This window comes from Sorex fumeus, unplaced genomic scaffold (genome assembly GCF_029834395.1).
Source record: "Sorex fumeus unplaced genomic scaffold, SorFum_2.1 ptg000107l, whole genome shotgun sequence".
Taxonomy (NCBI): Eukaryota; Metazoa; Chordata; class Mammalia; order Eulipotyphla; family Soricidae; genus Sorex; species Sorex fumeus.
In genome coordinates, this window is record NW_026606164.1 from 61978 (window position 1) to 177878 (window position 115901).

The 115901-nt window shown below is 66.7% G+C and overlaps 8 protein-coding genes across 11 annotated transcripts; 4 read left to right on the top strand and 4 right to left on the bottom strand.

The window, feature by feature from the left end:
- The first annotated feature begins 1379 nt into the window (after positions 1-1379).
- On the top strand, positions 1380-12555 carry ABCB8 (ATP binding cassette subfamily B member 8). The gene is made up of 16 exons (XM_056134805.1): positions 1380-1631; positions 4908-5202; positions 5325-5480; positions 5561-5655; positions 5740-5845; positions 6188-6349; positions 6454-6539; positions 6617-6714; positions 6797-6902; positions 9490-9523; positions 9610-9746; positions 9821-9915; positions 10000-10133; positions 10470-10617; positions 11040-11290; positions 11436-12555. Exons 1-16 carry the CDS (start codon positions 1537-1539, stop codon positions 11559-11561), a joined length of 2124 nt encoding a protein of 707 aa, XP_055990780.1. The 5' UTR covers positions 1380-1536; the 3' UTR covers positions 11562-12555.
- A 1332-nt stretch (positions 12556-13887) lies between these two features.
- Positions 13888-17103, top strand: ASIC3 (acid sensing ion channel subunit 3). The gene is made up of 11 exons (XM_056134812.1): positions 13888-14424; positions 14830-14980; positions 15134-15261; positions 15387-15579; positions 15678-15734; positions 15818-15965; positions 16305-16396; positions 16483-16562; positions 16663-16740; positions 16854-16912; positions 17025-17103. Exons 1-11 carry the CDS (start codon positions 13888-13890, stop codon positions 17101-17103), a joined length of 1602 nt encoding a protein of 533 aa, XP_055990787.1.
- Positions 17104-17879: 776 nt separating this feature from the next.
- CDK5 (cyclin dependent kinase 5) lies at positions 17880-21215 on the bottom strand. Its single transcript, XM_056134806.1, has 12 exons — positions 21049-21215; positions 20419-20507; positions 20253-20320; positions 20081-20141; positions 19929-19985; positions 19570-19665; positions 19409-19483; positions 19180-19276; positions 19018-19088; positions 18329-18388; positions 18162-18242; positions 17880-18075 (listed from the first exon to the last, which is right to left on the bottom strand). The coding sequence occupies exons 1-12, from the start codon at positions 21083-21085 to the stop codon at positions 17989-17991; spliced, it is 879 nt and encodes a 292-aa protein (XP_055990781.1). The 5' UTR covers positions 21086-21215; the 3' UTR covers positions 17880-17988.
- Positions 21216-22864: 1649 nt separating this feature from the next.
- SLC4A2 (solute carrier family 4 member 2) lies at positions 22865-40229 on the top strand. Of its 2 annotated transcripts, XM_056134808.1 has the most exons (23): positions 22865-23056; positions 24763-24876; positions 26201-26369; positions 26453-26712; positions 26802-26914; positions 27845-28077; positions 28167-28309; positions 30529-30709; positions 34711-34846; positions 34930-35095; positions 35182-35296; positions 35715-35899; positions 35996-36224; positions 36328-36552; positions 36641-36789; positions 36871-37065; positions 37336-37590; positions 37669-37758; positions 37848-38014; positions 39131-39384; positions 39458-39627; positions 39727-39900; positions 40000-40229. In XM_056134808.1, the coding sequence occupies exons 2-23, from the start codon at positions 24826-24828 to the stop codon at positions 40078-40080; spliced, it is 3741 nt and encodes a 1246-aa protein (XP_055990783.1). In that variant the 5' UTR covers positions 22865-23056; positions 24763-24825; the 3' UTR covers positions 40081-40229. The 2 variants fall into 2 exon arrangements, with proteins under 2 accessions (XP_055990783.1, XP_055990784.1); XM_056134809.1 differs by lacking the exons at positions 22865-23056; positions 24763-24876 and adding an exon at positions 25373-25486.
- Positions 40230-40331: 102 nt separating this feature from the next.
- Positions 40332-43760, bottom strand: FASTK (Fas activated serine/threonine kinase). The gene is given in 11 exon segments (XM_056134787.1): positions 40332-40539; positions 40627-40741; positions 40816-40954; positions 41025-41116; positions 41245-41261; positions 41263-41405; positions 41493-41706; positions 42077-42216; positions 42308-42502; positions 42781-43206; positions 43629-43760. Coding segments are annotated over 11 exon segments (1671 nt in total). The 5' UTR covers positions 43711-43760; the 3' UTR covers positions 40332-40431.
- A 525-nt stretch (positions 43761-44285) lies between these two features.
- On the bottom strand, positions 44286-46217 carry TMUB1 (transmembrane and ubiquitin like domain containing 1). The gene is made up of 3 exons (XM_056134810.1): positions 45903-46217; positions 44963-45377; positions 44286-44780 (listed from the first exon to the last, which is right to left on the bottom strand). Exons 2-3 carry the CDS (start codon positions 45343-45345, stop codon positions 44429-44431), a joined length of 735 nt encoding a protein of 244 aa, XP_055990785.1. The 5' UTR covers positions 45346-45377; positions 45903-46217; the 3' UTR covers positions 44286-44428.
- A 2914-nt stretch (positions 46218-49131) lies between these two features.
- AGAP3 (ArfGAP with GTPase domain, ankyrin repeat and PH domain 3) lies at positions 49132-85756 on the top strand. 3 transcript variants are annotated; one of them, XM_056134777.1, is made up of 16 exons: positions 49132-49447; positions 68036-68094; positions 68202-68289; positions 69414-69499; positions 69609-69750; positions 69966-70100; positions 70224-70351; positions 71370-71525; positions 74070-74162; positions 77562-77666; positions 80117-80285; positions 83845-83999; positions 84099-84189; positions 84533-84755; positions 85190-85445; positions 85530-85756. In XM_056134777.1, exons 1-16 carry the CDS (start codon positions 49147-49149, stop codon positions 85737-85739), a joined length of 2397 nt encoding a protein of 798 aa, XP_055990752.1. In that variant the 5' UTR covers positions 49132-49146; the 3' UTR covers positions 85740-85756. The 3 variants fall into 3 exon arrangements, with proteins under 3 accessions (XP_055990752.1, XP_055990754.1, XP_055990753.1); XM_056134779.1 differs by lacking the exons at positions 74070-74162; positions 77562-77666; positions 80117-80285; ... (3 more) ...; positions 85190-85445; positions 85530-85756 and adding an exon at positions 73158-73904; XM_056134778.1 differs by lacking the exons at positions 49132-49447; positions 74070-74162; positions 77562-77666; ... (4 more) ...; positions 85190-85445; positions 85530-85756 and adding exons at positions 66457-67312; positions 73158-73904.
- Positions 85757-87646: 1890 nt separating this feature from the next.
- On the bottom strand, positions 87647-108806 carry GBX1 (gastrulation brain homeobox 1). Its single transcript, XM_056134782.1, is given in 5 exon segments — positions 87647-88200; positions 107036-107038; positions 108046-108619; positions 108622-108758; positions 108761-108806. Coding segments are annotated over 5 exon segments (1314 nt in total).
- Between the last annotated feature and the right edge of the window lie 7095 nt (positions 108807-115901).

Genomic DNA, 115901 nt, shown 5'->3' on the forward strand with positions numbered 1-115901 from the left:
CCCCCCCAAAAAAAGTGATTTGGGTTGGCTAGAGCAGCCAAGGGGGTCCCCGTCCGTTCCAGGACGTGTACTGCCTAGCCCCTTGCGCCCTGGGCCATGGTCCTGGAAGTCCTGGTGTGGGGGACCCTGGGGTGGCAGTGGGGTGTGGGACCTGCAAGGCTTTCTCAGGGATGTGGGGATGAGCTGACGTCCCTGTCGACCTCTCAGCCACGAGGGGGAGGAGGAGGTGGCCCAGGCAGCTGGTCTGGCGGCTTGTCCAACGCCATTCTCGAGGCCCTGAGTCACCCCAAGACTCATCCTGAAGCCCATTCCTAGGGTGCCGACTCAGAGCCCCAGGTGTGGGGCCCCGGGGGGTGATGTGGTGACCAGAGCGCATGCGCGGGGAGAGGACCTGCTTGTCCCCGCCTGTTCCCAGAGAGCACAGAGGCACCCAGAGCTGCCACCCCATCGCCACCTGGTGGGTCTCTTCCTTCTTGCCAGGAGAATGCCCTGAGCCAAGTGACAAAACAGAACCTGCCCCTACCAGAGTGGGGGGTCCTGCGCCCCAGAATGGAACCCCACATTCAATGCCCTGGTCTTCACGACAGGTCTCCCTAATCTCACTCACCCTCCTGTTCCTCCACATTCTCATCAGGACACCCCCCACCCCCAAGCCCCGACCTCAAAGGCTGGCTGGCACCGTTTCCGGACCGGTTCCACCGGAAGCCTTTTGATTGACAGCCCCAGGTCACGTCGATTTATTTCCAAGGTCATTTTCCCCGCAGGCAGGCACTTGAAGGACGGGATGAGTGAGACAGTCACGGCCCCCAACAAGTGCCAGCCCGGCGGAGGAGGCAGCTTGTGCAAACAAACAATCACACGTGAGACACGCGGAAAGGAGGGGCGAGACCTGCGGGGAGGAGTGGGGGGCTGGAGCTGGGGCTGGCAGCCCCGAGCGCGGTGCCCCCTGAGCAGAGCTTCTCCTAGGGGGTGCGGGCAGTGTCCCGGGGGAAGGTGCCCCCGTTATCCGTGGTTGCATCCCCAGAGCCCGCTCCGGCCGGGGTGGGGACAGCTAAGGCGCGTTTTTTTTGCAAAACTCCGTCGCTTTTTGTCCCTGCTGCCTGGAACCAGAGGTCCACCCTCCCCCCCGCACCCCCACCGAGACGCCGGCACATCTCGAGTCCGCTAGCAGCGCCCGCAGGACGCGTCCCCCCAAGACAGCCCGTCCGAAAGGGCTTCACACACACACACCCCCCCCCCCGCCCAAACGTCATCAGCCCGCACCCCCAGGAGCCAAAGTGCAAAGCTGCACCCTGGGGCCTGGGGGCGGGCAGGCGGCGCGCGCCGTCCAATCACGGGCCGCCGGGCGGAGAAGGCCCGCCTCCCCGCGGCCCAATCACGGCGCGGCGGGAGATCGACGCGCGGCTCCGCCAATCCGCGCGGAGGCGCGAAGGGCCCGCCGGGAGCGGGGGCCGGGCCAACATGGCCGCCTGGGTGCGATCCGGGTGAGGCTGCCGTTGCCGGCCGCTCGCGCGCCGCCGCCGCCGCCGCCCCGTCATGCTGGTGCACTTCTTGCGGGTGGGGATTCGGGGGGGCTGCGCCCCAGGCCGGCCGCTGCACGCCCTCCGTCTCCAGACGTTCTCGGCCGTCAGGTAAAAGAGGGGGCGAAGGAGGTCCCGGGCGCAGGGGACTCCGGCCCGGCCCGGCCCGGCCCGGCCGGCGCGCGCGGGGCCCGCCGGGACCTGGAGTCCGGGCTCGCGCGGGGCCCGGTGGACGTGCCGGCGGCCGGCCGCGCTCGGGTGTCCCTCCCCGGGGCTCTGGTCTCAGCTCTTGACAGCCCCGTGCCAGGTGCGGCCGCAGGTGCCCGCGCCCGCGCCTGGGTCGTGCTCCCGCCAGGGGGCGCTGTGCCGCGCGCGCGGGCCGGGCCGCCCGTGACGTCACCAGTCGGGGGGCCGCCCCGCCCCGCCCCGCCCCGCCCGCGAGTCCCCGCTGAATTAAAAAGGGTCCCCACCCCGGGACACTTCCAGCGGCGAGAGTCAGCCCAGTAACTTGTACACACGTGTGTGTTTTCTTTTTTCTTTTTTTTGCTCTTTTTTTTTTTTTTTTTTTGCCTTTTTGGGTCCCACCCGGCGATGCTCAGGGGTTCCTCCTGGCTCTGCACTCAGGAATTACTCCTGGCCGTGCTTGGGGGACCCTATGGGATGCTGGGAATCGAATCGAATCCCCCCCACCCCCCGCTGTGCTATTGCTCCAGCCCCACGTGTGTGCTTTGGGGGGTCCCCAGAGAGGGACGGGGAAGGAGGTGAGAAGGACACGGATAGCATCCAGGAAAAGCCCGCCCCCCCCAGTATCGAAAGGGTCCCCCCCAGTATCAGTGTTTTCAGGAGCTGGGGGCTGCCCCCCACCCCCACGTCCAGGCGGGAGGAAGGTTCGCTGGGCCTGCCGGATGCGGCCCCCGGTGCCCTGGACCAGCCTCTGAGGGCTGGAGGGGAGGAAGCCGACCTCGCCCGCGGCCAGACTCTTGTTGAGATGCAGTTCGCAGTTCTCGGCGGTGGCCAGGCCCTCCAGACTGAGTGCAGGAGATGGCAGAGGCTGGAAAGTGGCCACGGTGAATTATTTAAAGGTTCAAAAACGGTCCCTGGGAAAGAGAGCCCTGGTATTAAGCCCAAGAGAACCCCGGGAGAAGGCATAGGCAAGTATTTATCTCTTCGTCAGTGCAGTGTTTTTTCCCGTCACAGCACAATAGATCGTGAAATGAGCTTCGTGCGTAGGGGCCGTCTCAGAGCGGATACAGGGGCCTGATGGGCTGCAGAGATAGTGCGGCCTGTAGGGTGTTGGCCTTCCTTGCACACGGCCAGCCCGGTTCCATCCCCAGCGAGGCCTAGAGTGCCCCGAGCCCCGCCAGAAGTGGTCCTTGAGCGCAGAGCCAGGAGTAGCCCTTAACACTGCGGGGTGTGGCCCAAAAACCCGAAAATAAATCAGAAGAATGAAAGTGGGCATAGGGACCAGAGAGGTAACGCAAGGCTGCCTGCGTTCCACGTGGCCGACCCTGGTCCCTGAGCACCACTAAGGGTGGCCCACTCCTGGCAGATAACAGTGAGGATGTGAATGGAATAGAGAAGCCGGAGGGGAGGGTGAGAACTCCCCATACAGAGGCTTGAAACTGCCCCCCTGAAACTCTTAGTAGCATGTAGCACTGTCCTCCCGTTGTTCGTCGAGTTGCTCGAGCGGGCCCAGTAACATCTCCATCGTGAGGCTTGTTATACTGTGTTTGGCAACATATCGAATACGTCACAGGGAGCTTGCCGGGCTCTGCCGTGCGGGCGAGATACTCTCGGTAGCTTTCCGGGCTCTCCGAGAGGGGCGGAGGAATCGAACTCGGGTCGTTGGCCATGTTGGCTGCGTGCAAGGCAAACGCCCTACCGCTGTGCTATCGCTCCAGCCCGAAATTCTTAGTATTCTTAAGTAAATAAAGTCAATAAGTGAAGTCAATGAAATAAAGTCAATTAAACAGGTAAAAATAAGCTGAAAGTAAGTATAGGGGCCGGAGAGAGAGTAAAGCAGATAAGGTGCTTGCCTGGCACGTAGCCAACCTGGGTTCGATCCCTGACAGCACCCCACCAGGCGTGGTCCCTGAGCACAGAGCCAGGAGTCAGCCCGGAGCACGGCCAGGACAGCTCTGAAGCCAATAGCAGTCTGTGAAGGCCGGGCGGGGAGAGGCGCCGAGGCTGCCCCTGCACTGTGGGTGCTGGAGGCCAGGTGGTCTGCTGTTGCAAGGGGCCTGGGGCACAGCCAGGAGTAGACCCCGAACACTGCTAGGTGTGGCCCCACTGACGAGCCGAAAGTAGGTTCAGTGGCGCTCAGGACGTCGGGAAAGTGTTGTTTGTGGAGCATCCCTGCCCGGGTAGCAACAGGCAACGGGAAAAGTCTCGTTTCCCGTTGCCTCGGGAATTCTGAGCCTGGGCACCCGCCGCCGCCGCGGGTCAGGTCGGAGCATCCTGCGTCTCTAATGATGCACTCAGCCAACAAACCGGCAGTTGCCGGATTTGCGTGTGTCCCGGAGCTCTGCTAAGTGCTGGGCTACCCGGACTTGCTGCCCTCCCGAGCACCCTGGGCCCTGCTGGGGAGGTGCTGCGGTCGCCAGGGGCGGGACTGCGGGAGGATGAGATTGCATTCATAGTGGGGACATTGAGGCACAGCAGAAAACCGGCCCTCGGGTGGGTGGCGCTTGGGCTTGGGAAGGCTGCTGAGGGGCGGGCGGGACACGTGTGCCCCCAGGAGGTGGGGGGTGTGGGACGAGGCCTGCTGCCTCCCAGGGAGCCCCTTGTGCCTCAGGCCCCCCCATCCCCACCAGCCCTGCTGTCTCCCGCCCGCTGTGCAGACCCCAGCCCGGGGCTCAGCGGGAACCGAGGCACTCACCTTGCAGCCTGGCCAGCCGGCCGGCCGGCACATCACAACCCTGGGCGCCACCAGGTGGCCCCAAAGGCCCCGATGGATGAATGAATGAATAATCTGAAATTCGGAGGGTGATGCCCAGAGGGCCAGAGAGGGCAGCACCAGCATGGGGCCCCCAAAGAGGCGCACTGGGGGACTGAAAAGAGTGAGTGCAGAGCCGGGCTCAGAGGACGTGGGCCAGGCCCAGCTTGGCGCCCAGTGCTCTCAGCTGCAGGGCGAGAGTGACAGGCCTTGGCGTCCCGTGGACACAAGGCCCAGACGCCTTGACCGTTGTCTCGGAGGCGGGATCATGCGCAGAGCAGAAGCAGGGTCGGTGCTCCCCCCTTGTAGGGGGTGGAGGGGAGGCCCTGTGTCCCCGGGGGGCAGGACGTGTGTTTCAGGCCCGCTGACAGGCAATGACTGGCCGCCAGCATGGGGTCTCCCCGCAGAGGGGGGGCCCGCCCAGGCTCAGCCCCGCGTGCTCTCTCCCACAGGTGCCCGGATGGCGGCCCCGGCTCCCACCTGCTCAAGGCCGCGGCCCACCTGCGCGCCCGGCTCCCTGCCCGCCCACCCTGCCGCAGCCCTGGGGCCTGGCGCTGGCTGGGGACGCTGCTGCTTGGCCCCGTGTTGCTGCCCGGGGCCCCGCGGCTCTACCTGGTGGCTCGCTGCGAGGCCGACGAGGCCCCCCGGGCCTCTCCCAGACCCCGCGTGGCCGAGCCCCGCTTCAACTGGAGGCTCTTCTGGCAGTTTCTGCGCCCCCACCTGGTCCTCCTGGGGGCGGCCGTCCTGGTGAGACCCCCCCCACCGCCCCTCCGGGTGGGGGAGCCGCGTGGGGCCGGGTCCCGCCTGGGAGGGGACCCGGGGCGGGGGGCGAGGGCCGGCGGGCTCCCCCTGAGCGGCGTCCCCTGCAGATGGCCCTGGGCGCGGCGCTCATCAACGTGCAGATCCCCCTGCTCCTGGGCCAGCTGGTGGAGATCGTGGCCAAGTACACACGGGAGCAGGCGGGCAGCTTCCGGGCCGAGTCCCGCAGCCTCAGCGCCCAGCTGCTCCTGCTCTATGGCCTCCAGGTAGGGGCGGGCCGGGGCTCGGGGACCCCCCTGCCCCCCGCCGCCGCCACCGCCGCCGCTGAGAGTCCGGCCTCCCCCAGGGCCTGCTGACCTTCGGCTACCTGGCCCTGCTGTCGCGCATGGGCGAGCGCATGGCCGTGGACATGCGGGGCAGTCTCTTCGGCAGCCTGCTACGGTACGGGGGCACCAGCGCGGAGACACGGGGGAGGGGGGGGGGGGAGGCCCCTCCCCCGGAGCTCACACCCGCCCTTACCCCCAGGCAGGACATTGCTTTCTTCGACGCTAAGAAGACCGGGCAGCTGGTGAGCCGCCTGGCCACTGACGTGCAGGAATTTAAATCCTCCTTTAAGCTGGTCATCTCCCAGGTCAGTGCCCACGCGCCCCACCTGCCCCCCAGGGGCCCAGGCGGTGGCCTCACCCTGGCCCCTGCCCTCCCGGGTGAGGGCGCGGTGTTCCGGCTGGGAGGTCCGCGGCGCGCCCAAGGTCAGGACGGGCTGTTTCTCCCCGGGCCGCGGCGGGCCGCCTGCCAGCAGCAGCACAGTGCCCGCCCGCCGCCCGCCTGCCCCCGGGCCTGGTGCTGCTGACCCTGTCCCCGGGCGCCCCCAGCCCCTGCCCGCGCTACCCGGGTGCGGCGTGGGCTGGCCCCTGGCCGGGACGGGGCACGGACGCCCCCACGCCCGCCTTCCCTCCCTCCCTCCCGTCCCCAGGGGCTGCGGAGCTGCACGCAGGTGCTGGGCTGCCTGGTGACCCTGTCCATGCTGTCCCCGCGCCTCACGCTGCTGCTGATGGTGGCCACGCCGGCCCTCATGGGCGCCGGCACGCTGATGGGCTCCGCGCTCCGCAAGCTGTCGCGCCAGAGTCAGGAGCAGGTAGGGGGGCCGCCCCCCCACCCCCGCGGCGCTGCCGCCCCTGCCCGCCCTCCCCGCCCGCCCGGCGTCCAGCCCCTCACTGCCCGCCCCCCACTGCCCCACAGATCGCCCGGGCCACGGGGGTGGCCGACGAGGCCCTGGGCAACGTGCGGACGGTGCGGGCCTTCGCCATGGAGCCGTGGGAAGAGGCGTGAGTGGGGCCATGCGGGCACCGAGCAGGGGGCGCCCCCGCCCTGCGCCCGGGCTGAGCCTGGCCTGTCTCCGCAGGCGCTATGGGGATGAGCTGGAGGCCGCCTGCTGCAAGGCCGAGGCCCTGGGCCGGGGCATCGCCTTGTTCCAAGGCCTCTCCAACGTCGCCTTCAACTGTGAGTGCCTGTGAGGGGCCGGGGGCTGCAGCGGGACCCCCACCGCCCCGGGGCCGCCCTCAGCCCCACCTGGTCCCCGCAGGCATGGTCCTGGGCACCCTCTTCGTCGGGGGCTCCCTCGTGGCTGGGCAGCAGCTCAGAGGAGGCGACCTCATGTCCTTCCTGGTGGCCTCCCAGACTGTGCAGAGGTGAGTGTGGCCCCAGACTGTGCAGGGGTGAGTGTGGCCCCAAACTGTGCAGGGGTGAGTGTGGCCCCAAACTGTGCAGGGGTGAGTGTGACCCCAGACTGTGCAGGGGTGAGTGTGGCCCAGACTGTGCAGGGGTGAGTGTGGCCCCAAACTGTGCAGGGGTGAGTGTGGCCCCAGACTGTGCAGGGGTGAGTGTGGCCCAGACTGTGCAGGGGTGAGAGTGGCCCAGACTGTGCAGGGGTGAGAGTGGCCCAGACTGTGCAGGGGTGAGAGTGGCCCAGACTGTGCAGGGGTGAGAGTGGCCCAGACTGTGCAGGGGTGAGTGTGGCCCAGACTGTGCAGGGGTGAGTGTGGCCCAGACTGTGCAGGGGTGAGAGTGGCCCAGACTGTGCAGGGGTGAGAGTGGCCCAGACTGTGCAGGGGTGAGAGTGGCCCAGACTGTGCAGGGGTGAGTGTGACCCCCAGACTGTGCAGGGTGAGTGTGGCCCAGACTGTGCAGGGGTGAGTGTGACCCCCAGACTGTGCAGGGGTGAGAGTGGCCCAGACTGTGCAGGGTGAGTGTGGCCCAGACTGTGCAGGGGTGAGTGTGACCCCCAGACTGTGCAGGGGTGAGTGTGACCCCAGACTGTGCAGGGGTGAGTGTGGCCCAGACTGTGCAGGGGTGAGTGTGACCCCAGACTGTGCAGGGGTGAGTGTGGCCCAGACTGTGCAGGGGTGAGAGTGGCCCAGACTGTGCAGGGTGAGTGTGGCCCAGACTGTGCAGGGGTGAGTGTGACCCCCAGACTGTGCAGGGGTGAGAGTGGCCCAGACTGTGCAGGGTGAGTGTGGCCCAGACTGTGCAGGGGTGAGTGTGACCCCCAGACTGTGCAGGGGTGAGTGTGACCCCAGACTGTGCAGGGGTGAGTGTGGCCCAGACTGTGCAGGGGTGAGAGTGGCCCAGACTGTGCAGGGTGAGTGTGACCCAGACTGTGCAGGGGTGAGTGTGACCCCCAGACTGTGCAGGGGTGAGAGTGGCCCAGACTGTGCAGGGTGAGTGTGGCCCAGACTGTGCAGGAGTGAGTGTGACCCCCAGACTGTGCAGGGGTGAGTGTGGCCCAGACTGTGCAGGGGTGAGTGTGGCCCAGACTGTGCAGGGGTGAGTGTGGCCCAGACTGTGCAGGGGTGAGTGTGGCCCAGACTGTGCAGGGGTGAGAGTGGCCCCAGACTGTGCAGGGGTGAGAGTGGCCCCAGACTGTGCAGGGGTGAGTGTGGCCCAGACTGTGCAGGGGTGAGAGTGGCCCAGACTGTGCAGGGGTGAGAGTGGCCCCAGACTGTGCAGGGGTGAGAGTGGCCCCAGACTGTGCAGGGGTGAGAGTGGCCCCAGACTGTGCAGGGGTGAGAGTGGCCCCAGACTGTGCAGGGGTGAGAGTGGCCCCAGACCGCATGTCCTTTGGAATGACACGGGGTGGGGTGACACTCGCTCATTGGCGCTGTCTCGGGTTTGGGTTTCTGGGTGCTGGCAGTGGACCTGAGGCCCCTCCCCAGGTAGGGTCACTGCTGCACGGCCTTTGTGATGGCAGCTGGGGACACTGGCGAATGACCACGTCTCGGGTCCCACACCCTTGCCACCTTCTGTCGGACCCTCTCCCACCTGTTGCTCCTGCCCCCCTCTTCCCCTCCTGATTCTGAGTCAGATACTTGGTGGACCCCGAGGACCTGTGTTTCTGGGCCACTCTGTGCCTCAGCTCCTCCATAGCTGGTGGGATGCCTGGGGGAGGCGGCCCCCAGCCCGGGCCTCTCCCTGGCCCCTCACTGCCCACCTGCTGGAGTTTTCCTGTCTGAGGTGGGCTGGGGCGGGCCCTCGCAGTCGCCAGGCCAACACTCGGGGGGGTGGCGTCTGTGGCAGTGCCCCAGCTCGGGGCAGAGGAGGCCTCCCACCCCCGGCCCCAGGGCTCGGCCGCCTCTGCCCCCCTCTGCAGGGGTCAGCTGCTCGCCCAGAAGGCCCTGCCCCCGCAGCAGCACCCAGGCCGGTGACTAAGCCACGGTGACTCACCTCCGCAGGGTGCCAGCCGGACCCACTGTCTAGACGGGCAGCAGCCCACGCCAGGGCTCTGGGCTTGGGGGAGGGGGGTCCCTGGGTCACCCTGGCCCCCAGCTTTCCCGGCCAGTTTCGTCCCCAGCCCGGGTCACCCGCGGGGCTGGGACGGGGCCTGGGACAGGCCCTCAGCTCTGCTCTTGGGGCATCTTGGGAGTCTGGCCCTCAGCTGGGGTCCGGGGGCCCCAGCCCGTCGTAGCCCTCGCGGTGCCTGCTTGGCGGCACTGCTCCCCTTTCCACGGCCCCCACACCCGCCCGTGGTGCCGCAGGAAGACCCCCAGGAGCAGAGGGTCCCCAAGGTGGGAGCCCCTTCCTCCCCCCCGCTGGACTCACCACCCCCACCCCCGAGCACCTGGGCCTGCTGCTGGCAGGACCTCGGCCATAGACCATGTCAGCACCCGCCCTGTGAGCGCTCTCCCCGTCAAGGTCATTCTAGACCCTTCCGGAGGGCAGACCCACCTGGGGTGAGCTCTGGGGTGCCCCGCCCGCGTCAGCCCCCCTCTCCCCACGCAGGTCCATGGCCAACCTCTCCGTCCTCTTCGGGCAGGTGAGCAAGCAGGGGCTGGGGAGGGAGGGGGGTCTGCAGGCCCCACCCCCACCCCCGCCCCTCACAGACTGTGCGCGCTCTTGCAGGTGGTCCGGGGGCTCAGTGCCGGCGCCCGCGTCTTTGAGTACATGACGCTGCAGCCTCTCATCCCCCTCTCAGGGGGCCACTGCGTCCCCCGGGGCCAGCTACAGGGTGCCATCTCCTTCCAGGACGTTTCCTTCAGGTGGGTCCTGCGGGGGGTGCGGGTGCGGGTGGGCGCGGGGGTGGCCCTCCCTGATGGAGCCTTGCCCCCCGCAGCTACCCCTGCCGGCCTGGCTTCCCGGTGCTCCAGGACTTCTCCCTCTCGCTGCCTCCGGGCAAGACGGTGGCCCTGGTGGGCCAGTCCGGGGGAGGTGAGTGCCTGCCCCGGGGGGCTGGCGGAGGGGCGCCCCCAGCACCTGGGAGTGTGTAACCCTCCCTGCCCGGCCTCTCCCCAGGGAAGAGCACGGTCGCCGCGCTGCTGGAGCGCTTCTACGACCCCACGGCCGGCCGGGTGATGCTGGACGGCTGGGACCTGCGTGTCCTCGACCCCTCCTGGCTGCGGGGCCAGGCTATTGGCTTCATCAGCCAGGTGCGGGGGCCCTGACATGCCCTCCCCACCCTGCTCCCGGCCCCTGACGGGTGCCTGTCCGTGCTGCTGGCGGAAGTGGTCGTAGGGTCCCGGTTGCCCTGGGGGACCCCTGGAGGTGCTGGGGGCTGCCCGAAGCCCACCCAAAGTCCCCCCTGCCTGCTGCTCAGGGGGTGCTGCTCGCGGGCGTCTGGGTCCTGTGTCGGGGAGACCAGCTCTGCCCGGGGCCGGCAGGCAGGGGCAGGAGCAATGTAGCCCCCTGTCTCTCAGGGGCCCTCTAGGGTGGGCCCCCGCCCCCGTGCCCCCGGGGCTCAGGCAGCCCGTGCCCCGCACCCCCAGGAGCCGGTCCTGTTCGGCACCACCATCATGGAGAACATCCGCTTTGGGAAGCCGGACGCCACGGACGAGGAGGTGTACGCGGCTGCCCGCGAGGCCAATGCCCACGAGTTCATCCTCAGCTTCCCGGATGGCTACAGCACTGTTGTGGGTGAGCGCGGCCCCTGCCCCTCGCTGGCCCCCAGGGGCCCGTCCAGGCCCTTCCCAACTCCTCACGTCTCCTCTTGCTGCGCTCGTTGGCGCGGGCCCGAAGCCCCGGCCGCCTCGGGGGTTGTGCCGCTCAGTGGTCTCAGCCTGATTGCAGGACCTTCGGCGTCACGAAGGGGCCGTGGCACCTGGCCCAGGCGCCATGCAGCTGCCCCAGGTCAGGCTTTGCACATGGCCCTCGGGCGCCGGGGTGGCCCTCTGCCCCTCAGGCCACCGCCCTGTCATCCACTCTGGCACCTGGGCTCCGCGTTCCGGTGCCGCTTCCCTGCCCCGTCAGACCCAAAGGCTCGGGGCGGCCCCACGGGCCCGGGCCCTCTGTGGTGACCCCGGGCACACTCTGTGGTCCCCCGCCCTCCATGCCCGCAGGTGAGCGGGGCGCCACGCTGTCTGGGGGCCAGAAGCAGCGCCTGGCCATTGCCCGCGCCCTCATCAAGCAGCCTGCGGTGCTGATCCTGGATGAGGCCACCAGCGCGCTGGACACCGAGTCGGAGCGGGTAGTGCAGGACGCCCTGGACCGCGCCAGCGCCGGCCGCACCGTGCTGGTCATCGCGCACCGGCTCAGCACCATCCGCGGGGCCCACCGCATCGTGGTCATGGCGCACGGCCGCGTCTGTGAGGTACGGGCGCATCTCCGAGAGACGCTCAGACGGGGGCGTCCAGGGTGGGCACGGCAGGACCCCGGGGGCCGTGGGGACGGGCTGCTGGGGCGGGGGCCTGGTCTCCGGGGTCCGGGTGACAAGCGCCTCCCACGTCCCCCCCCAGGTGGGCACCCACGAAGAGCTTCTGAAGAAGGGCGGGCTCTACGCGGACCTTGTCCGCAGACAGGCCCTGGACACCCCGCCCCCCGTCTCCCCCCACGACGCCGGGGACCCCCGCCCCGAGTCCTGAGCGCGGCTGGGGCTGAGCCTGAGGCTTCTCCCTGGACACGGAAGCCGGCCACCGCTGGCCAGGGGAGCCCCAGAGCCGCAGCGTGTGCCGACGGGGGGTCTGCAGGGGCACAGGCCTGAGTGTGGCCAGTGCTGACGAGGCCTTGAAGCCACTCCTGGACTCAGCTCCTGCGTGTTGGCCCCGTGGCCGCCCTGGCCCGTGCCAGACACCTGCCGCTCTGGGCTCTGCCAGGCCCACCCAGGTGGACACCTGAGTCGCAGCTAATCCGACTTGCGCAAGGAGGCCGTGGCCATCGCCCGCAGACGGAGCACCTGAGGCTGCATGCACCCAGAAGCGGGGGCCGGCCCTGAGGATCAGAGGCGCAATCTCAGAGGCTCCCTGAGGCGGTGTCCCTGGTCAGCACAGGCTTGCTCCAGCCAAGCCCTGCCCCGCGCCCTACCGCTTCTGTGCTCCCATGGCCCATCCCACTTGGGTTCTGATCCAGAACTTTTCCCCCCATCGACCACGTCCAGAACAAGGACTGTCTGCTGACTCCGATGTCAGCCGCGTGCCAGAACCGCAGCCTGGGGCACAGGCCCCAGAGCCAGGCCTGGGTTCAGGACCGGGTTCAGGACCGGGGTGCTCAGCTGCTCCAGAGACCAAGGGCCTGGGCTCCGTCATGGCCACCACTGCCAAAAGCCAAGCGCAGGGCCAGCTCTGGGCCTCGGCTGTTCACTGCACACCTCCCCCGGGGAAGCCGGCCTGGCCTGGCACCTGGGTGTGAGCCCAGCCCCTCCCCCAGGCTGCCTCCGGCAGCCCCATGCCCAGGAAAGCCACCACGAGCCACGAGCCAGGCCCGTCCATCCGGTGCTTGACCGCCTGGCACTGCGGCCCGTGACGGGCCCTGAGCCCGGCGGCACCTAATCTCCAAAGCTCCTTTGAGGAGTTTGAACAGGATGATCTGTGTCTGGTACTGAGCCCTTGCGGCTCTCACCTGGAAGCCAGGTGGGCGGCCCCAATAAACCACATCCGTCCAGCCTCGCTCCGGAATGCTACTTACAGAAGCCGCGGGCCCCTGGGCGCCTCTCACGCATTCACAGGGCCAAAACACTCTTGCTCGTTGTGTCGGCGGGAGCGAAGATGGGAGGGCCTGGGGCCCCAGGCGGATGCTGGCGCTCTGCCCTGCTCCTCGTCCCCCCGTGCTCCTTGGCCCCTTGGCCCTTGACCCCACGTGCCCTCAGGTGGGCTGCCCAGCCAGGAGGCCCCCTCTAAGGAGCACAGTGCTCTTGTTCAGGGCTCTCACTGGCGGTGCTCAGAGCTTACTCCAGGCTTGGTGCTCAGGGGTCACTCCTGGCGGTGTTGCGGGATCCCATAGGGTGCTGGGGATCGAATCTGCGTCGTCCACGTGTGAGGCCGGTGCCCTGCCTCCTGCACACTCCGGCCCTTCAAGGCCCGTGCCTTGTAGCCATCAGGGGTGCTAGAGCTGTGTCACCCCATGCCCACCTGCCACCACCCTGCGTCTGTTCCTGGCGTCTGTGTCTGCAGCCCTGACCGGGCCCCCACCCCATCCTGGGCCATATCCCATGTAATGGGGACAGGGCGGTTCCCGCTGCCAAGCACGGGGGTGACCCGAAAGGCCTCCTTGGGAAGGTCAGGTCCCAGCGCCCGTGACACCTGGGCACGGGCCCCGGGTCTGAAGGCCTGGCCAGGCTGTGGCGCCCAGGAAGAGGAGGCGGCCGCGGTCACTCCCCACCTCCTGCAGCCTGGTCCGGGGCCAGTTCTGCAGAGCCCTGATCCAGGAGCAGCCGGGGAAGAAGGGGCCGGCCAAGGGTCAGCTGCTGACCTCAGGGCCTGAAGCAGCCGCACAGGACCCCCGCTCCGCCCGGCTCCCTTGGCCCTCGCCCGGCCCTGCAGGGCTGCGGTTTCCTGCTGGCGCCTCTGCCTGCTCGCCCACGGCCCCCCTCACCGCACTAATGGCTCAGCCTGGGGCCCCAGGGACTCCCCCGCTGCCCCCCCCCACAGCTCTGGCCCCCCGGCCCCCAGGATGCTGAAACCCAATCCTCTGCGGCAGCAGCTCGGTTCACTCCGGGCAGCGCTGCCTCCAGCACAGACGTCCTGCAGGCCAGCAGGGAGCAGCTGCCGAGCCCCGGCCCGCTGCCCCCAGAGGGCCCGGCGGACCCCCACCCGTCGCCTCCCCTCCGGCCAGGCCAGTGCCATCCGCCTCCCGGTCCCGGCTCCTCTCCGCTTCTTGCGCGCGCGGTCACCCGGCCCGGAGACCCTCGTCCCGTCCCCCACGTCCTGCGGGTGCTGCGCGTGTCCGCCTCCCCGCCAGCTCCCCGGCCGTGGCATGAAGCCCCCCGCGGCCCTGGAGGAGGCGCGGCGGCGCCGGGCGTCGGACATCCGCGTGTTCGCCAGCAGCTGCACCCTGCACGGGCTGGCGCACGTCTTCGGGCCGGGGTCCGCGACGCCGCGCCGCGCGCTCTGGGCGGGGGCCGTGCTGCTGGCGCTGGGCGCCTTCCTCTTCCAGGTGGTGGGCCGCGTGCGCTACTACGGGGAGTTCCACCACAAGACGGCCCTGGACGAGCGCGAGAGCCACCGGCTGACCTTCCCCGCGGTGACCCTGTGCAACGTGAACGCGCTGCGCCGCTCCCGCCTCACGCCCAACGACCTGCACTGGGCCGGGCCCGCGCTGCTGGGCCTGCACGCCGCGCACCACGCCGCCTTCCTGCGCGCCCTGGGCCGCCCGCCCGCGCCCCCCGGCTTCATGCCCAGCCCCACCTTCGACGTGGGCCGCCTGTACGCGCGCGCCGGCCACGCCCTGGAGGACATGCTGCTGGACTGTCGCTTCCGCGGCCGCCCGTGCGGGCCCGAGAACTTCACGGCGGTGAGATCCCGGCCTGGCCACCCTGGGGGTCCCGCCTGCCCGGCGCACCCCCTGCGAACCCCAACCCTGCCTCCTGCTCAGCCCAGAGGCCACCGTCCTCCGGGGATCCCCTTGGCACCACCCAGGCCCACGACAGGGGCCCAGAACACACTCCCGGCCCCCACCCAGCCCAGCTCCGCTGTGGAGACCCCTCCCTGCCAGTGGGGGACTGTCATTCCCTCCGTCCCTCTGCCCCCATCTCCAGACGCTCCTGGAGAGGACAAGTGAAGGGGCCCCGGGCGCGTCCTACAGGTGGGTGGGGGGCACAGGGCGGTAAGTTCTGGGGCAAGCACACAGGACAGAGGCAGGGGCGCCCCACCCCGTGCTGCTGGGGGGAGCAGGCTGGCATCCCGTCCCCCCCCCCAGATCTTCACGCGGATGGGGCAGTGCTACACCTTCAACTCCGGCACCAACGGGGCCGAGCTGCTGACCACGCCCCAGAGCGGGGCAGGCAACGGGCTGGAGGTGATGCTGGACGTTCAGCAGGACGAGTACCTGCCCGTGTGGAAGGACACGGGTACGGCCCGGCCGCACAGGCCAGTCTCGGGCACTGGACGGAGACACCAAAGGCCGGGGAGGCCGGGGCGGGACCATCTTCAGAGGGGCCGCACTTAAGCGCGTGGCCGCCCAGGGATGGGTCTCGCCCTGACTCGGGGCCTGCCCCCCGCAGAGGAGACCCCGTTTGAGGTGGGGATCCGAGTGCAGATCCACAGCCAGGAGGAACCCCCGGTCATCGACCAGCTGGGCTTCGGGGCAGCCCCAGGCTACCAGACTTTTGTGTCTTGCCAGCAACAGCAAGTATCCTGGCCGGCAGGACACTGCTCTCAGCTCCTGGCCTGCCCCTACTGTCCCTGCCCCTGACCCCGCCACACCCCTACCATGCTCTGCAGGAGGGACTGAGACTCCTTAACCCACCTCTTCAGCTGAACTTCCTGCCTCCGCCCTGGGGCGACTGCAGCTCAGCCCCTCTGAACCCCGACTTGGAGCAGGACCCTCCCGACGCCCCCAGCCCCAGCCCGGGGCCCAGTCCACCCTATAGTCTGACGGGCTGTCGCCTGGCCTGCGAGGCCCGCTATGTGGCCCGGAAGTGCGGCTGCCGGATGATGCATATGCCGGGTCAGAGTCTGGGGGAACCGCACTGGGGGTGGGTGGGTGGGTGTGTGTATGGGTGTGGGGTTCCCTTGCCTGAAGTAGACTCCTGCACCCCACCCCAGGCAGCGCGCCCGTGTGCAGCCCCCAGCAGTACAAGGATTGTGCCAACCCCGCGCTGGGTAAGGGCCAAGCCCCGCCTCCCCCTCCCCCTCCCCCGTCCGCGGCGCGGCCGCCCCCTGACTCTGCGGCCGGTGACCCTCAGATGCCATGCTGCGCAAGGACGCGTGCGCCTGCCCCAACCCCTGCGCCGTCACGCGCTATGCCAAGGAGCTCTCCATGGTGCGGATCCCCAGCCGGGCCGCCGCGCGCTACCTGGCGCGGAAGTTCAACCGCAGCGAGGCCTACATCGCGTGAGCGGGGGCGCGGGTCGCGGGGGTGCGGGGCGCCGGGGGTCGCGGGGGCTCGTGGCGATCCTGGGCGCCAGGGGACGCGGGGCGCCGAGGGACGCGGGGCGCGGAGGGCTGGGACGGCCGCGCCGCGCAGACATCCTCTGTGCACCTCCTCTCGGCCGCGTTCTCAAGCGCGCACTGCTTCTCTCCGTCCCCACCCCCCACCCGTGTCTTCTGAAGCCCCCTTCCCTGCCGTGAGGTCCCCCGCTAGGGCTTTCCTTGAAAGGAGCCCAGGGAGCCACTGGCTTTCTCGTGGGAGGCCGCATGCAAGGGGACGGACGTTCCCTCCTCTTCCTCCAGGGAGAACGTGCTGGTGTTGGACATCTTCTTCGAGGCCCTCAACTATGAGACGGTGGAGCAGATGAAGGCCTACGAAGTGTCGGAGCTCCTGGGTGGGTGGGTGGGCGTGTACACCCAAGCCGCCCCCCCCCACCCTCCCCCGTGTGCGGGCGCGGGGGCTGAGCTGATGTCTCTGCAGGCGACATCGGGGGGCAGATGGGGCTGTTCATTGGGGCCAGCCTGCTCACCATCCTGGAGATCCTGGACTACCTCTGCGAGGTGGGTCCCCCCCCCCCCCCGCCCCCGGAGAAGGAAGGAAGGAGGCGCAGGGCCAGGCAGGGGGCCTGCACACACCACCTCCTCGCTGTCGCCCTCCCAGGTCTTCCTAGACAGGGTCTTGGGCTACTTCTGGAACCGAAACCGGAGGCGCTCCCAGAGGCACTCCAGCACCAACCTGGTGAGGGCACCTTCTTCCTCCCCTGCCAGCTGCCGCGTGGGCGCCGAGCCCGACTCCCGCCCAGCCCAGGAACCCCTCGTGGTGCCTCCTTCATCCGATTTCTCCTCCCGCAGCTTCAGGAAGGGGCGGGTGGCCCACGCACCCCCGCGGCCCAGCTCACCCTGGACCCCAGGTAAGGGTAAACGGCCCCCGCAGGGCGAGCGAGTCGGCAGTCCTGGTGGGCAGGGACGGGACGCTGGGGCGGCTGTGAGGAAGCCCGGCCAGCCCTGGTTGTGTCTCCCCAGGCCTCCCACCCCGCCCTGCGCCATCGCCAAGACGCTCTCGGCCTCCCACCGCACCTGCTACCTCGTCACGCGCCTCTAGGCTGCGGGGCTCGGCCCAGGCCCTTCCCCGACACCCGCACGCCGTCCTGCACATATCTTTGCCACCTTCACCCCAAATAAAGGTCCTGCATCTGCCTCGGGTGTTGGTCTGACAGTAGCAGAGAACAGTCGCACCCGGGGATGGCCCAGGCCGCCTCCACCCCAGGGCAGCCAGGAGCGAGGGTATGGGCAGGATGTGTGTGGGGCGGAGGGATGAGCTGAGCAGAGCCCTGCGTCATGGGAGGGGGCAGCAGGGGACGCCCCACAAACACGCCCGCCTGCCTTGGAGATGGCGACTCTCACACCTGGGACTCAGCGACAGCATCCCGTCTCCATGGAAACAGCAGAAGGACCGGAGGGCTCCTGGCTCTAGATGCTGGTGGGGGGGGGGGCATACCCCTGACCCCGCCTGCCCATGTGCCCTGCTCTCCTGTCCCCCAAATATAGGGAATGAGAAGTAGAGGCAGGAAGGGGGGCCCGGATCGCCCCCACCTTTGGGCTTCTCGATCCACGGTGCATGTGTGGGAACCAGGAGACCAGGCAGGCACACGGGGGCCCCAGGGGGGCTGTGCCGGGCCCGCCCGCTCCCCCACTTCCGGAGGAACCATCCTGGCCCTCAGCTGCCTGCGTGTGGAGCCGGAGTAGGGCTGCGGGGGTGGCAGACCCCAGGCCGTGCCCCCCACCCCCACCCCAGCCACTGCACACCTTAGCCAGCGTGGGAAAGGAGCCAATTTATGAAATTCAATAAAGTCCGTGGAGGGAGCGAAGGGCCTGCGTGCCGCCCCCCCACCCCCCGCCCACTGCCCAGCACAGCTGGGGCTCGCACCCTGCCCTCCTGGGGGCGGCCGAGAGACCAGGCCCCAGCCTGGCAGCCTGGGCCCCGCGCCTAGGGAGGGCAGAAGTCGGAGAAGTAGGGGTGCTGCAGGGCCTCCTCTGCGGAGATGCGCTGCACCGGGTTGCACTTGAGAAGGTTCTGGAAGGATGAAGAGGGGGGTGGGTCAGAGCCGCAGCCTCCTCCAGCCGCCCACCGTGGGCACCCGGGGCCCCCCGCCCGCTCACCTGCAGCAGGTCCCTGCCCGTGGCATTGAGCTTGGGGACGACGTTCACCAGCGACGCCGTGGCCGGGTACATGGGGTAGGGCTGTGGGGACGGAGGGTCAGACGGGGCCTGGGGGCTGCCAGGCCACGATCTGGGCGAGGCCGGGGGAGGGTCCCGGGGAGGCCCACCTTATAGTCGGGCAGCTTGGTCATGGCGGGCCACTGCTCCTCTGTAGGGGTGCCCAACAGTGTGTCCAGGGGGTCAAGGGTCACTCAGTGGAAGGGGCAAGCGGGGCTGGGACCAGACCGACGGCACGACAGGGAGGGCGTCTGCCCTGCGCACGAGCGACCCGGATCTGATCCCCGGCAGGAGGAGGGGTCCCTGGGTGCAGCCTGGTGTGGCCCCCAAGTCAAAATATAAAAGCAGGGTGGGGGGGCGTCTGCCTTGCACACAGGTGACCTGGGTTCGATTCCCAGCATCCCATAGGGTCCCGGAGCACTGCCAGGAGTGATTCCTGAGTGCAAAGCCAGGAGCAAGCCCTGAGCATCACTGGGTGTGACCCAGAAAGCAAAAAAAAAAAAAAAAAAAAGGGGGCAGGGTTGGGGGGAGGGTCTCTGCTGTCCTGCTGAGATTCCTCACTCCGTCCTCACCCTGACCCGTGGTCACCTCAGACCCACCTGCTCCCCAAGGGGGCTGGGGAAGGGCTTTACCGCCAGCATCAATGACCTTGACCGGAGCCCACCTAGGCCGAGACGGTCAGCGGCGTAAGTCTGAGGCAAGCTGCTCCGGCCCCCTCCCAGGGTCCTCCCGCTGTCCCCCAAGCGTCCACATCCTCTCCCCTAGCCCTGGCCAGGGCACCGCCAGCCGTGGAAGGATATCGGAAGATCCGCTTCAGCTGGTCATCCACGTCATTGCCCGGGAAGAGGGGCCGCCCTGCGTTGGCCAGCTCTGAGGGGACACAGGGGGGTGAGGGAGGACACAGGGGAGAGCCCCGCCTCCCCAGGGACCCCCACATGCCTGCGCCGCCCCAGCGGGTCACCTGCGAAGATGCAGCCGGCTGACCACATGTCAATGGACGTGGAGTACAGCTTAGCCCCGAAGAGTACATCCGGCGGGCGGTACCACAGTGTGACCACCTGCAGAACACGCCACCCCCCCCGCCCGGCAACGCCCCACTTAGAGGCTGGGGGGAGGCGCTCTGAGGAGGAGGAGCTGAAAGACGTCAGCTGGGGACCCCTCCCTCACACCCACAGCCCTGGCCTGCTCACCTCGGCGGAGTAACAGCGCACGGGGATGCCAAAGGCTCGCGCCAGGCCGAAGTCTGCCAGCTTCAGCTCCCCGTTCTAGGCAGAGATGACAGGGCATGGAGAAGGGCGAATGGAGACAGTGGGGGCAGCGCCCCCCGCCCTCCTCCCCCACAAAGCCGCACCCTGTTGATGAGCAGGTTCTGGGGCTTCAGGTCTCGGTGCAGTACGTTGCGGCTGTGGCAGAACCCCAGGCCCTTGAGCAGCTGGAAGAGGAAGGACTGGGGGGCCCGAGAGAGGGGCCACAGGGGTCACCTCTCCTCTGCCTGGATCAGGGGCCCCGTGGGCTGCTGCCCGGGCCCCCACCAGCCACGAGCAGGCGTGGAGAGTGTGTGTGTGTGGCGGGGGGGGGGGGGGGAGTCTCGAACCACTCCTCTCTGCACCCCCCCCCCACTGCAGTCACCCCGAGATCCCAGGGAGATCGTCGGGGTGGGGCCCGAGGCCTGACACTCCACCCACACCTCGGCGTCCCCGGGCCTCTCACCTTCACGATTTCTGGATCTAGGTCACCATTGCAGCTGTCAAAATACTTCTTCAGGTCCTAAGGGGGTGCGGGGGCGGGGGATGGAGTTGATGCCACCCGGGGTGGGCCCCCCCTGATTCCTTCCAGGCCACTGTCCTCCCCATCCTAGTCACCTGGTCGCAGAACTCAAACACCAGCGTCAGCTTCTTGTCGCTGTGCAGAACGTCATGGAGCCTGGAGAGAAGCAAAGGCCCGGCCAGGTGGGTACCGGGTGGGTGCTAGAGGGCCCCCTTCTCCCCACCCCCCCACCCCCTCCAGCCCCTCTGAACCCTGCCTCCTACACACCTGACGATGTTCTTGTGCTTGAGTTCTTTGAGGAGGCAGATCTCCCGGAGGGCGGAACTGGGCACCCCCTACACAGAGGCGGGCGGGCAGGCCTGGTCACACCACCCCAGCCCACCAGCCTTCGACCCCCCCCCCCCGCCCCCCGCAGCCCCCTGCCCCCACCTACTTCATCATCGTCGTCCAGCCGCACCCGCTTCAGAGCCACGATCTCATGCGTCTCCCGGTTTTTGGCTTTGAACACGGTTCCGTAGGTGCCTTGAGGAGGGGAAGCCAGGGCTGAGGAGCAGGGCGGGGTGCCCCTCCTCACCCCGGGGAGTCCCCCTGGGGATTTTCTGATGCCGAGGGGGAGCAGGGAGGGAAGGGATGCGAGGAGGCGCAGGGCAGCGGGGAGACGCTGCCGCCGCCCGGGTGGGGGCCGGGGTGAGAGGGGGCGCCCTGGCAGGGTCTGGGAAGCGTGAGCCGGGGGTCCGGGCGGGACATGGGGGCGCAGGGGGGCAGCAAGGAGGAACGCCGGGGCTGGACATCTGCAGCGAGGGCTGGGGACGCGGGGAGCGAATGCAGGAAGTGTGAGGTCCGGGGGTCCGCTGGGAGGCCGGGAAGGGGCGTCTGCGGGCAAAGCTAACGTGGCGGGGCGGGTGGTGTCTGCACGGGGGGCTACGCGAGGGCCGGGGTGCAGCCAGTGCTGAGTCGGGGTGCCTGTTGGGTTATTGCTGACGGTCGGGGAGCCAGGGCTGCAAGGGGTACTGAAGGGTCTGCAGAGGTAAGATCTTGCAGGACCATCTCGTGGTCCCATTACCTTCCCCAATCTTCTCCAGTTTTTCGTATTTCTGCATCGCGGCGGCCGCGGGGACCCCTGCGGGCCCTCGGTGCTAAGACTTTGGCCACGGCGTTGCAGAGGAGGCGGTACCCCAGTCCCCAGCCCTGCCCGCCCTCCTGGTCGCGCACGGGCTTCTGGGACTTGTAGTCCAAGGGCCGCCGCCCCTGCCGGGCGCGCCCGGAACTTCAGCCGACGGGACTACAAGCCCCAGGAGGCCGCGGCGCGGCTCTCCGCAGTGCTCGCATCCCGGGGCCCCGCGTCCACCGCGGAGGCGAGCCCGGGACTCCAAGTCCCAGGACGCACCGCGTGTCCGCCTTCCGGCCGTACCCGCCGCGGCGCCCCGGCTCCCAGGATGCTCCGCTCTTGTTGTTCTCGTCTGTGCTCGCCAGCCGAGTGTGCAAAGGGCCTCCCCGGCCACCCGTTCCCGAGGGCCGCAGGGGAGGGGTCGGGGTGGGTGGGGCGCCCCCGGGGTTTGATCTGGCGGCCCGCAGTACGTCGTCGGGCGCCTGGCCTGGCCAGTCGGGCTCTCCCCGCTGCCCTCTGGGCCGCCTGGTAACCCGATTAGGGAGGGGCTGGGGCGTCATCCCGGCCTGGCTGAGGATGGATGGACCACCCGGGCTAGCCGGCCGCAGGGGCGGGGGGAAGAGGGGCAGGTGTGCGCCCATCAGAGGCTATTTAACTGACCCCCCCCTCCCTCCCTCCCTCGGGGCCGCGATCGTCATCCGGGGTTGCCCCCTACACAAGCCGGCTGCGGCCCGGGGTCCCCGCCACCCCCGCCCCCCGCGTCGGGCACCGGAGCTCGGGACCCGCTGGAGCGAGCCCGGCCCGGGTGTGGCCGTGGGTCACCGCCCTCCGCAGACCCAGGCGCAGACGGGCAGCCCTCGCGGCAGCCTTGACCTCATCCCTCGGGGCCTTGATTATAGATTTTCCCGTGCTGCTCTCTAATTGTCTCCCGATTGCATTCTTGAGGGCTGCGTGAGCCCAGCACGGCCCGGACGGGGCTCCCCTCCCGCCTGCCCGCGACCGGGCCAGGGTGGGCGCTAAGCACGTGTCCATTAACTCTGGCCTGTCCCAACGAACAGTTGCCATGCCAGCCTGCCTGCCGCACGGCGCCCCCGACCCCCGCCCCAGACCAAAGCAGCAAAGGAGTCGATGATTTCCTCATCTGCGAGAACGTCCAGTGCAGCGGGGAAGCCGGCAGTCCGGACAGCACCGGGCAGGCCAAGCCTGCGGACGGGGCGGACTCCGTGTGGAGGAAGAGGGGCAGCGGGGGACACGACCCCCGGGCCGGCAGAGGCCACCCCGCCCGGCCCCCTGCTCCCCACCCCCACCCCGCCTACCTTCCGTTCGCAACGTCTAGGTCTGCGCTGGGGAAAGGCCATCCGACCTCCGGGCCCCAGGACCCCCCAAGGATGTCCCCCCGAGCACAGACAGGGTCTTTGGTGGAGGTGTCGGGGGCGGCGGGGGCGGAGTATGAACACGGGCGCACCTAGACTCCCACCGCGTCCGCCCGCCCGGCCGTTTCGGACGGGGCGTGGGTGACCGTTTGGCCGCGGGCGGGGATCCCCGGCGGGAGGCGGGCGCCCTGGGGCCGAGCGGCGCCTCCTGGGGCGCAGAGGCGGCGTCCCCGGGGGCCCGGGTCCCCCAGCGGGGCCGGCGGGCGCGGCGGCCGCGGGGGGCGGCCCGGCGGGCCCCGCGCCCGGCGCCCGTGCCGGGCCGTGCCGGGGCGCGCGCGCGCCCGCCCCCGGGTCTCGCCCCCGCGCCCGCCTCCCCACCCGCGCGGGGCCGCGCACGGTGCGCCGGGGGGCGCGCACGCAGGGGGCCGGCCTGCCCGCGGCGCGGGGGAAAGTTGAGTTGGGAGAAGTTGGGAGCGGCGGGGACGCGCCCCGAGGTGGGCACGGGGCACTCGGCGGGAGCGCGCGAGGGCGCCGGAGGACCCGGAGCGACCCCGAGACCCCCCCGGGGGCGCCGCGCCTCGAGCCAGCGGGTGAGCGGAGAGGTGGCGGCGGGCGGGGGAGGGCCGGGCGCCGCAGGGAGGAGGAAGGGAGGGGAAGGGAAGGGAAGGGGGGAACTCGGGACTCGGCGCGGGAGGGAGTGGAAGTGGAGGGAAGGGCGGAGACTGGGGCGCGGGGAAGCCGGGACTCGGGGCGCGGGATGCGGAGGCGAGCGGGGATCGCCCCGGGCGCCGCGGGCTCGGCGTGCCGCGCCCCCCGCCGCCGGGAGCGGGGTGGTCCCCGGGCGGCGCCGCGGGCCTGGCCGCTCGCGGCCCGCGCTGCCCGCCGGCACCCCGCCGGCCACCCCGGACCCCCACTTTCGGGCCCGGCCGCGCGCCCGGCCCGGGGGCTTTCCCGGGGCCTCCGCCCCCGACCTCGGGCTGGGAGGCGGAGCCGCCCGGCGGGGGTGTGTGTGGCGCCGGGTCAGATCAGGACAAGGGGGTCAGGCGGCGGAGGGAGCGGCCGGGTGGGGAGGGGGCCCGCCTGGCCCGCGGGCTCGGGGGCCGCTTGCCCCTGGGCCCCGCCGGCCCCACGAGTCGCTGTGGAATGTACGAGCTCGCTTGGGTGGTTAATAACCCAAGCGGGGGTCCAAGGTGCTAACGTGCTAATCCTTGGGGGGGATGCTAATCCTCCGGGCCGGTCGGGGCCGGTCCCCGGAATGTGCCCCCACCCGGGATTACGGGCCCCGATGTCCTGCACAGAAGCGGCTTTGTGCGCGGGGCGGCGGCGGGGGAGGGGCGGGGGAGGGGCGCAGGCCCCGGAGCGGCACCCGAGGGCACGGGGGCACCTGCCGGCGGCGCGCGCGCGCGCGGGGCCCCTCCACGCCCTTCCCCACCGGCTCCCTCCCCGCCCCCAACAGACGTGCCCTGGCCGAGGGCCTGCAGGGGGGGAGGTGAAGAGAGCGGTCAGCTGAGTTGAGTGCTGGCCAGGAATGTGTCACTCCGGGCTCCCCACCCGGGCCTGACCCCCAGGAACTGTGCCATTTGACCCGACACTGACCTGCCCGACCCCCGCCCCGTCAGCGAAAGCCTGCGACCCGGTCGTCTCCCCCTGCCCCCACCCCCACTCCTGGGGCTCGGTACATTGGTGCACTGGACCCCCGGGTCCCCCACCGGCTCCAGCCCGTGCCCCACGAGTCGCCCTGCCCCAGTCACCGTCAGGAGGCCTGGGCCGCGGCTGCTCACATTTTCCTGGCCCGCGGGGCTGCCCCTCGGGGCCGGGGCCCACCCTCCCGGCCCGCATGCGCCCCTCCCCCAGCAGAAATTGTGCCCCGCGGTGCCCGCCTGCCCCCTTCCTGCGCCCCGCCCCCCGGCCGCCGGCCGTCATCTGGGGGCACGGCCCGCCCTGCCCGGCCGCCAGAGTCGCCGCAGGCCCCCTGCCTCTCTCTTCGCTCGGGCTCTCCTCCCTTCCTGTCTGACACCCGCCCGGGCCTCGGTGGGCCCCACGGCCGCGTCCAGCCGGGCCGCCTGTCCTTCTCCCTTCCTTCCGCCTCTCGGTCTCCCTCCTGGCCCCGGCCTTTCTCCCCGGGGCCTCTCCCACCTTCCTCTCCCCCACGCCGCCTCCGGCCCTGGCCGCCCGGCTCCTTGGCCTCGTCCTCGCCCATCTCTTTGTTCTGCCTCTGTCTCCCCGTTCCTAAGAGCCCTCCGCCAGGCTCCTGGGCCCGCGCTCATGGGGTGACCCGGGACTCTGCGCCCCCCAGGTTATGCCGCCGCCTCGTCGCCCTGAAAGCCGCAGCGACAGCGAGAAGGGCTAAGATTTGGCCATGAGCAGCGGCCCCCGGCGCCCCACCGCGGGCGCGGACGCCTTCCGCCAGGTGAGATGCGCCCGCGAGTGTGCGCGCGCGCGCGCGCTCGGCCACAGGTGCGCGCCGCATCCCGGCCACCTGGCAGCCGCCAGTGGGGTCTCTGGGAGGTGGGGGGCGCGCGCGCTCTGCCCCGGGCTGGGGCGGAGGCCGCTGCCCAGACTGTTCGCAGAGCCTGGGGGTGGGGAGTGGCCCCTGGGTCTCTAACCCGAACACTAGTAGCACGGGGGGGGGGTGGTGGTGGGGGGGTCCCTGGGTCTCTAACCCGAACCGCCTCCCTCCCCAACCCGGCCTTGGAGAGGCTAGAGCAGCCGGCCGGGCGGGCGCGCTCCGCTCCACTCCAGGGTGCTGGACCGAGCTCCCACGCAGGGCCCGGCTCCGCCCCCGCCCCACGTGCCGCCCGGGCCCGCCCCCCGCGCCCCCACGTGGCCGCCGCCCCACGTGTCCCCCTCCGACTTTCCTGGGAACTTCTAATGATTAACCCCCGGGCGCCACGATCAGCCCCTTATTGGTCACTGTGTCCAGGGCGGCACGTGACTGGGTAGGGGCGTGGGCGGGTCTGCTCACTCCCCCCCTTCCCGGTTCACCCCTGCCGGCCATGGACTTCCTCCTGCGGCCTCAGGTGCGAGGGGCTCGCGACCCCCCTGTCCCTTCCTTGCTTGGTCCCCCGCCTTGGCCGCCGCCCGCTGGCCGCCGCCCGCCTGGGCCGCCTCGCGCCCCCGGCTGCCCTGCTGAGATGGGGCCGAGCTGGGGGGGGGGCGCAGGGCAGCCCCGGCCCCCTGCCCCGCGCCGCGCCCGCATCTCCCACCCGCACCACGCCCACCCTCCCGACCCCGCGTGTCCCCGGGGGCTCCATACCCCGCCCTCGAGTGCCCCCGGCGCCCTTCAGGGCCAGAAGCCCTTGAGCAAATATTTGGTGGTGCCTGGAGCTGAGATGGGCCGGGGCGTGGCGGGGGTCCTGGCCGGGGCCTGGCGGGCGCCCGCCGCAGCCGCCCATCAGGCCAGCCTGGCCCGGCCCTGCAGGCGCCGCAGTCCCTGGCCCGGGCTCCCCGCAGCATGACTCAGGTGGGGGTGGCGGGGGCGGGGCTGGGCGCAGGGCCGGGGGGCGGCCCGGCGCCCCAGGGGCCAGCCCCCTCTCCCCGAAGGCCTCCTGGGCCCCTTCCCGGGGCCGAGGCTCGGGCCAGGACGGCCACCTAGCCGGGGCTCCTGCAGAAGTTGGTTTCGGGGCTCGGCCGCTGTGCTCCAAGTGGAGAGAGCTGGTCACTGCATCTCCCCGCGGGCCCGCGCGGCCCCGGCAGGGCAGGCCCCCCACGTGTGTTCTCTGCCCGCCCCGCAGCCGGACCCCGAGAGCCTGGGCCCGCCCGCGCCGGGCTTCCCGGAGCAGGAGGAGGACGCCGAGCTGCACCGGACCCTGGGCGTGGAGCGCTTCGAGGAGATTCTGCAGGAGGCCGGGTCGCGGGGCAGCGAGGAGCCCAGCCGCAGCTATGGGGAGGAAGACTTTGAATGTGAGGAGGGCTGGGGCCGGGCGAAGGGTCCGGGAGGGCCGGGTGGGGCGGGACCCGCCGGCAGCCACGGCCCCTCTCCGCAGACCACCGCCAGTCCTCCCACCACATCCATCACCCGCTGTCCACCCACCTGCCCCCGGACGCCCGGCGCCGCAAGACGCCCCAGGGCCCAGGCCGCAGCAAGCCTCGCCGGCGCCCCGGGGCCTCCCCGACGGGGGAGACCCCGACCATTGAGGAGGGGGAGGAAGACGAGGAGGAGAGCAGCGAGGCCGAGGGGGCACGGCCGCCCACCCAAGTGTCCGCCGCGTCCGCCGGCGCAGCCGTGGCCCCGTCCGCGGTGCAGGTGATCTACAGGGCTGCGCCCGCGGAGGTGGACAGGGCCACCTGGGCCGGACTGGCCTCACCCACGACCCCCTCCGGGTCCTCTTCCAGTTTTTCCTCCAAGAGGATGATGGGGCCGACCGCAGGGCAGAGAGGGCCAGCCCGTCTCCCCCACCGCCCCAGCAGGAGGTCGCTCCGCGGGCCACCAGGGGAGCCCAGGCTGCGTAAGTGTGGCGCGTGTCTGGGTGAGGGGCAGGCATGAGCCCTGGCATCACGGGCAGGCTGGGGTTCCCCTCCCGGGCCTGCCCTCACTGGCCGCCCTGGAAACAGGGAACAATGGGCGCCTTCTGGCAGGGGGTTGTGGGGATTACTGGCTGCGGAGAATTAGGGTTCTGTGTGTGGCTTAACTGGGCACAGAACCCAGGTGCCCTCGCCTCCCGGGGGGTGGGGCTGCAGATCAGGGCCCAACTGTAGGTCTGTGACGTGGATGGACAGGAGACCACCCCCCCCCCCCACACACACACACACCTTGGGAGCTTTTGGGAAACCGCCAGGCTCCTGCCTTGGTGGTTGTCATGGGAGATGGCACCAGAGCAGTGGCTGTGCCCCAGGACGGTGCCAGCAGGTACCTGGAGTTTGGGGAATGGTGGGTGTGAGCCAGAGGAGGCTTCCTGGAGGAAGTGACATTGGGCCGGCCTCAAGGTCACTATTATCACAGCTCCGGTGGTTTCTGGGTGCCAGGCAGCGTGAAGGGCGTGCTGGCCCTCCAGGGCACGCACGGGCACAGACACCGTTGTCTGCCCGCCGCGAGGAGAGCTCTCGGGGAGCATGGCACTGGAAAAGTGGGTGCTGCTGGTGGGCGAGGGTGTGTGGGGGAGGCTCTGGCGGGGCCTGGAGCCAGGGCAGGCGTGGGGGTCTTGGGGGTTGCAGCTCAGACGGAGATAGGGGCCTTTGCTGGGCATTGGGAAAGAGGTAAGGGGCTCAGAGAGCAGGATGAGCCGATGAGCGCCCGGGGAGGGGTCAGTGCCACATCTTGCCAGGCTCTGGGGAGGGGCCGCGGGAGCAGTGGGGGGCCGGGGGCCTTGTCCAGACCCTGCTGGGCCGTCGCCTTCCCCGGACTGGGCGCCCTGGACTCATGACCTCCGTCTGTCCAGGGCACCAACAGAGGAGGTGGTGGCGGTGGCCAGCCCCGCGGCCGGAGGCGACGACGGCGGCGCCTCGGGGCGGCCGCTGCCCAAGGCGCAGCCGGGACATCGCAGCTACAACCTGCAGGAGAGACGGCGCATCGGCAGCATGACGGGCGCTGAGCAGGCCCTGCTGCCCCAGGTGCCCACCGACGAGAGCGAGGCCCAGACCCTGGCCACGGCCGACCTGGACCTCATGAAGAGTGAGTGTGGGCCGGGTCCGGGGCCGGGAGGAGCTGGGGGCCAGGCCGGCAGGAGAGCCTCACCCTGTGTCGTCCCCCCACCCCACCAGGTCACCGGTTTGAGGACGTGCCGGGTGTGCGGCGGCACCTGGTGCGGAAGAATGCCAAAGGGCCCGCGCCCAGCGGCCGGGAGGGTCGTGAGCCCGGTCCCACCCCGCGGACCCGGCCCCGGGCCCCCCACAAGCCCCACGAGGTACTGTTCCTGCGGTGAGCGCCCCTGTCTGCCCCCTGCCTGTCCCCTGCCCGCGGCCGCCTGCCTGCACCAGGGCCGCGCTCATGCCTGTCCGCGTCATCGGGTGCCGGGGCTGGTCGGGACGAGGGTCGAGGTCGCTCCGTGTTCTCTGCCGCCGGGTTCTGGGCCGCAGCCTGACCTGCTGGGTGGCTCCCATGACCTTTTCCGTTCTTTGGTGCTGGGGCTCAAACCCAGGGCTGCCGGCGTGGCCATGTCCCCAGCCCGGCAACCTTTTCTCCTTTTCCTCTTTGCTTTCCTGGTCGTGGGGCCACAGCAGGGGGCTGCTTCCCTCGGAGGCTGGGCACTGCCCGGCTCTCTGTCCCGGCCCTGTCACCTTTTCCCTGAGAATGAACTGGCCTGGGTGAAGGCCCGACCAACTTCCCCCGCCTGTCGTCAGCCTCACCCACTCAGAGCCCCGGGCCTGTCCCTCTTGTCCTTGGCCAGTTCTGCTTGTTCTTTCCGTTGTGCGCGTGTGTCTGAGGGAGCCACGTGAATCCCACCGGGTGTGAATAAGAGAAACGGAACCAGCAGTTGTAGCCAATGGGTCAGTGGGGAGGGCACTTGCCCTGCGCGCGGCCAGCCCCCGGTCAGTCCCTGGCACCTGTATGGTCCCCTAAGGAGCATCAGGAGTGATCCCTGAGCACACAGCCAGGAGTACCGCCAGGTGTGGGCCAAAAACAATCAAACGATCGAGAAAATAGAACCGCGTAGAATTCTCCCACGGCTGGAACCGTGTAGGGAGGTGAAGTCGGGCTCACCCTTCCACCCGTGGCTCCCGAGTCTGCTTGTACCTTGCTGCTTCTAAGCTGCCTCCGTTCACTCATTTTTTTTTCTTTTTGGGTCACACCCGGCGATGCTCAGGGGTGACTCCTGGCTCTGCACTCAGGAATCACTCCTGGCGGTGCTGGGGGGGACCATAGGAGATGCCGGGGGTTGAACTCAGGTCAGCCGCATGCAAGGCCAACGCCCTCTCCCCGCTGTGCTATCGCTCCAGCCCCTGCCTGCGTTGACTCTTACACACGTTTCCCTTCATTCTCTTCTTTCACATTTTTCTTTTTGTTTTGCGGCCACACCCAGTAATGCTCAGGGGTTACTCCCGGCTCCTTCCTCAGGAATCCTTCCTGGCGGTGCTCCAGGGACCCTGTGGAATGCCGGGGATCGAACCCGGGTCAGCCAGGTGCAAGGCAAATGCCGTCCCCGCTGTGCTATCGCTCAGGCCCTTCCTTTCACATTTTTCTAAGTTTCAATTTAAAAAAAATGACTCCCTTGTTTCACTGTTTTGCCTGCTCCTGAAATTCTTTTCTGTGAGGGAAGGTGACAGGCCTGGAACGCGGGAGCCGAGGTTGGGACAGACCCCGGCATTTCCCCGAGCACTGCTGTCTGAGTTGGGGTGAGCAGAGGGGTGGACACACGCTTTTTCTTGAGTCTGCCTCCTTTGCTCCCCACCTTACAGAGCCACGAGCACTAGTTCTAAGGCAGTTTGTTCGATAGAAACTACTTTGCTGGAGTGATAGCACAGCGGGTAGGGTGTTTGCCTCGAACTCGGCCAACCTGTGTTCGGTTCCCAGCATCCCATGTGGTCCCACCACCAGGAGTGATTCCTGAGTGCAGAGCCAGGAGTAACCCCTGTGCATCGCTGGGTGTCACCCAAAAAGCAAAAAAAAAAAAAAAAAAAAGAAAGAAAAAGAAACTACCTTGCTTTGATTAAAAAAAAACAACAGGGGCTGGAGTGATAGCACAGCGGGTAGGGGGTTTGCCTTGCACGCGGCCGACTCGGGTTCGATCCCCAGCATCCCATATGGTCCCCCGGGCACCACCAGGGGTAATTCCTGAGTGCATGAGCCAGGAGTAAAGTAAGCCCTGTGCATTGCCGGGTGTGACCCAAAAAGAAAAAAAAAAGCAACAATGGAGTGATGTAGAGTCTGTGTGTGTGTGTGTGTGTGTGTGTGCGCGCGTGCGCGTGTGCGTGCATCTCCCTCACTGTTTCCTGTGCGTTTTCTTCCGGTCTCTGTAACAGCAGGGCAGTTGCTGCTCCCCCTGCACAGGTGAGGGGAAGGGTGTCGTGGGCTGGCGAGCGACTGGCCCTCCTGGGCCACTGTCCTGCTGCTGTGGGCCCGGTGGGCGGTCCGGGCTGGGGTCCCCGGGGCTGAGCCCATGCCGTCCCTCTCCTCTCTCCCAAGGTCTTTGTGGAGCTGAACGAGCTGCTGTTGGACAAGAACCAGGAGCCCCAGTGGCGGGAGACGGCGCGCTGGATCAAGTTCGAGGAGGACGTGGAGGAGGAGACGGAGCGCTGGGGGAAGCCGCACGTGGCCTCGCTGTCCTTCCGCAGCCTCCTGGAGCTCCGCCGGACCCTGGCCCACGGTACCCTGCCACCCCTCCCGCGTCGCCTTCCAGTCCCAGGCCGTCGACCAGAGCCTGAGCTCTTGTCTTGTGTGGGTTGTGGGGTGTCGGGGGCAGGTGGGCGTCCTGCAGCTGCTGGTTTTTATTTTGTTTTATATTTTTGCTTTTTGGGTCACACCCGGCGATGCACAGGGGTCCCTCCTGGCTCTGCACTCAGGAATTGCTCCTGGCGGTGCTCAGGGGACCATATGGGATGCTGGGAATCGAACCTGGGTCGGCCGCGTGTAAGGCAAATGCCCTACCCGCTGTGCTGTCTCTCCAGCCCCAGCTGTTGGTTTTTAGAGCAACTGGAAATTTCAATCACTTGAGTGCCTGGAGGCTGGAGAGGGGAGAAGCCGGGGAGGCGCTTGCCTTGCCGCGCAGCTGACCCTGGTTTGAGTCCTGGGCACCCCAGATGTGACTCCTGAGCACTGCCAGGAGTGAACCCTTGAGCACAGAGCCAGGACTAAGCCCTAAGCACTCCCTGGTATAGTCCCTTCCTTCCAAAAAAAGATGCAGAGAACAGGGCGCCAGAGAGTCCAGTGGGTCGGACGCTTGTCTTGCACGCAGGGCTTGGTCCTCGGCACCCCGTATGGTTTCGAGTCCGCTAGGAGTGATCCCTGAGCCAGGACCCCCCCCCATGTGGCCCCAGAACAAGCAGAGGATCAAAATAGAACGGTGTACAATATCCAGGCTCCCGGCCAGCGTGACCCAACGCGAAAGGGACAGTGTGCTCCATTCTCAAAAGAAAAGGAGATCGATACGGTCGGCCCTAATTTAAGTCCCCTGTTGAGCCGAGCAAAAATCTGAGCGAGCATCAATTATCCGAGCTGCGCTGGGTGAGGGGACAGAAATCTGACGGTGAGGAAGACGCGTTGTCAGCAGACAGGCGGGGTCTGGGAAGGGAGTGGGGACAAGTTTCTCCTCCAACGTGTCTTTCCGAGGTGGACGCCCCAGTCTCGGGAATCGAACAGTTCTCTCAAAGTGACTGACGGAAGTAACCCACGGGATCAGTGACCTTGGAAGTGGGTTCCCCGGAATTCCCCTTCTGTCCCACGGTCTCCGGGGATCCCCTCTGGGCGGTTGGGGGTTTGCAGCTGGCTTCTAGAGGTCCCTGAGGGCCGGTGCAGTGCCCCTGAGCCCCTGTAACTGCTGTCTGGGAAACTCTGCCTCCCAGGTGGGGGGGTTTGTGCACTGCCCCCATCCCAGCCCACCCCCTTCTGGTCTGAAGTTTCAGGGTGAAATCTGCACGTCGTCTTGCTGGGGGGTAGCGTCGGGCGGGGGGGATGTCTGTGTGTGACTCCTTTTCTCCTGCTGATTTTAGGGTTCTCTCTCTGCCATTGGCGTTAGGACGCCTCCAATGTGCGCTTGTGTTTGAGGCAGGGCTGGTCACCACGCTCCCTGCCTGCTCACTGTCCCTGCCGGCTGCCTCCTGTGTGCGTGTTTCTCTTTGGCTGCTGTAGGCTCTAGCTCTTGGAGTTTCGGGTGTTTTTGTTCGATTGTTTTATGAGGGGCACACTGCATATTGGTAGCGAGCCCCCTCCCCCCCGGGTAACTGGTTTTACTTTGGGAGTTGCTTGGGGCGGGTGAGATGGTGGGTCCCCCAGGGGCTGGGACCATCAAGGAACAGCGTTCTTTCTCCAAGGTGTTTGGGCCGCACCCTGCAGGACTCAGGGCTTACTCTTGGTATTGTGCTCAGGGGTCATTCCTGGCGGTGCGCCCACATGCTGGGGGGGGGGCTTGGGCGGGGGGGGGGATCCCTGGTCAGCTGGCGAGGCACGGCCCGCCCTGCTGTACTATCTCAGCCTTGTCCCTGTCGATAAGCGTCTCAACCCCCAGCTAGCTGAGGTATTTGCTGGGGCTGGGTGGGGACTTGCCCCGGGCCCCGTTGCCGTGGAGACCGAGGCCCCGTCCGCTGGCACACGTCTGCAAGGTTGCCAGCGGTCATCGAGATGGTGCCTGCCGGCGACTCAGACCAGTCCCGTGGGATGGGAGAACTGGTCCCCTTCTGCGGGGCTCTGAGGGCCACACCTGAAGGTGCTCGGGGCCTACTCCCCAGCCCAGTGCTCCAGGGCCACTTGTAGGGGTCCGGGACGAGTGTGTGTGTGTGTGTGTGTGTGTGTGGTGTGCGGTGATTGAATCCAGAGCCCCCCGGTTGCAAAGCCTGTGCCCCGGGCCCAGCCCCCGCAGCTGCTGCCTCCTGCTGAGAGTGGGGGATGGCAGCAGGCTGTTGGCTCTAGTGTCCCCCTGCTCCCCACCACCCGGTCACAGTGGGACAGCTCTTCCTCCGCCCCCCGCCCTCCCGCCGTCCATCTGCTTGCTGTCAGTGCCAGCTGTGCCCGGCTTCCCGTCAGGGGCTGTGCGGGTCTCCAGCTGAGTTTGCAGGTGGCTGTGCAGCCTTGCGGGAGGCATGAGCACAGACTGCCCACAGCTTCCCAGACCGGCAGCTAAGCCCGGCGGGGCGGGCGTGCTCGGGATACAGCGGGTGAAGGGTGCTCTGCCCACCCGGGGCCTCGTCAGCCCCCCCTGCAGGGCTGCGCAGGGCGGGGGTCTGGGAGGTCAGGCTGGCTGGTTTCCAGAGCAGGACGATGCTGGCTCCCAGTGCGGGGGGAGGGGGGGTCCTGCGCGGTTTGGCCATCGTCCCACCAGCGTGGCCTGGGCTCGCCATTCCGGGACTTTCTCTTCTGATTGTCCCTTAGTTCTCTCCCCCTGAGAGTTGAGCTTGTTTGAAACATGACTTAGTGGCTTTCCATTTCTCTGCAAAGGCAGCTCCGGAGCAGCACTTGGCCAGTCATCTAGAAACTTCCGTGAACAGCCATTGGATCCGCGGGGACTGGGCGCTTGGAGGGAGGGCAGCATCTGCACAGAGCTGCAGGGCTGGCCGAGGCCACCAGCAAGGCCTGTGCGCGCGCGCGTGTGTGTGTGCGCATATATGTGTGTGTGCATGTCAGGCGGACCTCGGGGGAAGTGCATGTGTGTGTGTGTGTGTGTGTGTGTGTGTGTGTGTGCGTGCATTCTGGAGGAGCTCAGGAGACGTGCATGTACGTATGCATGATGTCTCCCAAACTGATGGCAGAGTTTGGGAGAAATGCATGCGTGTGTGTGCATGTTGGGCAGAGCTAGGAGAAGTGCACGGAGGTATGTGTGGGTGCACGTTGAGCTCAGGAGAAATGCATGTATGCGATTGTGCATGTCAGATGGAGCTCAGGAGGAGTGCACGTATGCATATGTGCATGTTGGGTGGAGCTCGGGAGAAGTGCATGGATGTGTGTGCATGTCAGGCAGAGTTCAGAAGTGTGTGTGGATGAGCAGAAGTAGAGCCTCACACCTGTAGGACTCGTGTGTGCGTGTTCATGCGCTCACGTGCATACAGAACCAGGGACCGTATGTGCAGAGTATGTGCTCTTCCACAGAACGCCATCCCTGGCATGAAAGAGAACTTCTTTGGTTTTAGTGTTTGTTTTTTTTTTTTGCTTTCTGGGTCACATCCGGAGATGCACAGGGGTTCCTCCTGGCTTTGCACTCAGGAGCTGTTACTCCTGGCGGTGCTCAGGGGACCCTATGGGATGCTGGGAATCGAAGCCGGGTCGGCCGCGTGCAAGGCAAATGCCCTCCCCGCTGTGCTCTCTCTCCAGCCCCTGGTTTTAGTTTGTGTCCCACACCCAGAGGTGCTTAGGGCTTACTCCCAGCTCTGCTCCAGAGTCACTCCCGGTGGGCTCAGGGAACCATCGGGGTTCCAGGGACGGCTAGGTCAGCCCGTGCAAGGCCAGAGGTCTTCCCACCGGCCTCCCTCCTCGGCCCCTCCTGACGAGAGAGGGTCCTAGTGCAGATTTCCCACCAGCAGGCGTGCAGTCCCCACGGCCCGGGGACGAGAGAGAGGGGGAGGAAGGAGCAGGGTAGGGCGATGCCGCGACCACCCTCGGCCTGCAGGGCACTGCCCCGCCCCTGCCCTCGTGCTCAGGGCGTCCGTGGTGCCCTCCCAGGGGCCGTGCTCTTGGACCTGGACCAGCAGACGCTGCCCGGGGTGGCCCACCAGGTGGTGGAGCAGATGGTCATCTCCGACCAGATCAAGGCCGAGGACAGGGCCAACGTGCTGCGGGCGCTGCTGCTGAAGCACAGGTGAGGCCCGCCCGCCCCGCCCCGCCTCACCCCTGCGCCTGCCCCGGCGTCCCCCACTCACTGCTGCTGCGCCCCCCCCCCAGCCACCCGAGCGACGAGAAGGACTTCTCCTTCCCACGCAACATCTCGGCCGGCTCCCTGGGCTCCCTGCTGGGCCACCACCACGGCCAGGGCGCGGAGAGCGACCCCCACGTCACCGAGCCCCTCATCGGAGGGGTCCCCGAGGCCCGCGTCGAGGTGGAGAGAGAGGTGAGAGGGGCGGCGGCTGCCTGGGGGGGGGGGCGATGCCAGCAGCTGCGGGCACTGGCCCCTGACCCGCCCTCCCGTGTCCCCAGCGTGAACTGCCACCCCCGGCCCCGCCAGCCGGCATCACCCGCTCCAAGTCCAAGCACGAGCTCAAGCTGCTGGAGAAGATCCCGGAGAACGCTGAGGCCACGGTGGTCCTCGTGGGTACGTGGCGGGGGGCCTGAGGCCACGGTGGTCCTTGGGAGAGTACGTCGGGGGGGGGGGGGGACCTGGGGCCACGGTGGTCCTCATGGGTATGTGGGGAGGGTCATTGGGGGTATGTGGGGGGGCCTGGGGCCATGGTGATCCTTGTGGGTATGTGGGGGGGCCCGAGGCCACGGTGGTCCTTGGGGGGGTATGTGGGGTGGGGCCGAGGCCACGGCCGTCCTTGGGGGGTATGTGGCGGGGGCTGGGGCCACAGTGGTCCTTGTGGGTATGTGGGGTGGGGCCGGAAGGCACGGCAGTCATCGGGGGTACGTGGGGGGGGCCTGGGGCCATGTTGGTCCTTGGGGGGGGTACTTGGGGTGAGGCCGAGGCCACGGCGCCCCCGCTCTCGCCCACCGCGCCCGCCCCCCCCCCCCAGGCTGCGTGGAGTTCCTCTCCCGGCCCACCATGGCCTTCGTGCGGCTGCGGGAGGCGGTGGAGCTGGACGCGGTGCTGGAGGTGCCGGTGCCCGTGCGCTTCCTCTTCCTGCTGCTGGGCCCGAGCAGCGCCAACATGGACTACCACGAGATCGGCCGCTCCATCTCCACGCTCATGTCCGACAAGGTCAGCCGCGGCCCGGCCCCGACCCCGACCCTCACCCGCCACCCGTCCCCCGCACCCCCCGCCCCGGCCTCACCCCCCGCCGTCCGGCTCCCGCAGCAATTCCACGAGGCGGCGTACCTGGCGGACGAGCGGGAGGACCTGCTGACGGCCATCAACGCCTTCCTGGACTGCAGCGTGGTGCTGCCGCCCTCCGAGGTGCAGGGCGAGGAGCTGCTGCGCTCGGTCGCCCACTTCCAGCGCCAGATGCTCAAGAAGCGGGAGGAGCAGGGCCGCCTGCTGCCCGCGGGCGCCGCCGGGCTGGAGCCCAAGTCCTCCCAGGATAAGGGTACAGCTGGCCGGGCCGGTGGCGGGGCATGGGGGACGGGGGTGGGGGAGGGGTGGGGGGTTGCCCGGCCCGGCCGGCGCCCTCACGCGGGCCTGGCTTGCAGCGCTCCTGCAGATGGTAGAGGCGGCCGGCACCGGGGGGGATGACGACGACGACCCCCTGCGGCGGACGGGCCGGCCCTTCGGGGGGCTGATCCGGGACGTGCGGCGCCGCTACCCTCACTACCTGAGCGACTTCCGGGACGCGCTGGACCCGCAGTGCCTGGCCGCCGTCATCTTCATCTACTTCGCCGCCCTGTCGCCCGCCATCACCTTTGGAGGCCTGCTGGGTAAGGGGGAGCCTGGCCGGGGCGGGGGCAGGGGTGGGGCGGGGTGGTCCCTGGGCCTGGCTCCTGCACAGCCTCCCGCCCCCCCCAGGAGAGAAGACGCAGGACCTGATCGGGGTGTCGGAGCTGATCATGTCCACGGCGCTGCAGGGGGTCATCTTCTGCCTGCTGGGCGCCCAGCCGCTGCTGGTGATCGGCTTCTCGGGGCCCCTGCTGGTCTTTGAGGAGGCCTTCTTCTCGGTGAGGCCCCCCCCACCCCACCCCCGTCCTCGAGCCCGGCCGCCCCCTGCCCCAGGGCCTTGACGCCGCCTCTCGCCCCAGTTCTGCAGCAGCAACAACCTGGAGTACCTGGTGGGGCGCGTGTGGATCGGCTTCTGGCTGGTGTTCCTGGCGCTGCTCATGGTGGCCCTGGAGGGCAGCTTCCTGGTGCGTTTTGTGTCCCGCTTCACCCAGGAGATCTTCGCCTTCCTCATCTCCCTCATCTTCATCTACGAGACCTTCTACAAGCTGGTGAAGGTGGGACGAGCTCTGAGCGCCGCACCCCCCAGCCCCACCCCGTGTGCCGCTCGGTGCCTTCAATAGCGGTGACGCAGGCACACACACACACACAGAGGAGCCTCTGGCCGGAACCATCCTCCTGTCCCCCGCCCCAGCTCCCTGCCCGGCTCTACACCCCACTCACACCGGGTGTCAGGGTCCTGGGGTCCCTCCGGCCGCACCTGCCCCGGCCCCTGCAAGCCGCCGCGGAGTCTCCGCCCGGCTGACGGGGGCCCCTTCCCTTCCCAGATCTTCCAGGAACACCCTCTCCACGGCTGTTCGGTCACCAACAGCTCCGAGGAGGACGCCGACCAGAACGCCACATGGGCCAGGGCGGAGACCGCGCTGGGCCTGGCCAACGGGAGCTCGGCCGCCCGGACCGGGCAGACGCCGCCCCAGGGCCAGCCCAACACGGCCCTGCTCTCGCTGGTGCTCATGGCCGGCACCTTCTTCATTGCCTTCTTCCTGCGCAAGTTCAAGAACAGCCGCTTCTTCCCTGGCCGAGTGCGTGGGCCGGGAGGTGGGGGGCGGGGGCGGGTGGGGTGCAAAGAGGCGGCCCCTGAGCCCGCTGCTGGCCCACAGGTGCGGCGCGTGATCGGGGACTTCGGGGTGCCCATCGCCATCCTCATCATGGTGCTCGTGGATTACAGTATTGAGGACACCTACACCCAGGTGGGGCCCAGCGGGCGCGCGGGGCACAAACCCGGCCTCTTCCCCGGCCCCACCCGCCCGCTCACCTGACCCCCGCTCCCCGCCCACAGAAGCTGAGCGTGCCCAGCGGGTTCTCGGTGACGGCCCCCGAGAAGCGCGGCTGGTTCATCAACCCCCTGGGCGAGAACAGTGCCTTCCCCGTGTGGATGATGGTCGCCAGCCTGCTGCCCGCCATCCTGGTCTTCATCCTCATATTCATGGAGACGCAGATCACCACGTGAGGGAGCAGCCCTGGCCCCTGCTGTCTGGGCCTCGCGCGCTCTCGTGTGTGTGTGCGTGCGTGTGTGTGTGATGCAGGCTACCGTGCAGGCCGTGTGTGTGTGTGTGCGGACATGTGTTTAACTGGGCCTGGGCCATTGTGCAGGCTGTGTGTGCATGAGCGCACACACTTGTGTGAGACCCAGGCTGCCGTGTGGGCTGTGTGTGTGTGACTCAGGCTGCCTGTGTTTGTGTGTGTGTGTGTGTGTGTGTGTGTGAGATAGAGACCTGGGCTGCTGTGTAGGCCGTATGTGGTGTGTTTGTGTGTGTGTGTGAGAGAGATTCAGGCTGCCAAGCGGGCCGTCGTGTGTGTGTGCGTGTGTGTGTGTGTGAGAGAGAGAGAGACCCAGGCTGTGTGTGTGTGCACGCACATGTGTGCAACTGGGTCTGGGCTGCTGTGCGGGCTGTGTGTGTGCGCGCATGCACTGTGTGAGACCTGAGCTGCTGTGTGTACGTGTGTGTACACGCGCATGCACAACTGGGCCTGGGCTGCTGTGCGGGCTGTGTGTGTGTGTGCGCGCATGCACTGTGTGAGACCTGAGCTCCTGTGTGTACGTGTGTGTACACGCGCATGCACAACTGGGCCTGAGCTGCTGTGCGGGCTGTGTGTGTGTGTGCGCGCATGCACTGTGTGAGACCTGAGCTGCTTTGTGTACGTGTGTGTACACGCGCATGCACAACTGGGCCTGGGCTGCTGTGCGGGCTGTGTGTGTGCGTGTGCGCGCATGCACTGTGTGAGACCTGAGCTACTGTGTGTATGTGTGTGTACACGCGCATGCACAACTGGGCCTGGGCTGCTGTGCGGGCTGTGTGTGTGTGTGCGCGCATGCACTGTGTGAGACCTGAGCTGCTGTGTGTACGTGTGTGTACACGCGCATGCACAACTGGGCCTGGGCTGCTGTGCGGGCTGTGTGTGTGCATGCAGCGTGTGTGAGACTTGAGCTACCGTGCGCGCGTGCGTGCCACCAGGCCTGGGCTGCTGTACGACCTGTGTGTGCGCGTGCACCTGTGCAGCCAGGCCTGGGCCCCCGTGCGTGCGCGCACGGGCTCAGGTGCGGGGTCCTCCCGTCCGCAGGCTCATCATCTCCAAGAAGGAGCGCATGCTGCAGAAGGGCTCCGGCTTCCACCTGGACCTGCTGCTCATCGTGGGCATGGGCGGGATCTGCGCCCTCTTTGGCCTGCCCTGGCTGGCGGCGGCCACGGTGCGCTCGGTCACGCACGCCAACGCGCTCACGGTCATGAGCAAGGCCGTGGCGCCCGGAGACAAGCCCAAGATCCAGGAGGTCAAGGAGCAGCGGGTGACAGGGCTGCTGGTCGCCCTGCTCGTGGGTAGGTCTCCCTGCGCCCCGGCCCCCCGGGGACCCCCGGCCCGGGGCCAACGCTCTCCCCGCCGCTCCCGCAGGCCTCTCCATAGTCATCGGGGACCTGCTCCGCCAGATCCCCCTGGCTGTGCTCTTCGGCATCTTCCTGTACATGGGCGTGACCTCCCTGAACGGGATCCAGTTCTATGAGCGGCTGCACCTGCTGCTCATGCCGGCCAAGCACCACCCCGACGTCACCTACGTCAAGAAGGTGCGCGGCGCCGCCCCGCGCCCCTGCTGGCCCCCCGTTCCCGCGCCTGCGCCCTGCGCCCGGCGCCCCGCGCCAGGCTCACCGTGTCCCCGCCCCCAGGTGCGCACGCTGCGGATGCACCTGTTCACGGCCCTGCAGCTGCTCTGCCTGACCCTGCTCTGGGCCGTCATGTCCACCGCCGCCTCCCTGGCCTTCCCCTTCATCCTCATCCTCACGGTGCCGCTCCGCATGGTGGTGCTCACCCGCATCTTCACCGAGGGAGAGATGAAATGCGTAAGCCCCCCGCCCCCCGCCGCCCGCCAGCCAGCCAGCCGCGGCCCCGCCAGGTCCTGACTCGGCCCCCCCACCCCCACCCCTCCACCCCCCCCACAGCTGGACGCCAACGAGGCGGAGCCCGTGTTCGATGAGCGGGAGGGCGTGGACGAGTACAACGAGATGCCCATGCCTGTGTAGCCGCTGCCTGGACAGACAGCCGAGGGACGGACGGACGGACGGGGACCCGGGGCTGGGGGGGCGCCCCCGCCCTCCCCGTTTTTATTTAAGTGAATAATTTAAAGTCCCCTGCCCTGCGCCCTGCAGTAAAGTGCTTCGGCCCCCACCTACCCTGGCCTCCCGTGTCTGTGCCGAGGGTCGGGGGCAGGGAGGGGGTGGGGTGGGCACCCTGGCCGCCGCCCGGCCCAGAAACGACACGAGCACTGGGGAGGGGGAAAAGGGAGCTTTAATGAGAAACCGAAACACGAGGGTCCAAAGTGCAAACTGTCCACCCCCCATAGGGGGGCTGTCCTGAGCCCCGAGCACACCCCCTCACCCCCCTTCCGGCCCCCAGCGGAGGCCCAAGGCCTGGAGCTTCTGCCTCAGGTAGCTCTTGAGCTGGGGCAGGCCTCGCTGGGACTCGAGTTCCTCGAAGGGCAGCTGCAGGGAAAGGACAGCGGGCTCGCTCGCACTCACGCACGCACGCACGCACGCAGGCAGGCACGCGCACGGGGCGGGCGGGCTCACCGGCAGCAGCTGGTAGCCCATGAGGGTCAGGTGCCGCTCGCGCAGGGCCCGGGAGCCCAGCAGCACCCGGCCGTCGCGGCAGAAGTGCCAGCGCTCCCGCAGCATCAGCACCACCCTGGGGGAGGACACGACGACGGCTCAGCGCCGGGGCCAGGCGGCGGGGCGGCCCGCGCCCCCCGCCCCCCTCACCTCTGGGCCGGGTCTCGGGTCGTGGGCTGAGCCGCAGCAGCGGGGTCCCGGGGCCTGGCCCTGGGAGGGTACGGGAGGAAGGGGTCCTGGGTCCTCACGGGCAGCACGGCCCCGCAGCTGTTAACACACAGCAGGAAGTCTGCGGGGAGACAGGGCCGCTGGGTCTCAGCCCGGGGCGGCCGCGCCCCAGCCCGCCCGCGGCCGCTCACCTGTGCAGTAGCCCGGAGGCACGGTCAGGTCCTGGCGGTACTTCTCCTCCCCCAGCAGCTGGCGCAGCCCCTCGGCCACCATGTCCTTGTGACTGGGGGGAGAGGAAGGCCATAGCGGAGGTCCGTCCTCGCTGGCCTGGCTCCTCTGCGACCCAGCGCCTCTGCTCCGCCGCGCTGCTCCTGGGGACGCGCCCTCCCCGGGCCCGGCCCCCCCAGCCACCTGTACTTGCAGCGCGCCCCGGTCGGCGGTGAGCGGCTGCGGGAAGATGGGCACTTGCTGCCGGCGGGGCAGGCGGGGACCCCGGTAGCCCGGGAGCTCCAGCTCCACGGCCGTGTCCAGCAGGGAGAGGTAGCGCCGCACGATGAGCGCGTGGGGGGTGCCTGTGGGAGCAGCACCGGGGCTCACGGGGCGTCGCGCGCGGCGGGGGCGCCCGGCACTCCCCTCCCGCGGGCCACCTGTCCGCGCACCGCTGACGTGGCTAATGAACCCCGGGGAGAACACCAGGTGCAGCGCGCGGAAGGGCAGGCACCGCAGCTGGCACAGCGACATCAGGATGTTGACCGTGGCCAGGGGGGCCAGCCCCGCGTCGCGCGCCAGGATCCGCTCCAGGCAGGGCAGGAACTGCGGCTCCGTGGGCAGGTAGTTGAGCCTCCCGAAGGGCAGCACCAGCTTCTGGACCACCTGCCGGGGAGGGGCGGCGTCAGCCCGCGCCCGGCTGCCGGGCGTCGCCGCCAGCCTCTGCCTAGTGACCCGGGGGTGGGCCGCACCTGCCCTGTCCCCCGCCGAACGCGCCGGAAGTCCCACGGGCTTAGTCACCAAGGCGGCGGGCGCGGAGGGGACGCGGCCCTGGGGCCTGGGCATAGAGGAGCTAAGATGGACCGAGTGCCATCCGGGAGGACCACAGCCCGGCAGGCCGCGGAGGGGCAAGCGGATGGCACCGGGCGCGGAGCAGAGGCCAGCGGGCCGGATGCAGGAAGCGGCGGCCACTCCAGCAGGGCAGAGGGTGGGGCCTGACGGGGCGGCCGCGGGGGTCGGTGGGAGGCAACCCCACCTTGCTGCTGAGCTGGGCTTCCTGGACCACCAGGAAGTGGGCAATGGTCTCCAGAAGCTGGGGCTCCCGCAAGCGGTGCCGGGCCAGGTGCTGGGCCAGGAGCACCATCACGTGGGGAGTCAGTTCCTCGGGTCTGGCCTCTGCGGAGAACCACCTGTCAGCCGTCGCCCGGGGTCGCTGGCACCAGACGCCGCCCCCCCAGCCCCCCACGCTCCCTGCCCGCTCCCGCACCTGCCAGGCTGCGGATGAGATGCTGCCGCGGGTGCCGCAGGAACCGGGGGCAGCTCAGAGCCGCTTCCAACCTCTGCCCGCCTGGCACGGGCTGGGGCTGGGGCTGGGGCGGCGGCTTGGGCGGCGGCTTGGGCGGCAGGCGCGACCTCCGCTCCTGCTCCAGGGCGCGCACCAGGGGTCCGTCGGCCGGGAAGCCTGCGGGGCACAGGGTCAGGGGGGACCAGCGGCCCCCCGAAGCGGCCTCACTCCCGGGGACGACTCGGTGGATTCCTAACCCGCCTCGTCTGTTCTCCGGGCGGGGAGACCGCGCAACCGCGGGGAGGTCCGTCCAACATCAGGTGGACGGAGGCGGGGAGGTCCGTGCCGGGACCAACCCGGGGCGGTGGTCCCTGGCAGGGCTGGGCGGTGCAGGGGGGCACTGGTGCCTTCCATCCGCACGCCCCCCCCCCCGCATCCCGCGACACCCGCCTCACCCAGTAGCACGGCCAGGCGCAGACACACGTGGATGGTGTGAATGTCGAAGGAGGGGCAGTGGCGGATGATGAGCTGGCTCAAGTCCCGCAGCGTGGCCGGCTCCGGGGGCGGGGGCCGCGGCTGCGCGCCCAGGAGCTGGCCCAGGCGGTGCAGGGCCACCGGGTAGTGGTGGGCGCGCACCTTGGTGGGGTTCTGGCCCAGCCACCGCAGCAGCTCCCCGGGGCTCCGGGCCTGCTCCAGCAGCCGCTGCAGCCCCTGCGCGGGCGGGCCGGCGGCGGGACCCCCGCCCGGGGGCCGCTCGGCCCACTTGCCCGGGCCCAGGCAGCAGGGCTGGGCGGGCGGGAGCAGCAGCAGGCCGGACAGCCGGGCGGTGGAGGCCTGGGCCGAGAGCAGCACTCGGAGCATGGAGTTGGGCGACGGAGACCCTGGGGGCGGCCCAGAAACGGGGGGTGAGGTCTCCGCCGCCGGTTACCGCGGGGCCGCGGGCGGAGAGGCGGGGGTCGAGCGCGCCGAGGTCACGGGGCCGCGGGCGGGCCGCGCCCGGCCCGGGGCGGGGGTCCCTCGCGGGGGTCCCGGGCTCCATGCCGGGCGCCGCCGCTCCCGGCCGGGTGACCTTGGGCGCGCGGCTCCGTCCCTCCGCCGGCGGCGCCTCGCCCGGCGCCCGGGCGGCCGCGCGCGGCTCTCGGGGCGCCCGTGCAGCCCGGGCGCGCGGCTCGGCCCCGGGCGCGGCCGCCGGGCCGGGGTCCCCCACGCCCCCCGGGCCCGGGGACGGCGGCCGCCGCCCGCGCGCGCGCCCCGCCGCCGCCGCCGCCGCCCGCGCGCGCCCCGCCCCCAGGCCCCCCCCTACATGGCTCCCCCGGCCCCGCGCAGCTCGCCGCCTCGCCGGCTCTCGGGGCCCGGGGGCCGGGCTGCCCGCGCGGCCTCCTCATCGGCCGGCCGCCGAGTCCGCCATCTTCCCGGCAGCCCCCGCGCGGCCGCCCGCCGCCCGCCGCGGCCCGCACGGACGTGGCTCCCGGCAGCCCCCGCGCGGCCCGCCCCGGAAGTCGCGCGCGGGGGCGGGGCCGGCGCGCTGTCAGCGGCCGGCGGCGCCCGCGGGGCCCGGGAGGAGGAGGCGGTGGGGGGGGGAGGTCCCCGCTCCCCGCCGCCGCCGCCCGCAGCACCCACCCACCCACCCACCCACACACGCACGCAGGCACACGCGGGGCTGAAAACTTCACAGTCGTTTAATCTGCCCGGCTTCCAGAGGGCGCCCCGCCACCTCCCTGCACGCCCCCCTGCTGGGCGGCCGGCTCCGGGTCCCCCGCCTTGGCCGGAGGAGGAGCAGTTCCGAGGGCCCCGAGGGGGCCTAGGACGGGCCCAGGGGCACGGCCCGCCCCTGCCCGGGCCCCAGGCAGCGGCAGCAGCTGCCCGCGCCCGACGAGGCCGCCGCTGCCAGGGGCGCCCGCTGCGGGCCGGCTGCCGCCCGCGGAGGGGCGCCGCGAGGGGCGTCGGCCCGGCCCGACCCCCGGGGCGCCCTGCGGCGCAGCAGCAGCGCCGCCGGGCTCCAGGGCAGCGGGAAGAGGCAGGCCCGCGAGGCCCGCCGGGGCAGGCAGCAGCGGTGGCGGCCGGCGCGGCGCGGGGAGCCGGGCCCCGGGGCCCGCGGAGGCACTAGGGGCGGTACATGGCGAAGGCCAGCAGGCTGAGCAGCAGCGTGAAGCCCGCCAGCCCCAGCGTGGCGGTCAGCGGGAAGAAGGGCCGGTACTGGATCTGGCAGTACCACAGCACCAGCAGCAGCAGCAGCAGCAGCGGCAGCAGCAGGCTGCCGATCTCCAGCCCCGACGGGCTCGGCTCCGCGCCGGGCGGGCAGGGCGGCGGCGAGGGCCCGGCGCGCGCGGACACGTGGCAGTGGAGGACGCAGTTGGGGGGCAGGTGCAGGCTGCCCAGGGTCTGGCTGTCGTCTCTGAGCAGCTGCCCCTGGTAGATGAGCCGGACCTGCTGCTCGCGGCCGGGGAACTGGGTCCTGGGGAGAGAGGGCCCTGGGTGAGAGGGCGGGCCTCAGGGGGCACCCGCCTTCCGCCGGAGCCCCCTGCCGGCCTCCGCGCCCGCCACCTCCTGGGCCCTGCGCAGCCGCGACCGATCGATCGGCACCTCCCCGTCCACCCCGAGCGGCTCCGCGCGTCCGCGGTCCTGTGCTGTCCTCACCTTTTCAAGGTGCCGATGGTGTCGTGAGGCCAGGCCCTGGCCACCTGCTCTGAGTCGTTGAGGAACTTCAGCCGGAGCACCAGGGGCTCTTGGGGGGCGTCCGGGGCTGGGGGCGTTGCCGGCGGCCCGTCGCCGTCGCCGGGGTCCGGCTGCACCGCGGGGCCTCGGTGTCGCAGGCTGGGGGTCTCCCCGCTGACCGCGTCGTCCGAGACCTCCATGGCTTCGGCGGGCTGAGCCGCGGCCGGGGGTCCCGCGGGCTGGGGCGGCGGGGCCGCGCCCTCGGCGGTGTGGGTGGAGACCCAGGCCAGGGCCAGCACCAGGAGGCAGGTGAGCACGGCGAACAGGAGGGTCACCTCATCGCCCACCCCTTCGATCAGGGCCATGGCAGCCGCCCGTGCCCGCCGCTGCTACCGAGCTGGGGAGGCACGAAGGGGGCCGTGAGCAGCCCGACCCCCGCGGACCGGAGTCCTCAACCGCCCCGGGGGACGCCCCCCGCCCCCCGCGCGGCCCCGGCCGTGCACCTTGCCCGGGCTACCCCACCTGGCGTTCCCTGGGGCTCGACCCCACGCAACGTCGCCCCCCGGCTCAACCGCCACCGCGCCCGGCCCCCCCGGCGTGCCCCCCGTGGCCCCGGCTCCGTGCCCCAGGTTCCCTCCCTCCCCCGAAGCTGCGCTCACTCCTGCCCGGCTCGGGTCCTCCCCGCTCGGCCCCCGGCCTGCCCCGGAACACCCACCCCGCGCCCCGACGGCCGCCCCGGGGCTGCCCGCCGCGACCCCCGCATCCGCGCCGCGCCCCCCGCCCCACCGGGTCCAGCACCCCCCGGCCCCGCCGCGCCTCGGCCGGCCCCCCGCACCCCGACCCCTCCATCACCCCGGGGCCGCGGGCGGGCGGGCGCGGGCGATCCCGGGGAGGTGGGCGCGGCCGGGGCGCGGGCACTCACCGCCCCACTCCGCCGGCTCCATAGCGGACCCTCGGGCACTTCCGGACGGGAGGCGCCGAGGTCGCAGACACCTGAAAGCGCCCCCCGCCCCCGCCGCTGCCGCCGCCGCCGCCGCCGCCGCCGCGCGGGGCATTGTGGGACTTGTAGTCCGGCGCGGGCCGCCGCGCCCGCCCCCGCCCCCCGCGCCGCGGGCCCACGTGCGGGTGTCGCCGGGCGCGTCCCGGTGCCCGCGAGGCGCCCTGGGCCGGCGGAGGCGGGCGGCGGCGCTGTCCTAACCCCCCGAGCCGTGGGCGGCAGCCGGATCCGCCTCCTCCCGCGTCGGCACCCGGGACATCTGTCGCTGCAGAAACCGACGTCAGCGGCCCCACGTCAGAGGCCGCGTTTCTTCGTGTCGGGAGAAGCAGGCTCCGGGGAGCTCTGCAGCGTCCACGCCGGCCTGCTCTTGGGCCGGGAGGGTCACCTCATCCCCCACCCCTTCGATTAGGAGGAGGCATCCAGGAGGCGCCTTGGGTGCGCCCGGGGCGGGGGCCCTGCCCGGAGCCCGGCACCGCGTGCTGGCTGAGGGTGCCCGTCCCCGTCCCCGGGGCTGGTCCTGCAGCCGCCGGGTCCCCGCCTCCACCTGGCCCCCAGCGGCCCGTGCAGGAAGCTGCGACGCTTTATCCCGTGCCACCATGTGGCTTTTTGGCTGCCTTCTCGAAGCCCTTAAAGTCTGAGACCGCCCCTCCCGAAATACAACTCCCAAGGCCACGCAGAGGCAGGGTCGGTTTTTATTAACTACAGTCAGAATGACGTGAGAGGCTTGGTACTGCTTTGCTCACCTAGGCTCAGGGCTGCCTCCCCAGCACGCCCCCGGAGAGGCTCTGGGTCCTGTGTGTGTGTGTGTGTGTGTGTGTGTGTGTGTGTAGGGGGGCTTCCCCCACCTTCCCCTGGGGGATTTTAGAGAGTCTGGAATAATCGTAAGCTGTTCCCCCTCGCCTCCCATGTTCCCAGCATAAGCCTGGTTGTGGGAACAAGTCCTCCAAATGTCACCTTGGGAGTGCCACTAGAATTACAACATACAGAGCGAATATCTTCCTCTGGGGGTTTTCTATTGGCTAGACTGGAACAAAAGTAATTGTGTGTGTGTGTGTGTGTGTGTGTGTGTGTGTGTGTCCCCATGTTCTTAGCAGGAGCCCGGGTGTGGGAGCCAATGTTACCTTGGGAGTGTCACAGAGTCTCAACATCAGAGCAAATATCGCTTTGTTTCCTTTCCTCCTGAACATGCACTTATCCCACAAACGTTTACTCTCTGTGGGAGAGAGCCTGGTAATGCAGTGGAGAATCACACCTCGCCTTCATGTGGCTCAGATACTAAGGGGGGGGGCGTGGACTCAGCACCCGCCATCCCAGTGCTACAACACGTGTGTGTGTGTGTGTGCTGCTGGGACCACCCATTCAGGCATTCCTCACCCCGGGCGCTTCTCCTGGAGGCTCCTGGCACAGCCACTGGCTGTTCATTGGAAATAAGCGTCTGAAATAGACGTCAGGGTTTGCTCGGAGCCTGGCAGGACATCATGAGGGACCTGCTCTCTTCAGCTGCTACATGTCTCAGGCAAAGCCCGGAGCAGGCATGAGGCATCCTAAGGTCAAAGAGGTCAATGAAAACCGCATCTCTCCCGAGCTGGAGAGGATCCAAACGTTGATTAGCCTGCGGCGGGACCAGCTTCTCCCGGAGAAGAGCCTTAGGACTGGTGGCTGGTTGGTCTGGGGCCGAACTGTGTGGGTACGCAATGGTGGACAGCCCTACCCTGGGCAATGACCCAGCTTGTTCTGGAAAGTTGGCTGAGCATGTAAAAAGGCTGGTGGTCAGAGAGAAGATCACACGCTTGTCCTGCACGTGGCCAACCTGGGTTCCATCCCTGGCATCACCGAAGGTTCTCTAGTAGCGCCAGGAGTGATCCCTGAGCACAGAGCCAGGAGAAAGCCCCGAGCACTGCTGGGCCTGGCCCCCAAACAAAACGAAACAAGGTGGCGGGCGCCAAGGTCATCCCCGGGGGAATCCCAACTGGTCTCTGGGATAGGCCCTGCGTGTGCCATCTCTGGGAAGGGTTGGGGAAGGGGCTGGCAGCAGTGCAGGAAGCACTGGCAGCGGGAACTCAGGAGGGGTTGGGACACGGAAGGAAGTCCAGGTCCAGGAGGAAGGAGTGGCCAGCGGCCGGGGCTACAGTGCAGGGGCAGGGCGCCGGCCTTGAGCCCCGCCAGGAGTGATTCCTGAGCGCTGAGCACAGCCAGGGGTGGTCCCCAAAACAAACAACAACGGAAAAAAAACAAAAGGAGTGGCTGGGAGTGGGAGAGGAGAGGGACACTGGGAACCGAAAACAGGGGTGAGCGGAGGAGGAAGCGCGCTAGGGTCTCCCCCTTCACGCCAGGGGGGCACAGGCCAGGCAGGAGCACCCTCTCCGGGTCCGGCAGGGGTCCCGTTTGTTCGCGCCGGGCCACACCCCGCGGGGTTCTCCGTGCTCAGGGGGACGGAGAGGGCGCTCGGGGGCCCTGGGGTCAGCGGCGTGCCCAACAGGCCCTCCCCGGCTGTCCGATTGATTTCTCGGGCCGGAGGATGGGGTCGAGCACGCGGGTCGCGCGTCGGGAAGCAGCCGGGACCCCCGATCTGCAGCCCCCCGCCCCCCGGTGGGTGCCTCGGTCGGCCGGCAGCGCGAGCGGAGGGGGAGGGGCTGCGCTCGGCGCCCCCCGGGGTGACCCGGCGCGTCCCGCCTGGGCCAATCGGCCGCGTCCATGTGTGCCCCGGGGCGCGGCCCGCGGCGCCGGCGAGGGGCGGGCGCGCGGGCGCGGGCGCGGGCCGGGGGCGGCGGCAGGCCGGGGCGCGGGGCGGCGGCGGCGGCGGCGGCGCGCAGGGGCGGGGGCGGCGGGGAGGGGGGCTCGGCGGCGGGTGCCGCGCGCGCGCGGGGGCGGCGGTGCGTGCGCATGACGCGGGGGGAGGGCCCGGCCGCGCGCTCCCGGGCCCGTTGTTGTTGCCGCTGGAGGCTGCTCCGAGGCGGCGGCGGCGGCGGCGGCTTCGCGGCGCCGGGAAGCGGCCGGCAGCGGCGGCCCCAGCGCGGCGGCGGCGCCCCCCGGCCCGGCCGCGGCCCCCGGCGCGCGCCCCGCGCCCCCCGCCCGCGCGCCCCGCGCCGCGCCGCGCGCCCGCCGCCGCCGCCCCGCGCCCCGCGCCCCGCGCCCGGGCCGGGCCCGCCGGGCCCCGCGCCCCGGAGCCATGAACTTCCCGGCGGGCGGGGGGCAGAGCCCGCAGCAGCAGCCCAGCCTGGCGGCGCCGGGGGGCGGCGGCGGCGGCGGCGCGGGGCCCGGGCCCGGGGGCGGCGGCGGCGGCCCCTCGCCGCAGCTGGCCGGCGGCGCCGCGCCGCAGTTCGCGCTCTCCAACTCGGCGGCCATCCGCGCCGAGATCCAGCGCTTCGAGTCGGTGCACCCCAACATCTACGCCATCTACGACCTGATCGAGCGCATCGAGGACCTGGCGCTGCAGAACCAGATCCGGGAGCACGTCATCTCCATCGAGGGTGAGCCGGGCGGGGGGCCGCGTGGGTGGGTGGCTGGGAGGGAGGCGGCCGCTCGCGGGGACCCCGCCGCCGCCGCCGCGCACCCGGGAGGGGCCCCCGAGCCGGCGGCGAGGGCCCGCGGCGCGCCTTCCTCCCCGGACCCGGACCGAGACGGGCGGGGGGCCGGGGGGCGACCTTTGGGCACCCGCCGGGCAGAGGGGCCAGGCTCAGGCCATCTGCTTCCTGCCCAGCCGGCCGGCCGCGGGAAGAGGGCCGCCCTGCACCCCCACCCGCGGCAGGCGGTGGGCCTGGCCAGACTGGACATGTGGGGGACGGACATGTCCCCCAAGAGCCCCTGCGCTTGGCACCCGAGGGCCCGGCCGCTCGGGGCTCCTTCCCCAGACCTTGTTGGTCTTTGGGGCGCACAGGCCCGCTCTTGGGCCCGCGTCCTGCCCCCCGTTTTTTTTTTGCTAGGGTCTCCCTCCCTCCCCCACCCTTCCTGATGTCCCCCCTCCCAAGACCGGCTCAGAACTAATTAGGTGGCAGAGAAACTCATTAACTTGGAGTGCAGCGAATGGCCTGGATCTCCTGGTGGCCTGGGGACTGGGCGGACAGGCAGGCCGGCGGGCATTGTGTGAGGGGAAGGAAGGGGTGCCCCCGGCCCAGGGGGGCGGGCAGGGAGACCAGTGTCCCCAAGATGGGCAGGTCCGGATTCTCTGCTCATCCCTCAGCTGACAGGCGGGGGTTTCCCCTCCCGGCCAACCCCCCACACCACATACACACCCAACCAGCTTCCCCCTTGCGGTTTGGAAGTACCCCATGTTCCAACTTCGCCGGGAGGGAGGCTTGGTCTCCGCGCCCCATCCCGGGAGCTGGTGGCTCACTGTCACCCGACCAGCTGCTCCGCGCCGGGCCCTGTCAGCTGGCCCCGCTCTGAGCCCACTTCCCCAAGCTGCCTTGGCAAGGTCCGTTTCGCCCAGCCTCTCCCCTTCTCTCTGCCCAGGACCCATCTTTAATACCCGTCTCATCCCAGCTTCCCACCCTACAGTCGCTCAGTTTCCCGACCGTAGGCAGGCAGGAATAACAAAAATCAAACCGAAACTGCCACCAAAAAAATAAATAAACCAACAAAAAACCAAGCCCACCCCCCAATCAGTCCCCGCAGGCCACCCATTGCCTGCCTGGCTCCATCTGCCTGGCAGATTGCTCCCGTCCTGCCCAGGGCCGCCTTCTTCCCCGGTGGCCCCTGAGGGCCGGGTCTCACCTGGTCCCTAAATGCCCCTTGGCCTGGAGGCCTGTTTCCTGTGGGCCGATGTCCTCCAGCCTCCGATCAGCTAGCTGCTGGGGAAGGGCTGCCTGTCCCTGCTCTGAAGGTGACCCCACGTGTCGTCAGCTGGGACCTCCTTGTGCCCCTGGGGTCCCTGTGTCCTTCAGATGGGTTGGAGGGGAGGCTTGCCGCAGTCCGGCGGTGGGGCCAGCTTTCTGGGTGCTGCCCACCTGAGTCACTCAGGTGACACCTGGGGGACACGGGGTGCGTGAGTGACTCAGGGCCGCGCGGGGGCCAGGTCTCCCGGCAGTGGGACCCGGTGGGGGTGGGGGGCGCAGAAGCAGGAGGGCCTTCTGGGGGTCCGGCAGGCAGGTGGCCTGGGAGGACCAGCTGGTGGGTGTGTGCTGGCAGGAAGTGGCCATCTGGCTGCGGCACGTGAGGGTTCAGGCTCCGTCCAGTGGGTGGCTTGTTCCTGTCCTGTGTCCCCAAGCCCCCCTCGGTGCTCCCAGGGTGCCCGCCACCTCACCGTGTCCCCGTCCCCCATGGGCTCGGTGCCGTGACCTTCTGGAAGCCGAAGGGACAGGTGTGGGGTTTCCGGTTGGCTCCAGACCTGGGCTGGTGAGAGGATGACGTGGAGCTCGGGGGCTGGGGGTGGCCCGGGGAGGGGCCGTGGGGGCTGCCCACCTCTGCGGCCCCTCTTGGGGACCGGCCTGGCTCCCGGCTCCAGCTCTGTGGGTGGCGGTTCAGCGGGGACAGTCGGAACACCCGGAACCCCCCCCTCTACCCCCGAGCCCTTTGTCCTGGTCCTCAGGGTGGGCTCCCCCACCTGGTGAGACCCTCTCTGGGGAGCGGACCCCCACCCCCCACTGGGGACTTGTCCTCATGCCCCTGCCAAGTGGCTGATGTGGGCTGGGGACAGAAGCACTGGAGCTTCTTTGGGTTTTTTTTTTTGGGGGGGGGGGGGTTGGCCACTCCTGGTGGTGCTCAAGGCTCCTGGCAGGGCGCAGGGGGGCTCCGGGAGTTGCCAGGATCGGCCCTGAGTGGGTCCCACCCCTTGTCCGCCGGCTTCTGCGCCTGCGTTTTTCACCCGCAGCCCCGGGAAGGGCCGGCAGCGGGGCCGTGTGGTTATCTAGGACTTTCCACAGAGGAGTTCTAGGAATCGAGGAACGGAGGGGAGCAGCGGGGGGGTGCCGGGGCGGGGCGGCGGGGGGGGGTTCGCGGCCAGGCCACGCCACCGCGTGTGTTCCAGATACATTTATTTAGCTCCTGCTGCGCGGCCCAGTTGCAGGAGCGCCCAGGAAGGCGGGAGAGGGGGCTGGGGGCGGCTGAGGCCAGTGGGGCCGCCCGTGGCGGGAGGACACTGACGTGGTGCCAGGGCGTTACCAAACCGGGGGCGAAGGTCAGACGCAGAGAGTCTCCGCCACACCCGTCCGTGATGAGGGGGAGGGCCGGGGCCAGGGATGGAGAGACCCACCCCTGCCTGAGCTCAGGCCGCGGGACCCTCGGGTGGCAGCATGCTGTCCCCCACGCCCGAGACACCCCAAACTGGCACCGGTGAGTGTGGCTGTGCGGGGGAGGCCGGGCTGGCTGAGGACGGTCCTGGGCTGCCCTGAGCCCCACAGGGCCCCCAGGGGCCCCAGCCCGACTTCCTCCCACGTGATGCCTGAGTGTGTGTGCGCGCACTCATGAGCATATGTGTGTGTGTGTGTGTCTGTGAAAGTATGTGTGTGTGAGTACGTGTGTCTGAGTGCGCAAATGTGTGTATGCGCGTGTGTGTGTGTGAGTGTGTGTGTGCGCGCACGTGCGTGTGCCAGGCGTGGGGTCCGCAGACCACACACAGGAGCAGCTGGCAGAGGTGGTGGCAGGGGGCACTGGCATGGACCGCCTGCAGCTGGCCGGGCTAGGGGGCACAGGACCAGGTTGGGGGCCACACCCAGAGGCGCCTGCGGCTGGCTGAGCTGTTCCCGGTCCTGGACCTCACTCCAGCCCCCAGGGCTTGACGGGGCCTTTCCCAGGCTCTGCCCTGCCTTGTCGTCCCCAGAGAAGACTCGTTCCTGAGGGCAGGTTGCCCCCGCCGGGCCTGGGGACAGTGAGCAGGTTTCAGGGCGCTGTCTGGTGTGATGCTGTCCCTGGAGGGTCCTGGGGGGCCCCGCGAGCACCCCTGCCTCTCCAGGGCAGTGGCCACCTGGCCCTCATTCTCTCTCGCTCTCCTGTTTTGGGTTAGTCTGTTTTGGGGCAGTGCTCAGCGTTTAGGGGACCAAGTGTAGTGCCAAAGGGGTGTCCGGGTGCCAGGCCAGTGCTGTGCCCGCTGCCCGTCTCTCCGGCCCCTTTGTTTTCTTGCTAATGTGCAGGTGACGGGAAGCTCCTGCAGGCCCTTGACCTGGGAGGGATTGGGGGGGCCGACGTGGCTCCATCCTCATGGTCAAGTCCATGCAGAGGTCATGACTCCCCGACACTGACCCGTCGACTGACCCAGCGGCTACCCCCGCAGCAGGGGGCTGGGCAGCGCAAACCCCAGTTGCTTTGGTCAGCGGAAACTGAGCTGCCGCCGGCAGTGGTCATGGGGGACGGGTGGCCGGACAGGGGACAGGAGCCCGCTGGCGGCTCCTCCCAGCCCCAGGCCTCCCCTCCTGCTGGAGGCCACCCCAGGCCCGTTTCCCACACGCACACCCCAAGCTTCCCCCAGGCCAGCGTGTCCGTGTGGGTGCTGATTCAGGGGGCGTCCGGGAGATGCTCACCGGCTTTGCTTTGGGAATCAGAGTCTTGCTTTGATTTTCCTCAGAATGTCTTTTTGCAGGGGGCAGAGGCTGGGTGCTGGCCACACCCGGCAGTTCTCAGGGCTTCCTCCTGTCTCTGTGCTCCGGGACCACTTCTGGTGGGGCTCGGGGGACCCTATGGGCGCCAGGGATCGAGCCTGGGTCAGCCACGTGCAAGGCCAGCGCCCTCCACGCTGTGCTATGGCTCTGGCCCACTCTGGAATGTCTTCTTTGGTTGGTTGGTTGGTTGGTTGGTTTTTGGGCCACATCTGGCCGTGCTCAGGGGTGACTCCTTTGTGGTTTTTTTTTTAATTTTATTTTTTACAAAGTTGTTCACAATAATTGATTACAGTCAATAATCCAACACCAATCCCACCGCCACTATTATACCTTCCCACCACCATATTTTGAATTACTCCACCCCGGTCCCCAAAGCCTGTCCCCAAAGCAGGACCTCAATAATTTATTGTAGATTGCTTATATGAGTAATCCACTAAAAATGATCCAAAAACGTTTCCTTAGAGAAAGCGTGTGAAGAGTGTGGTATCACCTTGGAGCCGTTAAGCCCTTGTATAGAATATGAGATGTCCAGGAAATCTAAGATTTTATTTATTTATTTTGATTTTTTCGGGGGGGTCACACCCGAAAATGCTCAGGGGTTACTCCTGGCTTTGTACTCAGGAATTAGTCCTAGCAGTGCTTGGGGGACCATATGGGATGCTGGGAATCGAACCCTTGCATGCAGGGCAAAGGCCCTACCCACTGAACTATCGCTCCAGCCCCCTAAGATTTTATATAGGGTGATACAGCTAGAATTAAACATTTTTTTCTTTTGGGGGTCACATCCGGCGATGCCCAGGGGTTACTCCTGGCTCTGTACTCTGGAATTATTCCTGGCAGTGCTCAGGGGACCATATGGGATGCTGTGATTTGAACCCGGGTTGGCTGCGTGCAAGGCAAACGCCCTACCCAATGTGATATTGCTCCACCCCTAGAATTAAATTTTTAACTGGATGGTGACATTGGGGTGCGGGGTCATCTCTGCGTCGTGTTTCTCTCTTCCTCTTCCGAGGTTGATTGGTGCGCCTCTGGGTGGTGGCCGTTAAGGAGCTTATATGGCGCCAGAGGCAGTTGGTGGGCGTGACTGCCAGGCTGCCGGAGCACAGGGAGATGGGGGAGGTCGCCATTCCCGACTCCGTGCCAGCCTGGAGCTTTCGGTCACAAGTCCCCCAGACCTGGGTTTTTCAGCAGATTCGCTCCTGGATGAGGCTCGTCCGAGCCGGTGGAGATCGGCTGTGAGCTTGGCGGTGAGTTAGTTCTGGAGAGTTTCGGCTGCCAGGGCTCTGTTGCAGCGGGAAGGGGAGCTCACCGCCCTCAGGAGTGACTCCTGGCATGAGTGGGGTCCATATGGGTTGTTGGAGACCAGCCCGGGTCAGCCCTGTGCCAGGCAGACGCCCTTCCCGCCGTGCTATCTCTCCAGCCCCTGTCGGAGTATTTTCCAACTCACTGGCATCCACTTATACTGTTGAGGGGTTTCGGGGTGCCCTGAGGTCTCGAGCCCCCCAGCAGAAAGGACAGTGACCCTGACAGGCACCTCTCCCTTCTGTTTTGTTGGTTTTTTTTTTTTTTTTCGCTTTTCGGGTCACACCCGGCGATGCACAGAGGTTCCTCCTGGCTCATGCACTCAGGAATTACTCCTGGCAGTGCTCAGGGGACCATCTGGGATGCTGGGGCTCAAACGCCCTACCCGCTGTGCTATCGCTCCAGCCCCGCCTCTTGCTTCTGTGAAGAGTGGATGGTGTCTGGGCCCCAGGTTGTCCTACTGGAGAAACAATTCTCGGTGTCTCAGCGTTAAAGAAAGGGGGACCCGGGCTGGAGGGATGCATTGCCTTGCATGCAGCTGACCGGGGTTCAATCCAGGCCACCCCTTCTGGTCCCCGAGCCTGCCAGGAGTGATCCCTGAGTAAGGCCTGAGCACGGCCAGCTGCGGCCCCACTCCAACAGATAAGGGCCTTCGAGTGCCTGGGAATTAGTCCAGATGGCAGAGCGCATGCTTTGCAGCGAGCTGAGTTTGACCTCTAGCGCAGTGTGTGTGTGTGTGTGTGTGTGTGTGTGTGTGTGTGTGTGGCCCTGGGCTCCCAGCACCGCTGGGTGTGACCCCTCTAGCACGCTAAGACGGGCCAGAGAGATGGTTCAGCGGGCGGGTGTGCTTTACCCTAGATTCGATGCTGCTGGGTGTATCCCCCAAACCCAAACCAACAAGCACAGAAAAAAAAAGGTCTCGGGGCTGGAGCAATAGCACAGCGGGTAGGGCGTTTGCCTTGCGCACAGTCGACCCGGGTTCGATTCCCAGCATCCCATAGGGTCCCCTGAGTACTGCCAGGAGTGATTCCTGAGTGCAGAACCAGGAGTGACCCCTGTGCATCGCCGGGTGTGACCCAAAAAGCGAAAAAAAAAAAAAGGTCTCCCAAGAGAAGGTCCCCTGGTCCATGCTTGGGCCTGCGCCCGTGTCCTGCTGCGGGCAGAACCTTTTTCCTCTGGATGGAGGTTTCAAGGCTGCACGTTCTAAGGGCTGGACACAAGTGGCCCTGGTCTCACGGGTCACTTTGGCTGTCCCGGGTTCCCTGGCAGCTGCAGCCCCGCCCCTGCACGCCACGCATGCCACCTCAGCTCCCGAAAGCCCTCCCCAGAGCTGGGATGCTAACCAGCCCCCCCTCATGAGCCCCCCGGGCCAGGGAAGAGCCGGATCACGTAGTGCTGTCAGCCGCCTCTGCTTGGTTGTTGCTTCTAGCCTATTCCAGGCTGTTCCACACTGTTCCAGACTGTTCCAAGCTGCCTTCCACGGAATGCTGGGGTCAGTTCTTGTCTCTGGAGCCGGGCTGTTGGTTTGAATCCTGCACCTACTTCTTGTCAGTGCGAGCGCTCACCTCTCCCGGCTGAGATGCGGGGAGGAGGTCGGCCGCGTGCAGTTCCTAGACAGCGCCGGCCCCTGGGTGTCCGCACACCCGCCCATCTGTTCGTCTCTCTGTCCATCTGTCTACCTGCCTGCCCCCCCTGCGCCCCCACCCCCCAAGCGCCCAAGGGACCTGCAGGAGGGCCGGGCCATGGGTGCTGTCCTTGCAGCCTTGCCAGCGCTGCTTCCTGGACCCCGCCGGACAGGGATGCAGAATTGGGCCGAGCTGGCAGAGCCTGGCAGGCTGGGAGCGAGGCGGTGCCAAGTGGGTAACTGTGTGAGCTGCCAGCCACGGGCATGTGCCACGGGCACGGCTGGACAGCAGGAACAGGGCCTGGGCGCCCGCACGGCTCGGCTGGGGACGGGAGAGACACTGGAGGCCTTCAGGTGCTGGGGGGGGCGGAAGCGTCCAGACCAGCGCCCCCCCTCTCCACCCCCCCCCCCCCGCCTATCCGAGGCAGTGCCCTCATGTGGGCAGCGGCCACTGCGCCTTGGGGCTTCATGCCTCACTCTGGTCCTCCCGCAGCTGCAGGCGAGATAGGAACTTAACCCCTGCCCTCCCCTGCCCTCCCTGCCCATGATGCTCAGGGATTACTCCTGACTCAGCACACAGGACTCACTCCTGGCGGTGCTCAGGGATCTGGGATGCCGGGGATCGAACCCAGGTTGGCTGCGTGCAAAGCAGGCACCTTCCCATAGTCCTGCCACTCCCGTCCCGGAAGACCTCGTTGTCACCTGCATGGCGGTGTGGGGACCCGGTGGAGGTAGAGGTCGAACTCGGGCTTCGGACTATCCCCTTCCTTTTATTTTTATTCTTAGTTTGGCTTCCGGTCATGCCTGGCGGCCTCCGGGCTCCCTCGTCTTGCAGTCTCACTGAGTCACACACAGCGTCACCCGCCGAAAGCAAAAGGGCTGCTGGTGCAGCTGGTCACGGGCGCCCTGGGCTGCGGTTGGGGCTTGGGCAGGGGTGCAGTGCAGGAGGCAGGGCGCGGCCTTGCGCGGGGCTGGCCTGGGTTCCATCTCTGGCACCCCATGGGGTCCCCCCAACCCTGCCAAGCGATCCCCGAGCTTGGAGCCAGGAGTGAGCCCTGAACGCCACCTGTTGTGGCCTGAGAAGCAAAAGCAGAGACGTGGGCTTGACAGCAGGCGCTTGCCAAGCTGGCAGGTGCCCAGGGTCGGGCCCCCATCCAGGGGTCCTCAGGGGGGGTCTCCAGCTCTGGGACGGAAGGAGCCAGTGGGCGTCGGGCTCCTCCCTGCCAGCCCTGCCCCTCTCTCCCTAGCTGGACCTCAGGGAGAGGGTGAGAGCCCCGTTCTGTAGCCAGCCCCCTGGGGACCTAGACGCTGCCCTGGGCCCAGGAAGGGCCCACCCCTCCCCCGGTCCCCTGCCCTCTGTCCAGGGAAGGGACAGCTGTGGGAAGGACCCTCCCCAGACCTGTCCCCACCCCACGTCAGAGCTGACGGCGAACACGGGACAGTCCACACTGGCCCATCTACTCTTGGGGGACCGTCCCCGCTCCCGCCATGACCCAGTGGACACTTTGTCCGGGTCGACCGGACAATCTTAGACGCAAGCCTTTAAGAAAAGGAAGTCGGGGCTGGAGCAATAGCACAGCGGGTAGGGCGTTTGCCTTGCGGGTAGGGCGTTTGCCTTGTGTGCAGCCGACCCGGGTTCGATTCCCAGTATCCCATATGGTCCCCTGAGCACCTCCAGGGGCAATTCCTGAGTGCATGAGCCAGGAGTAACCCCTGAGCATTGCCGGGTGTGACCCAGAAAGCAAAACGAAAGAAAGAAAGAAAGAAAGAAAGAAAAAGAAAGAAAGAAAGAAGAAAAAGAAAGAAAGAAGGAAAGAAAGAAGGAAAAGGAAGTCACGGGGCTGGAGCGATAGCACAGTCAGGGAGGGCGTTTGCCCTCTGTGCATGGCCAACCTGGGTTCAATCCCTGGCATCCCAGAGGGTCCCCTGAGCACCAGGAGTGATTCCTGAGTGCAGAGCCAGGAGTGACCCCTGAGCATCGCTGGGTGTGACCCAAAAAGAAAGTCTTGAGCGGAGAGATGGCTCAGCAGGGGTTGCTTCCCTGGCACTCAGCCAGCCAGGGTCATGTCCTGGGTACCCCCATAGAGACCCTGAGCACAGAGCTGTGTGACCCACCCTGGGCTAGTGGTAGGGGGTGAGGAACGGGAGCCCCTTGGCTGGCCCTCCGCACGCCGCAGACCTCTCCTCCGTGGCCCTGCATTTGGCCAGGGGAAAGCCCATTTTGGGGGCTGTTCGGGTCCACCCAGAGCCCAGCACTGCCCCGGGCCCTGGGTGGAGAGCGGCGGCCGCTTTGGAGGGGCGGGGGCGCTGCCTTCAGAGTGGTGCCAGGTCGGCCCAGCTCCGGCGTGGTGACCCGCAGGGAGGGCGGCTTTGATTGGCACCGCCAGGCACTGTTTCACCGGAGTAGTGATTTTATTATGGAAATTGCCGGCATCGTGCGCTTGAAACTGTTCACACAAGCCGCCCCACACTCCCGCACGGGGTGTCGGCGCCGGCACGGCACGAGATTGACAGCTCCTGCCGGGGCGTCGCAGGTTCTAAAATCAAGGGTTCTAAGCTCTGGTGGAGGGGAGGAGCGGGGGGGGGGGGGTCCCTTGTGTGCGCTGGGCGTGCCGGGACGGCCCTGCAGGGGGTGGAGGACCCGGACGGACTTGGACAGGGTCACCCGGCAGTGGTGTGAGTCGTGCCTGGCTTGGGGGTCTCGGGAGTCTTGGGGACGGGCCCCCAGCAGGAGTACTCACTTCTGTTCAGCAACAGGGAGAGCTGGTTGGCTTTGGGGGCCGCACCTTCAGGGATGGAACCCAGGGCCTTCACATGCGCCGGACAGGTGCTCTGCCACTGGGCCCAAGCGATAGTCCAGCATTTGCCTTGCGTGCGGCCAACCCGAATTCGATCCCCGGCACCCCATATGGTTCCTGAGCACCACCAGGAGTGCTCCTGAGTGCAGAGCCAGGGGTAACTGCATAGAGGAGCATCACTGGGTGTGACCCAATTTGGGTGTGACCCAAAAAGCACTGTAGCACTGTCCTCCCATTGTTCATCGATTTGCTCCAGCGGGCACCAGTAACATCTCACAACAAATTGTCAGACTTGTTGTTACTGTGTTTGGCCTATTGAATATGCCACGGGGAGCTTGCCAGGCTCTGCTGTACGGGCGGGATACTCCGGTAGCTTGCCGGGCTCTCTGAGAGGGGCGGAGGAATCAAACTCTGCTGCATGCAAGGCAAACGCCCTACCCGCTGTGCTATTGCTCCAGCCCGTTAATATAATCACTGTCACTGTCACTGTCACCCCATTGTTCATCGAGTTGCTCAAGCGGGCCCAGTAACATCTCCATTGTGACCATTGTTACTGTGTTTGGCATATCGAATACGCCACAGGGAGCTTGCCAGGCTTTGCCGTGCGGGCGAGATGCTCTCGGTAGCTTGCTGGGCTCTCTGAGAGGGGTGGAGGAATCAAACTCAGGTTGGCCATGTTGGCCGCTTGCATGGCAAACGCCCTACCCACTGCGCTATTGCTCCTATTAATATAGTATTATAGCAAATAGTATTTGCTATTAATATAGTATTTTCTGTTTTTTATTTTTTTGCTTTTTGGGTCACACCTGGCGATGCTCAGGGGTTACTTCTGGCTCATGCACTCAGGAATCACTCCTGGTGCAAGGCAAATGCCCTACCCGCTACCCTCTGTGCTATCGCTCCAGCCCCATCTGGTTTTCATTATTATCTATCAGTACTCACTGCTTAAGCCACACCCTGCCGGCACCAGATAATCTCCTCATGGGCCACCCTCCAGAAATCAGGACGCTCCTCCCAGATGGGAGTGTCAAATGAGGCTCATTTATTTATTTATTTATTTTGCTTTTTGGGTCACACCCAGCGATGTACAGGGGTTACTCCTGGTTCATGCTCTCAGGGGTTACTCCTGGCCGTGCTCTGGGGACCCTATGGGATGCTGGGAATCGAACCTGGGTCGGGCCACTTGCAAGGCAAACGCCCTGCCCGCTGTGCTATCACTCCAGCAAGTGAGGCTCATTTTATACCAAAAAGCATTCATACCAAAAAGCTGTACCGCTTAGCCCTCCCTGAGGAGGTGGGGTCCTGGGGAAGAGGGTCCTCCAAGACTCCAGATTCTGGAGGAAAAGGCCGTCTCCCTCCCCGAACCTCTCAGCCCGGATGCGGCTTGTGAGTCCGAAAACTCCCTCTCTCCGTCCCTCTCTCCGTCCCTCTCCCCGCCCACTGGGCTCTCTTCCTCCGTGGCACGGACATGATAGTGTCCTGCCCTGAGCACCCCAAACGGGGGCAGGTGCATCTTCGTCGTCATAAAACCCGTGTCACCGCAGGGAAACTCGGGCAGAAGTCAGCGTCTGTGTCTGTCACTGGACAGTGCAGGGGTGGCCGCAGCCTTGGGGGCAGTTGGGGGCCTTTCAGTCCCTTGGCTTGAGGAAGGTCAGTTCTTGGGGGGTTGTGGGGGCACACGGGAAACCCAGTGTGAAAGGAATGGGAAGCCCCGCCCACACTTCCCCCCCATCACCCCAGGGTGCCCCTGGAACCTCCTCTCGTGTCCGGGTCAGGCTGGGGCCCGACTGGACCCTTGCCCGCTACACGCACCTCACAGAGATACACCTCACAGTGCTCGTGTCTGCGTCGTGTCTGGGGGACCCCAGAGCTGGTTCCCCGGCACCCTGGGGTTCCTGGCGCGCCAGGAGGGCTCTGTGTCCTGCCAGGCAGAGCCAAGACCAAACGCGGTGGCGAAAACCCACGTCCCAGCGTCCGGCCCAGGTGGTTTCCTGTAGGAGGTCAGCCACTTCCTGTCCCCGGGATCCGGGCTGGGGCGACAGGAAGGGTCTAGGCCGTCCCACAGGCCTGCTGGCGGGGACGCCCGGGAGACGAATGCAGGGAGGGAAGTGACCGGGCGTCGGGCTCGACCCCCGGTGCTTGGGATTTGGAGTGTCTGTGGGGGGAGGCGCTCCTGCCCTGCACGTGGCCGGCTCAGGTTCGACCTCCGGCACCCCAGAGCCCCACCAGAGTGAGCACAGAGCTGGGAGTGAGCCCCGAGCACCACTGGCCTAGGCTTCTCCCTCCAGATACGGGGACAACTCCTGTTTCTCTCTCTCCCCCAGCTTGAGGGTCTTCTGGGCCCTGGTCTTCAGGTGCTTCTCAGAGGTGGTCCTGTCACGGAGACCCCCGCCTTGGGGATTCCACCACCTGGACGGGAGGGTTTGCTTGCAGCCGCCCGGCGGTAGGAGATGGACTGTCGGGGAAGGGCCACTTGCAGAGTGAGCTTCGGGGGTCCCCGTGGGAGGGCAGGAAGGGGTCTCCTGCGAGTGCAGAGTGAAGGGGTGTGGGGTGCGGGCTTCCTGCTGGGGGGTAGGAGCTGGGGTGCAGCCGCCTAACTGGAAAATGATGGGGCAGGGGCAGGGGTCCGTGGGAGGGCACGTGCCTCACACAGACAAGGCCCCGGGGTCCCTCCCCAGCACCCCTGGGGGTACTTCCCACAACCTCCAGAAGAAGCAGGCCGGGGAGGAAGTCTAGAGGTGGGGGCTTTGGCCTTGCACATGGCTGGGACCCCAGCACCACAGACCACCGTGCCGGACCGGAAGGCCACGGTCAGCCACAGTCAGCCCTGCCTGCTCTCCCGGGAACGGGTTGCGGGCAGCTGGGCTCCCGCCCTCAGCTGCTGAGCCAGAGACAGCTGGAGAGACCGGCGGAAGTCAGCGTCCCTTTCTGTCACGGGACAATCCGGGGGCGGGCGTAGGGGGGCCGTTCTGCCCGTTGGCTTTAAGAAGGTCAATTCAAGGGGGGCTCTGTGATGTGCGGGAAATCTGGCCGTGGCTCCCGTTGCGTCTGGGGGAGCCTCGGACCCCGGCCCAGGCCTGGGTTGAAGTGCGGCGCTGGAGAACCCCCAGGAATCCTTTTGTCAACAGTCACGTGGCTCAGAGCCGTGGTTGGCCCGGCAGAGATGGGCAGTGGGTGCCAGCGGGGACATGGGCATAACCCCTCCTTGCCACGTGCCTCAGGGTCTGTCTGCAGGGCAGGGGGTGGGCGGGCGGCACCCCCTGGACGCAGGGCTAGGAGCAGGCGCGGAGTGGCCGCGGGGGCCTCTTGCAGGCCTCGTTCCTGCCGTCCGGTGGGTGCCAGGGCTGTGCAGATGGCTGGGCCGGGCTTGGCCTGTGCCCTGGGCGCCTTGCCAGCCAGCCGGGCTCTGGCCGGGACCAGGACCAGGACTAGGGAGGCCCCGGGGTTTGGGGCCAGCCAGACGCCCAGGTGGGAATGCTAGCTCCAGCGGTGACCTGAAGCAGGGCCCTGGCCCCTGTGTCCAGCTGTCCTCTCCCCGCCTCCCCACTAGCTGTCCCTGCCGGGGGAGGGGGCAGACAGGGCCCCCCTCAGCAAGGGCCTGACTGGGGCTGGAGGCACCTAGTCGGGGGGCCCATCCTCAGGCCTTTGGATGGGGGCAGTGGGTGGGCCCGGCCTTGGGAATGGACAGGGCCCTGGGCCTCAGGTAGCCCCCAGTGCTGGGAGGCCGCCCACCCCCTCGCAGGAGTTCAGACTCTAAAGACTGAAAAGGGATGCACGGGCCTTGCACTTGCCTTGTACACGGCCGACCCGGGTTCCATGCCCGGCATCCCAGGAGGGACCCCGAGTAGAGCAGAGCCAGGAGTCAGCCCCGGTGTGGCCTGAACTAAAAAAAACAAAACAAAACAGTGAAACAAAGAGAGCGAGAGAGACAGAGACAGAGCAAGAGAGACAGACAGAGAGCGAGAGAGAGAGGAGTGAGGGGGCGAGAGAGGGTGAGAGACACTCGCTCAGCTTGTTCTTGTAAGCAGAGCAGGTGACGGTCTCTGAAGCCGTCACCCGGGTCAGGTGTCCTCCGTCGGGACCCAGGCAGCCTTCCAGCACCCGGCCTTGCTGAGGCGACCTTGACGGAGGAAGTAAGACAGTGAAGTCCACCAGGAAGAATAGTGGGTGGCCCAGAGGGAGGGGCTGGCAGTGCCGGGGTCCACTCAGCGGGTGCCCCGGTGGGGAGCTGGGGTGGGCGGGGGCGGGCACCATCCATGGCACCAGGAGATGAGGGCAGAGTCCCGCAACGATGACCGATGACCGCTTGTTGTTGCCATTATTGCTGTTTCGGTTGTTTTGTTTTGGGGCCACACCCACGGTGCTCAGCACTGACTCCTGGCTCTGTGCTCAGGGATCACTCCTGACAGTGATGGGGGCACATACGGGATGCCAGGATGAACCCGGTTGGCCGTGAGCAAGGCAGGCGCCCTCCCCGCTGTTCTTGGCTCCAGCCTGGGCGTCGGGGAGGTTCACGCTTGGTGGGCCTGCGGGGAGACCCCCTGTGCTGGCCTCCCCTGGCTTGTGTGTCCACATGGTCATATGCAGGGCCGCCTCCCGTGGGGCCACAGCTCGGCCCATGGCTTCTGTGAGGAGTTTCCGAAGAAGGGCGTGTCAGGGGCTGGCTTCAGATTTCTGAATGCAGGGCCCGGAGAGATAGTACGTGGCCACCCCGGGTTCGATCCCCGACACCCCATCGGATCCCCTGAGCACTGCCAGGAGTGATCCCCGAGCACAGAGCCAGGAGTCAGCCCTGCGCACCGCGGGGTGTGGCCCTCAAACCCAACCCCACCCCACCCAAGGTCTCTGAATGTGATTGATGGGGACAGCCCACCCCGAGCAGCTCACCCAAATCAGAGGAAGATGGCTTTGGTGGCTGGCTCCGAGGGCCACATCTGCTGTGCTCGGGGCACGTGTGAAGAGACTGACCCTGGCCTGGCCACTCCTGCCCCCTTCATGGCCACCAGTGTCCCTTGGGAAGAGAGTCCATGCAAAGAGGGCAGCATGGACGAAGGTCTGCCCAGCAGTGGGTGGGACGCTGGGGACAGGCCTTCTTCCTGGGGACACTTGCTCCACACAGCGGCCGCTGCTGGAAGGGGCTTTGCTGCCACCTGGTGGGCAGGACGAGCTGGGACGGCTGGAGGCGCCTCTGGGCCCTGCCTGTGGGGTGGGGCGGGGAGGTCTGTCCTTCACCCCAGGGGCCTTCGGGTACCTGCAGGAAACCATCCTTTGACCCCATCCCGGGGGCCCCACGTGGCACAGGCCTGGGCCGGGCACACCCTATGTGAAGTGGAGGTGGGACACCGGGTCCAGGTCCCGCAGGGCGTTTCCTCCTCCCCCAGGGACCCTTGTGGACTAGTGGCAGGCCGGCACCGGGTTCTCCCAGATGCGCTGTGTTTGTTTGTACTGGGGGGGGGGGGGGGGGCGCGCACCGGGCAGTGCTCGGGGCTTTCTCCTGGCTCTGTGCCCAGGGTCATCCCTGGCGGGGCGCAGGGGACCCAGGGTGGTGCTGAGGATAGAACCCGGGTGGGCCGCGTGCCAGGGGTGCCCTCCACACCGTAGGCCTCAGGGACAGCGCAGCCCCAGGGCCCCGGAAATGTCCTGCCTCTCAGCCCTGAGCCACAGGGCCCGGCTGGCAGTGTGAGAGCTGGGGGCTGGGCCGTTTCCCTCTTCCTTTCCGTGGCCCCGGGGCTGTGCTGAGCGGAGGCTTTGGAGCGGGATAGGATCTCGTGGGAGGGGAGACCCGCACCCCACCCGCGCCTGAGAAGCGGCCTGTCCTGGCTTCTTACGCTGACCCCTGGTCAGGGTTCCCTGGGGCGGGCGAGAGGGGGTGGCGGGGCAGAGAGGGAGCGACCCAGGCTTCCTTCTGGGAGATCTTCCCGAAGGGATTCTGCTGGCGCCGAGGTAGCCGTGGGCCCTTGGGCCACAGGGGGTGCTCTTGCACCTCGGAACCGCCTGGTGGGTGAGCACGGATGCAGGGTGCATGGCCCTGCCCGTGTATGCACGCTGGGGGGGCAGGGCTTCCCCCTACCCGGGGGGTCTGCTCAGGCCTGTGGGGAGCCCTGCTGGGGGTCTGTGTGTGTGTGTGTGTGTGTGTGTGTGAGAGAGAGAGAGAGAGAGACAGGAGCCTGCGCTGGCATTGAGGGTCAGTCCCAGCGGCCGGCCTGTCGCTGGGCAGAGGGCCTGGGAAGGGCCAGCAAGCTGGAAAGTGTGCGGGGACCCGAGTGCCTGCGGATCCCCGGGCCCCGGACAGGTCCAGCCCGGGACTTGGGAGTTTCCACTTGGGCTGCTCCGGAACTCGGTGCAGCCCTGCCACAGGCACCCTGCCCAGCCCCTCTGGAATGTGCCACTCTGCTCCAGCCCGGCCTCATCTCCAGACGTGGAAAGGGAAGGGGGGCGGGGGGAACAGGCCCGTCACCGCAGCCTAAGCTGTCCCGCCCGATGCCCGGGATACCCGGGGTCTCCTCGGGCTCTGCACGGTTCTCGGGCGCACTGCGTGAGGCGGCAGTGGACAGCAGTTAGCTGCCCGCACCCCCAGCCTGGGCCGGACCTGCCTTTTCTGGGGGGACTCCCCGCGGGGGCCGCAGGGGGCCAGTGCCAGACCCCCGCCTCGGCTCAGTGACCCTGAGGTCCCGGCTGGGGGCCTGGGTCCGGGGGATGGCACTGCCCCGCGTTCCGGACCCTCCCGGCTCTGTCCGCGCCGGAGACATCCCGGCGGCTCAGTCCTCCCCGGCCCCCCAGAGGCGGCCCCGGGGGCCTCTGCCCGGACAGCGCCGGGGTCCGCTCCCCCGCCCCGAACCGGGCCCGCGCAGGACTGTTATTTACGGGGCCTGCGCCTAATGACAGCTCGCGGCGGCCGGGCCTGGGCTGGAGGCGCGAGGAGGAGCCCTGGGCTGGAATTTCCAGTTTCCCGAGGGCTGGGGGCTGCCCCGGCAGGCCGCGCCGCGCCGCCGTTCCCGGCGTTCCAGGCCGGGCTTGCCGCCTCTCTCCGCCCCGCCAGGTCTGGGCTTGCCGGGGGCCGCGCCGCCGCCGCCGCCGCCGCCGAGGAGTCGAGGCAGTCGGGCGGGGGGCCCCGCGCCAGGCGCCCGCAGAGGCCCCGAGGTCCCGCGCGCGCCGCGGCCCCGGCCCGGGCGCAGCGCCGCGCCCCTGGCCATGGGCCTGGCCCCCGCGCGCGGGCCCTGAGCATGGAGCGGGGCTGGCCGCCGGGGGACCGCCGCGGCCCGGAGCGGCCCCGCCGCGCCCTGAGCGTGTGCGACTCGCTGGACCTGCAGGGCGCCCCGGCCGGCCGCGCCTCCGCCGCGCTGCAGGCCGCCCTGGGCGCCGCCCGCGAGCAGCCGGCGCGGCCGCGGAGCGTGTGCGCGGGGCCCCCCGGCCCGTCGCCGCCGCCGTCGCCGTCGCCGCCGCCGCCGCCGCCCGCCGCCCGCCGCGCGCTGCTGGGCCTGCTGCGCCGCCGGAGCCCCCCGGAGCCCGCCGCGCCCCGCGCGCGCCCGCGGCCCGCCAGCATGACGTTCCTGGAGGTGAACCGCCTGGAGGACGCGGCGGCCGACGCGGCGCCCGGGCTGGGCCGCGCGGGCAGCGCCGGCTTCCTGCGGGGCGCCGCGCTCTGGAGCAGCCAGCGCTGGCCCGGGCTGCGCGCGCGCGGCGGCGGCGGCGGCGGCGGCTCGGGGCCCCGGCGCGGGCTCTCGGCGCTGCGCAAGAGCTTCAGCTTCCGCCTGCGCCGCGGCGGCCACGAGATCCGGCGCGCCGAGTCCGGGCCGCTGCCCCGCGCGCGCACCCGCAGCGACGGCGACGCCGCGGCCCTGGGCGCGCTGCCCGGCCGCCGCGACCCGCTGCTGCTGGGCGCCGCGGCCGCCGGCAGCCCCGAGCCCGGCCGGCCCCGCGCCGCCGCCGCCGCCGCCGCCGGCCTCTGGAAGCTGCTCACCGGCCGCTTCCGGCGCCGGGACCCCGCGCCCCCCGCGCCGCCCGCGCCGCCCGCGCCCCCCGAGCCGCTCTGGAGCCGCCGCGCCGCCGCGCCGCCCGGGCTCCTGGGCGCGCCCGCCGGTAAGCGGGGCGCCCCGTCGGGGGGCGCGGGAGGGCGCCCCCTGGCGGGACCGCGGGGTGGGGGTGTGGCGGGCGCCGAGCCCACCCCGCGCCCCGCGCCCCGCGCCCCTCCGGTGCCGGCGGCCTCTCTCCCGGGGCAGGGACCCCCCCTCCGCGCCGGGTGGGAGTGAGTGCCCCAGGGTTGAGCGTGGTCCCGAGCGGGCAGAAGCCGGCCGGGGAGGCGGCCCCCGGAGCAGCAGGCCCGGCCGGCCCGCGCCCCGCCCCCCGCGCCCCCACCCACCCCGCCCGGAATGCGGTGGGTGGCCCCACCCAGGCGGGGGAGCTGTCCCGACTCGCGCGGAACCGCTGCCGTGCTGCTTGCCAGGTGCCCTGCCTGGCGTGGGCCCGGGCCGGACCTGTCGGAGCCGGCCTGGAGGGGGGGGGGGGGTGGGCTGGCGGCTGCGGCCGCGGGGCGCCTGCTGGGTGGGGTCTGCTGGGACCTCGGCCCTGGCTGGAGGAGGGACCCCCGCGCGGGCCGGGGCAGCCCCCGCCCGCTCCCCAGCCTGCCCCCCAGTGCCGTTGTCGTCGTTCTCCTTGGAGGATACTTGCACCTGCCATCCTCCCCCTCCCTCGCCCCGCCGGGATGCAGGGTGGCCCGTGGGGTCCCCTGGGTGCTGCGCCTTCCCGGGCCAGCAGGTGTGCCCCCCACCACCCCGGCCTCACGCCCTGCTCCTCTCTCTGCAGACTCCTTTGTGAACAGCCAGGAGTGGACGCTCAGCCGCTCGGTGCCTGAGCTCAAAGTGGTGAGTGGGGCTCGGAGGCCTGGGTGGGCGTGCGCCGGGCACTCTGCGCCTTGGGCCCCTCCTCTGCCGCCCTCTGACCCCCTCTTGTCCCCCGCCTCCTCCGGCAGGGCATTGTAGGGAACCTGTCCAGTGGGAAGTCGGCGCTGGTGCATCGCTATCTGACCGGGACCTATGTCCAGGAGGAGTCCCCTGAAGGTGAGCGCCTGGGCTGAGGCTGGTGGGCCCGTCCGCCCCCTCTTCAGCCTCCAGTGCTGGGCTGGGGGGCGTGGTCTGGTGCGAATGGGTGTGGCGGGGATCGGCTAGCCGTGTCAGGGCGTGGTGTGGGTACCAAATGGGTGTGCGCTGGGCTTGGTTGGCTGTGGTTGGGCGGGGCTTGCGTGGCTGGGTGTGGTTGTGGGTGCAGCTTGGGCGTGGTTTGGGCTTGGTTGGGTGTGGTTGGGGCGAGGTTTGTGTGGCTGGTGTGGCTTGGCTGAGACTGGGTGTGATGGGCTGTGGCTCCCTTCAGACTGGGTGTGGTTGGGTGTGGCTTAGCTGTCACTGGATGTGATGGGCGTGGCTTGAGTGGGACTGGCTGGTGGGTGTGGTCCATTGCGGGTGGGTGTGGTTGGGGTGTGGCTTAGCTGTCACAGGGTGTGGGCGTGGCTCGGATGTGACTGGGTGTGGTTGGGGCGTGGCTTAGCTAGGACTGGGTGTGATGGGCGTGGCTCTTTGGGACTGGCGGTGTCTCACTGGATATAGTGGGCGTGGCTTGGCTTGGCTTGGGCGTGGCTGGGGCGTGGCTTGGCTGAGCCGGCTGACTCGTTAAGGTTGGGTGTGGCTTAACTCACTGGGTGTGGTGGGCGTGGCCTAGCTGATGCTGGGTGTGGTTGGGGCGTGGCCTGGCTGAGCCGGGTCCAGTGGGCGTGGTTTGGATGCGACTGGGTGTGGTTGGGGCGTGGCTTAGCTGAGACCGGGTGTGGTGGGCGTGGCTCGTTAAGACTGGGTGTCTCACTGGGTATAGTGGGTGTGGCTTGGCTGAGATTGGGCGTGGTTGGGGCGTGGCTTGGCTGGGGCTGGGCGTGGCTCGTTAAGGCTGGGGTGTGGTTGCGTGTGACTTAACTGTCACTGGGTGTGGTGTCCGTGGTTTGGATGCGGCAGGGTGTGGGCGTGGCTTGGTTGAGACTACGTGTGGTGGGCGTGGCTCGTTAAGACTGGTTGGGTGTGGCTTAGCTGTCACTGGGTGGGGTGGGCGTGGCTTGTCCGATAGTGGGCGTGGTCGGGGGCGTGGCTGGATGTGGCTGGATGTGGCTTTCTCACCGTGTCCTGTCGCGTTGTTCCAGGCGGCCGGTTTAAGAAAGAGATTGTGGTGGACGGCCAGAGCTACCTGCTGCTCATCCGAGATGAGGGAGGCCCCCCCGAGCTTCAGGTGATGCCCTGCCCTGCCGTGGATGCCCCTTTTCAGAGCTCTGGGCGGAGTGGGGAGCTCCGCAGAGCCCAGGTGAGGGTGCTGATGTTACCCATCCCCCTGCCTCCAGTTTGCTGCCTGGGTGGATGCCGTGGTGTTTGTATTCAGCTTGGAGGATGAGATCAGCTTCCAGACCGTGTACAACTATTTCCTGCGACTTTGCAGCTTCCGGAACGCCAGCGAGGTGCCCATGGTGCTGGTGGGCACGCAGGGTGAGCAGCTGTGGGGGTGGGCGGGCAGCGGACACTGACCCGACAAGTCCTCCCCGCCCGCCGCGGCCTCTGGGTTGAGCACCCGGCGGCCTGCTCGTTTCCGCTGGGTCGCAGGGTCGCTCCGAGCCCAGACGGCCGTGCTCTTGGGCTCCCGTCTCCCGCGGCCCCTCTGACCAGATGGCCGGGCAGACTGTGAGTCCTCCCTCCTCCCACAGACGCCATCAGCGCTGCCAACCCCCGGGTCATTGACGACAGCAGGGCGCGCAAGCTGTCCACCGACCTGAAGCGCTGCACCTACTACGAGACGTGTGCCACCTATGGGCTCAACGTGGAGCGCGTCTTCCAGGACGGTAACTCGGGGCGCCTTGGGCGGGAGGAGCGCCCAGCACCGGCTCGGGAGAGGAGGGGCGCCAGGCAGGTTTCTCACTTCCCCCTCCCCCCGGCGGCGTCACTCACCTCGCTGTCCCCCACAGTGGCACAGAAGGTAGTGGCCTTGCGGAAGAAGCAGCAGCTGGCCATCGGGCCCTGCAAGTCCCTGCCCAACTCCCCGAGCCACTCGGCCGTGTCTGCCGCCTCCATCCCGGCCGTGCACATAAACCAGGTGTGGAGCCCGGCCCTCCCCAGCCCTCCCCTGTGCGCCGGTCCACGTGGGGGTGGGTGGGCACAGGCGCGCAGACCCCTTCCCTGCTGCCCCTCTGCCCCTGCGTACACACAAAGCAGCGTGTTTGTCCCCCATGCGTGGTCTCGGGGGCTGAGCGGGTCTGGCCAGTGTTCTGCCGAGCACCCAGACAGAAACCTACCCTTGACACCCAGTCCAGCCCTGCCCTGCACACTTCACCCCGTCTCCATCAGTGGCCATTGCAGGCATGCTCGATGCTTGGTGCTTAGTGCTTGATGCTCAGTGCTCGATGCGCAGTGCTCTGTTCAGTGCTCGATGCTCAGTGACTTGTGCTGGGCGCTCAGTGCTAGACATGTGGGGAAGCCGGAGCTGCTGTGACCTGCCAGGGGTGTTGTCCTTCCCAGCCTCCCGGCTTGCACCCTGCTTTCCGTGGCAGTCTGCTGCTTTTAGAGAGACCCCCCCCCACTTCGCGCCAGAGGCACCTTGAAGTCACTCTGTTTGCAAAAGGGGACACCGGGGTCTGTGTGGACCAGCTCCCGAGTGATTCCGCCTGCAGGCACAGCGGGGTTCCCCTGGGAGCACCAGCGGCCGGGCAGTTGGGACGCGGGCAGCGAGCGAATGGGATAGTTGGGACGTGGCCAGTGAGCGGATGGGCCGTTGGGACAGGAGCAATAAGCAGCCAGGGCTTGTAGAAGGTGGGCAGTGGGTGAATGGAGTGGTTGGGATGCAGCCGTGAACAGGGCAGTAAGGACGCGGGCAGTGAGTGGCCGGGACAGTGTGGACACAGGCTGTCTTGTCCTCAGACGGCTGTCCTCTCCCCTGACCCTGCCCGGACCCCAGCTCCTCCCCCCTGCCTTTCACATGCCCACTGCCCCCGGGGGACACTTGGGGAGGCCACCCCTGGGCTGCTTCTCGCCCAGCCCTGCCTCCGGCCCCTGGACGCCCAGAGCCCGGCCCCCGCCTGGCCCCCGCCCGCCCTCAGCTGCGTCTCTGTCCTCAGGCCACCAACGGCGGCGGCGCCTTCAGCGACTACTCGTCGTCTGTCCCGTCCACGCCGAGCATCGGGCAGCGGGAGGTGCGCATCGAGACCATCGCGGCCTCCTCCACCCCCACCCCCACGCGCAAACAGTCCAAACGCCGCTCCAACATCTTCACGGTACGAGCCCGGCAGGCCGAGGGGCGCCGCGGCCCCCCCGCAGCCCCCAGGCGCCCGCGCCCTCCGCCAGCACGCAGGCTCCTCCGCCGAGCCCCCCGCCCCGCACACGGCCCCCTCCCCGCGGGGCCCAGCGCGTCCGGGGAGCCCCGCCCCGGGTCTGGAGGGGGGCCGGAACCCGGGCCTCGTCCGCCCTCTGTGCCCCCCAGGTGGCCGGGACTCTCCCGGTCAGCCTCCGGTCCCGGCCGGCCCCTGCCCCGCACGCACGAGTGCCCGGGACCCCCTCCCCGCCCCCGGGCTCTTAGGGCCCCCCGCCGGCTGGGCCTGACACGCAGCGTCCACCCCCAACTCTCCCCCCTCCAGCTGGGACCCGGCTGGACCCTCCCGGGAGTCTTGGGGCAGACACAGGTGGGTGCGCGGCCCGTGCGGACACGCCGGAGATCGCCCCGTCTCTCCGTCTCTCTGAGTGTCAGGGCTGGGCGCTCGGCCCCGCGCGGGCCACCGGGCCCTGGGGAGCCCGCCCCCCCGCGCCTTGGCGCCCGCCCGCCCCGCCCGGCCTGCCTGCCTCGTGCCCCGCTGCCCTCCCGCCTCCGCGCCTGGCTGTCTGCTTGCACCCCTGCCGCGCTCTCGGGCCGCTGCCCTGCTCGCCGCCTCTCTCCCTCCGTCCTCGTCCCCCGCGGCCGCTGCCTCCCACCCTCCTCCTGCCGCTCCTGGGCTGCCCGGGGCGGCTCCCGCGGGCGCTTCTCCCGGCCGGTGCCCGCCCGGGGCTCCCCGTGCTCCCACCACTGGCTGTGCTCCCCGCCGCATCCCCCCGCTCGCTGCGCACGGCCGAGCTCGGGCCCCCGCCCTCCATCCGCCCGCCCGGGGCGGCCCGAGCTTTCCTCTCCGTTGTCTCCATGGTGACCTCACTTGCGCCTCCGCCCCCCCCCGAAGGGGCCGTCTCTCGGGGTGCATCTCGGGACCCCTCTCCCCCCTCTCATCTTCACTGTCGGGGCCACCTGTCCTGCCATCGTCCTCCCCGGTGGAGCCTCACCTGCTCCGTGGCGGGTCTCGTGCCCCCTTGGGCCGTGCCTGTCCCCATTCCTCCGTTCAGTCCTCCCGTTCCCGCTCCTGCCCGGCTCCCATCCCGGGGGGGCGCCCCTCGGAGCTCCCGGGGCTCCCCTGGTCGGGGGGGTGGGGGGACTCTTGGCCCGGCCGAGGTGGGCCGAAGCCCGCTCGCCCCGATTAGCTCTTGGGTCCGGGGACCCGGTGTGGCGGTCCCGTCGCCTCCCCGCCGGGCCTGCGGGGCAGGCGCTGACGGCGGGCTGGGGGCCTTCTGTGGCTCCGTCGGGCCCCGGCCGTGGTGACACTCCGTTGTCCCCTCCCTGCGGTCCTGGTGGCCCGGGAGGTGTGGGCGGGTGTGGGGTCCGGGCTGCCGAGTGGAGAACGGCCCCCGCTGAGCCCCTCCGCGTCCCCCCGCCCCGCACCCGTCCTTCCTCCGTGTCCTCCTCCTCCTCCTCCGCCTCCTCCTCCTCCTCCTCCTCCTCTTCATCCTGCTGCTCCCCAGGCGCCTGTCTCTGCCCTCAACGCTGCTGACCGACTCGGGCGGGGCTTGAGTCTAACTTGCCAAAATCTCTATTCTTTCGATATTTGCAGATATGTGCCACTGTTTCCAACTTTTCATCAACAAAAAGGCCTTTCCAACTCCTTCCAAATTAGAAGACCAGTTGGTGACAGAGCACCTCTGGACACTGTCCCCTGAGCAGTGGCGGCGGGCCGGGCGCGGGGCCTGCCGCGAGCTCCCGCGCCAGACGCCCACAGGAACCTTTGTAACTAACCCCCCCAGGGAAGGCTAGGCGGCGGCGGCGGCGGCGGCGGGGGGCGGCCGGGACGCTGCCCCGGCTGGACGCCGCCCCGCCAGGCCCGCTGCATGGAGACGACGGGCGGGCGTCCGAGCGCCCGGGAGCTTCCCCGCCCCTTCCTCTGCTCCTTCCTGCATGGACTTCTGCGTTCCTGCTCCGCCGGACGCCGCAGCCTCGCCGCGCTTGCCTTTCCCCTCTTTGGCCCCGTTTCCTAGGATCCGCCTTCGGAGCCTGGCCGGGGCGCGGCTCTCTCGGGCCCTCTCTCCTCTCTCTCTCCATCCACTGTGCCCCTCGGGCCACGCCGCTGCCCGCTCACTTCTGGACTTGGCGCCCCCCCCCTCCCCTCCCCGCCCCCCAGGCCTCTGCCCCCGTTCTCCGGCCGCCTCCTGGCCCGCTGCCCTCTTAGGCCCCCCTCCCGCCCCCCCGGGCCGCGCACCCGCGCCGGTTTCTCGTGTCCGTGTCTTCTGTAAGGGGCGGGCGCGGCTCCGTGCCCCGTGCTGCTCTGTATGGTGCCGTGTGTAAGAATAAACCCGTTGGAATACTCGTGGTCTCCGTTCCTTCCCGGTCCCGCCGCCCCGGCCCTGCCCACGGCTCGGGCCTGCCCGGAGGAGGGTGGCGGGGAGGGCGGGCAGCAGGCCGCCGGGAAGCTGCGTCCGTCCGCCCTCGCGGGGCCGCGCTAACCGGCCCGCCGTCTGCTCTCTTCCAGTCTCGCAAGGGCGCCGACCTGGAGCGGGAGAAGAAGGCGGCCGAGGGCAAGGTGGACAGCATCGGCAGCGGCCGGGCCATCCCCATCAAGCAGGTCAGCCGGGCCCGGTATCGGTATCAGCGAGCGCACGGGGCAGCCGGCCGCTGGGTTCCCGCCCTTGGCCCACGTGCCCGGCCCAGCCGCCAGTACCTCCTCGCCACCACCGGGCGGCAGCAGAGAGCCGCCAGCCGCGGCATCTCTGTGGGCGGCTTTTGCCCACCTAGGGGAGGCTAGGAGCCCCCCCTCCCCTCCCCTGCTCCTGCACCCCCAGACAGAGGATGCAGAGGGAAGCGAGTTCGGGGGGTTGGGGGCTGGAGCCGAGGTGTCCTGGTTGAGCACCCGCCCCGGCTGGGGCTGCGTTGCCCTTTATATTTTGGATTTTGGGGGCTGGAGCCATAGCACAGCGGGTAGGGCGTTTGCCTTGCACGCAGCCGGCCCGGGTTCGATTCCCAGCATCCCATATGGTCCCCTGAGCACCGCCAGGGGTAATTCCTGAGTGTAGAACCAGGAGGAACCCCTGTGCACAGCTGGGTGTGACCCAAAAAGCAAGAAAAAAAAAACTATGTTTTGGTTTTCGGTCCACACCTGGTGGTGCCCAGGGGTCACTCCTGGCTCTCCTCGCAGGATCAGTGGCTCCGGGGATTGAACCCAGCTCTGCCGTGTGCGGGGCACGCACCCTCCCCGCTGGGGCGGCTTTCCTGGCCCTGGAGGTGCATTTGTCGTTATTCATCTACTTACTCTCTCAGTTTGGGGGCTTCCTCCTGGCTCTGCATGCAGGGGTCACTCCCGGTGGGCCTGGCGGGGGCTTGCGGGGTGCCCGACCTCGGGAGGGCTGGGTGGGTGCGAGGCGAGCGCCCTCCCCGCTGGCTGGCTCTGTGTCCTGGAGGTGCGTGAGGGTCGCAGGGAGGGCTGTCCGCCTGGCTCCGGCTGGGGCCGGCTCCTGCTCTGCCCCTGGGGACACTCCTGTCCCCTCACACTTGTTGATGGCCCTGCCCTGGGGCCTTGCTGCCCTCCCGGCCCCCGTGTGGGTGGGAGTGGCCGGGACCGGAGCCCCCCACGTGGAGCGGGGCGGGGGGGTGGGGGCGGCCCCTGCCCCTCCAGGCAGGTCCCCGGCAGGGCACTGGGGCGGGCACCTCTGCCGTCCTGCGCTGCCCTCCTGCCTGCTCCCCCGCTCCTGCTGGGAACGGGATTGCATGTCGGTTCCCATTTGCATTCCCAATCAATCCGGACTCCGCAATTAAGCCGGCTGGCGGCTGGGAGGGAGGCGGGCGGCGGGAACGGTCCTCTGGGGGCTGTCGCCTCCGCGGCTCCCATTCTGCCCCAGATTGCTTCCTGCTTCCCGCTGCCGGGCCCCCGGAGCTCCTTCTCCTGGGCTGGGACCGGGCGGGCAGGCCCGGGCCCTCGGCGTAGGGGGACACAGGTGGCGGGCCCGGGCAGAGCAGGGGCGTCCGGCCTGCTGCCCACCGACCCCGGCCCGTCCCAGCGAGGGCGTGGCCTCTGGCCCCGGCCAAAGGATTTGTTGGTAGAAGGGGCAGCGGCCGTCCCCTCGGGCAGGAGGAGGGACAGAGTCACCAAGGCTCCTTCATGGGCCTCTGGGGTGTCCCAGGCCCCCGGTGCCCGGGGAGGGTCCCTCCACGTCTTCAGAAGCCCTGGGTGGGAACCGAGCATCTCCCTGATGGGCTGGGCCAGGTGCGCCCCCAGGTCCAAGAGTGTCAGGGGCCTCTCCTGGGGGCACCTCTGGGGGCGGGTGAGGGTCATGACACGTGTTCAGTACCACTGCGCCCTCTCAGCTGTGCGAGGGACCAGGCAGGGGGGACCAGACAGGGGGGTCCTGTGTGTTTAGGGGTCCGGGCAGGGGAGGCCCTTGTGTGTCTGGGGGTCTGGGAGGGGGGGTCCTGTGTGTCTGGGGGTCCGGGAGGGGGGTCCTGTGTGTTTAGGGGTCCGGGCAGGGGAGGCCCTTGTGTGTCTGGGGGTCCGGGAGGGGGGGTCCTGTGTGTCTGGGGGTCCGGGATGGGGGCCCTGTGTGTCTGGGGGTCCAGGAGGGGGGCCCTGTGTGTCTGGGGGTCCGGGAGGGGGGGGTCCTGTGTGTCTGGGGGTCCGGGAGGGGGGGCCCTGTGTGTCTGGGGTTCTGGGAGGGGGGGCCCTGTGTGTCTGGGGGTCCGGGAGGGGGGGCCCTGTGTGTCTGGGGGTCTGGGAGGGGGGGCCCTGTGTGTCTGGGGGTCTGGGAGGGGGGGCCCTGTGTGTCTGGGGGTCCGGGAGGGGGGGCCCTGTGTGTCTGGGGGTCCGGGAGGGGGGGCCCTGTGTGTCTGGGGGTCTGGGAGGGGGGGTCCTGTGTGTCTGGAGGTCCGGGAGGGGGGTCCTGTGTGTTTAGGGGTCCGGGCAGGGGAGGCCCTTGTGTGTCTGGGGGTCTGGGAGGGGGGTCCTGTGTGTCTGGGGGTCTGGGAGGGGGGTCCTGTGTGTCTGGTCCGGGATGGGGGCCCTGTGTGTCTGGGGGTCCGGGAGGGGGGGCCCTGTGTGTCTGGGGGTCCGGGAGGGGGGCCCTGTGTGTCTGGGGGTCCGGGCAGGGGAGGCCCTTGTGTGTCTGGGGGTCCGGGAGGGGGAGGCCCTGTGTGTCTGGGGGTCCGGGCAAGAGGCCCCCGTGTGTGAGGGCGGAGGACCCGGAAGGAGGCCCCAGTAGATTTTGCTCCTCCTGTCCCTGGGGCTCAGCTCTCTGCTGGGGGGCGGAGCCCAGCTGGAGGCCCCTCCGCCTTCTCTCGGAGCACCCCCCCCCCCCCCCCCCCCCCCCCCGCCGTCTCTGCCCCTCGGGCCGGGCCTCAGCTCCTGAGCAGAAAACCCCATTCAGCGCTGCTCTCCGGGGCCCTTTCTGTTCTGTGTGTTTTGCGTCACGCCCCGCAATGCTCAGGGGTCGCTCCTGGCAGTGCTCAGGGGCCCTTTGGGGTGCCGGGGATCGAACCCAGGTCGTTGCCTGCAAGGCCAGTGCCCTCCCCATTGTGCTGTCGCTCCAGCCCTGATCCCACAGAGGCGGGATTTGGGGTATTTTCCGCTCCCCACTAGTGCCCGTCCCGACTCCCGCCCACTTCTGAGTCTGGGTACCACCCCCCCGCCCCGAGGTCACGTCCCCTCTGGGTGTCGTGTCTGAGGAGGCTTGTGGTCCCCCTACTGCCCCCGCCTGTCCCCTGCTCCGTCCTCCTTCCCGCCCCCCAGGTCGGCAGGGGCCCAGGGCGCTGCCCGGCCACACTGTCCACTGGCTTGTCTTTGAGGACATCTGGCTCTTCCTGGGCTGGTGGGGGCTGAGTGTGTGACAGGTCCCCCAAGCCCCAAGACCCCGGTGGCCCCGTCACAGGAAGTGGCCCTGTGTCCCGGCAGCCCCTCCAGCCTCGCCAGTGGGCAGGTTGGTGGCCCTGGGCCCGGCGGGGACAGGCTCCGGGCACTGAGCCACCCTCTGTCCCCCAGGGCGTCCTGCTGAAGCGCAGTGGCAAGTCCCTGAACAAGGAGTGGAAGAAGAAATACGTCACCCTGTGCGGCAACGGGCTGCTCACCTACCACCCCAGCCTGCACGTGAGTCGGGGGCCGGGGCGCTCGCCCACCACCACCCCCGCCTGCCGTGAGTCCCCTGCGGGCCTAGCAGGGCAGACTGGAGCCCGCCTGCCTGTCTGCGGGACTCGGGGGCACGGGGAGCTTGCGGGGTGGCTGGGGTTGGGGTGCCGTGTGGCCGGCCGGGGGCCCCTGGACGGCAGGAATGGGGTGCGGACACCTGCGCTGGGAGGGTGGGTCTCGGGGGGGCGGGGCCGGCGGCAGCCCACCCCCCCTCCTCCCGTGCCACCCTGCGTGGCTCCAGACAGCTGTCACCAGCATCCGTCTCTGTCACCTCCCCACTGCGGGGCTAATGGCTTCCCGCACCGCCCCTCAAGCACAGCACGTGGGCCAGGGGGCCGCTCACGGGGTCCCTGCCAAGGTAGCAGCACCCCCCCACCCCGCCCCCGGGGTGTCCTGGCCGGGAAGCCAGGCCGGGCTGGGGGCTCACACACCCGCTCCCCTCCCCGGCTCTGGGCACCCCCAGAGCCTCTTGCTCTGTGGGGATGAGCTGGTGCTGGACGGGGGTGCAGTGGGCGGGCGGTAGGGAGTGCGTGGGGGGCCACGGAGCCTGGGCAAGGCAGTACCAGGGCCACCATGGAGCCCGGGCCCCCCGGGGCGGCCGCGGGCAGTGGGGCAGGGGTATTGCGTGCTCTTGGGGTGTTGCCAGGGGCGCTGAGGACAGGCGGGTTGTGGCGTGGTCACCTGTAGCTGAGTTGCTGGGGTCAGCACCGAGCGAGGAGGGTGCGGCCGAGTGCCGGTGGGTGTGGGCCCCTGGCCGGACTGGCGGTCTGAGCTCTCGGGGCCCTCCCGCAGGCCGCGGGGCGCTCGGGGTCCCGGGGTAGGTGAGGGCAGGCCCGGGGTCTGTTTTCCAGGGGCGTGCACGCGGGTGCGGCCCAGCCCGGGCCCGGGTGAGGGCCTGCCCCTGCCCGCCCCTCGTACCCCTGCTGCCGCCGGCCCGGCGCGCTTGGCCGGCTCCCTCGCGGCCGCCTTCCGGTGGCCGGGCAGAGGCAGGCCTGGGCCCGGGTCGGCTCTTCCCCGGCCGGGCTGGCGGGCCGGGCGGCCCCTCGTCCTCGCCTCGCCTGGCCCGAGAGAGCCCGCCCCAGCCTCCCCCGCGCTGCAGCCAACGGAGCCATTCACACAATCACCTTCTGTTAATTCTATCTGCAACATCAATTAAATTGTTTGTAGAAACTAATTGAATGTGGCTTAATCACACATCTTAATAGCTTTCCACGCTCTGAACTCGTTGTTAATTCCAGTAATAAAACGAGATGAGAACGCTGGCTGGGTAATTAGCGGGGAGGCTGGGGAAGAAATTGCTGTTTGATGGCGGGTAATAAAGGCAGCGTGGTGACCGCTCTCCCGAGCGCCTCCGCCGCGTTCGTTCGTTCGTTCTGCTGACGACGAGGGAACGCTGTTGCTCCTGCCGCTCGCTCGCCGGCCGGCTCCTCCTCGGAGCAGGCGCTGGGCCGTGCCGGGCGCTGGGACCTGGCGCCCAGGCCCCGAGCCCGCCCCCGGCCCTGGCTGGCCACCCCTTCCCCACCCCGCCCCCTCCCCCCGGCCCTGGCCCTGCCCCGCGCTGGCCCCGAAGCGCGGTGACCTCCTTGTGAACTAGAGCGGCTGGTCAGTGCCCTCCCGGGGCGGCCTCCAGCCTGGCCAGCTGCGGGTGGGCAGCTGTGAGCCACGCGTCCGGCTGGGGGGTGGCCGGGCACTCACGGCTTCCGAGCTGGAAGCGGGGCCCACGCCCGGCTCGTGGGGGGGCCCAGGGCTGCTCTGGGGTCTGGGGGCTGCTCTGGCGTAGCCGTCGGGATGCAGGAAGGGGCACGGCCAGCGGCTGCCCTGCCCGTGGCTGGGTGTCCCTCTCTCCTGCCCTCGTACCTCGTGGAGGTGCAGGGGAGCCGTGGGGGGTTCTCGGGGGTGCTGCTGCCCACCCCAGCGCGAGGAGGCCGAGGGTATGGGCAGGTGGGCGGCCCAGCCTCGGCCCTACTGGGCGTAGTCCCTCATGGGCACCCCACGGCAGTGCCGGCTGCCGGTTCTGCTTCGGCAGGACCACAGCCATGTCTCAGCCGGGACACCGACCGGGCAGACGGGCAGCTGCTCGCTTGGGGGTCCGGGAGGGCTCTGGCCCCCCAGCAGTGCTGGGACTTGAGGGTTTCCGTGCACCGGGGGCAACACAGCCCCTGCCCTGAGCTGGGACGGTCGTGGGGGGGACGGGGGGGACCGGAGGGGGGCGTCCTACCCGCGGCTTCCACCCCCTACAGCCGGGTACCCCGAAGGTCTCCAGGCCGCAGAGCGGTGCCCCTCAGTCCTGAGCCGGGCGCCCCGGGGCTCCGTCAGTCCTCCAGAGCGCCGTCTGTCCGAGCACGTCCCCGGGTGCCCGGGGCGGGGGGCGGCCGGCACGGCGGGGGGCTGAGGCGTGTCTCCCCCTCCAGGACTACATGCAGAACATCCACGGCAAAGAGATCGACCTGGTGCGGACCACGGTGAAGGTCCCGGGGAAGCGCCTGCCCCGCGCCACGCCGGCCACCGCGCCGGGCACCAGCCCCCGCGCCAACGGGCTGGCCTTGGAGCGCAGCGCCACGCAGCTGAGCGCGGGCACAGGTGAGCGTGGGCGCAGCCGGGGCTGGACGGGCCGGGGGCCGCGACATCGTCTCCTGGGTGGCGCGTCTGGTGGGGGGCCCAGCGTCTCGGTCGTGGGGACCTGTGCCCCCGGCCAGGCTCTCAGCTCTTGGCCTCCTGTACCCTCTGGCTCCTGTGAGGCCACACCAGGGGCTGGCGCTGGGGTCGAGCCCGACGCCCCGTCACGTGTCTGGGGCCCTGATGGTGGGTCCCTGTGGAACGCCTGGACCCGTTAGAGGCTGGGCGGGGCAGTCGGGGTTTCTGCCCCTGCGTCCGGAGGGGACAGACTCGAGGTCAGAGGCTCCGGGCAGGGGCTGAGCGGCCTTGGCCACGCCAGCTTCGTCCTCTCCCCGCGGCCCCGGGTCCCACTAGGGGAGGAGCAGTGTTGCCCCCAGCATGGGGCGGGGTCCGAGGGCCTCGTGCGGGTGGGGTGCCGGCTGGGCGGTAGGGGGGGGCCCACCTGGGAAAGGGCGACCGCATCGCGTCCGGCGGCTGGCGTGGAGGCAGAAGGGAAACCGTTTCCCGGAGCCGGGACCCGGGCCGGGCGGGGAGGGAGTCGGCGCCTCACCCACGTCTGGGCCCGGCCCGGAGCGCAGGCCGGGCGCTGACAGCGACCCCGGCACTCACACACGTCTGCGCACCGGCGATGTTAACATCTCATTATCTTTGTTACTGTAATTACATTATCCGCTGTTTTATGCAGAATTATCCTCCGAGGACTAATTGATGGCTCCATGTTTAATTCATTAATCATTAGCATCAAATTCGACAATTACAGTGCACACTGATTGTGGGATTGCAGGCGTAATGAGGGGAGAATTAACAAAGAAAGGGAAAAGCACTTGCCCTCCCTCGGGGTTTTGGGCCGGGCCGCATCTCTGGGTGGGGCCGGGCCGGGAGATTCGGCAGCGAGGGGTGAGGGGGGGCGCCCGGGAAGGGCGGGTCTGGGGCCCCCGCCAGGCCGGTGTGGTGGGCGCCGAGGACCCTGGGCTGAGCCGGGGGGCGGGGGGACGCGGCCCTGCGTGGCGCATCCACTCAGCACGTTGGGTGTCCGCGGCAGTCCTGGGCCCGGTGCAGGAGAGACAGCCGGGCACCAGCGCCCGCTCCCGCCCGGCCCTGCCTCTCCCCTCGGACCCGCGGGCAGCCCCGGCGCTGCCCACAGGTGCCGGGAGAGCTGCTCCCTGCCCGCCGCCTGCCTGCGGCTCCCCTCGGCTCTGCCGTTCTTCCCTGATGGGAAACGAAAGATTAATTTTCTCCAGCCCAACAGGATAATTACTAATACTAATTAGACATAATTACGTGAATTTGATACACTTATTTCTCGTCAGAATGGCAGCCACGCGAAGGCGCGGCGAGCGGCATCTGTGGCCTGGCCAGGGGGGGCCGCACCCCTGTCCCCTCCCGGCCCAGCCCTGCAGGGGCTGCAGGTGTGGCCCCGGGGCCCAGGGGAAGGGGGTCCCCCTCGGCCCTGCCCACCGTCCCCGGTTCCCTAGAAAGTGTCTCAGCGTGTCCCTCCCGGGCCACCCCCAGGAACCCCCCAACCGGCCAGCGGCTCAGCCCATGCCCTGAGGGGCTGCCACTGCCCTCCTGCTCCATGTCCAGCGCTGACCAGTGGAGTGAGGCCACTGGCCTGGCCCCAGGTACGCGGCCGGGACGGCCAGGGACAGAGTGAGGGTGCTGTCCTCCCCCACGGCCCTCCCCGCGGGCAGGATACCCTCCTCCCCGCCATCGCTGCCATCAGCCCCCCGGAGCCAGCTCATCAGCCTCTCTGCAGGGGGACGGGGAAGCGGCTGAGAGGGCGGTCGGAGGCTTGGGGGGCTCGGAACCCGCCGCCACAGACTGGGGGGGCCCGCAGCCCAGTCTGGGGAGCTGGGGGGGCTCCCCGCTCTGCTCCCGGGCAGGGCACGCCCTGGGCTCTCCGGGGGTCGCCTCCGTGCCGTGCCCGGCGAGGCCCCTCTCCCGCACGCCAGCCAGAGCCCCCCTTTTCGTAGACGCAGCCCCCCGAGACTACTGACCTCAGAGGGACTCGGGGAGACCCCCCGGCCCCCCAACCCCCCCGCGGGCCCAGGTGCCCCCGCGCCCGGCCCACGGCCCGTCTGGGAGGGGGGAGGCGGCGGGCGGGAGCGGCTGCCTCTAATGAAGTTTGACATTTAGTGGTGAGCGCCGGGCGGGCGGGGTGTGGGAGCGGAGCTTGATTAGCGCGCTCTAATTGACAGTAATTAGGCAGCTCCCTGATTGTTTCTAATTCTGCTATTAATTGTGAGGAGCGGGGAGTGTGATTGAGGATAAATTTGGTGCCGAGCTGCCGGGGCTGCAGCTCCCCGAGTTCCCCGGGCCGCAGCCGCCTCTGCTCCGCCCGCCCCAGCCTCCTCGCGCCTGCCGCCTCCTCCTCCTCCTCCCCCCTGGGCCCGGCAGAGCGCCCCCTCCCACACTCCCCCGCCCCCCCCGTCCCCTCCCAGCCAGTGGCCCCGCTGGAGTGCTCAGTTCCAGCCCCCAGCTGGAGCACCCCCCATCTCCCCACGCCAACCGGAAGGAGCACCGGCGGAAAAAGAGCACCAGCAACCCCCACCCCCCACCCCAGGGCCAGACGTCCCCAGTGGTGCCGCTGAAGGTTAGGGGGACCCCGGGCAGCGGAGCTTGGGGACCCCAGCCCGGGAGCCCTGACTGCGTCCCTGACCCGCCCGCTGAGGGCACATATGCAGGCTGCCCCCCCCACCCCCCTCGTCGTGCGCAGGACCCGTGTTCCAATTCTCTTGTCTCCCGCCAGCGGGTGGGAAGTGTGTGTGTGTGTGTGTGTGTGTGTGTCTGTCTGTCTGTCTGTCGGCACACAGTAGGTGCTTAATCTTGCACGTGTCGGTGGCTGGGGCTGAGGGAGCCCCACTCTCCTCCACCCCGCGTCCTTGTGGCTACTGGGCCTTGGCGCCCACCACTGGACTCGGACTGCCTTGCTGGGTGGCCCGAGCACGTCAGGGCCAGGGCCGGGATGAGCTGCTGGGCGCCGGCGGCAGGTGGAGTGGACTGGCAGGCAGCTGGGCGAGACGGGGTCGTGGAGGAAGGCAGTGGGAAGCGGCTCCGGGAGGGGTGTGCCTGGGACCCCCCACCCACCCCGGCGGGACCCGGTCCCGTCTCACCACCCCTCATCCCTCGGAGGGGGCAGTTCACCGGGGGCGCTTGGGGTGCAAGAGGGGGTGGGCTGGGCCCCGGCCCCCGCCCAGCCTGCAGCGCCGGCCACAGAGAGGCCCCGGGCCCCTGCCCACGCCCCTCCCGTCCACTGGGCCTTCCCGCCCGCCCGTGCCAGGGCCGTGGGGGAGGGGCCGCTCCCCGGAGCCCGCGCTGACGCCGGCAGGAATATTGGGTTTAATGAGCTGCAAAATGAGGCGGCGGCGGCTGACATGTACGGATGGTGCCCGCGGCCGCCTCCCCCCCCGCAGCCCTGTGTGCCGCGATGCGCCCCTCCCGGCTCCGCAGGTGCCCCGAGACCCACGGCGAGGGGCCTGGGGCATGCGCGTGCCCGGGGCGGTGACTGTGCCCATCCCTGCAGACGCAGAGGAGTCCTTCGAGTTCGTGGTGGTGTCGCTCACGGGCCAGACGTGGCACTTCGAGGCGTCGACAGCAGAGGAGCGGGAGCTGTGGGTGCAGAGCGTGCAGGCCCAGATCCTCGCCAGCCTGCAGGGCTGCCGCAGCGCCAAGGACAAGGTGGGCCGGGGGCCTGGAGGGACGCGGGTGCCCCCACACACACACACCCCCCGCCGCCTTGTGCCTCACCGGCCACCCTGTGCGTGTCCCCCACTGCAGACTCGGCTGGGGAACCAGAACGCAGCCCTGGCCGTGCAGGCCGTCCGCACCGTCCGCGGCAACAGCTTCTGCATCGACTGCGATGCCCCCAGTGAGTGCAGGGGTGAGGCGGGCGGGCGGCCTAGGTGCCCCCAGTGAGTGCAGGGGTGGGGTCAGGCAGGCGGCCTAGGTGCCCCCAGTGAGTGCAGGGGTGAGGCGGGCGGGCAGCCTAGATGCCCCAAGTGAGTGCAGGGGTGGGGTCAGGCGGGCGGCCTAGGTGCCCCCAGTGAGTGCAGGCAGGCAGGGGTGGGGCCGGGTGGGCGGCCTAGATGCTCCCAATAAGTGGCGGGATGGCGCGGACAGTCTAGAGGAGCCTGGACGGGCCCAGGGACTGTCCACCAGGCGGACACGCCCGCAGCCGCCATGCTGGGCTCACACGGCCTCTCCCCGCCTAGATCCGGACTGGGCCAGCCTGAACCTGGGCGCCCTGATGTGCATCGAGTGCTCGGGCACCCACCGGCACCTGGGTGCCCACCTGTCCCGCGTCCGCTCCCTGGACCTCGACGACTGGCCGCCCGAGCTGCTGGCCGTCATGACCGCGATGGGCAACACCTTGGCCAACAGCGTCTGGGAAGGGGCCCTGGACGGCTACGCCAAGCCCGGGCCGGACGCCTGCAGGTGGGCAGAGCTCAATGGGGGAGCTGCCGTGCCCCGTGGGGGGGGGAGGGTGGCGGTGCGGGGGGTGCAGGGCGGCAAGGGTTAAAAGTGGCTGCGGGCGGCTGGGCCCCTGGGGCCGCCCCTCCCCCGCCTGTCACTCAGCCCCTCGCAAGCAACAACAGGCCCTTTCTGGCCTTATCAGCGGGTCAGGGGCCCGTGGCGGGCGCATGCGCGCGGCCCTATCTCCGCGAGATGCGGGGAGAAAGGACGGGAGATAGGCCGGTTCCTGGGCCCCCCGCGGGCCGGCCCGCTTTGTTCGGGCCCTGCCAATCGGGGGGAGTTCAGACGGCCAGATAAGGCTCCCCGGGCGCCCGCCGCGGCCTGGCTGCCCTCCCGACCCCCACGTCCCCGTCCCCGGGGCCCCCGCCCGGCTCACGGCCCGGCCCGCGTTGCAGGGAGGAGAAGGAGCGCTGGATCCGTGCCAAGTACGAGCAGAAGCTCTTCCTGGCCCCGCTGCCGAGCTCCGACGTGCCGCTGGGGCAGCAGCTGCTGCGGGCCGTGGTGGAGGACGACCTGCGGCTGCTGGTGACGCTGCTGGCCCACGGCTCCAAGGAGGAGGTGAACGAGACCTACGGCGACGGCGACGGGCGCACGGCCCTGCACCTGTCCAGCGCCATGGCCAACGTGGTCTTCACGCAGCTGCTCATCTGGGTGAGTGCGGGCCCCCCGCCCCGCCCCGCCCTGCCCGGGCCGCCCCGCCGACCGCCCCGCTGACCGCCCCGCTCTCCTCCGCAGTACGGGGTGGACGTGAGGAGCCGGGACGCCCGGGGCCTGACCCCGCTGGCCTACGCCCGCCGCGCCGGCAGCCAGGAGTGTGCCGACATCCTCATCCAGCACGGCTGCCCCGGGGAGGGCTGCGGCCTGACGCCCACCCCGAGCCGGGACCCCGCCGGCGGCGGCGCCAACAGCTCGGGCGAGCTGCACCGCAGCCCCAGCCTCCTCTGAGGCCCCCCGGACTCCACGGCGAAGGAGAGGGACCCGCGGAGACGAGGAGGAGGAGGGGGCGCCCTGGAGAAGGGACAGGACCCTCCGGAGGAGAGGCCGTGAGGAGAGAGAGCAGGATCTCGTCCTCCTCCAGACTCCGCCCTCCTGGTGCAGCCCCCTGAGCCCCCGGTGCCCCCACGAGCACCGTGGGGCGCGGCCTGGAGTGGAGGGGGCAGCCGGGGAGTCCCGTGTAAATGTGTACATTGGAATATTTATGTTCGTGTACAGACCGGTGTGCGTGTTTGAGGAGCCAATAAAACAGACTGTGTGTGCGGCCTGGGTCCCTGCTGCCCGCTCTGCGCGAGGACCCCCGGGCCGCCTGCGTCTCTCCCTTGGCTGTCGGGGGGGCAGCGGCGGCGTCCATGGCTCTGGACCTGGCTCTCAGCGCTGTCCCCCGTGGGGCCCGGCCTGGCACTTCGGGGACGAACAGGACCAGGGTTGCCGGCCGGGCCGCCGTCCACCCAGACCCGGCCCGGCAGGCGCTGAGGCCTCGGCGTGGCATGCGGTCCCTGGAGACGAGCAGCCCAGAGCCTGGGGCTGCCGTGCCGGGCTTGACCGTGCCCCGGCAGGACAGGTCGGACTGGCACACTCGAGGCACCTGCCCACGCGGGCGTGAATAACCAAGTAACTGCGGAGGGGAGACCGGGCTTTATTTCTTTTTTGGTTCGCGGCAGCCTCTTGGCCAGGCTGGGGCCCTTTTCTCTGAGGGCAGAGCAGAGGCAGCCACGGGCGCCAGGTCATGAAGACCAGCAGAAGTCACCTCCCAGCCCTACAGGAAGGAGCCGAGTGGGGGACCCTGCGCCATCTCGGGGCCCACTAACGTCCAAGGACAGTGGAATGGCTGGGCCTTGGCTCTAGAGCGCCCCAGGGACCCTCACTCGTCCTGCTCTGGAGCTGCCCGGGCAGGGCTGGGCCAGGGCAACCCCGCGTAGAATCCAGCCTAAGGATAGAGACCCCTGCCCGCCCCCCACCCCGCCCCTCAGGCTACTCACACGTGTCCAGGCTGGGGACAGAGACCCCAGGTCACACTCTGCTCAGAGGCCCAGACCAGCCCCAGAAAGGCCGAGTGTCGCCCGGGGGCGTCCCCGGAACAAGCAGAGCTGGTGGCTCTGCCGTCTTGAGGGAGAGACAGACCAGGCCGGAGTTGGGCCTGCCCGGGCCCTTGTCTGCTGCCCGCTGCCTGCTACTGTCTCCCTGGCCCACGCGGCCCACAGCCTCCCTGTGAAGCCCCTTCCCTGACGCTCCCAAGGCCGTGTCCCCCCGCTCACTGGTCACTGCTCCTCCAGTGCTCAGAGTGCTGACTGCGGCCTCAGGTTCTGGCCCAGGCAGCTGCCCACCCCACACACACCCCTCTGGGCCTGCACAGACTTGGGGCGCACACGCGGCTCCCTAATGGGGGTCTCTGATTCCATCCCCACCCCTGGCTCCTGCACGGGCCCGGGCAGTCTGGGGTCCTTTCCTGGTGGCGTACCAGGGACTGGCCAGGTCAGCTGCTGCGTCCAGCCTCGGGCTGGGCAGGTGGACCTACCTGGAGTGTCTGTGCTGCCCCCTCCAGAGCAGGAAACGGGGCCGAGGTAGCGGGCGTTGGGGCGGGGAAACGGCGCGGGCCCTGGTGCCCGCGTCCCACACCCCGCTGGGGGGCACCGGGCTTCCCATCCCCCGCCCGGGACGGACAGATCAGAGGCAGAAACTCCGTATGTACAAACTTTACATCAAATAAATATGGAGCTGAGACACGCCCCCGGGCCCACCCCCGCCCAGGGCGCCCCCTCGGTTCCTGTCCCTCCAGCGCCTGGGCCCCGGGGTGGGCTGGGCTGGGCTGGGCTGGGGTGGGGGTCCCGGCCGACGGGCAGCCAGCCCGTGCCCCCTCAGGGCCGGGCGCCCTGCTCCAGCTGCTGGTGCTGGCTGCGCACCGCGAACCGGTTGACGTGGACGGGGATGGGCACGACGATCTTGGGGTTCCGCACGGGCTCCCCCGAGCGGCTGCTCACGTTGCCCGCCTTGATGCGCTTCCACTTGGCGCGGCGGTTCTGGAACCAGATCTTGACCTGCACCTCGCTGAGCTTGAGGGCGTGCGCGATCTGCGAGCGCTCCGTCAGCGACAGGTACTTCTTGCAGTGGAACTCCTTCTCCAGCTCCAGGAGCTGCTCGCTGGTGAAGGCCGTGCGGCGCCTCCGGCTCTTGCCCCCGGGCGCCGCCGGCACCCCCGCGGCCCCCGCGGCCCCCTCCTCGGCGCCGGGCCCCAGGCCTCCCTTCAGCTTGGGCTTGGGGCCCAGGAGAGGCCCCCCGGGGCCCCCGGCGGAACCGTCCAGGAAACCCCCGTCGTCCTCGCTCTCGCCGGACCCCTCCTCCTCGGGCTCGCTGCTGGGGTCTCCCGCGGGCGCCTCCGGCTTCTCCTCGTCCGAGCCGTACATCTTCCCCTCTATGGGTGGGGGGGCGTGGCCAGACACGAGGGGACGGGGCGGGCAGAGACGCACAGGGGGCGCAATGGGGGGGTCGGGCACGGGGTGGGGAGAGGTTTGGGGAAGACAGAGACGGGAAGAGAGGATTAACCAACCGGCGGGGGCTGACAAGTGTGGGTTTCCCACGCACCCACCTCACAGCTTTCCCCAGTGCAGACCAGGGTCTCGCCCCTCCCCCCCTCCCCAGCCCACGCGCCCTGGGACGGCCCCACCCAGCAGCCCAGAGCCCCCGATGGCCGAGTCTGGTCTGGTGGCGGGAGGTTCTGTCATGCTCTCCTGCATCTAGAATTGTAGCTTCTTTTTCTTCAGACAAAACCTCAGCAGATCCCCGGTCCTGGGACCACCCATCCCCCCTCAGGTCTCAGAAGCGGTCTCAAAGGTCCTTAGAGCCCAGGACCTCTCCCACCCACCCCCGACTTCCGCTTCTCCACCAATCCAGCCAGCCCCAAAGCACCCTCTCGGCGGCCGGCGGGCGCATCTCTCTGCTGATGCTTCAGCACCCAGCCCGCCTTGCAAGCCTTGATTTCAAAACACCCCCTTCCAACTCTTCCTCAGCTAAGGCTGCTGGGGCAGCACCAACAGCTGCTTCCTGCTCGAGTCCAGAACCCGAGATCGTCCAGTGGAGAAGGTGCTTTGCCTTGCATGCTGCCAACCCAGGATGGATAACTGGCACCCGCTATGCCAACTACCCCAGTACCGCCCGGAGTGATGCTTGAGTGCAGAGCCAGGAGTAACCCCTAGGCATTGCCGGGTCTGGCCCAAAAGGAAAAAAAAATCCCACCTTAGCTTGATGCCTGGTAGGAGAACCAGAGGGAATGGAGGAGGAGAGGAAAAGGAAGAGGAGGAAGAGGACGAGGAAGAGGAGGACGAAAAGGAGGAAGAGGAGGAAAAGGAAGAGGAGGACAAGGAGGAGGAAGAGGCAGAGGACGAGGAAGAGGAGGGCAAGGAGGAGGAAGAGGCAGAGGACGAGGAAGAGGACGAAGAGGAGGAGGAAGAGAGAGAGGACGAGGAAGAGGAGGACAAGGAGGAGGAGGAAGAGGGAGAGGACGAGGAAGAGGAGGAAGAAGAGGAGGAGGAGGATGAGGAAGAGGACGAGGAGCAGGAGGTACTGACTGAGATGGGCAGCGTGGGGAGGCGCAGAGCTGAGCATGGACATGTTTAGTCGCCGGCTGCTTATTCAAAACCACGGTCAGAGGAACGTTGCCATCCGTACGACGATTCTGGAATTTCAGCCGACCATTAATTTCAACCTTTTCACCCAACACCGCCCGGGTCAGACTGCCACTACCACAGTCGTTAAAAACAGCGTCCGACTGTAGCAGTGCCCTGTGCTCGTGCAGAGAAGCAACAAGCCGTGAAGCCAGTCGGGAAACGGACCAGCCGGGAGAGGGGAGACGGGGCCAGGCCAGAGCCACTGTGCGGGGGCGCTTGGGACCCTGGACACCCCCCCCAACTCTTCCAGCTTGAGATGCTCAAGGGAAAAGGAAGTGGAGCAGCCCTGGGGGAGGAACATGGGGCCGGGCCGGGTGCGAGCCTCCCTCGCCCGTCTGCCGGGAGCACCTGAGCATCGAGCCCTGCCCGCGGTGCCCGGGGCCCTCTGCCTCCCTGGCCGAGTTTACGTCCCCAAAGGCCGAGTTTATGTCGTCCCCCCCCAGGGATCCTCAGCCCACCTCAGACATCCAGAGGATGCACACGCACTCCCCACGCCTTTCTCTTCCCGCGTCTTTCTTTCCGGAATCTTCCCAGACACGTGTTGCATCCCTGGGCTCCGGCTCACCCTCTGCCCTGGCTGCTCTCGGCTGCCACAGCTCCCAGGGGACCTGCTCTAAGAGGAGCCGAGGGGCTGGCGCGAGAGCACAGCGGGGAGGGCGTTTGCCTGGCACGGGACCAACCCGGGTTCGATTCCCAGCATCCCATAGGGTCCCCCGAGCACCACCAGGAGAGATTCCTGAGTGCATGAGCCAGGAGGAAGCCCTGAGCATTGCCAGGTGTGACCCACAAAAGGAAAAAAAAAAGAGGAGCTGAGGCCCAGGAGAACCCGCTACCTCCGGCCTTGAGCATCTCAAACCCCCCCTCCCCAACCTTCTCCCTGAGCACGTCCACGGCCAAGCGCACGTTGCTGTCCCTCAGTCACACCCGTGGTCTCCTCCTGCCTCTGAGGGCACTGTTCCCTCCACATTTTCACAGAACTCGAGTGGAACGTGACTTTATTCAAACAGAGGCCCCGAGCCCTGCCCAGCAGCTGCTCTCAGCCAGCCAGGCCCTGCGCTCGGCCTGGGGGGTCCCTCCTCCTTGGGTCTGGGGGATGGGGCCTCGCCCTGTCCCTGCTGGCTCAGGCCTTACAGAAGAGGCTTTCCCCGACCGTCCCTTTAAGAGAAAAACCTCTCTCTCTCCATCTCCTCTCTCTCTCTCTCTCCTCCTTCTCTCTCACTTTCCTCTCTCTCTCTCTCCCTCCCTCCCTTCTCTGCTCGATCCATGTGGCAGCAGTTCATGTCACCACCTTTACTGAGCAAGACTTCATAAAGGCACGGACTTTCCACCTTGCCAGGTGTGCGTGGTGGCTGTCCTTAGGGTCACCGTGACGGTGCCAGGGACGGAATCAGGGTCGGAGCCCTGCAAGGCAGATATCTTAAACTCAGTACTATCCCTGCCCCCAGCTTTGGTTTATTTTTGGTTTGGAGGCCGTATGCCCCATGGTATGCTTAGAGCTTCCTCCTGGCTCTGCGCTCAGGGATCTCTCCTGGCAGGGCCCCGGGGGGGCAGGTGGGCTGCCAGGGACACACCGATGGGTCAGCCCCGTGCAAGGCCAGCAGGCCCTACTTGCTGTACGAGCTCCCTGGCCTAACTTTTATTTTATTCACTTATTTATTTGGGTCCAATGCGCTATCCATTGCGCCACGGAGCTGGAGCGATAGCACAGCGGGTAGGGCGTTCGCCTTACAAGCGGCCAACATGGCCGACCCGAGTTCGATTCCTCCGCCCCTCTCGGAGAGCCCGGCAAGCTACCGAGAGTATTCGATATGCCAGACACAGTAACAACAAAGTCTCCAATGGAGACGTTACTGGGCCCGCTCGAGCAAATCGACGATCAACGGGAGGGCCTTTACCTTTACCTTTTATTTATTTGGGTCTTGCCGCCACATCTGGCGGTGCTCAGGGCAGAGTCCAGCAGCAGGGCTGCGTGTACAGCACGCGTCTTACCCCTCGGACTCTCTGACCCCTACTCTGAAGATTTTTTACTACATCTTCCGCATCTAGAGAATGAACTGCATGGAGAAGGCGCCGATCTGTGCCGAGAGCACAAAGGGCAGGTCACCCCGAGCACTCCCTCACATCTCCCCGGCCTTGTCCTTCTTACGCCTCACCTAAGGAGACCCCCCCAACCCTTCCCCCCATCCCAGCCTCACAGTCCATTTTCTCCAGGAATTCCATCCCACCCACTCTGCAGTATCTCCTCTGGTCTCACGGCATCAGGAAAGGAGCCGGGATGGAGTACCTATAGGCACCTCAGCTGAACCAACGGACGGACAATCCCTGTCTCTGTCGCTGAACCCGCCAGCCTTGATATCTCACACATCGTTTGTAGTAAATAATCACAGAAAGAGTAATGGAAGCTCCTAAAACTTCTGCCCGGGAGGAGAGAGAGCCTCTGCCAGGACCCCCCTCCCGGGCACCCCTGGGCGTGGTCCCTGAGCCACACAGCCAGGAGCAGCCCCTGCCAGAGGGGGTCCCCAGCAAACCAACACAGAACTCAGCCCAACACCCCAGCACTCCAACAGCTGCTGGAGAGGCAGCAGCTGGATTTCAGGGCTGGAGGGTGAGACGACTTAGCACCCAAGGGGTATCCAATAAATCTAAGCAGATGATGACGGAGGAGGCGGCTCCTGGCGCCCGGATCCGCAGGGCCCCGGGACCGCGTCATCCATCCCTCTGTTCAGACAGGTCCCGGCCACGCGAGTCACAAGGCGGGTCCCCAGGCTGCGGGAGGCAGAGGAGGCACTACAGCTCCGGCCTGGGAGGGGAGGGTCTGCACAGAGGGTGGGTTTGGAGAGAGCCCAATGGCAGAAGGCAGGAGACAGGGCCGCCTGGAGAGGAGTGAGGACAGCCACAGACGCGGAGAGCGGGGTGAGACGCCGAGGAACGGTCGCAGGAGAGCAAGACCAGGAGCAAGGAGAGGTCTCAGGACAGAGACGCCACGGGTCCCGCTCCAGCCCACCCGGCTCGGGTCCCGGCATCCCCTGTAGTTCCCCCAAGCCCACCAGGAGTGACTCCTGAGTGCTGAGCACTGCAGCGTATGGCCCCAAAACAAAAACCAAGAAAAGAAAGGCTTTAAAAAACAAACAACCCAGGTTGAATTCCCAGCATCCCATATGCTCCCCTGAGCACCACCAGGAGTAATTCCTGAGAGCAGAGCCAGGAATAACCCCTGTGCAATGCCAGGTGTGACCCAAAAAGCAAAATAAATAAATAAATAAATAAATAAATAAACAAACAACGGGCTGGAGCAATAGCACAGCGGGGGGGGGCGTTTGCCTTGTGCGCAGCCGACCCGGGTTCGATTCCCAGCATCCCATAGGGTCCCCTGAGCACCACCAGGAGTAATTCCTGAGTGCAGAGCCAGGAGTAACCCCTGAGCATCACTGGGTGTGACCCCAAAAGCAAAAGCAAACAAACAACAGCAACAACAACAAAAATGGGCCGGAGCGATAGTGCAGTGAGTCGGGTGTCTGCCTTGCATGAGGCTGACCCGGGTTCGATTCCTGGCATCCCATAGGGTCTCCTGAGCACTGCCAGGAGTGATCCCTGAGTGCAGAGCCAGGAGTAATCCCTGAGCATCACTGGTGTGCCCGCCTCCCTCCAAAAAAATAAAATAGACTTTAAAAATACCCATCACCTTTTCCCCCAAACCCGGCCTCACTGGGAGCAGAGCAAGGCACCTGCACCCTCAGTGAGCCCCCAAAGCGTGAACAGACACGGTGACAAGACTCAAACGGGCCCGCTCCAGACGGTGAGCCTGGAAGGCTTCCCACGGCCCCAGGAACTCCCCAGCAAGGGAATGTCCTTTTCTCAGATGTATAATGAATATTAATGGTAACTATAATCAAGCAAAACAAAAATCGCACTTAGAAAACCGTGGCTGGCTGAAACTCCACCAAAACAAATCTTTCCGTTATGATTTCCCTTCGCAATTTTTTTTATTGGCAATAATTGGTCTCGGTAGCCTGAATGTGAATTTATAATTGCAGAGGCTATTAATCAGGTGATAGAAACACACCAACCCAAAGCTTGATCGACAAAGCCAGATTTCGCTGACATTTTTGGACGGGAAACGGCTGTGATGGGAATCGTTGGAGCAGAAGGAAAATTCCCAACCTGAGGAAGGAGACGGCGGGTGGCCAGCAGGAGGAACCCCACGTGGGGCCGTCGGCGGGGCAACGAGCCGCGGGCAGGGAGGACTCCAAGGTGTCCAGGCTGTGCCCTCTGGGTTAGTAAGTCTTGGGGAGAGAGAGTCTGGTTTCTGTCCAGGGGATGACGGGGGCAGCATGTTGGTGGGGAGACCCCCAGGCGGAATATGGGTGAGGTTATCTCGGCAGCCAGAAAGGACAAGGCCCTGCACGCAGTCAGCGGGAAGACGGCGTCGAAGAATACTGGGCCGGCGTCTCCCCGAGGGAGAAGGGGAGTATGGCACCAGAGCCCGCCCTGGCTCCTCCAGCCTGGGGGCCCGAGGGGAGAGTGGACCCCCACGTCCAGCAGCCTTGAGCAGGCATCACTCACCCTCTCTGCTCGAGCTCATTGGAGCACCTGCCTGCTCTGCTTTTGGGGCACGCCCAGGGGTGCTCAGGGGTCACTGGGGACTCGGGGAGCAGACCCAAGTTGAGCGCGTGCAACATAGCACCTTGCGCCCTGCACTGTCCCTCCAAGCCCAAATCAAGGTGACCGAGAGGCTGTGCCCCACTGCTCAGGGCCCACCCCGCTCCTTTCAACCCTCCCACTCGCCCCACGACCGCTCTCCTGCCATGGCATCGTGTGCAGCCAAGCCTGAAAGCTCTGTGTCCCTTTCCCGGCGTCCTGGCCTCGTCACTGCCAAGATCGTCCCCAACTGTCCAGAACAGCTTCACAGTGGCCACAGTCTCTCCGAGCAAGGTGCTAAGGGGAGCAGGACTAGCAGCAGTGAACGGGATCCCTTGACCTCACTGGGAAAAGCAGTTTCAGAAAGATTAAGTGAGGTTGTTTGTTTGGGGGTACGAACAAACCCGGCAGTGCTCAGGTCTTACTCCTGGCTCTGTGCTCAGGGCTGACTCTTGACTCTGTGCTCAGGTCTTACTCCTGGTGGGGATTAGGCTGATTCCTGGCTCTGTGCTCAGAGCTGGCTCCTGGCTCTGCGCTCAGGGCTGACTCCTGGCTCTGTGCTCAGGACTCACTCCTGGCTCTGTGCTCAGGACTCACTCCTGGCTCTGTGCTCAGGTATTACTCCTGGTTCTATTGGCTCAGGGGTCACTCCTGGTGGGGCTCAGGGAGCTTTCTAGGTTTGGGGTGGACCGAATCTGGGCTAACTACTGCCTGCACGCACAGCAAGCACCCTACCCGCTGTACTATCACTCCGGCCCCAGTCTTATTTGGGGGACCACACCCAGGGGTGGTCAGAGCTCACTCCTGACTGCTCGGGGGTCACTCCTAGTGGGGCTTAGGGTCATTCCAAGTGTGGTGCTGGGGCTGCACCTGGGTGGGCTGCGTGCCAGGCGGGTGCCATCAGCCCTGGACGGTCTCTGGCCCAGCTGGGCTCTCTTCACCGGAGCAGCCTCGCTGAGTAAAAGCGTTTTCTTCTCCCTCCTTCCTGAATCCCAGGCATCTTTTCAGTTTCACTCCCAGGACGCTCCCCTCCCTCCCGGAGACCCCTGGCCGGGAGAAGCCGCTGCCCCAACCCTTTCTCCTTCCTGGGGACGCCGACATGCGGGGGTCTGCTCCTCACTCCCACAGTCCGAGTCCTCCCATTCTCCACCACGGTGGGACCATCAGCCGCTCTTGCCGGCTTTGGGACTGGCCATGTGGTCTCGATCCCCTGACACCCCACGTCTTGTGGAGGCGCTTGGGCTTGTCACCAAGGCCCCCTGGCACTTCACATCTGCCACAGGCCACTGGGGGCCCAGCCTAGGTCCCAGACCCTCAGGGCTGCAGTGAGGACCCTCCTGACTCGGCGGGGGGAAGGGGGGAGGGGAAGGAAGGCCAAGGCCAGCACGACACCCGGCCACTCTGCTCAGATTTCTGGACCCACTCCGGCACTGCTCTAAGTCTAGGAGCCAATACAGGACCCTTTTATCTAATTATTGGGGAGAGGGGTTGCACCTGGCAGGGCTCAGGGCTTACTCCTGGCTCTGTGCTCAGGGATCACTCCTGGTGGGGCCTGGGTTCCCTAAGCAGGGGCCGGAGATGGAACTGTGGCTGGCCACAGGCAACACCAGGAGAGGCAAGGCAAGAGCCCTGCCCACAGTGCCAACCTGAATGATCTTTTTTTTTTTAATTTTTGGGTCACACCCAGCAATGCACAGGGGTTACTCCTGGCTTTGCACTCAGGAATTTACTCCTGGCAGTGCTCAGGGGACCATATGGGATGCTGGGAATCGAACGTGCAAGGCAAACGCCCTCCCCGCTGTACTGTCGCTCCAGCACCCTGAGTTCTGCTTTTGTCGCTACAGCCCACAGGGCACTGACAATACGCAACGTTTGAACTAGAAGCGACTATGACCTTTCTGAGTTCCAGGGAAGACAAGCCTTCCCCTCTCAGCACCCTCCAAAATAACTTTCCACATTACCTGAATTTATAGTAGTGCTTCCTAAGGGTACTCGTTTGACGTTTATTTGGACTTAAAAAAAAAAAAGTCTGGGGGCTGGAGCAATAGTACAGCGGGTAGGGCATTTGCATTGCATGTGGCCAACCCGGGTTCGATTCCCAGCATCCCATATGGTCCCCCGAGCACCGCCAGGGGTAATTCCTGAGCGCAGAGCCAGGAGGAACCCCTGTGCATTGCCGGGTGTTACCCAAAAAGCAAAAAAAAAAAAAACAATCTGGAGGGGACTGGAGACATAGCAGACGGGGAGGGCGCTTACCTTCCTATGTGACTGACACGTGTTCAGTCTCCGACATGCCATATGGTCTCCTGAGCACCGCCAGGAGTGATTCCTGAGTGCAGAGCCAGGAGTAAGCCCTGAGCATCGCGAGGTGTGGCTAAAACCTACCCCCCACCCCCAAAACAATCTCCTGGGGGCAGGAATGAGCTGGAGCAAGAGTGCAGTAGGGCACTTGTATAGATAATAGGGCACTTGCTTTGCCTAAGGCCAACCTGGGCTTGATCTCAACTCCCATAGGGTGCCCTGAACCTGCCAGAAGTGACCCCTGAGTGCAGAGCCAGGAGTCATCCCTGAGCACAGCTGGGTGTGGACCAACACCCCCCCAAAAAGAAAATAAAGTAAAATAAAATAAAATGATCTTCTCTGTGCACCGAGGTGACCAAGCACAGGCTCCGCCTGGTTGGCCCCTTGGCACGGCGTGGTCCCCTGAGCACCACTGAGTGACCCACGGACCAGGGCAGAGCACAGCCCTGAGCACAGTGGGTGTGGGCCAAGAAACACAAATTCAATCACCGTTATATAAATTTTAGAAAATTAAAAATATTCATATATAGGGCTGTGTGCAAGGCAAACGCCCTACCGCTGTGCTCGGCAGAGCCTGGCAAGCTCCCCGTGACGTATTCGATATGCCAGACACAGTAACAACAAAGTCTCCAATGGAGACGTTACTGGGCCCGCTCGAGCAAATCGATGAACAACGGGAGGGCCTTTACCTTTACCTTTATATATAGGGCTGGAGCCGCTAGTACGGGGGTAGGGCACACCCTGCACGTGAGCCCTGAGCAAGGCTTGGCGTGGCTCAAACCTTCCGGCCCTATAGAAAAAGGTTTTTGTTTTTTTTTCCTTTTTGGGTCACACCCAGCGATGCACAGGGGTTACTACTGGCTCATGCACCCAGGAATTACTCCTGGCAGTGCTCAGGGGACACTATGGGATGCTGGGAATTGAACCCAGGTCGGCCGTGAGCAAACACCCTACCCACTGTACTATTGCTCCAGCCCCTTAGAAAAAGTCTTTTTTGGTTTGTTTTCTGGCCACACCAGGCACTAGGGGGCAGGGACCTTGTGTGGAGCCTGGACAGAACCAGAGCCAGCTGCATGCAAGGCTAGCGCCTCGCCCTGTACTGTCTTTCCAGCTGCGCAAATTGAAGTTCTAATTGGGTGGGGCACGTGGCTAGGCGCAGAGGCTGTGCCTTATGTGTGAGGCCCTGGATTAAATGTCACACCACACATCACACCACATACACATACATACACACAGTCACTCACACACTCACACACTCACACACATACACACATACACCCACACTCACACATACACAGACACAGTCACACTCACATACACTCACACACATGCACCCACACTCACACACATACACACACAATCACACTCACACTCTCACACTCACACACATACAAACACATACATATACAAATGCACACTCTCACACATGTACACACTCACATACCCATGATGACAAGCACACGCATGCACTTATGCGCACTCATGCACACACTCACTCACAAGTCAGCGTGAGTGCCATTTTCCACGCTCCCCAAAGGCCCTGCGCCCGGCACCCCTCCAGCTGCTCGCCGACAGATGACGAACTGGGAGCTCAAGGAAACATCGGGTCATTTTTCGAGAGTGAGAAAGAGGGACGAGGCCACGGTGGGAGAGAGCAGAAGGGATTTGGGAAGCCTTAGGCGCACAAAGAATGCCCAAATGCAGCTCAGATAGAGAAGGGAGCACCAAATAAAGGGTGTTGGGAGGATCCTCCCAGGATGGGAGATGCATGCTGAAAGTAGACTATAGACCGAACATGATTGCCACTCAATGCCTCTTTTGCAAACCACGGCACCCAAAAGGAGAGAGAGGACAAAAGGGAATGCCCTGCCACAGAGGCAGGGTGGGATGGGGGGCGGGGGGATGAGGGGCGGGAGGGATACTGGGATCATCAGTGGTGGTGGAGAACGGGCACGGGTGGAGGGGTGGGTACTCGATCATTGTATAACTGAAACCCAAGCACAAAAAGTCCATGGGCTGGAGAGATAGCACAGCGGGTAGGGCGTTTGCCTGGCACGCGGCCAACCCGGGTTCGATTCCCAGCATCCCATCTGGTCCCCTGAGCACCGCCAGGGGTGATTCCTGAGTGCAGAGCCAGGAGTAACCCCTGTGCATCGCCGGGTGTGACCCAAAAAGCAAAAAAAAAAAAAAAAAACAAAAACCTTGTAAGTCCACAACTGTACCTCATGGTGTTTCACTAATAAAAATCAAAAAAAAAAAAAAGCCCAAATGTGAGGTGGGGACCGAAGACAGGGAGCAAGCGCCCGAGATAAAGTTCAAACCTTGCCAGAAATTCCGCCAATTTGCTCTCCTGCCCCAGAATCCAGCAGACACCTGTCACTACCAACCCTGGGCCCCCTCCTGACACAGCTGAGCGTCTCCGTCCCACTAACTCCCGGGGAAGTGCCCGCTGGGTCCCAGGGCGGCGTGACGGGCTCTGCCACACACGGGCATCAGGGTGCCAGAGAGAGGAGCGACTGCCCACGCTGTCTACAGCCCTGCCACCCTGAACATGCCCACCCCGCCCACTACCCTTGATGACGGGTGAGGAACTCAAGAGGTCAGTGGTGACCACAGAGATGGCGCCAAGGTCTCAGCCAAGGTCAGTGCGGCCGCTCGGGGCCCATCTCCCGCTTAACACCGATGAAGTCGAGGTGGGCTTCCTGTCCTGTGGGCTCGAGGGGGTCACGCCAACCCAGCAGTGCTCAGGGTTCACTCCTGGTGGCGTGTGGGGACTCGCGTGGACCTGGGGCCAGAAGTCGCGTCAGCTGCATGCCAGGCAGTGCCCTCCATCTCTGCATTGCATCGGGGCTGAGTGAACTGTCTGATGCCCGAGCCGGAGAGCTGCCAGGCAGTGACTGAGCTCCAGCATGTCCTTCCCAGCTGCCTGTCTCGTCAGGTCGATCGGTGCCAACTGCCCCCTGGACTGTGTGGCCGAGAGCAGCTACACTCCTGCCTCTCACGGTCAGCAGTGCCCAGCCCCACTCAGGGACCAGGGGCTCTTCTCTCCTGGACCCCGGTCCTGCTCGTGTGATGTCCATTCCCAGCCTGCCAGCTTCCTTCACCTCAGCTCCCCTAGCTCAGCACTGCCAGGTTCGGAATTTCAGGGGAAGCAAAGATCCTTTCGTGGGGGGTGGGGTTGGGTGAGTGCTCAGGGCTTAGCCTGGGCTTGGGGCTCAAGGGACGACAGCGGGTGCTGAGAATTGAGCTCAGGCATTCAGGTGCCAGGCAAGGCAAGCACCCCCTTCTCTGTGCCATCTCTCTGGCTTGGGGTGCGTTCAGGGAACCGAAACAATCTGTTAGTGAAAGTCTGTGACCAACGGGAAACAGGCTGGAGAGCTGGAAGCAACCTCACGAGGGCCCCACCTGACAGTGCTCGTCTTGCTGAGGAGAAGCCAAGGGCTAAGGCACAGAGCCATCAACCCAGACCACCCCAGAACACACCTGCAGCTCCTGCCCACGTCACAGACCCGCTCTGCTCCCGGCCGCACGGAGCCCCTTCCCTTCACCCCAGGTGCCGCGTCCTCCATCACTCCCAGCCCAGAGCGCCTCTTTCCTGACACAGAATCCACCATGATGACCCGGGTCTGGAGAAGTGCTTCCCGCCCCTTCCATCCTCATGTCCTGTCGTCTTTTTTTTTTTGTCATTTTTTTTTCTTTTTTGGGGTCATACCCAGTGATGCTCAGGGGTTACTCCTGGCTCTGCACTCAGGAATCACTCCTGGCGGTGCTTGGGGGACCCTAGGGGATGCTGGGAATCGAACCTGGATTGGCTGTGTGCAAGGCAAATGCCCTCCCCGCCGTGCTATCGCTCCAGCCCAACGTCCTGTGGTCTTGCTTCTTTGCCTTGATCTCGCTGGGTCCCTGCAGGCCCACTGCCCCTAAAACAGCCTTTTCTTTAGTTTGCTTTTCTGTGGTTGTGGGAGCACCTAACGGTGATGCTCAGGGGTTAGTCCTGGCTCTCCACTCAGGAATTACTCCTGGTGGTGCTCGGGGGACCATATGGGATGCTGGGACTCGAACCCGGGTCGGACGCGTGCAAGGCAAACTCCCTACCCACTGTCCTATGTCTCTGGCCACTAACTGGCCTTTCCCCTCATGACCTGGGGTGATGCTTCCCTTCCTTTCCATGAGGGAATCAGGACACTGTTTCCAGGCCTGCTCATCAGGACTGTCCGCATCCTTACCACAAACTAATCCAGCCCCTTCACATCTCTCTTCCATCACCCACAGGCCAGCATCTCTGCTCACGGGATGGAAGTTCTCAGCGACTAACCTCTCCTCCTCACATTCCTTTTCTTTTTTGGAGGAGGGGACACACCCGGCGATGCTCAGGGCTCACTCCTGGCTCTGCACTCAGGAATCACTTCTGGTGCTGCTCAAGGGACCCTGTGGGATGCTGGGGCTCGAACCCAGGTCTGCAAGGCAAGAGCCCTCCCCGCTATACGTGGCTTCTGCCTTTCTTCTCATACTCCAACAAACGCCTTTCTCCTGCTCTATCCACACTCCATCACTTCACAGCCTTATTACAAACACCCATCGTTTCTCAGGACTTCCAAGGCTAACGTCTTTTTTCTTTTTTTTTAGTCTCTCTTCTTGCTTCACACTATAACATGCCTTTCACTGTAAAGAGCTTGGCTGGTAATATTCCATTTCTCCTTTCCAATTAAAACATCCCCCCCTCATGATTCCAACTACTGCTTCTCTCCACTATCCCGATATGGGCTGTTCACACCTACCCCGAGTACCAGATATACCTGGAGAATTCTGGGTAGAGCAACCATCTATACACGGCATGGCCCTACCAGTTCTCTCTCTCTCTCCCTCTCTCTCTTTCTCTCTTCCTCCCTCTCCCTCCCCTTCTCCTTCCCCCCCTTCCTCCCCCTCCATGCCTGATGCCTCTCTCCAGCCCCAAATACTCCCGTCCCCATGGTACAGGGTATCTCACTGCCCCATCCCAACCCTCCAGTAATAAGGCTTGGCGGAGCCCAGACCGGTCATGACGGGGCAGGGACCCCGTGTGGAATCTTGGATCTTGGAATCTAGAGTCAGCTGAACGCAAGGCAAGCACCATCCCCTGTCCTGTCTTTCCAGCTGCACAAATGAAAGATTTTTTAATTTCGATCACAATCACAATCGTCCTGTTGTTCGTCGATTTTTAAATTTTTTTAATTTGATTTTTAAAATTGAATTAAATTTAATTTTTTAAACATTCTTCTTATTTCTGAGATCTCTCTTTCTCGCTCTTTCTCTCTCTCTCTCTCTCCCTTTCTCTGCCCCCCTCCCATGGGTTATTAACTCTTTCATACCATAACCTCCTTGGCAGTCTGATAAAGTCTTAAAAGCCCCTTCTCAGAATAATGCTTTTAGACATATGACATAAAACACCGAAGATTACAGCATAAGTCAATTATATTAACAATCACTCTCTTAAATGAATTTATGACAATCAGATTGCATGATATGCCCATTCAGTAACAAGATGCCCGCAAAATCTACAAATTTATGTGCAAATGTCTGATGTCTGTTGCTGACGAAAATTTTAGATACGATTCAGAAACCACTATGATTTCCGGCCGACATTCCTAAATAAAGGAAGTGAAAATATATAATATTTTCCACCCACAGTTAACAGATCTCCTCATAGAAAGCCCGTCTACACATTAACAAGCCTCTTTTAAACCCTGAGGCTAGAAAAAAAAGAGCTTTTATCTGATGGAATTGCAAGAAACATTGGCAGGGGCGGGGTGAGGGGGGCTGAGAAGACAGAACAGTGGTTAGGGCACTTGCCCTGTACATGGTCAAGCTGATTTGATCCCTGGCATCCCACATAGTCCCCAGAGCCCTGCCAGGAGGATCCCTAAGAACAGAGCCAGGAGTAAGCCCTGAGCACTGCCAGGTATTACCCCCCACACACACACACACCAACCAAAAAAATAAACAGGTAAAAGAGAGCGAGAGAGAAACCCAGCATTAAAATAATCCGAACTGGAACTTTGAGATTACAGATGAGGCAACAGAAGCCAAGAGACGTTCCCTGACTCTGCATCTCCCGTGGGGTCTTAGACATACTCACTCCAGAGGCCAGAGCTACAGCACAGTGGGCAGGGCACTTGCCTTGCGTGCAGCCAACCAGCGAGGGATCCCCAGTAACCCATATGGTTCCCCGAGCACTTCCAGGGGTGATTCCTGAGTGCAGAGCCAGGAGTAACCCCTGAGCATCGCCGGGTGTGACCCAAAAAGCAAAAACAAACCCAAAACTTACTAAGTCCCTAATAGAATACCAACTACGTTCCCTAAATTGCACTGCGCATCCCAGGCAAAGCTGCAGTGCCGATGTGGTAAAGTTGAGCCCAAAGTACAGCCAGCATAGCTCCTCAATAAATGCCCCTTCCAGCACATCGGGCCAAGCCAGCGGTTCTCCAAAGGACACTGGGGCACTCGCCCTCCACGGACGCTGTCTCTCTAGAAACACACTCAGCTCCTCACCGCTTCCAGGAGCAGCGTCTGCCTGCCGCTCACAGCAGGCGCCTCCAATTCCAGGAGATTCCAGGCGAGGCTCCTGTTTTCCATGCAGGAAACATAGCAGGCGAGACAACTGTAGCTACCGACTCAGAGTCTGACAATCCTCGCAACGTTCCCTGGCTCCCGGCACTCACGCGCCCCGAGAGGCTTCCCTGCTCGCCTCAAACGCCGTCCTTATTGCCCAGCTCCACTCACCAGGTAGTACTTTGTACCCTTCGGGTTGTTAAATAATGCTCCTGGACCAGGGAGTGAGGTGCTTGCCTTGGTGTGGCTGACCTCGGTTTGAAGCCCAACTCCGGACATGTCTCCAGACCCTCCCGGAATGGCAACACCGGCAACACCGCCCCCCTGCAACACGAAAACAAAATAAATGCTCACTTCTCCCTCCCGGTCTCTTATCTTCAGGCCAGAGAGATGGCAGAGAGGGCGAGCGGGCGCTTGCCTCGCAAGCAGTTGACCAGGGTGCAACCCACCACGTTCCAGAGGGTTCCCCAAATCCTCCAGGAATATTGCCCGAGTGCAGAGCCGGGAGCAAACCCTGAGCACAACCGGTGTGACCCTCAAACGAAACAAAGAACAAAGTCTCTCGTCTTCTATCGTCTGGGCCACAGTGTTCCTGGCCATCCCCAGCACTGACGCCTCTCCTAGCAGCCTCTCCGTGTGCTCACGGCAGCCGTCTGACCGTTACATAGGGGAGCCCTACCCCCACTTTTTTTTTCTTTTTGGGTCACACCCGGCGACGATCAGGGGTTACTCCTGGCTCTGCACTCAGGAAGTATCCCTGGCGGTGCTCGGGGGACCATATGGGATGCTGGGAATTGAACCCGGGTCAAACGCGTGCAAGGCAAACGCCCTACCCGCCGTACTATCGCTCCAGCCCCTACCCCCCACTTTTTAAGTGTTTGCTTTCAGGCTGTCCCACCCTTTTCTCTCAGAATGGGTCATGGCTCTGGACACACCGCCAACTGCAAATTTCCTTCTGCCCTCCTCCACGCAGACACTCTTCATTTAGCGCTGGCAGCCTGCTCTCCCCCAACCCCAAGGCTTCACGCTGCACCCCAATTCACAGTCCTTCCCTCTCATGATCACCCTGACAACTCGCTAGAGCTTCTGTGTTGCCTCTGGCCCCCAAGGAACCACGCGAGGGGAGCGAGACTGAGCGTGTACAGGAAACACAAAACCTATCAGTAGCATCTTGTGTTAACACTGAAGTCAGATTCTGAACATGCCACGTTGTAGAAAACACAAAAATGTCCTACCGGGGCCACAAGATAGTACAGCAGGTAAGGCACCTTGCACGCAGCCAGCCAGGGTTGATCTCCAGAGGCCCCCAAGCACTTCCAAGAGCACTGAGCCAGGGGTAAACCCTGAGCACCCTTGGCTGTGGCCTCCCAACTAGTTCCCTTCTTTGCCACTTGTGTGAGATGGGGCCTAGAAGCCAGCATGGCAGGGAGGATGCCTGCCTGCACAGGCTCAGTATCCAGCACACCACGTGCTCCCCTGAACAGAGCCAGGATCGGCCCCGAGGACTACCGGCTTTGGCCCAAAATCAAACAAATGAGGGCAGGGGGGGAAATCCCACCCCTCCGAGCTCAGGGGCTGGTTCTGGGTTCGGGGGGCGCCCTCGCCCCTGCTTGGCCTCCTGGGCACAGAGCACCTGCCTCGGCTCACTGAGCCTTCTCCAGCCATGCCCTGTGTTTCAGATGACGGAAGTGGCTCACCCAAGGACCCCATTCCCGGCTCTCCCCGGATTCATACTTTAAAATCTTCCTGACTAACTCAACCCTCCTTCCTCTCTTTCACTCCTGCTAAAGCACCTTCCCCAGTTAACTTTCTACTTCCTCACACTCCTTCCCTAGGCCTCTTTTCAATCTACCTGCTCATATCTTTCCAACCCAGTTACTCAGTTTTTCTGTGTGTGTGTGTGTGTGTGTGTGTGTGTGCGTCCCCTCATACACACGTGTGCTAATAAGCCTTCTACCCCTGCAATCATATCATAATAAAGTTCCATTTTCTTGTCCATTAATTCTAGTGGAGTGGTTAACTGTCTTAAAACTCAGCAATTAAAAAAAAAATCGTCCTTGTAATTCCCAACAAAAAGAACTTTCACTCACTTTCACCAAATTGGCCTAATCTTCCCTATAATTTCATTTCAGAGGGTTAGTCATTGTAAAACCCCAAACAAATGTAAATGAATAATTTCAGAACAATGCGACCCATTCACACCAGGACAGTCATTTCTTCTCTGTCACTTCACAGATAGCATTCTTTCTCCCAACTCTTCGCACATTGAGGTTTCAATCCCATTATTTGCAGCAGGAAACTCTTTATTTCACACGAAATAAACACTCAAATACAATCCCCAAGATGGCGGTCTCATGTCCCACCTCTGTCACCATGGGCCAGGTCCCCTCCGCAAAATGACTTTGTCTAACCTTTCTGTAATTGTCTCTCCCCGTGCCCCCAACTGCTGTTTTATTCTGTTGTTGTTGTTATGTTCTGTTTTTGATGTCTGGTTTGGGGGCCACACCCGGCAGTGCTCAGGGGCTACTCCTGGCTTTGTGCTCAGAGATCACTCCTGGCAGTGCTCAGGGGATCATATGGGGTGCCGGGGATCAAACCCACTTGGCTGTGTGCAAGGCAAATGCTCTATCCGCTGTGCTAAGGTGTCAGCCCCTCCTTTGTGTCAAGACGGGCGGGGAAACCAAGACCAGCACGGTGGACAGGACTGGTTCTGGTTTGGCAAGGAAGAGCTGGGAAGTTCCTTTTTTTTTTTCTTTTTTAAAGAGGGCTTCACTTTATTTTTATTTATTTATTTTTGCTTTTTGGGTCACACCTGGCGATGCACAGGGGTTACTCCTGGCGGTGCTCGGGGGACCCTATGGGATGCTGGGAATCGAACCCGGGTCAGCCGCGTGCCAGGCAAACACCCTACCCATTGTGCTATCTCTCCAGCCCCAGTTCCTTTTGACAGTGCTAAGAAGTGTCAGTCACAGGAAGATTCCCACATTCCTTCCTCCCCATGATTTCTCTGAATCCCTCCTTACTCAACCCCAGGAGCCCCGCGTAAGCCCTTTCTGCCAAGTCTCTTCCCAGTCTGATCGGGATCACCCTCGCTCCCCCAGACTCATTCCCTGCCCTTCTCTTAGCAGCGACAAGCCCTGTCTCTGCCCCAAGCACACAAGCATCTTCCAGCATTTCCCCAGGTAACAAACATCTTTACTTCATCACCCTCTCAGTAGAAAACCCAGTCTCCCACTGCCCCTGTGATGAAAAACCTTAATGAAAATTTATTCGAAACTTTTCCCTGTTCCCGACTCGTGTTTCTGACTCAGCCCCCTCCTAATCCTCTTTCAAATCTCACACACGCTCCAGCTCCAACGGGCACGATCCCTTTCCACTCTGCCCAGGCTCAAGATCCCTCCTCTTCTGGAAACCCTCCTCCCGGCAGCCCTCCTCCTCCTTGCTCCGAGTTTCTCTCTAATCCTTAGCGGGGGGGAGACAACCCCCCCCCCGTGGTGCTCAGGGCTGACTCCTGCCTCTGTGCTCAGCATCATTCCTGGCAGGCTCTAGGGACATCCCCTGGGATGCAGGGGACTGAACCTGGGTCACTGCATTCACGGTGATGTCCTACCCTCTGCATGCTTGCTCGGCCGCTCAGAAGCTCTCCTTCCTTAAGTCGGGATACAGCTCAGTTCCTGATTCTGTCCCCTGTTCTCCACGGGGCCGCCTCCACGACCTCTGCCTGCCTCTCAAGCTTTACAGCCAGTCTTCTCTCCGCCACACGGTGAGGGTCACAGTGAGAGCAGGCTGAGGCGAGGGTGGCACACGTGTTCTGAGGACCTGGCCTCCTGACGCTCCCCCCCCCACTGAGTGGGGGTGCCTCCCTGCACCCCCCCCTTCAGCCCCAGGACACTCAGCACCCTTCCTTCTGCCCGCTCTGCAAGCTGCTGCTCCTTCCTCCCCTGTCAGCCCGCGGACCCTTCCTGCCACCTACCCACTGCTGCTCCATCGTTTCCTCAGGCGACGACACAGAGTCCCCTGACCCAACGAGGTACAGGAAAACGAACAGAACCAAACCGGCTGAACCCCAAGCTCAAAATGCCCAGGGCTACAGGAGGACAGAGGAGGAGACCCCCTCCCTGGAAGCCCTGGGGGCACCCCCCCAGATGCTCTCCAGGAAGGCCACAAACCTGTCCTCCGATCTGCCCTGCTGTGGCCAAGGACAAAAGGACTCCTGGACGGTCCCCTTGTCTCGGCTGGAATCGGCCCCGCACCTCCCGAGCTGGGTGTGAGGAACCGGGAGGCCGAGCGGGTTTGGGCCGATGAAGGGAGTGAGTGGCAGCGTCCAGCACCCACACTTGTCCGTGGCATTCGTCTTGACAGGGCCCCCCAGACTATACACAGGCTCAGGCGGGATCTGGGCGCTCCTGGGGGTGCCCCTCATGACCCCCTGTCTTGCTTCTGGAGGTGAAGTATGTGTGGGGCAGCAGATGGGGGCCCAGTTCTGTGTGAGGTGTCTGCTCCTGCCGCCGGGACCACCCAAGACCCCGGCGCCTCTTAGCCCCCCGGATCGCGGGTTGCAGAATCGGAGCTGAATTCTTGATTCCAGGCCCCCGGGGGACACCCCCACCCCCACCCCGGCTCAGCTCTCCCCTGGGGGGGGGTGCGGGGTCTGGGCCAGCTGGTGGGCCCTGAACCCCTCTAGTGGATTCGTCACGACGGCCGGAGCAGCCTCTGGTGTGCTAAAGCAGGTGGGGTCACAGACCCTCCCCTGGCCATCCTGTCCTCTGGGGAGTGGGGGAGGCTTGGCAGCAGGCGCCCCCACGGGGACCTGTCGGGGTGTCCCCCAGGAGTCCCACCCTGACGGGTCATCGGCTCCCCGCGGAGGAGAGGCAGGAGCGGATCCCGGAGCGGGGCCGGGGCGCGGGCTCGGGCGGGCAGGAGGGCGGCCCTGCCGGGGGCCGGGGGCCGGGGCGGGCGCGCGGCGGGGCTGGCGGGGCCGCGAGTCGGGGCGCGCGGCGGGCCGGGCGGGCGGGCGGGCGGGCGGGACGCGCCCCCCGCGCGGCGCGGGCCGGGCCCGCACTTACCCGGCAGACTTGGGAAAGTCTCAAAGTGCGGCGGCGGCGGCGGCGGCGGCGGCGGCGGCGGCGGCGGCGGCGGCGGCTCGGCCACTTTCTCGCGGGCGGGCAGCAGCTCGTCGGCGTCCAGCGCGCCCTCGGGGCGGCGGCCTCCGGGCTCCGCGCCGCTCCGGGACGCCGAGGCGGCGGCGGCGGCGGCGGCGGCGGCGGCGGCGGCGGCGGCGGCGGCCGCCAGCTCGGGCGGCCCGTAGAAGGCGTCGGGCGGCTCGGCGAAGCTGGGCAGCGCGGTGGTCAGCGCCACCATGGAGGGCACGGCCTGGCCCAGGCCGGCGCAGAAGGTGTTGGAGAGGCGGCCGGCGAAGGAGGCGAGCGGGGCGAGCGGCGGGAGGCCGGCGGGCAGCGGCGCGGGCGCCAGCGCCTGCGGCAGCACCAGGGGCCGGTAGGGCATGAACATGGGGTAGCCGGTGTAGAGCAGGTGGCCGGCGCGCGGCGGCGGCGGCCCGATCAGGGCGTCGATGGAGAAGGCGGCGCCCGGGCCCCCCGCGCCGCCGCCCCCCGGGCCGCCGCCGCCCGCGCCGCCGCCGCCGCCGCCGCCGCCGCCGCCGCCGCGCTGCATCTCCGAGCGCCCCGCGCCGCGCAGGGCTGGCTCCGGGCTCCGGGCTGGCGGCGGGGCGCGGGCTCGGCGCAGTGTGCCCGGGCGCCGCGCTCCCCGCGCTCATAAGAGGGAGGGGGCGGGCGGGCGGGCTGGGGGTGTCGCCCTCCGGACTCATCCATCTTCCTCAAATTACGCTTCACTTCCTCCCTCCGCCCGCCGCCGCCGCCGCCGCCGCGCCCGCCGCCCGCGCCCGCGCCCGCGCGGGGCCCGTTTCCCAGCGGCGCGGCCGGCCCGGGACCCCGCCCGCCCCCGCGGCCCAACCAACTATTATTAATGGAGATTGATGAGGCCGGACACGCCGCTTTGTGAAAGTTTGCGAGCCACGAGGAGGCGGCGGCGGCGGCGGCGGCAGCTGCCGGCCGGGCCCCTCCCTGCACGCAGCCGGCCGGGCCCCGGCGCTCCGGCCGCGGGCGGCCCCGAAGGGGCGCGGGGCCCGGTCAGCGCCTGTGTCCAGGCGCCCCTCGGGCCGGGGTCGGACGGCAGGGGGGTCTCCGGGGGGCGCTTTCCCGCCTACCTCGCGGGCGCACCCCTTCCCTTGGCATCGCCTCTTCCCGGTCTGGCGCCTGCTGCGCTGCTCCCTGCCCCCTGGCTCCGGGGTGGCCCCTGCGGTGGCCTCGCTAGCCCCGTACTCACCTGGCCCCTCCATCTCTCCCATCCTCCTCCTCCTCCTCGCCTGCCCGGTCTAGTCCCGCTCCCAGGCCCCTCGGCGCGTCCCCAGCCATTCCCTGTCCCAGTCCGTCTCACTCCGTTCCCCCCCCCCTTCTCGTGTCTCCGTTCAACCTAGGTCTCTGTCTGTCTGTCTGTCTGTCTGTCTCCGCTTCCCTCCCTCACTCCCTCTCCTCTCCCGCTATTAATTTCCCTGATTGGCTCCCCGGCTCCAGCTCTGCTGATGAGCCCTATTCATTCCCGGCCTGACACTCTCGACCTGCCCTGGCTGATTGCTAGGGGCTGGCCCCAGGAGCACTGATGAGCCCCGAGGGTCAGCAGCGCTAATTATCCGCTAATTGCGGATGACTCTGCTCGCCTCCGGGCCGCAGCCGCAGCCCCGCGCCCGCCTTTCGCCCTCCCCCTCGGCTGCGTCCCCCCCGCGGCGGCGGCGTTGGGCGGCACAGGCAAAAGTCAGGGGCGCTTGGGCGAGCAGGAGCCTGGGGCAACGGGCGGGCAGCAAGGACTCCAAGGAGTGGCCACCGCAGCCGGTCGGCCAGGAGGCTCGTGCCTGGCCGCCCACACACCCGAGGACCGGCTAGTCCCTGAGACCTGCGGGTTTAGGGGAAGGGGGAGGGGAGGGCGGGCTGGTCAAAACCCAGCAAGCAGCAAAATCGGGTGAGTAGGTAGGAAGATGGAGCCTGGATGGACGAAGTGACTTGGCTCAGGGAAGGAGGAAAACCCACAGCAAAGCCAGTCGGGGCGCCCCTGAGCCCCCACCGTGGGCCAGGAGGAAATTCGAGTCTCAGGGGGTTTGTGGGGGGTGAGGATCGAGTTAGCCTGAGGAGCACTGCTGGTGTCTGAGTCCGAGGCTGCCGTGGCCAAAGTGGAAGGGGAACAGAGGGTGGCTCCCAGTAGGGTGCTCCTGCTGGTGCTGACCGCCAGGCATCAGAAAGGCGATAGGAGAAGAGTGAGTCTCCCACAAAGTCCTTCTCCATCTCCGGATCTACCTGACACTCAGTGAGACTGTCTCCGTGGTGCCAAGGGCCCAGTCCAGGTCTGCCAGAGGCAAGGCAGGTCTCTCTGGGGAATCCGGCCCCGGCCACCCCGCAGTGTTTCCAAAAGTCAAGACTAGGGGGGAAGAGGCTGCTACAGAGAAAAAGGCCTGAACTTGGGCCTGAGGACCCCAACCCAGCACAGAACTAAGCCTGGGGGCCGGGCATGTGGCTTGATGGTAGAGTGCTTGCCACACATGTGAGGTCCTATTCTGAGCACTTGGAGACTGACTTAAAAAAAAAAAAAGTACTCATCTTCCTACAGATACTCTTCAGGATGATGCTTTTTGTTTTCTCTGACAACACCTGGTAGTGCCAATGGGCTACTCCTGGCTTGGTACTGGGTCACTCCCGGAAGTCCTTGGGAGGAACATGAGGTACCAGGGAAGAACTCAGGACATTTGAACCCTTGGAGCCATCTTTCTGGGTTACAGAACAATCCTTTGTTAAATTAAGCAAACACTTCATAATATCAACATGGAAGACTAGGAGTGTGTATTTCACTTAGAAAGTGAGCAGCCAGGCTGGAGTGATAAGAAAGGGGATCAATCCCAACACTGCATCTGGGCCTCTAAGCCCTCTCAGGAGATACCCCTGGGCATAGCCCAGGGGGCTCAAGTAACAAACAACCACAACAAAGTGAGAGATCAGTATCCGGTTCACGGCTTTGCAGTGTTGGGCACACAGTCGGGGCATACTGACTCGAGACATTTAATAAATGAAAGAAACTTGGAGCAAGAATCATGGAAATTAAAGCAGTAACAGTAAAAGCACAAATCAAATAAGGCATGCAGGAAGAGTCCTTTTAAAAAAGCAGGGCAGAGAGAGAGAGAGAGAGAGAGAGAGAGAGAGGTGATTGAGGCATTTGCCTCGCATGAGGCTTGACCCGGTTTGATCCCTGGCATTGCTTGCAGTCCCTGAGCACTGCCAGAAGTGATCCCCCAGGCACCACCAGCTGTGTTCCCCCACAACGCTGAAAGCAACTGCATGAGTTTTCTTGCATTGATAATAAAATCACATAGAACAAAATTTGAAAGCCACAGAAAGATAAATGTCAAAACCTCTTCCTCTCACCACTCCTTCTCAGTAAAAAAGCCACTTTAATAAGCCTGTCACTCTGATGGGACAGAATAGATCAGACTTGTCAAGGACTCAAGGTTAAAGACCGTCTAGATGTATGGCACCGAGCTCGTGCCAAGCACGCGTTGCCCAGGACCACATGCATGCAGTCAGGTGGAATTCTCTGCTTAAACTGGCACTAAGGAGAGAGGCTTAAAGCTTGCTGCCAACACTCCCAGAGGCTAAGCATCTTTGCAAGGTAGCTAGGGAGTCCCAGGGTCTTGGATCTACCTGAATGTGGCATTTGTGAGATGCTACGTTTCATAATCCATTTATCTCCTCTCTCTTTTCATGCCAGCCTGGGGTCATGAAGTGGGATTTCTTCATCGTCCTTGATACTCAGGAGCCACACTAGGATAAAAAAAAATCCCAGACAACGGAGTGGGAAGTGAAGTAGAAGCCCAAGCCCTTTGCCTGTGCCCCCCTGAACTGTAGGGCGTGAGAGAAGCGTGGCTTGGACTCCCGTTCCTGCTGATCCCTCACTAGGTCCTGGGGCCTTGGCCTTTCTCTCATATTAAGTCCTCCATCTGTGGGAGGTGGCGCTCCGTCTCCAGTCTGCCTCTTCCAAAAGCAGGTCCAAGGCTCAGGTGAGTGTGAGGAAAGGACCTTCCATCATGACACTCAGGGGACAGAGCCGGGAGCGGAAGTTCCCGACCTGAGAGGCTCTGTCCGGGAAAGGGCTGCGTCCTCCTCTCCCATCAGTACCAAGGACAGAAGCTGCCGGCTCCATCCAGGTCGGCACCACGGCAAGCTGCTCGGGCTGAATCCGAGCCCGCCCCGCTGTGGGCAAGAGCCTCTCCTTGCCGGGAAAAGCAGAGTTCCGGAAGTGCTGCTGTCCTTGTCCACGTGCTCTGACTGTCCCCCACCCTCACCCCCGACTCTTCTCGGGGAATCTTTTGGGGGGAAATGCTCACGGTGAGGAATTTCGTTTTGAATCTCACCCTCTCTGCCCGTGTCGCTGCGGGACAGCCTCCCCTTCACAGACTGAGCCCAACATCTAAGATGCTTTTTTAAAAAAAAGCACCCCAAAGCATGCTAAAGTCACAGCCAAAGACAGGTACGCCCGGGCGTCTTACCCAGGGACCGGAGAGAGGCCGCTCGCAGTGGGCAGCGTGGGACCCTGTCCGCGGGCCCCCTCTGGTGGCAGCCGTGCGCCACGACGCCTCTGCGAGAGGGGCGCGGAGTGATGCAGCGACCCCTGGCGTCCGTCTCTAAGTCGAGCCTCGAAGGCCCCCCGGACCAGGTGCGCCTGGGGGCGTGAGAGCGCACAGGGGGGCCCGCGGGGAACTCTAGTGTGAGCCCACTGGTTGCACCGGGAGCTTGGACAGGCGGCTGCCAGCCTTCCGCGCATGCGTCTGCGCCCCACGCGTGCTGGCTGCGTGTCCACGCTTGTACCCTGGTGTCTGCGGGGTGGTAAATGTCTAGCGTGTGTGTGTGTGTGTGTGTGTGCGCGCGCGTTCCACGCGGGTAGGTCGGTGGTGGGGAGGTCCGCGCCTCCAATGCAGGGCGGAGTCCTCACGCAGGCGTGAAATTGGTTTGGAGCAAACACATTACGAAAAGCAATTACCGGGGAGAGGTTCTGGGCCCGCGGGACCGGCAGCAGGAGGCTGGGGAGGAAGCTCCCTGGCTTGCACGCGCGTGTAGCTATCTAACCCCAGAAAAAAAAAACTAACACCCCCGGCACTGGGGAGAGGGCATGAAGGGAGCGACACCAGCCTCCCCTCGTGAGCATTCTGTGCGGCCCTCTCCGCTTCCCCTACTCGAAAAGTCACCCCAGGAGGACCCCGGAATCTCCAGACGCGTGGCCAGAGAACCCCCCTTCTTCCCACCGGGAGAGGCGCGTGTCTTTGAGAGCTCAGGGCTGCCACTAACCCTTCCCGGCCTCAGCGCCCGCTCCCACGTCTCTAGCACTCACGCCTGCCCGTTGCCTCTGGATGGATTCTCACACTCAGACCCGACGGAACTCACTCGAGTCAGAAACGGGCCTCATTCCCAGCCCTGATTTTTGTTTTTTTTTGCTTTTGCTTGGGCTACACCCAGTGGTGCTTGGGGTACTCTCGTGTCTCTGCACTCAGAGATCGATCCTGGCAGTTTTGGGGGACTCGATGGGGTGCCGGGGCTCAAATCAGGTCTGCTGTGTGCAAGGTGAGAACCTCACTCGCTGTATTGTGGCTCCGACCCTCACTGCCGGCTCTGAATCAATCCGGCCTGAAAACCGGGCCGTGGGCAGCATAAAACCACACACACGTAAGTGGACCACATCGCATTTTCGTCAGAACGCTTACAGAGGTGGACGAACGGGAAGGACAGTGGGTAAGGCCTATCCATTTCAGATCCCTGCATCCCAAGAGCTGCCAGGACTGGCCCCTGAGCACTGAGCCAGGAGTAAGCCCTGAGCACTGCTGGGTGTGACCCCAAAACAAAACTCAAAACAAAACCAAACAAAACCCTAGAATGCTGAGCAGAGTTTGCTGAGGAAAGGCAGTCCTGAGGGCCGGCCCTTCAAACCTGTGGGCCTGCCCTTCCCCGGGCCGCACGGGTCCAAGGCAGCCTGTCCTATGCCCTGGAGGTGCCCTAGGCAGCCCTCCCAGACCTGACTGCCCCCCACCAGACGCCCCTTTTTCTTCTGCTTTTTGGGTCACACCCAGCTATGCTCAGGGGTTATTCCTGGCTCTGCACTCAGGAGTTACTCCTGGCGGTGCTCGGGGGACCATATGGGATGCCGGTGATCGAACCCAGGTCAGCCGCGTGCAAGGCAAACAAAAAAAACGCCCTACCCGCTGTGCTATCGCCCCCCTCTAAGCCCCCTATCTTAACCCACAGCGCAGTCTCCAGCTGGGCTCCAGCCCACGCAGGTCCCTCTGAGCTCCCTTTCCTGCAGCCCTGCCAGCCCCCAGCATGCTCCGGTCCTGACGCCCACCTGGTTCCCAGGCTTCCTGGGGGGGTTCAAGGACCCCCTCAAAGAGGAAGCTGGCCACCCGCCCCATCGCAGCCCGCCCACCCCCGCAAGACTGCAGCTCACAGCAGGCCAGGCCCCCCTCCACTCTGCCTGGGGGGAGTACAGGGCCGCCCCACGGGCGCGGCCTGGGACCAAGAGACGACGCAAGGGGCTGCGGAGGGGGCTGCCGAGCCAGCCGGGGGCCCGTGTGGCCTTGAGTTCAACCCCACCCACCCGTGTCCACAAGCACCCGCAGGCCCTCGGCCACCCCCGCCACACCAGCATTTCCCGCCGCACCGCGCAGCCGCAACCGGGTGCGACACCCCGTCCCAGCAGTGCGACTGGGAAGTGCGAGCCCCTGCGAGCGTCGCCCTGGCCAGAGGGGTGACACCAAGGACGGAGCGCGGCCCCGTGCGCGATACCGCGCCTGGAGCCCTGCTCGACCTAGACTAGATAAGAACCGTGCGCGGCCCCGAGCGCGACCCCGTGCGCGATCCCGAGCGCGGCCCCGTGCCCAGACCCGTGCGCGATCCCGAGCGCGGCCCCGTGCCCAGACCCGTGCGCGACCCCGTGTCCAGCCCCGTGCGCGATCCCGAGCGCGGCCCCGTGCCCAGACCCGTGCGCGGCCCCGTGTCCAGCCCCCATGCGCGACCCCGAGCGCGACCCCGTGCGCGGCCCCGTGCGCGGCCCCGTGTCCAGCCCCCATGCGCGATCCCGAGCGCGGCCCCGTGCGCGGCCCCGCGCCTAGACCCGAGCGCGGCCCCGTCTCCTCATCACGAGCACAGCGGAGGCACGCCGACAGGAAGCACTCGGGTGGACGGCCCGGGCCGATGAGTGACTGGGTCGCGGCACTCCCGCGGGGGCGCCCCGCACCTCCCGGCCCTCCCCGCGACGCCCACCCGGGGCCGGCGGGCTCCCAGCGCGAACCCTCCCGCCGGGCCGTGCGCTCGGCGCCCCGTCGGCCAGGCCAGGGCTGGGGGGGGGTTGGGGGGAGGGGGGAGCCTCGCCCCGGGTCGCCTCACGGGGACTCGCGACCCCCTCAGGTCCCGCGCCCTCTGACCCCGCCCCACGCGAGGCCCCGCCCCACGCGAGGCCCCGCCCCACTGCTTGGGCCTTTGGCCCCGCCCAACACATCGCCCGGTGTCCGGCCCCGCCCCTAACACTAGGCCCCGCCCCCAGCACTAGGCCCCGCCCCACACTTGCGCCCTCCATCCCCGCCCCGATGCTAGGCCCCGCCCCAACACCTCGAGCCCCGCCCCCAGGCCGCTGGCGCCCAGCAGTTGGCGGGAAAGCAGGAACTTCTGCGCGTGCACACCCGGCGTCCCGGGAAATCTGGCCGGCCACCCTCGGCATCACGGACTTGGTGCTGGGGGTCCAACCTGAGCCGGCTGCCCCTTGCGTCTCCCCTTTGTTGGGTGTCCCTAGGAGAAGGTGATGCAGCGGCCCACGGAGC

Bases quoted from the DNA above. Each gene is read 5' to 3' on its own strand.
- ABCB8 (XM_056134805.1), top strand. From the start codon at position 1,537: ATGCTGGTGCACTTCTTGCGGGTGGGGATTCGGGGGGGCTGCGCCCCA. The intron at 5,846-6,187 runs GTCAGTGCCCAC...TCCCGTCCCCAG, and splicing joins TTAAGCTGGTCATCTCCCAG to GGGCTGCGGAGCTGCACGCA. The intron at 6,540-6,616 runs GTGAGTGGGGCC...CTGTCTCCGCAG, and splicing joins ATGGAGCCGTGGGAAGAGGC to GCGCTATGGGGATGAGCTGG.
- ASIC3 (XM_056134812.1), top strand. From the start codon at position 13,888: ATGAAGCCCCCCGCGGCCCTGGAGGAGGCGCGGCGGCGCCGGGCGTCG. The intron at 16,397-16,482 runs GTGGGTGGGTGG...ATGTCTCTGCAG, and splicing joins CGAAGTGTCGGAGCTCCTGG to GCGACATCGGGGGGCAGATG. The intron at 16,563-16,662 runs GTGGGTCCCCCC...TCGCCCTCCCAG, and splicing joins TCCTGGACTACCTCTGCGAG to GTCTTCCTAGACAGGGTCTT.
- CDK5 (XM_056134806.1), bottom strand. From the start codon at position 21,085: ATGCAGAAATACGAAAAACTGGAGAAGATTGGGGAAG. The intron at 20,142-20,252 runs GTGTGTAGGAGG...GCTTCTCTCCAG, and splicing joins AAGCACAAGAACATCGTCAG to GCTCCATGACGTTCTGCACA. The intron at 19,277-19,408 runs GTGAGCAGGCCA...CGTGTTCTGCAG, and splicing joins TGCGCTGTTACTCCGCCGAG to GTGGTCACACTGTGGTACCG.
- SLC4A2 (XM_056134808.1), top strand. From the start codon at position 24,826: ATGAGCAGCGGCCCCCGGCGCCCCACCGCGGGCGCGGACGCCTTCCGC. The intron at 36,225-36,327 runs GTACAGCTGGCC...CCTGGCTTGCAG, and splicing joins CAAGTCCTCCCAGGATAAGG to CGCTCCTGCAGATGGTAGAG. The intron at 39,628-39,726 runs GTGCGCGGCGCC...CCCCGCCCCCAG, and splicing joins ACGTCACCTACGTCAAGAAG to GTGCGCACGCTGCGGATGCA.
- TMUB1 (XM_056134810.1), bottom strand. From the start codon at position 45,345: ATGGCCCTGATCGAAGGGGTGGGCGATGAGGTGACCCTCCTGTTCGCC. The intron at 44,781-44,962 runs GTGAGGACAGCA...CTCTCTCCCCAG, and splicing joins ACCATCGGCACCTTGAAAAG to GACCCAGTTCCCCGGCCGCG.
- AGAP3 (XM_056134777.1), top strand. From the start codon at position 49,147: ATGAACTTCCCGGCGGGCGGGGGGCAGAGCCCGCAGCAGCAGCCCAGC. The intron at 70,352-71,369 runs GTGTGGAGCCCG...CTCTGTCCTCAG, and splicing joins CGGCCGTGCACATAAACCAG to GCCACCAACGGCGGCGGCGC. The intron at 71,526-74,069 runs GTACGAGCCCGG...GCTCTCTTCCAG, and splicing joins GCCGCTCCAACATCTTCACG to TCTCGCAAGGGCGCCGACCT.